The sequence below is a fragment of the Thermobia domestica genome, chromosome 8 (genome assembly GCF_964235325.1).
Source record: "Thermobia domestica chromosome 8, izTheDome1.hap1.1, whole genome shotgun sequence".
NCBI classification, from domain to species: domain Eukaryota; kingdom Metazoa; phylum Arthropoda; class Insecta; order Zygentoma; family Lepismatidae; genus Thermobia; species Thermobia domestica.
In genome coordinates this window covers 27,059,859-27,204,037 of record NC_137461.1, presented here as the reverse complement: position 1 = coordinate 27,204,037, position 144,179 = coordinate 27,059,859, and the positions used below count along the sequence as shown (strand labels likewise).

At 36.0% G+C, this 144,179-nt stretch overlaps 1 protein-coding gene across 1 annotated transcript; it reads right to left on the bottom strand.

The window, feature by feature from the left end:
* Window positions 1-31,458: 31,458 nt before the first annotated feature.
* LOC145691598 (uncharacterized) lies at window positions 31,459-123,387 on the bottom strand. The gene is made up of 7 exons (XM_081767001.1): window positions 123,162-123,387; window positions 117,341-117,368; window positions 113,019-113,044; window positions 105,025-105,189; window positions 70,169-70,321; window positions 35,517-35,674; window positions 31,459-31,747 (listed from the first exon to the last, which is right to left on the bottom strand). Exons 1-6 carry the CDS (start codon window positions 123,213-123,215, stop codon window positions 35,552-35,554), a joined length of 549 nt encoding a protein of 182 aa, XP_081623127.1. The 5' UTR covers window positions 123,216-123,387; the 3' UTR covers window positions 31,459-31,747; window positions 35,517-35,551.
* Between the last annotated feature and the right edge of the window lie 20,792 nt (window positions 123,388-144,179).

The window sequence follows — 144,179 nt, the reverse complement described above, 5'->3', positions numbered from 1 at the left end:
GACGAACCTTTGCTTCAGATCCAAGCGCTCTGTTACTAAACTTCCTCTCAATATTGATAGATCCTTATGATATACAGTGGGATATCGAAACTCGATGCTGAAGGAAATAGATAAAAATTAGAATTATCGAACTTTTCGAGTAATCACTGCTCGTTATCAAAGTGACCAGGGCCAAGCCGTTGAAAATCAGCGCCCAGGGCGAGAGTATACGACGGCGCCCCATACATATCTTTTTCGTTTTTTCTCCCAAATTTTTCGCCCCCTTACTTCGGCGCCCGGGGCCGTCGCCCCCCCCCCCGACACGGCGCTGAAAGTGACCATAACAAAAATTGGAGACACTGAGATTCCGTGTTCCTCATGAACAGTGATTATATAATCTCTGTAACTCGAAGTTTTATTCATTAAACTTGTATGTCAAAGTTGTGGAAATTTCTTAAATTAAATAATATATCAAGTAAAAATAAAATATTACACATGAGTAAAACATAATGACAGTCCACATTAGAAACAATGACAATTACGCAAAAGCATAGTGCTATAATTTCGAATTATTGAAGTCTCATCAAGAGAAATTCGACTTACAAAGGTAAACTTCGACTCGTAGAAGGTCGCAGATACGGAATTTGCAGTTATCGAGGTTCTTAAATATGATTATGAAACCTTTAAAAATTCAACTTATCGAGATTGTAAGTTTTAAACAGTCAACTTACAGAGGTTATTTTTAACACTGAGTGTTATGGAAAGTTCAAGTGGAAGTGAAACATTCGAGTTATCGAGGTCCAACTGTTTAATTTACGAATATCATAGTTAATAACGTAGCTAAGACGTAAGTTTTAAGCAAGGTTGAAGTGAGAACTTGCTTTGCATCTTGCAAAATTTATTTGAATAAGCACAGTGACGTTCCGTTCAAAAAAATCTGGCCATGTACTTTACTTTGAAAGATCGTAATCTTGCAACAAAATGTAAACCCGATTGGCCAAGGAAAATTCACAGTTTACAAGGAGTGATCAAAAAGTAAAGTTACAAAGCTTGTAGGGAAAAGCGTATATATACGTATATTATTTCACACCACCAATACTGCCAACAGATACTATATACATTAGATTATTTTTCGATATAGTCTCCATATATTTCGAGGTACTTGTCTTTTCGTGGAATGAGTTTGAAGATTCTTTCCTGTTAAAAATATTGTCCTTGTGTAGACACCATCGGACACAAACTTTCCGGTACTACAGAATATCGTACACAATGTGACGAACGCTTCGAAACGACGTTCTCAATTCATCCATCAGATGCTGTAACGTGTTCCTCCTGTTGTGGATCCTCCTCCACGCGAGCTGTGTTCAAATCTGTTGATGCAGTACTGGGTCGGCCACTGTGCTCCTCGTCGGTGACCGTTTTCTCTACCAGCCACAAACTCTCGACACCATTCTGCGACATGCTGAAGAGGCATTACAGTCTTTCCGTAAACCTCTACCACCTGTCGGTGAATTTCAGCGGCAGTTACATGTTTTGCCTCCAGAAATCGAATAACTGAATGGACTTCTCCGCGAGACCAATTTTCCAAACGAGTCGTCATTTGTGTTTGCCTACAACTAGCGCCGTTGGTGGTGGATAACTGAAACACTACACAGTTGCCAACTCCATCTATTAAAATTACTGAACACTCCTCATTCCTGTATAACACATGAAACTTCAACAATATCTGCCTTGTAACCTTAGTTTCCGATCCGCCCTCGTAGTTCTAGTTGTGAATAAAAGTACAAGGCTTTTCAAAGAGAAGCTAGTGACCAGTTATTATTTTTTTTTTTTTACAAGACTGTGCATATACAATATTACATTTTAGGTTTACAGAAGTGGCCATTGTTTCTTTCATCTTCCTGGCTACGGCACTATCCGTATCAGCTTACGACCTCTTTAGTTTATAATGACACAGTTTTTTAATAGATCCATTCAGAGAAAAACATTTTTACAATTTTCAATTATTTCTTTTCTTTCGAAAACTTAGGAAATTACTGTACTTTAGTGCAAAAAGCAACAGCGTTTTAATCTTTATGTTTATCCTTGTAAAGAAAGAAAGAAACAAAGATTTCGTAATAATTTATTTCATCAACAAAATGGTAGAAAAGACAGACGTAAACATGTTTTGGTACTGTACGTGCGTGCATCTTGTGAACTTAATTTCAGCTGACACAATCAGGAAATACCGTTCAAATCTGTATTGTTTTGTCACTTACAACTAGTAAAAAAAAAAAAAAAAAAAAAAAGTAATTTAATAGTTGCAAATTACAAAACATTACAGATTTTTTTCCCCCTACGTATGCACTTCCAATGAATGTGAATAAAAACTTCTTCTTCTTTTCTTTTTTTCTTTTCTTTCCTTTTTTCTTTTTTGTAATCTTCGCAATAGTTAGATGTGACTCTCTTATCACAAGGTACAAACATCCTATTAAACTGCTTTTGATAATTACCTCAAATGACATTCATAAAATTCAAGGTTACTCACCTGTGGCAATTGTTTCAGGTGCAGAAAATTACTTCTCAACCCAAACGTTAATAATTTTCTCCTTTAATTTTCACCAATTAACTCGAAGTTCTAGTAAAATATATATGGGTTGCAGCTCCTGTCTGTAAGTTCAGTACTCTCATAGTGATTGTCTCATTACCATTACTAAGTGCAAAGGATGAAGACGATAGTAGTTTTTGTAGTTTGGTTCCTTATTTCCGGTAAAAGAGAAAAGTTATTCGTTAATAGGTTTATAGTTAGAACAGTGGTGGATCTAGAAGGTAAAACTGGGGGCAACTAGACCCCAGACTAGGATCTAGAAGGTAAAACCTGGGAGCAGCTAGACCCCAGACTAGGATCTAGAAGGTAGAAACTGGGGCCAGCTAGACCCCAGACTATGATCTAGAAGGTAGAAACTTTGAGCAGCTAGACCCCAGACTAGGATCTAGAAGATAGAAACTGGGGCCAGCTAGACCCCAGACTATGATCTAGAAGGTAAAACTGAGGGCAGCCAGTCCCCAGACTATGATAGATAGATCATGAGTTTCCTATAAATTTTCAAAAATGTATAAATAATAGCTTCAATTATTTTTGCTGCTCAAAAAACTGGGAGGCCTAATCTCCCCAGCCCCCTGACTATATCCGCCACTGATCTAGAATAAGCTATAACATGTATATCATATAAAAATTGAGCATCTTTTGATACTTTGTATTAGGTGTTGAAATTTCAGTTCTATCTGTAAAATAAGGGCCGTGGTGGCTCAGTGGTAGAGTTCTCAACTCTGGTGCATGGGGTCCTTGCTTGGATCCAAGCTCGCGCCAAGTGAGCTTTGTGGTGGACAAACACCGTGTGTGTGGGTTTTCTCGGTTTTTCCCGTTTCCTCCCACTTTCTTTATTTCACCGTTTCATTCATTTATCATCATCACCGTCTCCCTTAGCCTAGTCGGCATAATCGTGGGACGTAAATCTTAAAAAAAATTCATTTCTACCTGTAAAATAACTAGTGTGTGGTCATTCAATATGTGTTATTCTAGTTTCGATTCCCAGTGGTAGAGTTTTCAATGCATTGTAGTCGTTCGGATTTTTCCTTAAACTGTAAGCTCACATTACCTACGTGCTGAAGAATTACGATAAATGATTCAGATAGGAATGAACACGAGACGAGTCGAGACAGGATTTTCCTACCAAATTCGAATCGAGACACGGCTCTTCCAATAGAGAAATATACATTTTTCGAGTCGAGACATCACTTTTACAGCACATTTTCGAGACGAAACAGCCACAAATATTGTCTCGTGTAGGGATGCGCACGAGACGAGTCGAGACAGAATTTTCCTGAGAAAATTCGAGTCGAGACACAGCTCTTCCAATAGAAAAATATACACTTTACGAGTCGAGACAGCACTTTCACAGCATATTTTCGAGACGAGACAGCCTCAAAACTTGTCTCGTGCGCATCTCTAGTCTCGGGGGCGCGTTCCTAGATTTAGGAATTATATATCTGTGCTTTCGGTATCTATGGCCATGTTAGCCCGTCATGTATGAGAAATGAAATCCCTTGGCGATCACACTATCCGAGGAATGAAGAGACCTGGGAATGTTATATGTTAGGTACCATCCCGATATTTGCCTGGTACGAATGAGGAAAACAAGGATACCTGGTGTGAAAAAGCTTTTACACTTTTCGATTGAATGTCCCTACTACTAATCGAACCCGGGACCACTCGCACCAAAGATAAGAGCGTTAGCAACTACACTACGAGGGATCACAAGAGAGACGACAAATCTCTTGAAACGAATCAAAGCTAGGCGTAGCATATCTAAGTTAGATTTGAATCTAGGCTCCAAAGAAAACAATTTTTAGCTGTTTTTTTAAACTCACTTTATTTGTTTAACAGACTTTCAAATGTATAAAACAACAATAATGGAAAAGCGAGTGCAAAGAAGTACATACATGTATATTTAAAGGTTCTATCACGGTATATGGGAAGTGGAACTAATAGAAAATCATGGAAGAAGCTTCTCAAGATATCCGGGATACAAACCAAGGATATTCTGCTTAAGAAGCAACAACTAGAACCACTACTAACCTACGCTATTCTTATCAAATGCGGAAATATATTATTTTCAAGTATCGAGAATTGATTTAGCTAAATCTTTCAACCATAAATATTTCAACCATACAACGGATTTTGGGTTGAAGTAAACTTAAAGAACAGAATAATATTTATATTTGTTTTAGTTAATTTTAGGTTAGAGCTCTAGTCGTTTAAAAAGGGATACGGACAAAATTTCGCGGCCGAAACATCGCCGCCCAAAACCTCGCGTGGCCAAAACCTCGCCGCCCAAAACCTCGCAGAACAAAATCTCGCCGGGCCAAAACCTCGCGTTGCGAAAAGCTTGCCGCCCAAAATCACGCCGGGCCAAAACCTCGCTGCGAATGAAACTTTTCTTTAAAATTTACCTAATGCGTTTCTTAATATGCAATTCCACATTACAAATAATAATAATAATAATAATAATAATAATAATAATAATAATAATAATAATAATAATAATAATAATAATAATAATAATAATAATAATAATAAAGAAGAAGAAGAAGAAGATACAAAACATCGTGTGCGTGGGTTTTCTCGGGTTATTCCCGTTTCCTCCCACTTTCTTTATTCGATCATTTCCTTCATCCTGGTCATCTACGTCTCCTTTAACATACAGGACATAATCAAGGGACGTCGTAAAAACTCATATATTATTTCATACTTTCATAAATATTATTAGATTTTTGTTGAAATTTTAAATTTTTGGATGCTCCAAAGTTCACGAAACTAACCCCGTTAGTTGTCATTGCTTTCCTTATGCAGACTTTCTTTCCCTATAACCAGTTTAAAAACATCCTGCCGCCCTACCTTCACATTGTAATCCTCTAATACACAAAAAGAATTTTCATATGGTATCACGGGACTTGGTCAAATACCCCTGGTACTTCTTCTGAAACAGCGTCTTTTATACCGTCATCCTTATCATCTGTTGGAACATTTACATTTTGGTCAGGCGAGATTTTGGGTATGGCGATATTTTGGGGCGCGAGGTTTTGGAAGACGAGGTTTTGGCCGCGCGAGATTTTGGCCCGCGAGGTTTTGGGCGGCGAGGTTTTGGACCCGCGAGATTTTAGCCCGTGACGTTTTGGGCGGCGAGGTTGTGGCCAGGCGGGGTTTTAGCCAGGCGAGATTTTGTCCCGCGAGGTTTTGGCCAGGCGAGGTTTCGGCCCGGCGAGATTTTGGGCCGCGAGGTTTTGGTCCGCGAGGTTTTGTACCCAAACCGTTTAAAAACGCAGTGGGTGAATATTTTAGAGCAAAATTGTATTCGTGCTTCCTGCCCCTCGTTAAGTTATGGGTCGTGCAACTTAAAACTTTGGAATATCGAGATTTTTGAACTATTAGTGGAAATGAAATGAAACTCTCACCCAAAAGGAAGACATTAGGTCTGTGTATATATAGCCTATATTTTTCGTAGTTTTTGGATGCATACAAAGCCGATTTTTTTTCTTTTACAAAACGTCAAATATCACGAATGGGAGTCCTCTGTATTATTGTTTATGAATAACTGGGATTTTAAAAAGTTACCATTTTCACACACACACACACGCACACACACACACACACACACACACACACACATATATATATATATATATATATATATATATATATATATATATATATATATATATATATAGTCCCAGGAGGAAGGGACAATATTTTGGGAAATGGTAGTACTCGTATGAGCTATTCTAAACAAAATACTTTCATATGACCATAGGTCCTAATCTCAACGGTCTGAGAGCTACAGATTGTGAACAATTTTTGACTTCGTTGCCTATTGCTCACCCTGTAACTATTTTACAGAGGTAAGACATAGCGGTTTTGAAAGGTGATGGAATGACCTTTCGAACGGTATGCGTCATATTGCAGTGTTGTCTTTGGAAGGTAAGCTATTGAGGAAAATTTGAGAAAGTTAAGGTTATTTATAGAAATTGGATGGCAACTCTGATTCCTAATATTCCTCAATAACTTCTCTTCCAAAGACACCAATGCAACATATTACATATGGCTGGGAAGGTCATTCCATTACCTTTCAAATTCGCTATGTATACCCTCTATAGAATAACTACAGGGTGAGCAATATGCAATATAATGTAAAAAATGGTTCACAACCTGTAGCTCTCAAACCGTTGAGATTAGGACCTGTTTTCATATTTGTTTTTGTTTACATTTTTGTTTACAATCACCCATACTACCATTTCCCAAAATATTGCTCCTTTCTCCTGAGACACCATATATATATATATATATATATATATATATATATATATATATTGGAGTTTATGAGAACGAATGTCGAACCCCTCCACAAAGGTTGATATCAATTTGTTCAGAAGAGAATTTAAATATTGCACAATGTTTTGTACAATCCCCAAAAAATTAACAAGAAAAGAGTCAAATGAATACGAAACACCTAGAACAAGCCTACAAAGACTGAAGAAAACGTTGAAATTAACATCATATAAACAATCTTACTCGAAGGTCTGTACGAATATGATTATGAAATATGATTTTTCTTCTATGTTAAAAATACAATTTTGACAATTGAGTTATATTTCACCATGTATTGTGTTCAAATAAAGAATTTAACTTCAAATAAAGAAACCAATAAAATTAATTTTTGCATATAATATACATTTCCTTTCCTTTTCAGATGCTCTTAATATTAAAGATGAACGATCTCTTAAGGTAAGTAAATGAATCTGTTTATAAGTATCTTAGATTTACTATTAATTTTCTTCCTGGATAAGTCACAACAATAATGCTTTCATGAAATATGTATGTGATATTAAGAATAAAACTTTCAAGCTAAAACATGTCTCTGTAAGATGTTTCTAAACTTCCAAATTATGCTATAAAAAGCAGTGGTACCAATATATGGGAGAGGTCCATTTCATGAGATTTTTTTTGACATTAATTTTCGAAAAGGGAACTTTCATTTTAATTGGTAACAGACGCGATGGAACTTTTTCACATATATTAAATCCACGGCAATATTTTTTAGAGGCGAAAAATAAATACTGTATAACAAGTCATTAATAAGTGTGAAAATAGTGTTGTTAAATTTTACACCAGTTTTTTTTCTTCTTTTAATCAGGAAAGTTTATGCTACTGAGGAGGTGATTTATAGTGTGTCTGATATTCAAAAAAACAACTTGGGAAATTGTACTCTGGTATTTAAAGAAAGATGACAATAATATCTAACGGTACACCATCAACTTCCAAAACGGTCCATACAAAATGTTTGAAGAACGCAGGTAGTTTCATTAGGATCAGTACGAGGTGATCCGTATACAGCGTGATGAAGAAAATTGCATTTCTGACAACAAAAATATATATATTTTTCGAAACAACAGGAAATACTGAATAGTTTCATGTTCATATTTTTTTGCTATTATTATTATCATGTTGTAATTAGTCGTGTGAAATTCAAAAGCAACATGGACTTTCTGACTCTCGAGATGGGATTTTATAACTTTCCAGGTTAGTATCACTGTCCATAAGTGTAGGAAATCTCGTAGAAAGGCTACTTCCATTCCCCGTTTGTCTATCTGTTGGCAAGAAATGTATCATAACAAAAACGGTGAGACATAGCGAAAAACGGTTTGTTGGTGTAGATTAGAGTTTCAGGAATAGATTACACCTACATCCTTGTTTCTCTATTCGAACTAAAACTGATAATTCTAACATTTCCAGTTTCAATGTTCATTGCCATTGAGCAAAACCAATGCAAAATAGTGAAACACAGTTTGTTGGTATAAATTCAATGACTCACAACAATAGACTCCACCCAGTACTATTTCATTTTCCGGAAACACTATACTTTCCAGAAGCTCAGGATTTTGGAACTGGAAATTAAAAGAAGCCATAGCACTCTCCGTAATTAAGCATCCAATGAAAGTTGCCAATAAAGTTTTCTTTTGTGTCGAAGTCATGGACTGCAATGGTGTCTCTTCTCTTTATCACTTCTACTTGCAACTTAAACTCCAAGAGACACTTAGATAATATAAAAATAAAAATATGTTCGCTAATCGTCTAGGTAATTAACGAAATATGAATCTCCTAAACTTAGTACCCAAGGTTCAGGGAAATTTATATAATTAAGACTTTTTTAATTAGACTAAACTTTTATTCAGAAAAAGAATCTCTAAGTGAATCAAAGTTCCTTAAAAAAATGAATGGATTTTTTAAAATCATTCGATTAATTGTGAAATTAGGTTCACCTCTTTAGCACCAGAGGTCAGCACCCACGTAAGTCCTTAATTTTCTGATTGCTTCAGTTCAGAAGCTTTCCTTAAAAGAAGGAACTAAAATTTCTGTAAAAAAGAGGTTTTGAACACGCGTCTTCGTACAAGCCATCACAAATCTCAAAATCTCTAAAGACAGGCCCAACATTCTGAGAACTGTCTGTCCTAGACAAAATCCCTAATTTAGGTTTTGCCCTCTACTGGACAAATCTCCAGGAAAGCATTAAATCAGGTTCAGGGGAATAGGAATATTTCCTTCACTCAGGAATATAGCACCTTCGTTCAAAGGCTCGGTAAAAGGAATATTCTCAAAACTCACAGCCTGTCATCCTCCTTCCTGAGGAGTCAGCTACCCAGTTAGTCAGACACAACTGAAAATAATATATATAAGAATTTCGGATCCGGGGATCGAACTCTTAGCGTTAGTGCTACAAACCCAGGAACATACAATCAGAATTTAACTATTCCGATATGTATTCCTCTAATTCAAATCTAAAGTCTTTGGGTCCTATTCCACAGCCATTACTACAGGCTGTTTCTCCATCGCCTCCTGACCCAAAAAAAAAAAAAAAAAAAAAAAAGCGAGAAATCGAGACAAAAGAAGCGCTCTTGCTTCTTCTAGCCACCCCACAGAAATCACATTAGATTTCTGGATGCTTGGAAGAATCTGCCCCTTGCGACTTACCTTCTTTTTATATAATCTTGCATCCTCCACTACAAAACAGCGGAAAAAATTTTCCTTTCTGCCCGCCAGTGTTTCTAACTAAGCTAGCTACAGCCCAAATATAAAACTTTTGACTAATTGGAATTATTTTTTTTCTAACGCTACAAAGATAAATATCTGATTAATGCATATATATACATTTACATACAACAACATACAAAAATGAACAAACAAGAAATATATATATATATATATATATATATATATATATATATATATATATAGTACAACCCCTCAAATCCGAACCCCGGAAATCCGAAAACCCAGCAAATCCGAACACGTTCTCAGGAGAAAAAAAATAACTACAGATGGAAAATTAAAAAAAAAATAGATTTAATCACACAAATTTGGTTTATTAAAGGTTTTAACATTTTTAAATTTAATGCTTATTCAAAATCATTATCTAATTATATTCTTACAAGAAGACAGTTATAGATATGCGACAATCATTTTGGACATGAGTGTACACCCGCCAGTCAAGGTCACTGCCCTTTCGACCACTGGGCCACCCTGTCTAACCTCAGTCGTTGTTTTACCGCCAATTCAGTTTCTACGTAATATTATTTCCCGGGTAATCCGAACCCCCCGAAATCCGAACAGGCTTTAGCCCCAATTAGTTCGGAATTGAGGGGTTGTACTATATATATATATTAAAATAGTGAAATTATTAATTTACCAGCGCTGGTACTAACTACTAATTATATAACTATTAAATAGCATCATAGAAGTAATATGAAATGAAATTAATTTAACCTATATTGTATGTAAATATGTACAAAAAGAAAAAAAAATAGTAATTAACATGAAAGCGGTTATTGCAGGACACACATGCAAACTTTGTCTGTTGTTTTATTCATGTACACTGTGTACATTACCATTTTTGTTCTATAGTGATAAATATTCAAAACTCAAAATGGTTAATATGAACCACTTCCGGATTCAATAGAGTTAAGGGATGAGATCAAATTATATTAAACTGCATCTCGACATCTTTTGCCGTTTTTGCTCTATAAAAATCGGTATTGAAATCGGCAATAGTAGTAAATTGCAACCACTTCCGGACTTTGTGAAGTGTTGTGAATTGTGGGGTTATGTTCTCTTGAGACACTGAATTGATTGAAGAAAATTACCTGCCGCTATCTGTTACAATTTTTGTTCTATGGCGATAAACGTTGAAACCGAAAATGACTAATTTGAACCAGTTCTGGTGTGAATACAGAGCTAACAAAGGAGATGGAACTTGTCCTTGAGATGCAGAATCGATTGCAGAAAACAGCATTTTGATTTCTATTACCACTACGAAAATACTCTCCACTCAGCAGCAGTTGTTCTTTAAGAAAAAAAATGTTCCGGGGGGGGGGCTCACTTAGTTTTTCGGGGGGCATTGCTGGTACTATTCTATTTATTTTTATATTATAAACGTATTATTTTGGTCTCCTCCGGCTAGAGCGCTCGCTTTTGCTCGCGTGGTCGCAGTTTCCAATCCTACCGGGAGCCCACGGCCTCAGATTCAAGACCCGAATAGTTATTTTCCTATTTTTCGCACGTGGGACGATGTCCCGGCAGTAGTGGGACATGTTGACATTAGCTACATGTTGATATTAACACACACATTGGCCACATTTCAATATCGATCATGCGATCCCACTAGTGACATTCATTTAGTTTACCCAATTTCTTACTGAGTCCATTGCACAATTTCAACTTGGCCTCAATTGTTGCATCCTTATTGGTATACAACCGTGCACGTCATATTGCATCGGTTTGAAGGAATATTATTGGTGAATTGCCAATATCTTTCATGTTCTTGACTCTAATCCTTACATTTCCTACGCTTTGAACTCACGTTTACTGAGTATGAGAGGATTTCTGGGCATTTTTCGTTAAGTGTTTCAACACATGTGAATCACCCTGCTTCATCTGTTATGTTCTACCGACACTCCAGATGTCTTTCTAGAACATTTGAGTACAAATTCCCTACAATTAATACTCAGAACGTCACTGTTGGCCAGCATCCGTACCTGGCGATTATGCAACCACATACAACGGACATAAAGGTGTCCGCCATTTTGTATTTGTTCCAGATATCGACTTAAGACAAACGAATTATTGATACCTGGTAGAAAGCCTATCAAGACCAAGATTCATTTGGCAGATTATCCGGGACTCCCTACGTTCCTTTGGGGAGTCCAAACACCGTGTGCGTGGGTTTTCTCGGGGTTCTCCCGTTTCTTCCCACTTTCTTCATTCCACCATTTCATTCATTACTCATCATCACCGTCCCCTTTAGCCTAACCGGCATAACCGTGGGACGTAAAACTCAAAGATTTCATTTTAGTTTTTTTTTGGGGGGGGGGAATCCCTTGCGCGTGCACGGTAGGATTGTGAAACATGCAAAATTCAATAGAGCAGGTATGACTTCTTGAATGAATTTTTTACCCGCCCTCTTTATGTTGGACAGTTTCCGAACTATTGGCGTCCGAAAGTCATTTTCCCACGCTTTCGGCACCTTGTACATCTGAAACTATGTCCGATAGCAGAAGGTTGAAGGTTGAAGGTTGACAGTATATATTTTACATGTAGGCGTCTATTAGTTTAAACAAGTACTGACCAAAGCACTATATTCATTCAGGTCAGTGTGTGTGTGTGTGTGCTTTATTAATACCTGAAGGTATTCTTGTTTGTTTGTTTGTTTGTTTGTTCACTTAATAAATTATTATCAATCGTAATCCTAGAGTATTTCCTTTAAAGGTGAGGGGTTATGAAGTAAATCCGAACTCTGCGTTAGCAATTCCTTTCTACATAAACAGAATGCGACGAGATACAGGAGATAAGGAAGGCGAAAATGAAGAAAGCTCCACGGAAAAGAAGAAAGACGATAATAAGGACAAAAAAGAAGAGAGTAACAATAAAGGTAAGTGTTGTATAAGTCGCTACAAACTAATTACTTCGATTGAAACCAACAATGTAATGTCAATAGGATGTAGTGTAAAGTTCTTTTTTTCTTCTTTCTTTATCTTTTGTAGCACTATAGGCTGATGTACTTGTTTAGATTTCGGATGACGTCACGCTGGCATCCGTAGCCAATATTTAGTATGACGTCATGTATGAAGTAGCATCAATTTCTGAATAAGTTTGGGGGATCTCCCATTCAGGTATGTGTTTCGTTACCATGTATCGTTTACGAGAAATCGATAAGAATTTTAACAGAACTAGCGAATCCAAGCAAACTTGATGGGTCCTTCGTCTCCCCAGGACCAGTACTCGTCATTTATGTAGATTAATATATATATTGCTTACTACATTTAAGAAAAATCCAGGGCTGCCAACTTTTCAAGCTGGCTCATCCGTATATTCACAGCTTGGGTACTCCAAATTCAATTTCGTTAACTTAGAACGTTATTTCAGTCAATAACATCCATTTATGTTTTTTTTTTTTTTAATCTACACTGAGAAAAAAATCGTATGTAGCGTCTGTAAAAGCGTATGTTACATTTCTAAAACCTGTAGTTTTTGGACTTAACGTACAACAAACGTATAACTGAAAACGCATGTTTTATAATATTTTTTATATAAGTGTTCCATCTATACATACTTTCCGTATGAAACAATGTAGGCGGACAGGATCTCACATACAAATGGACGTATATAATATATGGCTGACGAAGGTAACATGCATATATGTATAAGGAGGACTGTTAGAAATCAGACATCCTGCAACTGCATGATGTAACATCTAAGGACAATGCGTATGTAGCATACGGATAAGGTATGCTCCGTACTGATTTCTGTAGTAAGCAAGATGATTCCGTATATTTGTACTGTACAATATACCGCTGTTCGAAGAACGGATTTTTCTCAGTGTTTAGTAATATTTGTTAGAGACACAAACTAAGGTTGATTTGAAACTGTAATTAACATTTATTTCTGAACAGACTTAAACATATATTTGTTTTCATTATTAGCACTTTTCAATACAGCAGATTTATTTTATTTATTTATTTATTTATTTATTTATTTATTTTTTTACATAAAAGTAAAATTCTTTGCAGCTCATGAGCTCATGTGAAAGTCAATTTTTACCATTAATTCAGATTTCAGTAAATTTTCAGACATACAGTTTCTGAACTAGACACCGGAAAACCAAATTGCTGTTTACATGGGGGCTAGACAATTACTATTGGAATTATACAATGTTACCACTCTGTTTGTATCTTATTTTCTGATTCTGATTACAGTAGAGTAGGCAAATAAGACTGTTTTTTATTTCATTTATTTATTTTGCTAAATGATAACTAGGGCAATCAACTTAATGCTTTATATATATACATGTATATTATGCTTTATTTTTCCTTACATTATGCTTTATTATGCTTTTCCTTAATTATGCCTTAATATGCTGTCCCTTGATTTATGCTTCATTTTTTACCAATTTCTATTACATGTTTGTTATATTTTACTCGTTTTTATTACATAAGCATCAAAAATATATATGAAACTATTAATTTTTCCCTCTAAAAATTACATCAGTACAACATACTTCAGAAGAATTCAACCAGCTGCAACAAATTCTGTGACCATATTCTTGGTGATCTCTTGATGGATGCCCATACGTTGCAACACTTGAGGAAGAGTGGTGGCCAAACTATTGCCGCTGGTTCCTGCTTCACCCTCATTTTGTGCGGTTTTTCCTAAGCGGTGATTCGATGAAGAAGCATAGCTACATAGTAGATTTGTTGTCATATTTAATGAATTCAGAACAAAGAGTTACAAAATAGGTGACAGCTTCCTACTTCGAAATGGCCAGTTAGGAATTCTCTTACTCTCTGAGATGCATATACTTTTGATTTTGGAATCTTGGAATAAGCACAACCAGTCTAGCCCTTCCTTTATCATAATGCGAGAAAAAAAATTCTGAGCGGAAGGTGCGAGAAAGGAGGAATTCGAACTTCCTATTGTTACGCGTAAAGGGAATTGGCAGTTGATTTCCAATGTTTGCGGCATTGATAACAGCCTTTGTTGTTTATCTTTTTCTTTGGCACAAAATATATTAACATATTTTTCTTTGTTGTATACATGCACAGGGTTCTGGAATAAAAGGCATTAAGCATTATGCTTAATTTCTATAAATTATGCTTTATTATGCTTATAAAATTAGCAAATTTTGATATGTAAATTGGTCAAAATAACAGATATAGTACCAGCCATAGGTAGAAAATTACATTATGCTTTTACTGCTCTATATGCTTTATGATTGCCCTAATGACAACAATAATGATCAAATCGTTGATTTTAACCAATAAAAGAAAACCAATGTCAAAATTATCAGTTCACCCGTACATTTTGCATAGCAACCCAGTGTTGCCACACTTGGTACAATTGTACCAAATTCAGCCCTTTTTGTCATTCATCGGCCCGTTGGTACCACGCTGGCATTTTCAGCCCGTTTTGTCAAAAAAGTTGGTACAATTCTACCGAATTCAGCACCATTTAACAAATACTTGTCACATTTTCAAAAGTGTCAGTATTATGTGTAGTGCATGTGTGCTGCACTAGTTAGAAATAATACCATTGTCACTTAAAATTATTAATGTGTTGTGACGTCTTTCAGGAAAGGTTGTAGGACCCTGGACCGATTTCACATTTTTTTACAAATGTTAGTTTTCTCCTTACAATCTATTATCCTCCTTCGTTCGTGGAATAAGCAAGAATAAGGTACAATAATTTATATTTTAATATTTTATTATAACAAACTGTTTACCACGGACTCGGATGAATGATTTGTTCCTCGTTTTATACATCTTTTTCATATATGGCCATAATAAAGTTTTGGTTTATTGGTCACTTTGATATAGAGGCGTGTTTGGATTCCTTATAATACATACCGAGGATGATAACTGTTTTCCCTTTTAATTTGCGGCCACTTTATACTTTCTACATGTGAGAAAAGTTTCATCTGCTACCACGGATGTTCGGGGTCTTCCTATTTGGATGCTATTAAAAAGTAATTTTTAAAAAGAGCACTTTCTTGATTTGGACTCTTGGAAGAGGGGAATCTTCTAGAACTTTACCTCTTTTAGTTTCGTGTTATAGAGTCATGTATTACCCTGGTATAAAATAAAATAAAATAAAATTCAGCCCTTTTTGCTTCAATTTGGTACTATTTTTCAGCCCACTCCAGAGTTAGGACTGTAGCAACCCATACACCCGTATCTGAGTCGTTAAATTCGTTAAATACGAGTGAAACCCGTACAGTTGGCAGCCCTGGAAAAATCCGTAGTCCGGATAGCCGCATTTTGTACAAATATACGGTTTCCATAAGTTTACTACGGAAATCGATACGAAGCATATGCTATCCATACGATACATATGTACAGCCTTTATCCCGCTTAGATGTAACACCATGTAGTTGCAGGATGTCTGACATGTAACAGTCTTCCGTGTATTACACACATATATGTATGTTATATATATCAGTTATATGTTATATCGAATCGTTATATCGATAGTACAAATGTCATATGTCCAGTTGTCTAAATTTTTCAGGGGACTGTTTCGAAGTTTTAAAATATTGGCAGAAATCAGGATCGTGACTGAAATAGTAGAACATTGCGGATTAAGTTAAACATCCTATTGGGTTTTTGAGGCATACTAGCACATCAAGCTATTACAGCAGGTACCAAACTATCGAAATAGCTGACAAAGTCAATATTTAAAAAAGAAATGAACATATATGGCGTTTGTGCTCTCAAGATTAGATATATGTTCATCTGATGTGAGCTTCTGATCGCCTCTAGGCAAATTAGCGTTGGAGACGGAAAAAATATTAGAAAGCAAATTTTCATTTTAACACATTCATGGACTTCCCTGTTACTTCACAGAAAAATCACAAAAAAATCCCCCCAGGGTAACCGACTGAGATGACGTAATCAATATTGCAGCCATGCAGCTACGACTACTTATGATTATACGGAAATATCTCGTCACAGACCTTAGATACAAACTTTGTTCTGGTGCCAAATTAAATATAAAGCATTATATAAGTGATTTCAGGTATCGTTCTTACGAGCTGTCGCCATTTTTAAATATGGCGGTTATTATCTTAAAAATTAATTTTCTCCGTTTCATTTTATTTGATTTAAAGTAGATTACTATGAAACTATTAGATACACGAAAAAACACCTCCAACTAAACGTTATAGAATGGAGTCTCACCATTCTAAAGATACCAATATTATTTCTGTATCTTAACAATTGAGCAAATTGCTCCATTTTCTATGGCGCAAGGTGTTGAATTTTTAGCACTTAGATTACGCTAAACATTTGAAAATATTTTTACAATTAAAGGCGGGAAAATGTTTGGAAAACAAACTTTTAACACATTTTTTAAATCGCTGAGACTTCTGAGAGAATCGTCAAAAATAGCACATGAGCAACCACCTGAAATGAGATCATGAATATGGCGGCCATGCGAATATATTCATTTATTTTTATACAAAATATCACATAACAGAATTGAGATATGAACGTCGTTCTGGTGCCAAGTTAAATGTACATGATTCAAATAATTTCACTTAATATCGTTCTTATGTGTAACCGCCATTTTAAAATATGGCAGTTATTATCTTAAAAATTAATTTACTCCATTTCATTTTATTTGTTTCAAATCAGATTATGAAAATACCAGAGTCATACATACGAAATAGTTTTAGAATTTTAAAGTAACATTGATATCGCTAATTTACTTGACCTTTTTAATGGAAAAAAGTCTGCATTTTACATTATGGTATTATCAAACAAATTTATTACTTAAAATAGTAAATATTAAACATTCTTCTGTTATAAAATAACTCATATTTAAAATTTTGTTTAACAACATAACACATATATTTAATCAAAATTTAGAAACCATTTACTGCATTACAAATTACATAACCTAGCTTTCTCTAATTGCCTTTTAACTATTTCATACATTAATATTTCTAAATCGTTTAGAAGATGGTTTTTAAGTGTCTTCAAGATCTTTACAAATATAATCGTCATCTTCTTATGAATTTAATACTAGTTTGTTTGTGCATGATTCTCCCGCACATTCTGCACACATGGATGTGCAATGGAGTCCTCCTTTTGGGCACTTACAATTTCTAGAACATCTGGATCGAGTGGTCTACTATATCCACATTTACGTGCACGCGTGGAGGGCGAGCCCGCGGCGGTTCGGTCTATTTGATGGACAGGCTCCGCCAAACAAGGCATCCTGCCCGAAGTTCCTCGTTCTGGCTCTTAGTTCATGTGCACGTAGTGCACTGTCAAGTTCTGTTCCCCGAGCCTGACATCTTGGTGTGTAATTTCTATTCTCTAAGGGAGTGGGATACGCCCACTATGCGACAAAAGTTCTGCCTACCAGTTACCTACTGGTAAAAGGGAAATGCTAGCGAGCCAGTCCTTCCATGATCTGCAGGCATGGTACCCGTGCTTTACAGAGCAAGCTTATCTTCTTCAAATGCTCACCGTTACCCAGATTCCTGGGATTGGCCATGAGCTACCGTATCCCATGGTATGACCAGAGCCCGGCAGAGTCCAACCGAATCCGGGAGCCCCAGGCAATGCCTGAGGGGGCTTGTTCATTTCCGGCCCTGCCTACCTCTAACATGCAACTGGCAACCTCCTCTTGTAGAGGTACCACGCACACGTCGAGATATTCCCATATCTCATCCCAGATCCAATGGTACGTGTTAAGTCACCATTTGAGTTTGGTGTCAGCCCATATCCTACAGAGTTTCTTCACTTTTACTGGAATCAGCAACCGTTATCCAGATATCTGGAATAGGCACTTTTCCCCAGTTGCCGTTCAGTCCCCCTGCAGGCAGGCAGGAGGTACACTGTACATTACTAGAGCCAATGACTAATGTAGATCGTCTGTTCAACACAGACATTGTCGTTTGGAAGCCGTGTCTCCCCTGGAAGGCTTGCCCAAGCAATACGGGGCTACCTACCTTTTACATATTTAGGTACCCCATACACGTCGCAGAAAAATACCTTCTGAACTCAATGATACGTGTAGGCCACCATTGGGAGGGACCATCACACCCTCCCTTGGTAGAGTTGTTCAAGCAATACGGAACTTCATCTAATTACAGTAGAGCTACACCGTACATTACCAGACCCAATGGCTGATATAAACTGTCTACCTTTAAAGACAATGGCCATTTGAGAGCGGCAGCTCTCCTAGTAGGGTCGTAGACCCTGCACCCTGTAAGGTCAACAAAACCTGGGACGAATAGTGTCACTTCCTCAGCGCCCCTAAGATACGGCTGTGCGTTAGGATACTAGGTATCCCATCCCGGACCCCCAGAGCACGTACGAAACGCTCTTTGAAGGCAGTATCAACATCATCCTCACGGTAGAGCATTGAAGCCGTCCCCCTGGGCATAGCAACTACTCACTCTTTCATACGTGCTGGAGTATCACGTAGCCTTATCTCATGGACAAAGGGCACGGCATAATTGACCATTTCGAAGGACAGCCGAAACCACATCTCCGCCGTTAGTGGCAGCAGCAGAAGCTGCCTAGCTCACTGAGAACGTGATGAGGTTACAAATAATCTCCCGGATCCAATGGCACGAGTTAGTCGACCATTTCTGAGGATACACAAAGCCTCACCTCCGCCGGTAGGTTATTGACGAGCTTGTTGGAACAGTCTATGAGGAAGAGCTGTTCGGAGTGCTGGATAGTCGAGGTAGTTACTTGATTCTAAGCACCACTCAAACCTATCTCCTCATCTAAGCATCCATCCCGCCACAAGGCATGCGGTAACAGGTGTGTAATGAGGGGTTCTCCTCCCTTTCTCAGCACGGGTTGGGACCGGTCACGGCGGGGTTTAGACGGTGCGTGTACAAAGTGAACCGACAACAATGGATTGAATATTTCTGTAAACATTTGTGAATTTACAGTCATATTTATTTACTCATCGACTTAAAATATCTCTAGAGCACACTCAACCCCATTATAATATAAAAATGCCTGTTTAAATTTACATAAAGATTTTTATCGCCATCACTTGGCCGCCATATTGATGATGTCATGTTATGCCTCTGCCCATTTCTATTTTTGGCAAGTTTTTATGGAGTTACAGACGCACGAAAGAATTATTGAAATGCAAATTAGCTTTCCAAAAGTTTTTCGTCTTTAAAAGTATTTGCATATGTTTAGCGTCTAAGTGCTAAAGATAATACCAGGCATATTTAAAAATGGTGGTAACACATAAAAACGAAATCATTTGACTTATGTACTGAAATCATTTGAATTATGTACCTTTAACTTGGCACCAGAACGATGTTCGCATCTTAGTTCTGTAATATTTCGTATAAGCATAAGTGAATGTATTATATGGCCGCCATATTGATGACGTCATTTCACGTGATTGCTCATGTGCTATTTTTTACAATTCTCTCAGGAGTCTCAGTGGTTTAAAAATGTGTTATAAGTTTGTCTTCCAAACGTTTTTCCGCCCTTAATTATAAAACTGTTCTCACATGTTCAGCGTAATCTATTATTATTATTAAGTATTCTGCCTTTCGGGAGGTCCTGGGACTAATGAGGATTTTTTTTTTCAATTTTAGATTTAGGCCTGGAAATGTTTCTTCCACTTTTGTCGATCTTCAGCTTTCTCTTGTAACTCCCAATATTTTCTCCTATCTTTCAAATTATCGATCAGCTGTGCTCTTCCTCTTCCTATTCCTCTTTTCCTTTCCATTTTTCCTTCTATGGTGGTATGGAGAAGACAATTTCCTAGCAAGATGTGTCCAATCCAATTGGCATTTCTACGAAGGATGGTGGCTAGAATGTCCTCTTCTCTCCTATTCGTTCTAAAACATCTTCGTTTGTTGCTCTCCCTATCCATTTTATCTTCTCCATCTTCCTCCAACACCACATTTCGAAGCTCTCTAAATATTTCTTCTCTAACTTCCGTAATGTCCAAGTTTCTTAACCATACAGTCCAATGTTCCATATATAGCACTTGACCAACTTCGTCTTATGTCCAATATTGGGCCTGCTAGTTAAGAGTGATCTTTTCTTGTTGAATGCTCTTTAGCTATGGCAATTCTTGACCTGATCTCTTTATGCAGTAAGTGTCTCTCGTCAAAATACTTCCCAGATACTTGAAATTATCGACCTCTTCAAGTTCTCTTTGTTCTACTCTGATTCGTAAGGACGTATTTCCATGGGACATTCTCATGACTTACGACTTTTCGATGTTCATTTTCATTCCATACAGTTTTCCAGTGTCAACTATTTTGTCAATCGTCTCCTGTCGTCCTATAACAGTATCATCTGCATACCTGATCTTGTAAATGATCTGCCCTCCAATCTTGAAACCTCCAATTCCCATTAATGCCTCCTTCATTAAACATTCACTGTAAATGTTGAATAATTGGGACGACAAACTACATCCTTGTCTGACTCCTCTTCCAATCTCCACACTATTCGTTTCTCCTTCATTCAAGAGCAACTTCACTCGTTGTTCTATGTACAGGTTTTGAATGAGTCATCGAGCTCTCCAGTTGACTCCGATTTCTTTAAGTATTTTCAGTCCAATTGACTCGGTCGAAAGCTTTTCGCCAGTCGATGAAGAACAAACGCAACTCTTCCTTTACATCAAGAATTCTTTTTGATATAATTCTCATAAATCCAATAGCATCTCTGGTGCCTTTTCCTTTCTGAAATCCAAATTGATCGTCTTCTAACCTCTCATCTATCTTACTTTCCAACCGCCTGTTCAGTATGCGTGCAATGATCTTTCCAGTGTGGGAAATCAGGCTAATGGTTCTGTGATAGCTGCACTTCGTTGCTTGCTTTTCTTGGGCAATTCAATCATTGTAACATCAAGAAAATCCTTTGGCCATTCTCCACTCCGGTAGATCTTGTTAATAAGTGAAGTAAGTACTTTCATTGCGTTGTCTTGAGCAAATCTACTGGTATGTTGTCGTCTCCAGTGGTCTTTCTCCTTCGCATGTCTTTGATTGCTTGTACTACTTCACTTTTCAATATACTGGGTCCTTGTCGGTCGGTCTCCACCTATGTTAGCTGCCGCCAAAGACGTTTCCCGCTTTCTCCCGCGAGGAGGTGTAGGTTGGAATTTTCCCTTCGTTTAGAATGAGACCCGAAGGCTTTTCTCAAACCTGCTGAAAATTCAACACCTTGCACTACAGAAAATGGAGCAGTTCGCTTAATTGTTAACATACAGAAATAATATTGGTATCTGTAGAAAGGTGAGACTCCAATCTATAACGTTTAGTTGGAGGTGTTGTTTCGTGTATCTGATAGTTCCATAGTAATCTACTTTAAAACAAATAAAATGAAACGGAGAAAATTAATTTTAAAGATAATAACCGCCATATTTAAAAATGACGGCAGCATGTAAGAACGATATTAGCTGAAATCACTTATACAATGCTTTATCTTTAATTTGGCATCAGAACAAAGTTTGTATCTCAGTTCTGTGATGAGATATTACCGTATAAGCATAAGTAGTTGTAGTTGCGTGGCCATATTGATGACGTCATTTCAGCCGGTTGCCCACGTGGGATTTTTTGGGATTTTTCTGTGGAGTATCAGGGGAGTCTATAGAATGTGTTAAAATGAAAATTTGTTTTCTAATATTTTTTCCGTTTCGAGCCATTTTTGGCTTAATTTTCCTATGCTATATATAGAAATACATTTATTTGCTTCATACGGAAAGTACATATACAGGGTGTTAATGAACTATACTGACAGACTGTAAGAGCTGATTCCTCACATCAAAATAACGTAAAAGTTCATTTAGACATATGGCGAAAAGTGCATAGTTTCAGAGCTAGGGCTGTCCAAAATCGCGAAAAAGCCAAATTTCAACAGGTCCTATTTCGAATTCCAGAAACTGTGGATGGTGATCCTCATCTGCGTAAAGGAAGCCACCATACACAATCCAAAAGTGCATATTTCGTTAATTTTCAGTACTTGTACAGGACATTCCCTACAAGGTGTAATTCTCACATATGCTCTCAATAGAGTTTTCAGATTTACCCTGATTTCAAGAAGGCTCCAAAGTAGGCAGGAGGTAAGCCTTGACAACAATGAACATCCAGTGCTTCTGACGAAAGTCGGAAGTGTTAGGAACGGGTAGCTTCATGTTTTTTTGTGTTCGGAATAACGTGTGATGCGATGTATTTCGGCAGGGTACATTTCACGTTTTCTTCACTTATAAGCGTGAAACAAACATTGCAGCATGTGTTCTCCCGAGTGCGAGAGACGATCCCATGCTGCTGACGATCCGACACTTCCGACATAGCGCCAAAGGATCCCATGTTTACTGCTATCAAAGCTTATCATTTGCCTACTTTGGACCAATCATACAGTCAGAGCATATCTCAAAATTCGGTTCATGGTATGTCTAGGAATTTGACCCTGTATGGAATACTCTGCACACACATTGAACATTAATGAAATATGTAGTTTTGGATTGCGTATGCATGACTTTCTTTATGCTGATAAGGACCACCATCCACAGTTTCTCGAATTCGAAATAGGACCTCTTGAAATTTGGTTTTTTCGCGATTTTGGACAGCCCTCTCTGAAACTATGCACTTTTCGCCATAGGACCATATGAACATTTTATCTTATTTTGATGTAAAAAATCATCTCTTAAAGTTTGTTTATCGGTATAGTTCATTAACATCCTGTATATGGAACGCATACGGAAAGTATTATATATATACAGTTTTCAGTTATACATTTTTTGTAGGATGTTACCTATACTCTAAGTTAAGTTCAAGACTACGATATTTACGCATGTAACCTACGTTTTTACATACGCTACATATTTTTTTTATGTGTGTATGATACGTATGACGCGTTCCGAAATTTCAAGTTTTCTGACTTCTCCTCTGCAAGAGCTATTTGCAGAGTCATCAATTTTGCTTCTTGTAGGTATCAATGGCGTAGCCGAGGGCGACTCCAAGCGGGAATGTTGGGTGGAGTCCCACAAACATAAGTTAATATCGTAGATCTACTGTTCTTAAACACAATTATTTTCGAAAAATTACTTTATTTTTGTCCTGAGTGCCATGAATCTTAGTTTAATTAAGCCTGTTCTACTCGTACATGTCTCGGTAAATGGTGAATGGTATGAATTATGTAGTTCCTCATTACTAAGTTCCAGTCATTCTCCATTCCCGTTCCTCTTGGGTCCGAATACTTTCCTTAGGAATTTTATCTCTCATACTTTCAGTCTGCATTCTTTCCCTAGAGTAAGCGACCATGTTTTGGAACCATAGAGCACGATAGGCATGATTATTGTTTTATATACGCGTATCTTAAATTTCAAATTATTCGATATAATTCACGAAGACAAAAGATCTTGAACTGATTGATAACACGAATTCTTTGCTTTCAGTGTGCACATTTGAATTATTTCTTATATATGGTTTTGGTCTGTTAATGTTCACACTAGATATTTGATTACTAATAAAACTCCAACTGACCAATCTTAAAATATATATACTGCTTTGCTTTGGTCAGTTGGAGTTTTATTAGTAGGGGAAGGCGTTGTACCTGTGAGCACTTTTAGAGTCTTCGAAATTTTGGCTCTAATATTCAGCACTTTTTCCCCAATTTTTGTCGTACATTTGAAGTGTCATCTCTTTGCTATCAGATAGGATGATTTTTAAACATGTTACATAATTACAATAGCTTTTATAAGATAAAATAAGAACAAATCCGTTTTGTTCACAGGTACATTATGGTTGTGTACCTTTGAACAGACCCTCTTGTACCTTTGAACAGTGATAATTACAATGTTTCTGCGGCAATAATATAAAAAGAAACCACAAATATTAACAGTTATAAATTGCAATAAAAGGTTTAGCTATAAAAATCTCCCCAGAATTAAAATTTTATCAATTAAATTAAAAATTGAAGAGAAGTTCTAACAAAAACTTATGAACAACAAAGTTAAGCATATACAACTCTTAACATTATGTTATATAATAAGCGAATATATAGAAACTACTTAAAATTGTAATTAATAACTTTATATCCTAACCTAACCTATATAAAATATATCAATTGTTTTAACTACTGTAGCTTTAAACAGTATTATTTATCGTTCAAAGGTACACGATGCATTAATGTTCATAGGTACAGTGGGGGACACTTTTAAATGGTACACCTTAGCCGTAAATCTCCATATGGCTGTACCATTTAGAAGTGTCCCCCGCTGTACAAGAGGGTCACCATTATGAAAAAAGGTTCTCCACTAGCTTAAATATTGAACAGAAGTTAAAACTAAAAATATTACAGTATTCACCAATGATTCTACCCCAAGTTTGGACAAATAAATATCAAGAGTTGCGAAAACCGAAGAGCACAAAACTCAAAAGGTAACTATAAAAAATCTTCGTTTTGGGGGTGAAAAAATTAAAAGGAACATTACTCGAGGCAACACTCAGTAAACAACAACCAAACGCGTTTGTAGTGCTTTTTTTCATTTAATCTTTCAAATGAATTTTAATCACTGCACCTAGATAGCTCTGGATTCGAGAAAAGCACAGGTGTTCAAAGGTACATTGTTTCAAAGGTACAACGCCTTCCCCTACTGCTTTGGTCAGTTGGAGTTTTATTACTAACCTTTAATTTTCCAACGTTACAATGAATAGATATTTGAAAGTATCCACTTCGTTGAAAATTATTATATTTGATATTTTAATGTATCCATAATTTGCAGTATTACGATCTCGGCGAACTTCCATGTATTTAATTTTCTCTGTGTTTATTTCCAAACTCATCTAATTGCAGGATTTTAATAGAACTTCTTCATTTCATTCTATTGTTCTCATGTAACGTGGGTTCCTGATATCACGACATGGCACGTTCTCAGGATGCCGATAGAGAAGAAGGTCTCTAGATATAGACGTTATCAGCAACTAGATAAAAATTGTTTGACTAATTTGGACGAAAAAAAGAAATCAAATTAAAACTTCAGAAAGATACAGGATCTCTGAATTATTCAATTCCTCGTAACGAAAGGTTTTAGTGTACAGGAACGAATTATTGTTGGAAGGAATATGAGTTTAGAAAGCAATAATTATTAGAAATCATTTAACTTAACAGAACGAAAGAATTATATCCGGTTGTTCGGAATAGATTGAAAAACTTGACTTTGAAAACAGGTTATGCTGCCAATCACTACCGAAAATATCGCTTATTACAAGTACAATGTAGTTTTGTTGTTATATAGTTTCCTATTTAGTAATGATTTAACATTTATTTTTGTAATAATTATTTTATCTTTTAAACCCACAGGTGGAGACAAAGAAGATTCTAAAGAAACGAATCAACCATTTAATATTCCTTCTTGGCCGACTTTTATTCCCAGCTGGCTTCAAAATTTCTACAAACTGCAGTAATACAAAAAAACATGTATTTCTAATTTCAGTCGACTATACTGCAACCTGGTATAATGTACATACAAGTATCATTTATGAAGGAAACTAACAGCAAATAGATAAATAAATAAATAAATAAACTATCAAAATGGAAGCAGAATCTATATCAGTGCTGTAACCAGCAATTTGTTCTAGGGTAGACATGGCTTTCTCAAGGTGACCGGGGCTTTTTACATGCTGAAAACAAGTTTAGTAACCTTTCACAGGCGTATCCAACTAGAGAGACCAGGCCTCCATTTGCTACACTCCTGATATATATCACAGCATTGCCTACCTAATATCAGGGGTGCCCACAAGGGGGGGCTATGACGCAGACTGCGTCATTGAAATATTTGGGGGGGGGGTAAAATCTATATAAATATGTTTGATGAGGGGGGTAAAATTAATCGAAAAGAAGATTTTTTTTCATGGAAGAACACCTACGGATAGACAAGACAATTGGGGGGGGTGCGTCATAGACATAAGGGGGGGTGGGCATCACTGCTAATATAATTCAATTTTGTTTTTACTTTATATCCTACACACAAATTTACTTATTATTTAAATATCTGCTACTCAAACATAATATTAATTTTGATAGAAGATATAATTTTTTTGAATTCTCAATCGTATAACAAAATTGTCAGTACCGGTATTTCATATGAATGAGATACGAAAGACGAACATGTTTTATAATTCCCTTAAAATTTTCAATTTTTTAAACTTTTCCAGCTAGTACTTAGCAACACTGAATCCGAAGTACGAAAAAAAGAAAAGTTATACTAATGCGCTATTGTATACCTAGGTAGCATGTTAAATTTTTGCTGAAGGTTTCGTGACGGACGGACCCCAACTATAACCAGGATATTTTTGTTTTGTTCTGTTCGAGTGTTGTAGGATGTTCCTTGCACTGCATCGGTTTTTGTGAATACAAATCGCTGTAAATATACTTCAAATATCTGCAGTTCAAACTATTAATTCGTGCTCGAATGCAGAATGGACCACAGTAAGGCTTAGCACTATGAAAGTTAATGACTCCGTGCAAGAAACTCTACATTAACGATACATTGATTTCAATTTTCGTTATCTGGTACCGGTAACAGATACGTAACGTCACACAAGATGGCGATCTCATACAGTGTATTTACATTGTGAAACAGCATATGTAAACTAAGTCACTTGCAACTTGCAACCGTGAAGATTTCTTCTTTTAGCTGCACAATGTTGCCCTCCAAACAAAATTCTTTGTCCTTTTCCTCGACCCCCTGCGAGAAGTTAAAATTCTGGTCTCTCGTCATTGCTTTCTCCTCAACACGCATAAATACACCCTCCCCCACAGAAAAAGGCTTCCAATCCAGTTTACACTAAAATATAAATAGTTTGGTTTTGGTGTGGTATCGAAATATTTTATATATCATTCTACTTTTTCCCCTACAATTTGCATTAAAATGTACGATGTCACATTATTACACGCACACACATAGAGACACACCTATACACACACATGCAGTATATATATATATATATATATATATATATATATATATATATATATATATATATATATATATATATATATATATATATCAAGGCGTCCACGGACAACAGAGCACTATTGTACAAATCAAAATGAAGAGAAAAATATATATATTTCTATACCTTTCGGGTCCTTTTCTGGAGACTCGAAGTATACTATTAGTCCAGTCAATAAAGGCAAAAAATAGGCTTTTGTCGCGACTAATTAGAAACAAGCTAAAACTTTGACAGTTATTACAATATCATAAGGGGGGTATTCCTCAAAAAGTCCCCTACTCTCCCCCTCTTGCTTTCCACCCCACGTCCCTAAACAAGTAAATTTGCACACCTACTTTGAAATGTCAATAACTCGATTACGCCAGCTCGTATCAATATGATTTTGTGAAGTTAGCTTCCTCATATTACGTTCTTCAAATTGTGTCCTTATGTGTTTTTAGCTAAAGTAAGTACGTATATATGGCGCTATTGAAATAAATTGCTGAAAAAGTAGATTTTTCAATATAATGTTCAACATTTTTGTTATTACTAAAAACCTGATAACTAAAGCAACCCACATTATACTTTATTTTTGTGTAATTATGTTTTATTTTTTCCAATTTATGCTTTATTGTTAATTTTAGTCATTGCTTTATATTAATCTTGTATAATGTAAAATATTTACTCTACATTAAATATTCTAAATATCTTGATCTATTTATTAATATTTTATGCAACCAGTGTCTTTTATATTTAATGAAATTTCTACTTAATGCATTGTAAAGAGATTGCTTTACTCGAGTAAATTTTTGTTTCATTTGTGTGAGCCTTAGAGGTGCATATATATAGAAAGGGAAAGTAAAAGATACCACAAAAAATACAGAAAGTGCTCAAGTTCAAGAGGTACACATAACAATATAGTGTAGAGTTCTTGTGTACTATTCATTGTTGGCGGAAAGTTCTCTTCATTTGCTTCTTTTTCTCCACATCAAAGGATTACACCAAAAAAGTTTATAGAAATAAAAATTAGCTTTTCATTGTTGCATTGTTATGTTCTCAATGATTTTGCTTTGTAAATATTGTTTTTTTTTTTTTTTAAATATTAACATAGTATGTTAAACTTGCAGTTATACAGAATTTTCCAAGAATTGTGCTATATATTTTAAATTATGCCTTATTTTCTTAGATTATGCTTTATTATGCTTTTAAAATTAGTTTCTTCTGGACCCTTAAAAAAACACAACTATTTTCAAGGTACCAACCATATATCTAAATTGCTATTATGCTTTTTATGCTTTTGGGTTGCACTACTGATAATACTACAACAAACTTTTTCAAATACAACTTTTAGCTTGCTTTTTTAGCTTTAAAATGATATACGTATTAATAGATTTATAGGAATGGGAATGATTTAGGTACGGGAAAGTAATCCTGCCGGGCCGGCTAGGCGCATGCTGTGCCCCATTTTTGACACTGTGTACCTTCATACGTCAGTTTCAGTGAGAGATTTATGAAGTTTGTATGTTCTAAGTGCTTTTGTGCAGTGGAAGTGAGAAGTACTTAATGAGTATCTAGTAGGTTGTTTTATTTTTCTGTAAGGTTTTTGGTTTATAACTTGAAATGTACGGTTTATAATTCAAAATGTGAAAATTTTGATTCTCCATAGCGGCGGAAGGAGTTTTCGGAGGGTGTACCATTATATAGCATTTTTTCTTTATTTTGACCTGTAGAGTAGCGCTTTGTTACCTTTGAGCGCCATTTTTATGTATACACCTACCTTTGAATCTCACTGAACCCATTTAATTAGCTACTACTCTCATGTGTATCGTTAGAAATGATAGAGTTAAATTCACTGCATTATATCAATAAACTATCTTAATGGCCATTTCGTTTATTCATGAATTTATTGTATTATATATTTTTATATTTGTCTCTGTTCATTACCTTACATCTGTTGTTATGCAATATATATCTAATAGTTTGTATAAAATACATAATAAATTTATTTCAGAATAGATTAAATGCTTTTTATGTCACTGAAATATACTTGATTAGTATACTCACCCGTTTAAAAACTTAAATGTTCAATTACGTTTCGTCATAAGGCGACTCAATTCCGGCAACGATGCATCGAATCTCCCCCTTCATCTGAGGGTTTGTGTTCATTTGTTGGCTGAGTTACGAGATGTCACTAAACGCTAGTGTTACCAATGAGACGAGAAATAAGATTTTATTGTCTCGTCTCTCGTAAATTTTGATGAACCTTCGTCCCGTCTCGATTCTCAAAAATTTTTGTAGTTCTCTCTTGATTCTCTAAAAGCTATTCCCGTTTCGCCTCATAAATTTATGCAAAGAAAAAAATGCCCTGTTTGTTTCTTTGGCGTCTCTGAGACCAGCCGCCATTAATTTTTAATGGATGCCAAAATACCTTGGTGTTTCTAGGCTTAATTTCACTTAGAAGTTATTAGAATCTTCCTACTTATCTCGTCTCGAATTTGAGAATGTGCGTTTCGTCTCGCTCTCAAGATTAGAATCCACACGAGATGAAACAATTCTAGTCTCGTAGGAGACACTACCAAACGCTAAGCAAAATACTTAAAGGTAAAATGTGCCTGTAATATGGGACAAGAGAACATCGCTCACACTGCGGAGAACATTCGGAAAAGAGACTGAAATTATTTTTACCCCCTCGGAAAAATTAGCTCTCTATATGTGTTGATTTACCTCAATACATTTTAAGGATATAGCCTGTGCAAATAAGTTATATATATGTGTTAGAAGATGGTTTGGTAATTCGGACAACATTATGTTATTTTATGGATATATAAAGGGCCCGATGGTAGAACTTTCTTTGTCTTTCTGCAATGAGCTTTTGTAAGTCAAAAATTTTCTGCAGGAATTCGAAAATTTAAAAAATCAAGATCATGTTTTTATTACATCATTACACGAAGCATGGTCCACAGTTTTCTGCGGTATCACTACAGTTTTCAGCGGTTCGAGTTACAACCTGTGAAGGTCCTTTTTTTTTAGAGTGTTGCAAAAAGAAACAGATTTAAAATATTTATGATATGATATAGCGTATTTTGTAATGAGAACAGCTTTAAGGAATTTTCTTAGTTTATATATATATATATATATATATATATATATATATATATATATATATATATATATATCCTGATGGGAGTCCATTTAGGATAATGTATGTAAGCTGGTCTGTTGTTCCAATATCATCACATAAGTTCATTCGTTGCTACTGGCCTTTTTTCCATCACATTAGTAACCCACTGAATCCCAGCTTTCACATATGGTCTCAGACAACGTAATACTCAAACAAACTATCATTAGCTCTACTGCAACAGAGTATTTGTCTCGGAAATCTGTTACTACAACTTTAGCAGGCATGTTTTTATACTTTTCTGTTGGCTATTTTTTTCCGCTATGGCAATTTTTCTGCACAGGTGTGGCAAATTTTCTGCGATTACATCGCAGATCGCTGCATCTTCTGCTATGGGGATACAGGGATACATCAAATTAGATAATACGTATGTACGTGTGTATTAGTTGCTGTAATTCTGACATGGTAACTGATATTTGGAAATATGGAAGCAATTCACAATGAATGTATATGGAACTAAATATATGATTATGTTTGGCTTTATACAATTTGATTAGGCCTAAGAGTAAAGGTACTTACTCATATGAATGCGGAGTTACTCAGTTATGAATATAAGTTAAGAATATTTTGATGGCACAGATTTAGATTACATATACCATAGTCACTCAATTCTATTATAATAATTCTAAAAGAAATTAAACTATTATTTTTTTTTTACAAGAAACATATAAGAAAAGTATAAGAAAAAGAAAATAATTAAATAAATAAAGTATTAGATAATTTTAGCAAAACAAAATTTATTACGTCTTGTACATTTTTAAAGTAAATAAAAAATTAGTTTTGAAAAATATTACAAAACATTACATTTTAGTTATTACAGAACTTAAAATGTACATTAATTCAAAATGTGTTCTACAATATATAATATCTTCCCACTATGAACACATGTAAAATTCCACTAAAGAAACTTTTGTACTATTCAAAAACAAACGCTTACACCATTCGATATATTAGAACTAAAATCTCTTCCGTATCAGATTCAAAATCAAGCCATCCATATGAGGTAGCTACCCTGAAAAAACAGAACAAATTTAAAATTGTGACATTTAGCAGTAGAGTTTGTGAAGCGTTCAGCTTATAAATACATTGGCCTATCACTGAATTAGGCATAGCTACCTAGTACCATGGCATCTCCCCCTGTGTCCTTCAAAACTGCAGCGAAAAAGTGAAGTAATAACTCCACAGCTTCTGACCGTGTTGTCTGAAAGTATTGCAAGCCATGCGCCCTACACAGCGGCCTACAGGTGACCAATGTTCACTGGTGGGGACTGTCTGCTCCGTACAGTTCTTTCCATTATATCCCATAAATGTTCCACTGGACTTAAATCTGTACTGTAGGCAAAAGACTCAATTGACTGGAGGTCGGTAGAATGTTCCTCGAACCACTCAAGTATGCCTAAACTCGTGGGCTGAACAAAATGCCCGTCCAATTGGCATGAACAGGTTTACATGATTCCCCAGGATGTTCTCCTATACTTCGGCATCTAGAATTCCTGTTTCATGAGTAATGGTCCCAATGAAATCCCCCCTGACGATAGTAAACCTCCCATGACCTTGGACTGTACCACCTGACATGTGCAATCCATGACTTGGTGTTTTGTCATCAGATTCGGACTCTCTCATCGGTGCGATGCAACCGGAAGTTAGACTTATCGCTCCAGGCTACACGTTTCCACTGTTGCATGGATCAATATCTATGTCTTCGAGCCCATACAAGGTGCTCAGCCCGATGGCGGCCTGTGAGCAGAAGTATTCAGGTTCGTCTGCGGCTCCTGAAGCCAAGGCGATGCAGGAAGCTTTGAACTGTCCATACACTAACACTTCGTACGGCTGTGATTTGCGACAGGGTCTGGTCTCTGTTGGTTCTTGTGAAACAGGACAGCCAGTGTAGTCCAAGTTCATTGACGGCGCACTGATCTTTGTACTGTGACCAGTTCCCAGATGTCTTCCCTGCTCTTGCATAATCTCGACACAGTTTTGTAATTGTGGTACGCAAGAACTCCGGTTGATTCTCAATCTATGAAATGGAGTGCCCCGTTCGTCGAGCACCAAAAATCTATCCTCGGTCGGATAGTGTAAGTCCCATGCTTTTCCCATTCCGCTTGTCACGACTACTGTGCTTTGCAGCCACAGGTAATATCTATTGATATCTCTAATGCGAGCACTAGAGACAAAGTATATGTGAATGTAACAGTACGAAAAGTTCAAACAGTCAAGTATGTCTAATTCGGTGGTACGTTAGGGTGTATGCATCTATGTGCAGAGTAGCTACACAAGACAAATTATCAAAAACTAGTCTTAGTACAGAAAACTAGATCTTGCGCACGCCGTCTGGTCCTACTAACAATCAACTCAATACCTGTTCTGTTCGTCATCTCCGCAACTTCTCAAATAAGGTATGGTATGGAGTTCCATGATGACAAATGACGACGCTATCTTTAGTTTTTTGGGCCAAGTGACAGGCAGAGAAATTTTGTTCGGAGAGCAGCTACTTTTTTTAAACAATGTTTTTGTATCATAATACTTGGGCTACAGCAATATGTATCTGGAGCAGGATGTAGGGGGAGCACAAGCCCTATTACCTCACGTGTAGCGTCGTTGCTGATCATGATCCAGCGAAAGTGAGACGCCACAAAATTCAACGACTCTTTGACAGTGAAGTATGGAGTTCTACTTGAATAAATGTTGGGAAATGTTGTATATTGACACAAACGTAGTTCCTGGGTTACAAGTAGTGGAGAAAATCTGATGAAGAAAGCCAATGCGTCCTCTCCAAGGGAAGAGACATAGATAAAATGTCATATACCACTATATTCACGAATCAATTCGAGGCACATTTGTAACCTCTATTTCTTATCTTTTCTTTAAGTTAGTAAAATAAAAATTCAACATAGTAAAATAAATTCCATGTTAAATGACTCAGTAACAATTTCTAACTTTAATATTAGAACTTGATAGAATTGATGGAGCTCCAGCAAACTGCATACTTTGGCACTGTCTGGCTGACTGACTGATTCAACCTTCAAAACCTTCACAACGTTCTGTTTATGTGCTCTACAATTACAGAGAAAAATTGAAATTTGGCATAAATTAAGGAAAAATCTATATTTAAACAATGAAGCATTTTCCCTTCCATCGGAAAAATACAGAAGTTGGTCGTTATCATTAACATAAATAAAATGAAATGACATTTCATGTCTGATGTCCCACGGTTACATCCTTCATAATGAAGGAAAGGATGATTTTGGAAGTGAGGTGAATGATTATGAAAGAATTGGTGGAATGAAAATTTGGGAGTAAACTGGAGAACCTCGAGGAAACACACTTACAAGATTTTTGTACACCATGAACCCACATTGCATGGAATGAGACCAGTGTTTTTGCTTCTATATATATTGTGCCAACTATCGTAAAAGCCTGATGAGACGACACTGTATTGAATTTAGTTTAAACACTTAAGTTGGAAATTTTAACTGCACTTGGTGTAATTTCAGTTAAGTTTTTCTCCCTTTCTTTCTGTCTTTCTCTTGTCTGAATAAACCGGTTGATAAACAAAAAATTGATAATATTTTTCAGACTTATGTTTTAGGTAGAATTTATTTTATTTAACTTCACAGATTAAACAGCGTTTTAACATGAACAGATAACATCAAGGCTGTGTTCAGATACTTTACGCCCCTGGGCTCAAGAAAATTTTGAGACCCCTATTTGTTCGTATTAGGTATATGCTTAAACAATGCGACCGCGACTGCTTACATTAAGCCAAAACCAACGGGACGGCGAGTATAGAACCTATTACAATTACCAGGTACAAGTATCAATATGAAAAATACCTCAAGTTCTTTTTTCACTTATACAGGGTGTTTCAAAACAAAACCGACAACGTTTGGGAGGTGATTTCTGACACCAAAATAAGACGAAAAGTATAGACCAACCTGGGTGCACAAATGCTTCCTTTCGGAGTTATAGGCTGCCGAAAACATGAAAAAATGAACTTTTAAAGGTCCATAGCTTTAAAACTATGGGACCTACCGTAGTCGGGTCAAGACTTTACTTGGGAACTAATAAGTGTTCTATCCAAAAATACATGTTTCAGAATCCTAACGTACTCACGCAACAATTTTTGTACAGACAGTTTGGTTACGGGCATATAATCTGGAGTACTCACTAACTACCCTATAAAATAATTCCGGAAGTGCTGCAGGATTGTGATGTATTTTTGGATAGAGCATATATTAGTTCCTTAGTAAAGTCTTGACCCGACTACGGTAGGCCCTATAGTTTTGGAGCTATGGGCCTTTAAAGTTAATTTTTATTCACGTTTTTGGCAGCCTGTAACTCCGAAAGGAAGCATTTGTGCACCCAAGTTGGTCTATACTTTTTGTCTTATCTTGGTATCAGGAATCACCTCCCAAACGTTATCGGTGTTGTCTTGAAACACCCTGTATATACTCATCCCAGGTAAGTAAATAGAAACAAATGAAAAAAAGAAAGAAAAATGGAGGCCTTGAAAGTAAAACGTAGACAGGTTTACTAGCATTCAGAAGATATTGTATACAATGCACTGAGCAAAGTGAGTCGGTAGGTCAAAGTAGGTCACTTCCTGTTGACCCACAACCCACTGACCCACCCAAATCATAGCCCACTTGACAAACAAACCACTGACCCACTCCAACTCTGTCTTTGCGCTATTTGCTCACATTTAACGTGAAATTAATCATTTATTTAGTTGTTCCATTAAAAGAGAATAAAGAATAATCAATTTAATAACTTTTACTTACTACTATATATACATGCACATATCTTGCATGTATATTCATCGACCAAACCCTATTCCAGTTTGTTTCTGAATCTCCATGGCTGGCTTCATCACTTGCTTTTTTATAGTATCCAATGGCTCTTCTTTCTGTTGTTTCTGGGATTGACTTCCACTTCGTCTCTGAAAAACAAATATTACTTGCATTGCTTAAATTTAATTTGACTAGTATTCCCAAGATGAAAATAAACCATGGTTGTTTTATCAAATAACATTAATAATAATAATAATAATTATAATAATAATAATAATAATAATAATAATAATAATCAACATCATCATCATCATCATCATCATCTGAGGAGTGATTAGAAGGTAAAGTTACAATGATCTGCAGTGAAACGTATATATATATATATATATATATATATATATATATATATATATATATATATATATATATATATATATATTACTTCATACAACTAATACAGCCAACAGATAGTAAATACAGCAGTTGGGTTATTTTTCAACATGATCCCCATATCGATTGAAACACTTGTCGTATCGTGGGATGAGTTTGAAGATTTGAAGATTCCCTTCTGTTAAAAATCCTGACCTTGCGTCTTCAGCCACGTTGTCACGAAGTGTTTCATCGAAGCTTGGAGCGAGGTCCGGACTCTAGGGAGGCTCCTCCACGCGAGCTGTGTACAAATCTGTTAATGTTTGCTGGGTTGGCTACTGTGCTCCTCGTCGGTACATAATTTTAAGTTTATAGTATGATATTTTATAATGAACGACGAAAAATATCTGCAAACGTTCATTTTTCTTTTGAGAAGTTATATTTTGTAAAATTCCGTATTCTGCCAACCTAAGGTTCACGGAAAACATTAAAAAAATAATAAAAGAAAAAAAGAAATGAAGCTTGTATACCCAACAATTTCGGAAATTTGATGACTGCGAAAAAGATTACTAGTCCTCTTTCAACTTATAGGTGTAACATTTAGTAAACTCGGTCTTATCCTTAGGGGTGCGGTGGCTCAGTGGTAGTAGACCGTTCACCTACGTGCTTGGGGTCCCTGGTTCGATCCCAGCTCGCGCCGTGTGGACTTCGTGGTGGAGAAACACCGTGCTCGTGGGTTTTCTCGGGGTTCCCCCGTTTCCTCCCACTTTCTTCATTCCACCACTTCATTCATTTCTCATCATCACCGTCTTCTTTAGCCTAACCGGTATACGCGTGGTAAAACTCAAAGATTTCATTTCATTTTTCGGCCTTATCCTTAGTCTAGAATACTTATACAAAAATTTCAGGTTCCTAGCTAACAATCTCAGATATTTGGTAAATATTGAGAAAATATTCGCTGCTTCCTTTTAACCTGACAGATAGTGTTTCCTAAGATTAACCTAGGTTTTAATAAGAATGTTTGCACATAATTTGAGTTTCTATAGCCAACTGTTTCTATAGCACATTTTCCGGGAAAGTGTTACAGTTCGAAAATTTCTTCCTATTCTCAGACTAGGGTTCATAAAGAAAATTTATACTTAAGCTTTTGTTTCTAGGTGTATCAGTTTCAGAGAACTGGTGAACAGAGTAAACAGTTTTAAGTAAACATTTTGTCCCTTAAGAATCGAAACTCGTGATACCCCATCTTATTGATAGCCTCACGTTAATGGAGAATATGCTATTTTTTAAAATAAAAGTTAAACATCCTTTACTCCATTGTTTCGGAAATTTAGTGATTAGTGAAGCAGTGATTATATACAGCAAGAGAAAGGAAAATTTAGAAGGAAATTGGTGAGGGTCTATCTGTTAGTCATTGACCCGGTCAATATTGCTGAGCTCTAGATCTGAACCCAAATACGAAGCGCAAATGCTAAGCGCCCACCTACTCTCACTTGTTTTACCAATTGTTCATACGAAAACATTACTGCGGCATCCTGGGATTAGATTAATAAGTTGCGATTGCTAAAACATACTTTGAAATATTTTTCCATTGCAAGGACGAAACAAAAAACTCTAATCATTGGTGTAATGCGCCGTTTCCCAAACTTTTTCAACTTGCAGCACACTACAGGTGTAACTTGAATTCTCGCGGCACACTCATATATGATATTATTATTATTATTTGCAAATATAAAATACAATGGTATTTTTTTCTGTGATTACTGATCTTCTCACAGAGATGAAAACTTGATCACTGGTTTTCCCCTATGCTAATTCATTATGCTTATTTTTTATTCTAATTTTAAAATTGAAAACAATTGCAATGAAATATAGGACTCAGATTGTTAAAAACACGCTTTCTTTTTCGAAAACTGTATTCAATCTTTGACTAAGAACGAAGATCACTAAATAATGAACGAACAAACAAATGTCTTGTACTTTTAACTTCACTGTTTTAACCAAAACCGGTGCATATTATTGCAACCACACAGCTTGCGATGCGTCGGTCAAAACACAGCTGTTGAACAAAGTGTTGTTCTGTCATTCACGTGCGAATGAGTGTTCTACGAACGTTCACTTGACGCGTACCGTACATGTGCTTCCATTTCTCGGTGTTAGTATGACTCTCAATTGAAACGTAACATAGCAGCTAACCGTGGAAATGTGTACGAGCCGAAATACTGTCTACTACACAGTAGACCTAATAGATGTAAAAATAATATATTACAATTTCACTAACTTTTTCCATGGTGGAAATTCATAGTAATGTGAAATACAAAAATACATTTTTCCCTATGTCTTGCAATTTGGTTGCTATAGAATTAATAATTTTGTTTCGATTTCCTCGCGGCACACCGGTTGGGAGACGCTGGTGTAATGCGTCGCACATATGCAAGAAGTCATTCTGCACTAACATACTATTAAAGCGAGGGACACATTCGATGGCGTGTGGGCTAGGCAAATGAAACGAAGACTATGCAGTAAAGTTCCGTGTGGTAGTAAAGGGACGTGATTAAGCAAACACATCAAGCGTAAGTAGATGAGCGGGCAATAGACTATATACATACTCATCTAATTCTCTGTTTTAACAAGGTAAACAAAGACATGGCAACACCGCAGGACTTTCATTTGTTAACAGAGCTTAAAAGAAATTTCAAGCGCAATCTTTGAAAGGCATAAACGCTGTCCTTTAGCATAATTTTACACGAATATGAGAAAATAGCATGTAGACCATTATAGTACTTTACCTACATGTTTAATTGTAATATCATTATGAAATTGTAATTATGTTAAACGAGATGAAAGGTTTCCTCATTTTGTTGAATCGAATCAGTAATAAATATATTAAAACTGAAATTGGAACATCTCCTTATGCTTGAAGTACGAGCAGTATTAATCTGTGAAAACCTAAACGAATAGATCTTAATACAGCTCTGTCTTTCGTCCTTTGGTAACTGAGATTCCATAAACTGAGTTCCTTCGTGGTAAGCGGTTCCTTGCGCGCCTTTGGCGTGGGAGATCCGGGTTCGATTCACGGCTGGTGTTCATGTGGTTGAGATTTCACTTTAATCAGTAGGTCCGCGTCTTATGTAGCCTTGCTGCTACACGGGACGTTAAACTCAATATCAACTCATATTCCGTAAACTATTAAGTTGTCCTTTTGCTGAAATTCAGCCATCATTGATTTTATGCCATAAACTACTAAGTTGTCCTTCTGCTGAAAAATCAATAGTTGATTTTAACAGAAGTTTTATTATTAGTAGACACTGCATTAGTAATACCGTGTCATCATTTAGTTTATAATGGATGAAATTAATATTGAACAGCTTTGATCCATGTAGGATGTTTTACTAAACAAAAGTTAGTTTTTTTTTGTCCAGATTTTTAGTAAGTCCAAACATTAAATTTCATGACTCATAATTCAGAAACCAAATATCTGAAGTCTTCCAGAGGAATATATGTCACATGGACACTTATCATTTCAAGCCGTACCTGTATGTCATATTTGGTGAAGATAGGGTAAGTTCATGTAAGAACATTATAAAAAATATACGAAAATATTTGGCTACCTAAGCACTATTAAAATATATATATATATATATATATATATATATATATATATATATATATATATATATATTTTTTTAAAAAAAGTAACAATTTATGAACGTGCAGCTGAAATCTAGGGTAGGTTACTATTTAAGACGAACATTCGAACAAAATTTCAGTTCTTTTCGTCGAAAAATTTCATAGACTTGCTGAAAGGCGAGAAAATGTTCAAGCCTTGTAAATTATTCATTGTAGCTTTGGACAATTCAAGATTACTAATAAAACTCCAAATGACCAAAGCAGTATATATATTTTAAGATTATATATTTGTGTTACAGCTTCGGCTATGTAACATAGCCTTCCTCAGACACATTATGAAAGAAATATCCAATTTTGACACCTTATATGCAATCTCAATGGAAGACACGCCCACTTTCTCAACGCACATCTGTCACGAAACTTTTAATTAGATGTTTGTCACTTATACTTTCTATTCGCTATGCCCATCTCCTGTTTTCCACAGTATACCTGCTCCAACAGCTCGTGTTGATCCCTTTAATTCTTTCTTTCTATTTTGTCTATCATCTTTTCCCATAATTCAAGTATTACAAATCCACTGGAATCCAATTTGGTCTAGTGTACTTGTAATACATGAATTATGGGAAATTATGATAGACAAAATAGAAAGAAAGAATTAAAAGGATCAACACAAGCTATTAGAAAAAAAATAGAAAAGGTGTACAATGGAGAACAGCAGAAGGACAATAGTGAATAGCAGGGACGTAGCTAAGGGGGGCCCGGGGAGGCATGGGCCTCCCCAAATCTTGGCTTGCCCCCCCAAATATTTATTTAAAATTATATGTTACAGATTGTTTTTATCCGACAATAAATGAAAAAAATTATCCATAGTAAACTGAAATTATTCATATTTCTAAGATTTTTTTAAAAAAATCCATTTATTGGTATTTCTTAAACATAAAAAGTGAACGGTAATAACTTTTACACCGTCACCTTCGTTAACATTGCGAGGTTCTTCCAGCCCTTAGAGTGTTTCCAGCGTTATAGTCGCCTTGAAGTACTAAGGCTAAAAAGCTATACGAATGCATTTTGTATAACCGACTAAGAAAAAAAATGAAAAGTTGATTCTACTCAAAGGCTAGGAGAATACTTCTCCCACATTGCTGGGTTTCGCAACATAGTATCTTATAGTATCTTTTGTTTTACGAGAAGGTATTGACTGTAGATTGATTCTGGCGCTGGCAACTGTGGGTGAGCGGGAAAGAGTCTATTTTCTTACTGAACGTGGAATCCGCACTATTAAGTTTGCTATACATGTGTTCTTGAAATTAAGTTAAATATGGAGAGATTTATAAAATCAGGATATTTTATTTCACACGAAAAAAGTGATAAGCAATTGGTGTGTATCTTCAGTGAAACTGATAAGGTGCGTGTTGCTGCTTAGGAAAATATTCATTCGGACAGTATTGATAAGAAGTTGCTAGCATCTCACAGCAAAACATTCATGTGAATGACTCCTTTCAGAGGTCCAAAGAAACTGGAAATGTCCTGAATCTGCAAAACCACACATCTAGAGAAGAAAAACTATCAGTCGAGAGCGCTTAAAGCGTATAGTGGTGATTGTGATCCATTTGGGTCGATAGGGATTGGCTTTCCGAGGCAACGATGAAGATGACAGCAGTTTAAATAAAGGGAATTTCTTGCAAACATTTGAGTTATTACGATGTTTGGATTCTTGTTTGAAGAATTATACAGCGCCACGGAATATCAATTATTTATCCCGAGAAATTCAAAATGAAGTTATCTTGTGCTGCGGTGAGGAAATCATCAATGTCATTGTAAGTGCCACTAGAAAATTCAGCGTTATGGCTATGAAACGCGAGATATTAATGTTTCTGAACAACTTAGTGTTTATGTGAGATAGTGAAAAATTCTAAACCGGTAGAGCATTTTTTGAAATTTGTCAAACTTCGTGAGGTAAATGCTGAATACTTATCGAAAACAATTATCGAAATTTTGGCTTCTGTACCGGTAGGTGTTAATAAGGACTCAAAATGCATTGGGCAAGCTTATGATGGGGCGAGCGTTATGAGAGGCAACATAGGTGGTGTGCAAAAGTAATTTCGAAAGTCTCATCCCCTCGCACTGCATATCCATTGCAATGCACATCAGTTAAATTTATTGTAGAAGTGTGTTCGTTCGAACAAGTAAATACATTTTTTGATTTATTGCAGACTTTGCATAATTATTTCTACGTCGTAAAAGCTCATAGACGAAAGAGCAGGCTCAGATAGCGTTAGGTTGGGAGCAGTTCAGTATATCTGATCTTTTAGACATTCGTTGCGCTTCACATGTTCATTCATTGAATGCTATAAAAAGAATGATGGAGCTATAATCTTTGCATTAGAGGGAAAGGATGCTAAGAAGACTACTGAAGCTGAGGGTATTGCGAACAAACTGAAATCATTTGCAACTGTTTCATGCTTGATTGTTTTTAGTAAGATTTTGGGAATTACTAGTGGCCTGTATAATTTTCTACAAGGAGAAGATATACCCTAGCAAACGCCCAGCTACTTATTTGCTCGGTTGTTAAAGCCATAAAAGAACTTACAAGTAAACCTTACGTTTGGGTGAATCGAGTTGCTGACTGAGACACATATGAGAAAGTAGTACTAAATGTGGTCAGTATTTCAGTGAAGTTGTAGGTGCGAAGCTCCAGGGGTTTAGGAGATACAGCTACCAGAACATCACATGGAAGTACAGAATAGTCTTCATACAGTTGGAGGTAAAAGCTCTGTAAGACCTCTTGTAACGACAAAAGGTGAATAACAAATATATGGGTACATATTAGGACTAGGGGGAAGTCATATAGTAAGGGTATACCTGACGGCGGCCATCTTGAAATCCGCCATTTTGAATTAAGGTTAAGTTTTTAAAATAGGAATAGGGTCATGGGATACATGATTTAAGGCGCAAATTTAATCAGAAGAACAATGGTGACGTCAATTTTGATTTACACGCTATTGGTAAAAAGTTACAGGGAAATTAAATATTGTTGCAGCATATGTATTAGTCCTTTACTCCACCTTGTAAATTTTGTGTTAATGATAATAATTAAATAAAAAGCAGGTGGATAAATATTAGGTCTATGGTAAGAGCTGCTTTGATGGCGGCCATGTTCAAATCCGCCATTTTGAATCAGACAAAAGTTTTAAACAAAACGCATAACATTGACACCTTATTAATAGCAAATTTTACCATAAATCCAACGGTATAACCATTTTTGCTTTATCATTAACCAGCATTTGTTATCACATAAACAAGTTGCTAATTTAAGGAAAAACGACCAAAGTGGAATTGAGTCATAATTGAATTTGGGTCTTTCTTCCAGAAAAGTACTCAATTAGTACAATGAATATGTAGTTCAGAAAAGAGTGCATGACTTGCACAAATGCTCTGCTTACAGTGAGCACACATGACAAAAGCAATCGAGTTACACTTGACACATTTGTCGTTAAGAATTCCGTCAAAACAGTAGTCGTAAGGAGTGATCCATTTAATTTTGTGCTGGTTAATGATAAAGCAAAAATGGTTATATCGATGGAGTTATGGTAAAATTTGCTATTAATAAGATGTCACTGTTAAGCGTTTTGTTTAAAACTTTTGTCTGATTCAAAATGGCGGATTTGAACATGGCCGCCAACAAGGCAACTCTTGTCATAGACCAAATATTTATCCACCTGCTTTTTATTTAATTATTATCATTAACACAAAATTTACAAGGTGGGGTAAAGGACTAATACATACGCTGCAACAATATTTAATTTCCCTGTAATTCTTTACCAATTGCGCGTAAATCAAAATCAACATCACCATTGTTCTTCTGATTAAATTTGCACCTTAAATCATGTATCCCATGACCCTATTCCTATTTTAAAAACTTAACCTTAATTCAAAATGGCGGGTTTCAAGATGGCCGCCGTCAGGTATAACCTTACTATATGACTTTCCCCTAGTCCTAATATGTACCCATATATTTGTTATTCACCTTTTGTCGTTACAAGAGGTCTTACAGAGCTTTTACCTCCAACTGTATGAAGACTATTCTGTACTTCCATGTGATGTTCTGGTAGCTGTATCTCCTAAACCCCTAGAGCTTCGCACCTACAACTTCATTGAAATACTGACCACATTTAGTACTACTTTTTCATATGTGTCTCAGTCAGCAACTCGATTCACCCAAACGTAAGATTTACTTGTTAGAACATTCATTGCGTCTCTACACTGAGGCATAGGAGTTTGTCAAACAAAATGGCGTAGAATGTTTTAATCAACCAAAAAGCAGAGAAAAGAGAGATAATAGTAGTATAAAAGATTTTTTGGTTTCGGGTAGTATTCCGAATAAAAGAACACAAGATTATACTGAAGCGAATTTTCGTACAGAACTCCTACAGTATATCCAGTGGTTGACAACATTGCGAACGAGTTTGACAGACGATTCTGTAAGGAAAATATATCTGTAATTCGTGGCATTCAAGTGTGTCATCCTAAATCAAAACTGTTCTTGATGAAGGAGGCAACGGAAGAGTCTGCTACGCAATTCGAAATAGATTTTCCTGAACATGAATTCATAGTTATAAAAAAATATGTAGAATCTCTTATGAAGGAGAAAGAAATTACAAATATCTCGGACCTGCATGCTGCTCTGCCCAAGCCAATTTTCCTCCAACTACGAATTTGGTGGAAATAGTCTTGACGCTACCTGTGTCATCAGCTTCTTGTGAGTGTTCTTTGAGCGTGCATAAAAGGTTCAAATCATATCTTAGTTGTAAGTCTGGTTAGGATAGAACATCAGCGTTAGCCGCACTTAAAATAGAACAAGAGATAGCCTCTAAGCATGAAGAAGATACAATTATTGATATATTCGCAAAGTCGTTGCATAAGCGTCACAGTTTGTGTTTAGCAAGTAATTTGTAAATACAATGTGGCAAAACGTTGTCAGATGATGCAAGAACAGCATTAAAGAAAATAGTGTTGTAATATTAGACCAATATTTTACCAATTATTATTTTATTATATATGTACTTCGTTGATTAGATTTTTTTTTATGTTCACGGAAGTTCAAATAATTGTAGGCCTCTTGGATTGATTTATGTTTGAGACGCACGAAAGATGTTAATGATTTTGTAAACAATAAAATGTACTACGGTACACTGTAAACAATTACGGTAACACTTATTGACCGATTACCATCAATTCTGGCTGCCAACGGAGTAAACTAAAATTTACGGTATTAGTATTAAAGTTATGGTAATAGGGCATACATACGACCTTTCTGTGGCCTATAACCATAAATTTTACAGTAATACTGTAAATTTTAGGGTAATCGGTTGGCAGCCAGAATTGTCGGTAATCGGTCAGTAAATGTGACCGTAATTGTTTACAGTATAATATATAAAGGAAGTCAGGATCTTTGAAAAGTAATACTAAAATATATGTCTCCATAGCTTGTGTGTTCAGTTTAGGTAGCCTCATAGAACTGGTCGCATTTTTTGTGTAGTGAACGTCTGTTACTATATTATTTCTAACTATTTTCTCAAGCTACAAAGTATATAAAGGTACAAGGGAAAAAGGTATGTATAAATGTATCAAAAAGTATTTGTATGAAGTATTGCGTTTTATAATGTCCTTGCATAATGTAGCGTGCAAATTTCCGACCCCAATTTTTGCAACGCTCCACTAATAAATTCTTGCATAATTACCACTGCTGAAACAAGTTGTATGCATATATTTTTATTCTTGTAAAAATTCTTAAAACAAGGAAAGACTAAAACAGCTTATGGAGCTAAGCTGTCCCAGTCAATCTTTATTTTCTGTTAGTTTCTTTTTTTTTTTTTTTTGTCTGTGTCTGACTCCACATCCCTTCTGCAAATAAACACTCTCCGTAACCTTTGCCCGGAGATACCAAAACGAATATGAGTTCTCTTCCTCAGAGACAGTTCAAAAAACCCAAGTAAATTTATTAAAGTGTATTAAGAACAGAGTAGATAGCAGCGTTCTACGCTTAATGAGTATTCCTGCCTTACAGTTTACAAAGGTTAACTTCATATCATTGTTATATTTTCTAACGTTGACATTAACTGTGAATGTCCAAAAAATCTACCATACAAGCAATGTAATAAATTCCATTACTGTCTATGTTTTCCAAATTCTTAGCCATTTAAATTGTCATAGTGAGAAAGTTACTACTTCCAGCGTACACCTGCAAGTTTGATCTTTTAAACTTTTAGAATGTTATCTAAACTATTAATGTGTCTGCAAACTTATAGGAAATTGTAACTGTCATTGTAAATTCCAGTTTTGTATTACCAGCTGCGCTGTTGTAAGCATGGGTTCACTAGGGTTCACTAGTTCATAACCTTTAGAGTCATCAGCGTATTATAATAACTTTAATATTATGTCAAAAGAAAGTCTTTGGTTACGCCCTTGTACCACCTCTACGCAAACGCAAAAACCTAAATTCGTTTGCTAGATAATACAAAGCCAATCAAAAAACATACGATCTCCGCCTACAGACCCCTCTATTTTCACCCGTCACTATCCTGTGCCGTGTGAAAGAGATAACGCTTAAACAAAACGGGTTTACTTCCCTCTCCAATGGTCAATTGTCAATTATTAGACAATCGTTCGTCAATTATTCGGAAGGCCGGGATATGCCTTCTAATCGTCAAAAAAAAAGTTCTCCCCCAGGGAGCAGACACCCGTCTGTTACCCTTTGGGTTATTCTCTATTTAGCGCCTTGGACGTTAGCAACGAATACTTGTGCTCTCTGATCTCCAAGCGCTAGGACGAAAACTGTAAGAGTCTTATCAACCGTACTTCGACCGGGAGACTAAACTCTTACTTCGCATCGAGACCGCACTTGAACTTGCCTTCTTCGATGTCTCGTGCATCTTCTATCTTTAAAGTTCTTTTCGTCCTGTATAGTCGCCGTACCGACTAATTACACCCTAAACGTCGGGATTTACATCCTAGTGGTGACTGTGTTGAGATACCATCTTTTTCAACTAAAAAAACAACTGAGTGTGTGTGTTACTCTTTCTCCGCATAACAGTGTTCAGTTACTTCACCGAAACTTTCACTCCACGTTCTGTGTGCTGTACCTCACTAAGACTGACTCGTGTTAAACTTCTTTAATCATCCATTAACTCATCTGTTTGGAACCAACGGCTTCCTTGATCGTATTACAGTGTCACTAAATTGCCTCTTAGTTCAATTACGATCCCATGCCGGAAGCGCTTGTTTTGTACCAAATTAAAAAACTAAAACAAGTCATGAATAAATCTTCTCTCAATTAAAACTTTGTTTCACGTCATTCCAACACTACTAACCCTCAACCAAATCTCGCCAGTTTCTTTCTCTCTTTTGGTTTATCTCTAATCCAAATTGGAAGCCTCCATCGGCGCAAAAACATTGCTGTCTAGTGGATGACCAGACTCCCGGTGAGACGTCTTCATTCAAAGCCCGTTCTAACCTGGACCTAACTCTTCCCTTCGTCACACACCACAACTTTTAACATCTATCCAGAAAAGACCAGCGTGTGCAATGTCAAAATACCAAAACAACATCTAACCCAATACAAAGCCTTGAAGATCTCTGATCATACGCCCACTTGGGAATTTCGTCTCTCTCTCGCTCCACTTCGTGTTTCAGCCGCTCGAGACACAAGTGCGTAAGTTATTGTTTTAGTGTGATCTTTTAGTGTTGTTCAATCCTGCTACCAGGTGTGTGTATGAAACGGCTGCAGGGGCGTCGACACAACCCAAAGAAACTTCGTCATCTGGTTCTTTAAGCAACTTGTGGTAAAACATAGTTACTCAGGTGGGTTGTCATTTAAGTAATTACCTTCTAAATTATTATCACTCGCATTCGTATAACATCTCAAGTCTTAACTGTAAAGGGGATCACCTCCCAAGTAATGCCAAAATTATAATGTAACCTTATTTTATTTTTGCTACCGTATTTCATGTTAACGGTTCTGAAAGCTCTCCTTTTCTAGTTATTAAAATTGTTTAATCTCTTAAAATATTAAGTATCTCGTTGAATCCGAGCGATATCATTGTGATCTTTTATTATAAATTACCTAGTAAAACTTGACTGGCCGAGAGCAGTGGTATTACAACTGCCGACGCCCTTAATTTAACTAACTAAATTTTAAACACAATTAACTTTTTAATTTACTATTATATTAATCGCTCTTAACTTGCATACCAACGACGCTCGTCTTTTGTACCTCTAACCGCCTCTTATTCTAATTGTATTGTCAGGACTTCAACTCCGTCCCTGATGAGTGTTAGTTTTGAGATAGCCCTACATTGTAAATAACTTTTGCACCTCTTATAATTTAGATTTACTGTCACCTCAATCAATTTATAACAGCTGTTCTTTATTCGGAGCCTTACAGCTCGTGGATGTTGTTGGACTAAGTTAAGTCCTTGTATAAACAATCTTTTTCAAGACTATTCGTTAGTGCCCATCCGGACTAAGTTAAATCCTTATATAAACAGTCTTTTTCAAGACTAATTGCTGTGTTTTTTTACTTTGTTGCTTAATGTGCAACCCCGCAACATCATTCGGTGGTACTATTAAAATTACCACCTAGTTAGGTGACTGATCGGTGACAAACCATCTCTCTTTAATAGCTGCATTATTCAGTATCAGCGTAAACACAAAACATAAATAAGGTGCTAGTTAGTGGATAACAACCTTCCCACTAATCATTTGTGGGCTCGTAGTGTAACACGACCCTAACCAAACAACCAATGGTGAACAGCGGTTGCGTACCACCTATTAACAAGTGGTGACCTTTACCTGGCGGTACTTCTATTCTTTTGTTATTAGCTATCCTCCTTTTGGCAAATTAACGCCCTGTTGGTATGCCCTTCAAACAGTTAAACATTCTCAGTCATAAATAATTAAATTCTGATATACGGTGAGCTTGATCTATTCCTGTAACTAGGGAGTGTAACAAACTATTCCGTATCTTTGAATGCCAGTGATAAAAGCAGTGTATTATTCTCTCATAAAAACAAACTTCCTACAAGTCGAACACGAAGGGCTTGTTCCCCGAAGCCTCTCCTTCGTGCCGCGACGCGACAAGTGGTGGCAGCGGTGGGATACAACCCCACCCGGGAAGTGTTGACAAGCGGTAGTATTCTTACCCTACCTTGCACTTCCACCTAATAGTAAATTTGGTTATTGTGATTTGTATATGACCTCTGTCATGAAATTCGATATCTTTTGTATAAAGAGTAATGTTTTAACTCTTTAAAACCTTTTCTACCTCTTATTTAAACCAGAAAAATACTGTAATTACTTATATAATTTATTGCATTGTGTTAATGAATTTTTGTAATAATTTTGTGTTATAAATCTTATCAGTTGATTTAAGTTAAATTGAGGTTACAGGGTATAACAAAGTAAATTCATTCAAGTGTGTTTTTGGAATAGTTGGCACACTAAATTCAAGAGGTCTCTTTCGTCTTTTAAGTATTACAAGTAGTAGTGAAAAAAGAAAAGACGGTTAATTCTATTATTTAACTTTTAAAGCTAAAGCGAAATAACTGTTCATTTTTTAAAAAGGGATTTAATTATCAGTTCATTTAGTAATTTATATTCGTAATCTTTGTAACAACACCACTCTCAAAAATCTTGTTCGTTCTTTTTCTTCTCCTCTGCGTTACATTTGTGCTGTCTTTACAAACGTATTTGCACTCGAAAACGAGGCGCAAGAACCTTCACAGCTGGATACCAATATTTCAAAAACGTATCCGTGAGTTTCCAATCTTCGTTGGATAGGAAACCTCCCTCCCTTGTTTTCTTTTTCTTTCACCAAAAGGTCGTAAAAAAAGCAAAAGAAGAAAGTCAAAAATAGGCGGAACGAAAACTTTCATTTTTCCTTCCGTAAATCTGTTAACCAGCAATCTGTTTTTCTACTCCAGCTTGACGCTTCTTCTGTCTCAGCTCTTAATAATTAATATAAAGGAGTATAGTATAACCGTAGTTGTAAAAAGTTATTTAAATTTATTCTCAGGCGTGAGGATCCTTAAGCTCTATTCATTCAAGCAAGTTGTTGTTATTTATTTATGTTAAATTAAAAAAAGTAGTGGTCCATTAAAAATTTCAATTGTTTATAGGGAACCACAATCATCTAATTGGTATTAGAAATCTAATTGAAACGTAATTCAAGAGACCAACTCGCTAAAATGTTAGGACACCACTCGTTGCACTATCCCATTTACAAAAAAAAAAAAAAAAAAAAATTCTTGTACAAGATGAAAAGTTTAATTATTTAATAGCAAAACCAGCAGTTTTGCCCCAATTCCAGTTGTACAATCCAACTTATAGCCCTTTAAATCAAAAGAAAATCGTTCAAGAATTACGAGGCTTACGATTCAGAAAAAACTATAAGTTGCATTTTCGAACTAGCCTAAATCAAAGTTCCAAGATTATATTTAACGGTATAAAAACCATGTCGTTACATCATTTGTCTAACTTAATTGAGTATCACCAGGAGTTACGCGCTTCTGTTCTCTTTGCGTTCCCCAATCAAAGTCCTAGAGTTCAAATTGTGGCATTGTTGTCGCTCGTGAACCAAAATCTAGTTACTAAACATCTTGAAACAACTCTGACAAACTTGCGTTTGGTAAAATGCATAAAAACGAATAACCCCTTACAATCCTTGAAAGTGTATAATGATTTAGCGTTCTTGGTCACTTCCAGTAGTAAATGTAAACTTAATCTAGCGGCAAACATCAAACTTTTTCGTGAAAACGTATCACTTTATAAATATTATTAAGCTAATTTCCGATATTCTGGATATATAAAAATAACTGTTGATATATTAAGTAATCAAACAAAATTGACACTTGTTTTAATAAATGTTTTCTTATTGCAATGGCTATACATTTAAAGTAAATTTAAAAGGCTGTTAGTTGTAATTAATCATTCAAACTAAGTCGAACGTAAAAAAAATATACTATCAGTTTAAATATAAAACCTCAGTTTCACTCTGGTGCCGCCGTTTCTTCCAAAAATCTCGCTAATTTTGTATATTTGTTTTTTGGGTTGAGTAGCACTCCCCTCTCGCTAAACGGAAAATTAATTATGTTCGGTATGTCACATACATATCCTTATTGTATGCCCAGTTGCTATAGACGGTTCCCGTAAACTGTCCACGTAAATAGCAAAACAAGTAGCTAATTGGTATTCCAATTACGCGAAATGCTGCCTAAGCACGCAATGTACAGCTGCTGTATCCCCCGGATACACCGCACCTACTACGCATGTCTTAGGTTCAGCCTATTAGTGTCTGTAAAGAGGTCCTCAAAAGTGTACTGACCTCGGGCGCAAACCCTTTGCAGCCCCATTGTCTTCCCTCAGAAGACCAAAATGTATTAGGAAAGCGCATAAAGGCTTGAAAAAGGAGGCTCAGTGTCTTGGCTTCTTGCCTAAAATGAATAATAAATAGTTTAATGTGGTAATATGCGAGTAAGCAACCCCCTTTCCATCGGTTTGCTATGCTAATTATTAATTTCTTTATGGTAAAGTTATTCGAGCTACCAACAGCTCTCAGGTCACCTAAAAGCAAAAAAGTAATTTAAGCAAATTTAAGCCAATTTAATGTGTCACCTCTACTCTTATCGATCGTACCAGGCGCACCCGTAAGTAATTATGTCATCACCCTTCATAACAAGGTTGTCCGCATCTAATATTTCAGTAAAAATTAGTCGATGGTTAAATCAAATCAATCCTAAGTATTTAAGTGTTTTATTAAAAACTATGCCATTGTCGTCTTATCAGTGTTTAAAAGCATAACGCCAAAAAAAATTTGTTAGTAAATTTCTATTAGTAATGTCCAAAGTAACCAGTCATCCTGTCTTATTGTAAAAAAGCCGCCACTAAAAACAAAAATTTAGCTATAAACTTGTCTCACTCGTGTTCTTAAATTATCGTGAAGTTTGGTAAATAAAAGTAATTTAATTTAAGCAAGCAATAACTTAAGGGTTCTCAAGCATACGCCATGAGAAAGTAAAGGTAATTTAATCCTAAGTATTAAATGTAGTATAAGGTTCAATAATATGTAGATATTGCAGTCTACTTGTTTATTCTAAGTATCCTACTGATACCCCAAAAGATGTATAATTTATATTTACATAAGTTTTTTAAATTGTTGCTAAACAATTAAGCAAAAATATTAATCTCAATAATTATAATAAATTCAACAAAAAACCTACACATCACTTCTTTCTAGCTCGATACACATCTTTACTCTAGGTATTGAAAATATAAATTGCATGTAAAAGTAAATCGACCATTCAAATAGTTAATGGTAACATGCACAAGCGTATTCAGTTTGTTATGTATCAGTCTCAGTTGATAAGTATGTTATTAATTAATCTCTTATAATGTGTAGATGATTCAAATGTAATTGTAATTATGTTAAATTTAAAAGGGTATCTATATCTTTAAACTAGTTTGAGTATCGTAAACATTTTAAAATTTTAAAGTATCTAAAAGAAAATTTTAGTTGATAAAAAATAGTAAAATTAAATATTTCCAAAAAGGATAAATATAATTCAAAACTCTGCAAATTGTATTGCATAATCAACGCACTTAAGCTGTTTTAAGCAAAGCGAATATAGTTTCATGCCTTAACAACATTTAAGAATTCCCTAAATTAGTTAATTAAAAATTTAATAGCGAGGCTCACATGATAATGTTTCAAGTTTAATCAGGTACTTGATATTTAAATATGCGTAAATCAATAGTTCGCTATCCTACTATAATTTAATATTAACATGTGTTTAACTTAAAAGTTCTTAACATAACTTTTAATTTATAAATTATCTGCTTTAAACTTAAACGTAGCTCATAAAATTTCATCTAATAGCTACATCTATAAATCAAATGGATCCACTCACAAAACCCATCCGCTCACAAAATCTCTGTTTCGTTAAAAGGCAGTGCGTTTCGCTGCCGTATCAACTAGCAATAGTAAAATAAAAAAACTTCTTCCATATGTTCACTATTACACTTCTAAAACCTCCAGGTTACCAGTGTATATATATCTATATATGTATCCACATCCATGCCTAATTTGTCCCCTCTAACTGGTAAACTCACCCCTACCAACCGAACCAATCAAATTACAGCCAACGCCAAACCAAATGGTTCACAGGGCAAACGCAACTTCTTCTTTTTCTTTTAAAGAACACTATGTAAAAAAAATAAATGGATAAAAACAAAAAATCTTCCTTCTTTCTACGTAAAAATAAGTCAAGTTCAAGTTCAACTTTTATCTTTTAATAGTTTATTTTGGTCCTAAAGGTCAAATGTTTACTTCACTTCCTTAATTCTTTCGGCAGTTAAATCCGTATTTAATAAATCACTTCTCTTTTGTTGTCTATACTCTAGCAAGCATAATTATTTCTTTATACTATTTATTAAATTATGAGCTCTAATATAATTAGTTTATGGTTAAACAACATCTATTGATTGTCATAACTCGGGTAATTAAAAAAAATTGTCTAATAGCCCATATAAATTCTACAGGTAAATACATAAAAATCTGTATAAAACTTCAAAGGTTTAATGTTCTTGTTGCGTAAACTTAGGTATAATCTTATTAGTCAATACTTATACCATAAGGCTCATTAATACTATTATTATGCTGTAATGTGTAATACCTTAGTATATACTATTAGTGTCATTTTTATTACCTATGTGTATAATATTTTAACACATAAGGTTATAATATGTTTTAAGGAATTTTGTTAATATTAGTAAATATTATAACTCGTACTTGTCAGTGTTGCAACCTACTAAATTCCAAATAAGTGTTGCCAACCCTTGAAAAATTTGTTCAAAAAATGTTGCCAACTTCTAAAAAAACTTTTGAGTTTCACACTAAGTAAAAAAAATGTTTAGATTCGTCGGTGCAAACTAAATTTTTTCCCCTAAGGGCCGTCGAACTGTAGCGTGCAAATTTCCGACCCCAATTTTTGCAACGCTCCATTAATAAATTCTTGCATAATTACCACTGCTGAAACAAGTTGTATGCATATATTTTTATTCTTGTAAAAATTCTTAAAACAAGGAAAGACTAAAACAGCTTATGGAGCTAAGCTGTCCCAGTCAATCTTTATTTTTTTGTTAGTTTCTTTTTTTTGTCTGTGTCTGACTCCACATCCCTTCTGCAAATAAACACTCTCCGTAACCTTTGCCCGGAGATACCAAAACGAATATGAGTTCTCTTCCCCAAAGACAGTTCAAAAAACCCAAGTAAATTTATTAAAGTGTATTAAGAACAGAGTAAATAACAGCGTTCTACGCTTAATGAGTATTCCTGCCTTACAGTTTACAAAGGTTAACTTCATATCATTGTTATATTTTCTAACGTTGACATTAACTGTAAATGTCCAAAAAACCTACCATACAAGCAATGTAATAAATTCCATTACTGTCTATGTTTTCCAAATTCTTAGCCATTTAAATTGTCATAGTGAGAAAGTTACTACTTCCAGCGTACACCTGCAAGTTTGATCTTTTAAACTTTTAGAATGTTATCTAAACTATTAATGTGTCTGCAAACTTATAGGAAATTGTAACTGTCATTGTAAATTCCAGTTTTGTATTACCAGCTGCGCTGTTGTAAGCATGGGTTCACTAGGGTTCACTAGTTCATAACCTTTAGAGTCATCAGCGTATTATAATAACTTTAATATTATGTCAAAAGAAAGTCTTTGGTTACGCCCTTGTACCACCTCTACGCAAACGCAAAAACCTAAATTCGTTTGCTAGATAATACAAAGCCAATCAAAAAACAAACGATCTCCGCCTACAAACCCCTCTATTTTCACCCGTCACTATCCTGTGCCGTGTGAAAGAAATAACTCTTAAACAAAACGGGTTTACTTCCCTCTTCAATGGTCAATTGTCAATTATTAGGCAATCGTTCGTCAATTATTCAAAAGGCCAAAATATACCTTCTAATCGTCAAAAAAAAAAGTTCTCCCCCAGGGAGCAGACCCCGTCTGCTACCCTTTGGGTTATTCTCTATTTAGCACCTTTGACGTTAGCAACGAATACTTGTGCTCTCTGATCTCCAAGCGCTAGGACGAAAACTGTAAGAGTCTTATCAACCATACTTCGTCCGGGAGACTAAACTCTTACTTCGCATCGAGACCGCACTTGAACTTGCCTTCTTCGATGTCTCGTGCATCTTCTATCTTTGAAGTTCTTTTCGTCCTGTATAGTCGCCGTACCGACTAATTACACCCTAAACGTCGGGATTTACATCCTAGTGGTGACTGTGTTGAGATACCATCTTTCTCAACTAAAAAAAAACAACTAAGTGTGTGTGTTACTCTTTCTCCGCATAACAGTGTTCAGTTACTTCACCGAAACTTTCACTCCACGTTCTATATGCTGTACCTCACTAAAACTAACTCGTGTTAAACTTCTTTAATCATCCATTAACTCATCTGTTTAAAACCAACGGCTTCCTTGATCGTATTACAGTGTCACTAAATTGCCTCTTAGTTCAATTACGATCCCATGCCGGAAGCGCTTGTTTTATACCAAATTAAAAAACTAAAACAAGTCATAAATAAACCTTCTCTCAATTAAAACTTTGTTTCACGTCATTCCAACACTACTAACCCTCAACCAAATCTCGCCAATTTCTTTCTCTCTTTTGGTTTATCTCTAATCCAAATTAAAAGCCTCCATCGGCGCAAAAACATTGCTGTCTAATAAATAACCAGACTCCCGGTGAGACGTCTTCATTCAAAGCCCGTTCTAACCTGGACCTAACTCTTCCCTTCGTCACACACCACAACTTTTAACATCTATCCAAAAAAAAAAAAAAACCAGCGTGTGCAATATCAAAATACCAAAACAACATCTAACCCAATACAAAGCCTTGAAGATCTCTGTTCATACGCCCACTTGGGAATTTCGTCTCTCTCTCGCTCCACTTCGTGTTTCAGCCGCTCGAGACACAAGTGCGTAAGTTATTGTTTTAGTGTAATCTATTAGTGTTGTTCAATCCTGCTACCAGGTGTGTGTATAAAACAACTGCAGTGGCGTCAACACAACCCAAAAAAACTCCGTCATCTGGTTCTTTAAGTAACTTGTGGTAAAACATAGTTACTCAGGTGGGTTGTCATTTAAGTAATTACCTTCTAAATTATTATCACTCGCATTCGTATAACATCTCAAGTCTTAACTGTAAAGGGGATCACCTCCCAAGTAATGCCAAAATTATAATGTAACCTTGTTTTATTTTTGCTAACGTATTTCATGTTAACGGTTCTAAAAGCTCTCCTTTTCTAGTTATTAAAATTATTTAATCTCTTAAAATATTAAGTATCTCGTTAAATCCAAGCGATATCATTGTAATCTTTTATTATAAATTACCTAGTAAAACTTAACTGGCCAAAAGCAGTGGTATTACAAATGCCGACGCCCTTAATTTAACTAACTAAATTTTGAACACAATTAACTTTTTAATTTACTATTATATTAATCGCTCTTAACTTGCATACCAACGACGCTCGTCTTTTGTACCTCTAACCGCCTCTTATTCTAATTGTATTGTCAGGACTTCAACTCCGTCCCTGACGAGTGTTAGTTTTGAGATAGCCCTACATTGTAAATAACTTTTGCACCTCTTATAATTTAAATTTACTGTCACCTCAATCAATTTATAACAGCTGTTCTTTATTCGGAGCCTTACAGCTCGTGGATGTTGTTAAACTAAGTTAAGTCCTTGTATAAACAGTCTTTTTCAAGACTATTCGTTAGTGTCCATCCGGACTAAGTTAAATCCTTATATAAACAGTCTTTTTCAAGACTAATTGCTGTGTTTTTTACTTTGTTGCTTAATGTGCAACCCCGCTACATCATTCGGTGGTACTATTAAAATTACCACCTAGTTAGGTGACTGATCGGTGACAAACCATCTCTCTTTAATAGCTGCATTATTCAGTATCAGCGTAAACACAAAACATAAATAAGGTAATAAATAACAACCTTCCCACTATTCATTTGTGGGATCGTAGTATAACACGACCCTAACCAAACAACCAATGGTAAACAGCGGTTGCGTACCACCTATTAACAAGTGGTAACCTTTACCTGGCGGTACTTCTATTCTTTTGTTATTAGCTATCCTCCTTTTGGCAAATTAACGCCCTGTTGGTATGCCCTTCAAACAGTTAAACATTCTCAATCATAAATAATGAAATTCTAATATACGGTAAGCTTAATCTATTCTTATAACTTAAAAGTATAACAAACTATTCCATATCTTTAAATGCCAATAATAAAAGCAGTGTATTATTCTCTCATAAAAACAAACTTCCTACCAGTCGAACACGAAGGCCTTGTTCCCCAAAGCCTCTCCTTCGTGCCGCGACGCAACAATAAGTAAACATTATTAATACATAATTTTTAAATTATTGTTTCATTATCGAATTTCGCAAGAGAGGGCATACACATTTCTAACACCCGAAAGAGTAGTTAAAGTTTAATTTAGGACAATCTATTGGTGAGGTTTCCAAACGATATTTTCCGCGAATTATCCTGAGTTCACTACAGTATTATTCCATTTGTAAATATGCCCCCCCCAAACTCAGAACTCTGGCTACGTCCCTGGTGAATAGAAAGTGTAAGTGACAAACACCTAATTAAAAGTTTCATAACAGGTGCGCAAAAAGAGAAAGTGATTTCATCTAATTAAAAATTTACTTTTTAGAGCCAATTAAAAGTTTACGTTTTGTAAAGTGAAAGTAGGCGTGTCTTGCATTCAGATTGTATATAAGCTGTCAAAATTGGATATTTCTCTCATACAGTGATGCCAATTGAAGGGAAATTTCCCTTGGCGCAGGGAAATTTGAACCTCTCTTCAATCATTTACAGATTGAATGTATTTACGTATCTGAGTAACCTCATTAAAATTCAGTATAAATTCAACATCCTATTTGTTGCAAATATAATCCGTTGCACATTTTTCACATAAATTCTCACAAGTTATCTTGCTTTGCATTCGTTAATATTTATCAACATTACACATCGATCAACATATTCAGTTAAATTCAAAACATTACAACAATGCTTATTTAAAATCTTTTATCAAAATTAATCTTCCCACTCTTGAATTAAATGCAATGCAATAAGATGAAATATTTCTGAATTAAATTATCATTCCAACTATTATAACGGTTTGATTTGGATTCGTGCTCGGGACGTATTGTGTTGGTACGTTTGCAGTTTAGTCCGTAGCTCTGGCTTACGTTTCTTGCAACTGTTAAAACGACCTGAAGTGTTATATCACCAACATACCATACTATTAAGTGGTAACAGAATGGAATACGATAGTCGTTCGCGTGAATCTGCAGGAACTCCAGTGAAAAAACGGGCAAAAAGAAATGAACTCCCCGGGGAGGAGAAAGTTCTTCGTAAGCAGTTTTAAAAAATTTAGACCTGAATGGATGCAAGACCCGCAATTTCAAAATTGGCTGCAGCCAGTGAGGGATTGTGAGTTTACAATTTTCTGGTGACTGTGCGCACAGAATTATAAATTCTTAAAAATTCCACATCTCTAAACATTGATTTAGTTTGTATTGTGCTTATGAATATTCCTCGTGTACAGCCAAAGACAGTAGCAGCTAGAGTTTTCTTTGTAACTGTTCGTATTCGTTTCAGTAAATATGGGAGTGCTGTTCTTACAAAGTACATACCAAATATATTACACTGTAAAAAATCATTGTGTTATTTCAACGACATGCCTATGTGGTAACACGATTGTGTTAAAATATAACACAAACAAGTGGTCAGAACAACTCACTCTCCATTTAGAGTTGTGTGCCAAATGCCGGTAGTTGAAATGACACACAGCCTGTGTGTTAAATTAACACAAGTGTAGAATCTTCGGTGTGGTTTTCTGCGTGATTGCCAAATATGTTTGACATCTAATTATAAAGGCTTATGAATTGAAGTTACAGACAAACACAGTAGAAAGAAATACTTAAACAAATCCAGGTATATGCAAAATTTCAAAATACAAACCACGCGATATGTTTTCAATTGTTTTACATAATGTTTCTGAAAAAACCCTAACAGCACAAGATGTGCTAGGCATGTGCCATTTAGGTGTTCTGAATTCATCTCCTACATTTGATGCATTTATTGTTTCTTTTTCTAAGCGATTGTGTACTAGAAGCAACAAACGCATCAACTTTATTAGATGGCAACTGGCTCCGATCATTTGAAAGTGAATATGGAAGAACTATAAAATAAAGTAAATAGACAGTCGTCATTTTGTTATAAAATTAGGTCTACATAGTGAGCAGATTTTCTTATCCCGAGCGGTTATCGTCGAATATAGACGGTTTAAAGGAGCACTCTGATTAGCCAAATTCAAAAGACCTCAACAATTTATACCTCTACAAGCGACGTTTTCTTCATCGCCTTCGTGGCCAAGTCTGAAAAGCACGCGGCTAGTAATTGAAAGGTTGGTGATTCGTGCTCCCCGCCACTGGGGTTCATTTTTTACTTGTTTAAAGTGTTTTTTTTAGACTCAGCATAATGTAAATACATTACGCGTATAGACGATTTAACATATTTTGGGGAGTAATTTTGTGGTTCATTAACGCTTACGGCACGGCTCAACACCGGTTGTGTGTTAAAGACTCCTCCTGTGTTAAACGCCAATACCGCGGGGTGTGTTGAACTAACACTGTATAGTGTCAGCCACGCTGGAACCACTGCCCTGTGTTAAAATTGAGTTGAATTAACACAACCATTTTTTACTGTGTACTTAATATTTTCTTTGTACCTTAGGTTACATTAATATTAAAATCTATCATGATATCTAGGATAAAAATTAAATTTGCATAATATTTATTTTATATTTTTTATGATTTATTTAGGTTGTCCGTCCTGAACGAGGTATTTATAGGGTTTTTCCTCAGTCACACCAGGCAAATGCAGAGATTGCACCTTTAGCATAGGTCCTAACTACACCTTTCCATATCTTTTCCCCTCTTCTATCGCGACGCCTTAGATACCAAAACAACAAATCAAGTTCAGATTCTGCGTAAGTTCAAAGGAAGGCTGTCAGGTATCTGCTTGTATGTGGTTATAAGATTGGGTTGAGGGGGTGGAAGCGAAATCGATTAAAAATAAGTTTACTAAATACAGTACTTGAACGGTTTGAATGAAGGGAAATTTTGTCCGGAAAAGGGAAATTCTGAAGCTTATGAAGGGAAAACGGCTCTGAAGGAATTGGCATCACTGTGTGTCTGAGGAAGGCTATATTACATAGCCGAACCTGTAACACAGATATATAATCTTAAAACATATATATATATATATATATATATATATATATATATATAGATATAGATATATATATATATATGCTGCTTTGGTCAGTTGGAGTTTTATTAGCAATGTTCAAGCCCTTTGATTAGCCTTTTAGGAATCGAATTTTACCAAACACTGTCTTATCCACTGCTTGGATTTCAGGAGGAACATAAGTATAAAATTTCAAATTCCTAGAAAAAGGGATTTTGAAGATTTGGTGAACAACGAGAAAAGATTTAACAAGCAATTCTTCTAGCCATCTTCGGAATTTTAAGTGTTCACAAAGCATTGTCTTATATACAGTCCTGGATTCAGGTATATACATTTATACGAAATTTTAAGATTCCAGAGCCAACAGTTTCAAAGATCCGATAATATGTGATTCAGTAGATTTATTTTTTTATTCATTTCTAAAAAAAGTACTTCTTTTCACTAAAATTTAACTTAGAAATTATAGTTAATAAAACTACACCAATATTACCCATAAAATATGTGTTTCATTGCCTCAACCTGTTAGTACAATTTTAACATTGATACTATGAAGGTCATTGTTAATAATAGAAACTGTTTATTAGTTAGAGAACCGTTATAGAATGAATAAACATTGATCCGCATGCTCATGCAAAAGATTCATCCCTCAGTTAATGTTTTCATCCTGAAAAAATAAATAAATAAACAAATTTTAGATTCCAGAAATATTGATTTTTGTTTAACGACTCTCTTGTTAGATATTTATTTGATTACTAATTTTCTGAATATCAGTTAGTTGGTTAATTAGAGAAGCCGCGGTGGCTCAGTGGTCGAGCTTTCACCTCTGGTGGTTGGGGTTCCAGGTTCAATCCCAACCCCCGCCAAGTGAACTTTGTGGTGGACAAACAACGTGTGCATGGGGTTCTCCCGTTTCCTTCCACTTTCTTTATTCCGCCATTTCATTCATTACTCATCATCACCGTCTCCTTTTGCCTAACTGACATAACCGTCGGACGAAAAAATCAAAGATTTCATTTCATTTCATTTCATTGGTTAATTAGAATCTTAGCGTCTCTTTTCAACGCCGAGAAACGGAAACTACTGGTCAAAATGAGATTGAGATATCTACTCCAGAGATGCAAGTTCGTAACCATTGTTACAAAAGCCATAAACGTTAGTGACTCGGCAATAAGAAGTACTAAACTAAACTAATTCATGCATTAATAAATCCAAGCATTAACGAGTATCAAATTTAAAATGTCCATGAAATAAGATAAGCATATTATAAGATATTATCTACTATAAATGTAACTATATTTGTGACTGAATAACTCTAGAACCACCAGACATATGTAGATCAAATTTTCAATATATATGAGGTTTGGGCGTGGAATGGTTTTTATCATTTCTCTTTGATGGTGCAACTTAGGTAAGAGAGACAGGGGATATATATATATATATATATATATATATATATATATATATATATATATATATATATATATATATATATATATATATATAAATGATCGAATATGACCGATATTAGTGTCGAATCCATAGTTTTCGGGGTCGCTGAGATGAACAGTGACACTTCTGATGCCGTTTAAATCCAAATTCAGCTCCGGAACTTGGGAGAGGTGGGAGATATATAAAAGTGCTTGAAAATGACCAATATTAGTACCAAATCCATAGTTTTCGGAGTCGCTGAGACGAACAGTGACATTTCCGATGTCGTTTAAATCCAAATCCAGCCCCGGAACTTGGGAGAGGTGGGTGATGTATAAAAATGCTCGAAAATGGCCGGTATTAGTACCAAATCCATAGTTTTTGGAGTCGCTGAGACATACAGTGACATTTCCGATGCCGTTTAAATCCAAATTCGGCCCCGGAACTTGGGAGAGGTGGGGGATATATAAAAATGCTCGAAAATGACCAATATTAGTACTGAATCCATAGTTTTCGTGGTCGCTGAGATGAACAGTGACTCTTCCGATGCCTTTTAAATCCAAATTCAGCTCCAGAACTTTGGAGAGGTGGGAAGTCATTGGCAGCTACTATTGGTGCAAGGTTTGCTACTACGCTGATAGATGCATTGAATGTTGAAAGCATTCCAATTTACTCCTGAGAAGATTTAGCCACCGTTCTAGCATAGATTAAGTAAAATATACCTTGGAATACCTATATCTGGAACCAAGTGCGAGAAATAAGTAAATCAAACGAGATGTTGGAGATAATTTCTGGGAACCAATCCAGCTGATCTGCCATCACGAAGATGTTTACTCAAACAACTGGTTGTATGAAGATGATGGAGGGTCCAGCATGGCTGGGATAACCAAAAGAAGAGTGCACGGAACAAAAGTACATTTACAAGACTGAGTTCATCGCTGACGAAAGAAAAGCAACTATTGTATCAACAAGAAGACAGTGACAGGATTCTCTTCATTTATCAAAATAAGAACGGATAATTCGTATGAATGGTTGGGTTCAGAGATTCAACTTCAATTGTCGTAATCCAGAGGAGAAAAGAAGAGGAGAATTACCAATAGAATACGTGATGGCTGTTGACAAGACAATCAAACAAATTGTTCAAAGAGAATCGTTTGAAGGGAAAGAAAACTAAAGATTAAAATCAATGTGTCCATTTGAAAACAAAGACCAGATTATCAGTCTGAATACGAAGTTGGTGGAACTTTCGTACTAGAATGTATTCCGATATCTTGCTGTATTACCCAATGAGCATCCAGTACTTGAAACGTTGATCCATGATAAACACGCAGTGGCCTGTCATGTTGGGGCACAGGGTTTTGCTGAGACTTGGAGAGAACAATTTTGGATCTTGAAAACAAACCATTTGATCTATAGTGAAAATGTATGTCGTTTTCCTAAGATACGATGTCAAAAAGGTGAAGACTTTTAGTGGGGCCTTGCCAGAAGATATAGTTCGTGACTGCAGCTTTTGAAGTCACAGTATTTGTTATGACAGGTCCAGTAATACTATAAGATGGACAGAAAACTTAGATTTGTATATAAATACACAGTGTACAGATTAGTACATGTAGAATTGGTACTTCGATTATAAACGGTAATTTCCTCGAGACTCCTTGAGGGTTCGTGTCCTCCAATTCTTTAGTAATTTACAGCGATAATGGTACTAATTTTTGTTAGTACAGAGAGTTTATTGGGTATACTCAAGTGGAAGAAAATAATAGCATTTACCACAATTAGGTGCATCACATGGAAATTTATTCCACTCACGTCTACTTGGTGAGGCGGCTGCTGGGGGCATTTAATTAGATTGATGAAACTGGTAAAAAGGCTGCTTGGGAAAACTTCCCTGATCAAGAAAAAATTCTCAATAACCTTAAGCCCGATTGTGGAGCAATCATGAATATCCGTTCGTTGACCAAGTAAGTTTCAGAAGAGAGTTCAGTTTTTGTGCCGGTAAACCCTTTAATGTTCCTATAAAGGAATAGTGAAGTCGTTTTTCTGATATAAACGTCATAAAATCAAGAGGTCTGCAACGAAGATTCAAATATATTTAGAACGTACGGAAAAACTTGCGCAATAGGTTTCGAAAAGGATATTAACAATAATTGCTGCAGCATTAGAAATCGAAAGGAAGTTGTAGGAACATCAAAATAGGAGAGGTTGTGTTAGTGAGAAATGTTAAATCGAAGCAGTTAAAATGGTCTTTAGCGCGTGTTGTGGAACTTATACCCAATCGAGTTGGTGAAGTTAGTAAAATTAAAGGCAGTATCCGATATAATGAGGAGACCACTTCAAGCTATCTTCCCCTTGGAGAACAAGTCAGAAGAGGTGCTGAACTATATATCTAAAGAACAGCTTATGGCGCATAAACAGTGGTGAAACCGACGAACCAGATTGTGAAAAGGACTTTAAGGCTGTTAGTACTAGAATTGGTAGAACTGGAAAATCTCCCGAAAGGTTATATCTTTTTACTAATTGTAATCCTTTGAGGTTCATGGAGTCATTAGTCTTCTCTAGTACTCAGGGTGTGAGGATGTTGGAAACCGGTATATGGGAACATTGTACGGGGTTTGTTGTGTTATTACACGAAAGAGAAGAAAAATATTGCTCTCTGGTAGTGTTGTGCCTGCTTGTATGTGATTTTATAGTGTATTATGTTAGCTGTGAATTGCTGTAATAAACAGACATTCTTCCCTTAATAATAATTATTTGGTTATTCATTAGCACCTGACTTTCTTGTCAATCATTCAATTTTAATCAAAGATATAATACACAGAATGTGCTACGTAGAATAGAACAAAGCAAGCGTACAAAAAATAAAACAAGAACGAAAAGAAAGCAATTCAATACATGAGGCTAGAGTCAGTCGTCGGTTGCCATTTTGTCGCACTCTTCGAATTGAAGACTAGAATAACACAGACGTACTTCTATCGATATTCTTCGAGAAAATTCGACCGCCAAGGCTATACGACTAACAGCCAATCATATTCAGATAAAGTCTAGATGTACTGGCATTATGGACGAGGACTAGTTCGCGGAGTAATACTCCCGGAAATAGGAACTAAATACAGGATTCTGATTGGTTGGTGTTTAGTTCTTGCCCTGTAGCATACATATAGCAAAAATCAAACGCTTGCTACTATCGGTCCTCGTGGCACTGAGGATACTGAGCGTGGTCAAATTAAATATCTACGTATGTATACACCCATGTATATACAGCTATATTTACAAACTAATGAATGTTGTAGTTCCCAATGCTAGGCGTATAGGTATACTAAATATCAACGCTTTTACAAGTTCTATAAGAAAACGAGCATTGACAGATTTTATTAAAATCCACGATTTCGATATTCTGAATTTACAGGAAGTGGAGTGTTCGGTATTCGATTTTTTTACAAAATTACAATGAATATTTGAATATCGGCTTAGATGGGAGAGGTACTGATTTGTAATAAAAAGGAAATATCGATAGAGCACATGCATCGAATTATTTCAGGGAGAGATATAAGTGTGGTGTGTGATACTGTTTATTAACGTATATAGTCCTTCTTGAACGACGAAAAGGATTGAACGTGAAATCTTTTTTAATGAAGACCTTGTACCCATAATACCATCAACAACGCCCAATATTGTGTTATGTGGCGATTTTAACAGTCTTGAGACAAGAAGATACAACAGGACAATTTAATAAATGTTATGCATTGGACAATATAGTGCGACAACTAAAGCTACAAGATGTTCGGATTAATCAATATACATATACTGAATATACGTACATAACTTCAACAGTTAATTCACGGCTCGGCAGAATATCTCTCCCAAAAATGTTACATAGTGCATGCTCGATTTCAATTGTCCCGACCTCCTTTTCTGATCATGCTGCGGTATACCTAATATTAAAATTTCAATTTATTACACGTAGGACATATGGACCTCTTATTGGAAAATGAATGATCGCCTTTTGTTTTCCGACTATACAAAGCTGCTATTTAATAACAAATGGAAGTATTGGTGTAGACAACAAAAATATTTTCGTACATTAAACGCTTGGTGAATGCAGTATACAAAAGAAAAAACTAGGAAGTTTTTTCAATGGATGAGTCCAGAAAGACAACGGAACAGTAGTAATAAATTATAATTTTTATATAGTGTATTAAATGATTTGTGGAAAGGTAGTGCGACTCCACAGAACTATTGGCGTGTCAAAGAAATAAAAGCAAAAATTCTCATAAAACCAAGGCAATACCTCGATAGCTATCAACATACTATACAAACTGCAGATTTATTCACGAATGAACATAGCATGACATTCTATCATGTAGTTTGAAAACTCAAACAGAAAAACAATAATTTTATACACGATATAACCACAGTTGATGGGAGAAAAATAACAGCGTTCTCAGAGCTTATGACTCAATTTCAGGAATACTATACAGACCTTTTCACAGCGAACAAGGTGAAAGATGATGAATGGCCTTTCTTTTTTGATAACTTAAAAGGATCATTGTCAGGTGTTGATAATAACAGATTAATTTCCCCAATTTCAAAATAAGAATAATTCACTGAAATTAATTCTACAAGTAAGCATACCAGTCCTGGTAAAGACGGTATTATTTACCTGTTTTACGAAAAATATTGGGATATCGTTGGAGACGTCTTCACAAAAACTTAATGAAATATTCGAACACGGAAATGTGTTACAAAATGACGGGCTAATCATTATGATTCCCAAAAAGGAAACTTCTGGGAAAATTCAAAATTTTAGACTTATTATGCTTTTAAACACGGATATCAAGATAATCACTAAAGTTTATAAACAGCGCATCAGCCTCTTTGTTGAAAAAATACTAGGTGACAATCGAACAGCCTTCTCTAGAGAAAAGAATATTTATGCACCAAGTACTATCCGTGACATTATTGCATATTTTCGTTTTCGGAAAGTGCCAGCATGTTTAATCTCTATAGATTTTCAAAATGCTTTTGACCTATTGGAACAATTATTTGTATGCCATTTTAGCTGCTTATAACATTGCACCACGTTTCATTAAAACATTCAAGATCTATATAGAAACACTACTTCACAGTTAGAAATTAATGGACACTTAAGCACACCAATTAAAATTCAGAGGAATAAGTCATGGTTGTCCCTTATCTATGCTACTTTTTAGACTAGCAATAGAACCGTTATTACGAACGTTAATTTGCTATAAGGAAGCCAATCTTCATGATTTCCGCACTATAACGGTGGTAGCTTTGCATATGATGTCACGGTAACATGTACTAATAATGAACAAATGATACAAGTACAACATACTTTAACAAGATATTGTTCTGCAAGTGGCGCTAAAATAATTTTTAACAAAAGTAAGTGCATGATGTTTAATAATTGGTCATGCAGCGCTATGGCACGAAATCTTGTGCAGTATAATTCGGAACAAAAACTGAAAATTCTAGGAATTACATTTACATTGTGGAATTCTAGGAAAATTCTAGAAATTACATTGTGGAGAATCCGATCAAGAGAATGCCATTTGGACTCCAATTGTGAATTCAGTTCGACATGATAGTGCAATAGTTAGGTATTGAAATTTAAATATTTTACAACGTATTTGGTACGTGAACACGTACGTCTGTTCAAAGCTATGGTATGCTGCACAAAGAAATCAAATTCCAGAAACATATGTTAAGAAACTACAATCAGTGATTGGATGGTTTATTTGGATAGGATACTATTTTAGAATCGCGTAATTTCACAGATTGAGCAACGCAGAAACACCAAGTTCATGTGCAAATTGAAGAAAATCTTCTTCAAAGACTTTGTTAACATTTAAAATGCTTTAACAACAGCAGATATTTGCTCTTCCCAATTGCAAAAATGGGTCTCAAAGATACCCGTTTTGCCACCCTAGGACAGATCAAAACACAAGAGACGACTGAACTTCGGGATATACCAGAAAAGGACTTTCGTCAATGTTTCCAGCTATCGCAGAAGCGGGGGAGCAAGAGTGTGTGAATCCGACGTTGCTTACTTTGAAGGCGATCAAGTAAATGTCTACTTATATTATGGTAATAATGAGGTACACTCATGTCCAAAAATATTGTCGCATGTCTATAAATATGTTGTTGAAGGAATATAATTTGATAATGAATTCCCCAGGTATTTCTTATAATGTTAGTATGTGTATAATCGACAAAGACATGGATGTGGAAAATTTCATGTCAAAAAAACAGTAAATAAGAACAATAAAACGAAAATAAAACTTTCTTGTCCATTTTGCAACATTTTGTTTCACTCATTGTAATTTCCGTATTTATAACTCTTTTCCTATGAAATTTACCACAAATATACATTTCCCCGATTATACACAGAGTATCAGTATTAAAAGTACACTACAAAATTATCAAATTATATTCTTACAAGGAGACAGTTATTGATATGCATACAACAAAATCCCGGAAACGTTTTGGCTGTCCCTCATATGATACTAAAGCTTCCGTTATGTGTATGAGGATTCTTGTATAACACTGCCCAACAAATAAAAACTTTTTTTTATACCTCCGCGGTCAAAATAGGTAATTCTTAAGCAAACGGTCGCGCTGATTTCGAAAATCAGCATAAAAATGCCCTGCCACGTCAGGTTCAAAAGATATGATCAGATTTAGTATTCGGATTATAGACAGTACAACCACGATTATCCGACATAATTTTCGGGATATTTCTAAGCTTTTATTCAACCAATTTACAGCAAATTTGAAAGGTATGCTTCTAAGGATATCTAGTTATATTCCCCAAAATTTGAAACAGATCGATTGAATAGGGGCTGAGAAATAGTTTGGAAACTGTGTCGGATAATCGATGTCTTACAGTATTATACGTATATTAAAACGCTTCGATACAGATTGTTACATGGTCATAATTATAAGGTTATAACATACTTATAAAATCGTGCAACTCTCTTTTTAAATGAGTTTACTGAATCATTCGTAACAATGGCGTAGAGAAAAATTGAAAAACTTTGGGGTTCACGGAGGTAAGATATTTTAAAATAGCCTTGGAAATATCTATTCAAACTTTTGATCATGATTTCATTATTAAGTCTCCCCCTTTGTCAGGCTATATATACACCATTGATACCTTATATTGTAACGAGATATGTCTCTTACCTTCCTTACAAAAGCTTGCGTTTGTGCTGCGTCTCATAATCCTGTTTACTCTCGCGCATAAGGAACCAACAATAGTCTCCCATCATTGCAGGATCCTTACGATCTTGGTATCTCTTCTCCATCACGGAAATGTCTTCGTGAAACCTACCTCCTTGTTTGTCACTAACATTTCCTAGATTGGTAAGGGAAAAGTCTAGATGTGAATGAAGGAAGTGAATTTTCTAGGACATACTGCAATCCATGTTTTTGTAGCATTCTAAAAAATTTCTGACCAATATTTCGTAATTTTCTTCTTTTCTGTTTTCAAGAAGCCCATGTACGAAGCTTTTAAAGGACTCCCAAGCTGCTAACTCAGCTTCTTGTAGAAGCTTTTCAAACGTTTCGTTCAAAATGACTTTTCTAATTTGGAACCCAATAAAAATCCTTTCCTTCAATTTAGTGTACATGATCTCAGGAAACATATTTTCCAGGTACATAAAACCGTCTCCATCATTGTTCAGTTCCTTCACAAAGTTCTTCATCAACCCAAGTTTTAGATGCAAGAGTGGAAGAAGAATTTTATGAAGAGGAACCATACACTAGTGAAGAAGGCATGTCGACAACTCTGAATTCTAACACCTCACACAGAGATTTTTTTGTAAGGTAAGCTAAGCGGGATGGGGCGATGCTGCATAGGTTTTCTCACTTTGAATCATCGATGGGCTATAGAAACGAAGAAACATAATGGCATGCGGCGTGAGTGACCGAATAAATGAAATATTTATAACCTAAACAGCTTACAATTAGTGTTGGTAATTAGGGATTTTGTCGCTAAATCTAGCAATTTGATAACGTACTTTAGAGACGATATTTGTTTCGTTTACCATTGTTAAACTAGGGATTTAGGGACTTTTAAAATATACAGTGAATAAACTAGCATTATTCCCATTACAATTAAGGTTTCCAGCGACTTTCCGCAGTATGTTCAATGATATTATTGTTAACGTTGTTGGCAACACTGCTTATAGTTGTTATGTACTTGAAAAAATAGATAAGAGGACTTTGTGAGAGGCACAATGTTCTTATGGCAAAGTGTTTTAAACTTCCACACTTCGATTATTGACGGTTAACTGGGTTTACTTTACGTTCCTCAATTTAATAAACTACATGTATGAGCGAATCTCGGAACTGTGACGTAATGTGCAAAAGTTGTTATAATTTTCGTTTTCTGCGCAGGAAAATCATTCAGAATCACCTATTATTTTCCCGGAGGTAAAAATCATGTTGGCCAGTGTAATTATCAAGTATATACAACGTTATTACCCTCACCGCTGGAACTAGTTCGCTTGCTCTTGTTGTGCTGGGTCTTGCATTCGATTCTCTGTGGTAAAGCATTGATGTTAGATTGCAATACGATGATCAGTATTCCATTTTAAGTTATAGGTTTCCATCTCATATAGAACTTGTGTTGAAAACCAACGCTAAACTTCAACAACCAACAGCAACTACGTTCTCCTGCGTCGAGAACCTTTTTGTACTCTTGTTCCATAATTTCAAATTTTGTCTGTACTTTCGTTTCTCCTTTGTTTGAGAGACCAGAGCGCGTATGACTGTTAAGTATTACGTACTTTGTTTGTGTCCCTGCGTCGTCTTCCTCCACCTCCTGCATTCCCCATTTGCTTCTGAGCTTCCTGTCCCCATTTATTGGGATCTTGACCGCCATCAAAACCATCCTTCATTTTCATTGCTTCTTTTTCAAAATCTGGTTGCTGACGTTTCACCTAGATCAACGAAGTATCATTAGTATTGCAATACCACACAGATAACCAGATCAGAAGGTAAAATTGAGTTAGATTTTCCGCAAATAAAATATCTTTTAAAGAAATATTAAAAAATTCTAATATAAAGGCATATTATACTCTGCGTCACCCGAACTGGCGTATGACCTCAGCCAATAAGCTCACAGTGTGCTGTTACCAAACCTTCAATGACGAACCTGATCATTCATGATTGTCCTCAAATACTAACAAAATCAATTATGAATGATTAGATTCCTCCCTAAAGGTTTAGTAACAGCCTCTACGAACTTATTGGCTTATGCCATACTCCAATTCGGGTGACGCGGAGTTCAGTATTTCATTTACGTATTTGTATGGACAAGGGTAAAAAAGAATTCTAAATATGAAATTGGAATTAAACATTATCACACTGAGAAAAATCCATTATCCGGACAGCGGTATATTGTACAAATACAAGGATTCGTTATGTTTACTAAGGAAATCTGTACGGAGCGTACTTTATCCATATACTACATAGGTACTGCCTTTTACCCGCTTAGATATTACATCATGTCGCTGCAGGATGTCTGACATCTAACAATCTTCCGTATTTTACATACGTATACGTATGTTAAATACTTCAGCTATATGTTAAATACGTCCATCTGTGTGTGAGATCCAGGCCGCCTATAGACACCTCTTTCTTTCGCCATGGCTGACGTCATTGAACTACCGTCTTTTGCTTGCGAAACGAGGTTGTTTACAAACGGAAAAGAAGAGAGGAAGGAAACAGATGCTTGGGTAAGTACACTAGTTACCTATTACTTTAGTTAAATATTCCATTAATTATATATTCTTTTAGTGTAACTTGCTTTAATATAGTACTAAGTAAGTAATGTAGTTTATGAATACAATTCTTACTATTGTAAAACTCGTTAATGATTGACGACAATGGAATGGGTGAATCTGAATTTTGAGAAATCTTTGAATATTAATGTTTTGAAACATTTTACATTTCAAGGTAGCAAAATGAATGTTATGTGTTTATTCATTCCGTTTTATATGTGACGATTTATTACTTGGAGCAGTTTTACTACAGGGCTGCTTAACATAATTGCTAATAAACCGTTTTCAGCGCGAAAATTCCCTTGTGTAGTGAAGATTTAGATTTCTGGGCTTTCGGCATCAATGGCCTTGTTAGCCCGTCGCATATGAGGGATGACTTCCCTCGGTGATCACACTATCCGGGGAAAGGAAGGGAAGAATGGATTGGGGAAAAATGGGGCCGCGGTGGCTCAGTAGTAGAGCGTTCACCTCTGGTGCTTGGGGTCCCGGGTTCGATCCCAGCTCCCGTCAAGTGAACTTTGTGGTGGACAAACACCGTGTGCGTGGGTTTTCTCGGGGTTCTCCCGTTTCCTCTCACTTTCTTCATTCCACCATTTCATACATTACTCATCATCACCGTCTCCTTTAGCCTAACCGGCATAACCGTGGGACGTAAAACTCAAAGATTTCATTTTCATTTTTGGATTTGGGAAGGAAGAAAACGGCCTGGGACCTATATGTTAGGTACCACTCCGGCATTTGCCTGCTGTGAATGAGGAAAAGCCAAGGAAACCTCATTCAGGATGGCTGGACTTAAAATCTTTTGATACTTTTTCGACCGAGTTCCCCCACCGGGATCGAACCCGGGACCGTTCGCACCGAAGGCGAGAGCGTTAGCGAATACGCTACGCGGGGCCACTAGTGTAGTTTAGAAAACTCATTTTTACTAGGATATTTGCAAGATTTTTTTTTTCTTTTAGTTTAACGCCCCATGATTGTACATCAATGTAAGAGAGAAGGTGACGATGAGATACATGATAATGGTGGAATCAAGAAAATGTAAGGAAACTGGAAAGTCTTAAGAATAACCACAACTACAGTGTTCACCAAAAGCCTATTTGTCGGGAGCAGGAATCGAACCAGGGACCTACCGCGTCAGAGGTAAGCGCTCTCAGAGCTTTCTTTTGTTTAAAGAACTTGTTTACAATGAAATATATATATATATATATATATATATATATATATATATATATATATATATATATATATATATAACGAAGATATTGACATATTTTACAGCCTCACTGAAATTTAAAAAAAAAAGTAGTCAGGGAGAGCTTACTTGTCAGGTTTTTATTTTTTAATTTAATTTATTTTTATTTATTTATTTTTGCTTTGTTATGTTCCCTAGTTAATTAATGTTTGGGTTACTGAAAATTAAAACCTTTTTAGTATTATTGTTATGTCATCACTTTGGAACCAAAACGTTAGATTTTTTTCTTGTGTTTTCATATAGGAAGTTGGTGAGTTTGTGCCTTAGCACTGGTTTGGTTTCTAGAACGTAATTGAAGGTCATGTTGAGTTGAGTCTTGGTGGGTTTGAGTTCGTGAAGTGTCAGGCACTGCTTGTGCCCCTGTCTTCTGTTTGTGATGTTTCCTGGCTTTGGGCTGTGACGTATTTATGTTGAGGAGTACCAACGCAGGCCGCGTGATATACAGGTAGCTACAACACAGCTTCAACAGTTAACGAGTGCCAGGTCTTTGAATTTCAGCTTTCGTTACGGCGTGACTAATGCAGTATAGTGCTAGATTGAAATTCTATGGGTGGTAAAAACGGTATGGTAAGAAATACAACGTAATTGTTATTAGTTTAATTAGTGTTTTTTCATAGTATTGTTTCACTATTTCTAGAAGGAATTAAGTATTAACGAAGTAATGAATAAGCAAAAGCACACATTGATTGACGTTTACTATTTCTCATACTCCATTGAGAATGTTTTGATCCTCAGTTGCGCAAACACCCAGTGTGCGTTTATTTTCTTTCTTTTTTGGGGGGTTTACACTGCCTCACAGATGAGCTCCCTCGTGGCTAAGTGGTTAATGAACACGCCTTTGGCGTGGGACACCCGGGTTCGATTCCCGGCCGGGGGCCGCGGTGGCTCAGTGGTAGAGCGTTCACCTCTGGTGCTTGGGGTCCCGGATTCGATCCTAGCCCCGCCAAGTGAACCTTGTGGTGGACAAACACCGTGTGCGTGGGTTTTCTCGGGGTTCTCCCATTTCCTCCCACTTACTTCATTCCACCATTTAATTCATTGCTCATCATCAGCGTCTCCCTTAGCCTAACCGGCATAACTGTGGGACGTAAAACTCAAAGGTTTCATTTCATTTTTTCTTAATCTCTTGCACCGACCGACCGATCTCGATCAAATTTCCAACGTAGATACGGTTCTGGCCTGGGAGTGTTTTTAGCTATTTACTTTGACAGAACTTAGGGGAGGGGGAGGAGGGGGACAGAAAAAATAAATGACTTAATTTACTTTGAAGTGTAAAAGTGCGAGCGTTTTCTTCTCTCTCTCTCTCTCTCTCTCTCTCTCTCTGTCTCTCTCTCTCTCTCTTCACTCCTCCAGTCTCCTCTCACTTTTAGGGCCGCGGTGGCTCAGTGGTAGAGCGTTCACCTCTGGTGCTTGGGGTCACGGATTCGATCCTAGCCCCGCCAAGTGAACCTTGTGGTGGACAAACACCGTGTGCGTGGGTTTTCTCGGGGTTCTCCCATTTCCTCCCACTTACTTCATTCCACCATTTCATTCATTTCTCATAATCACCGTCTCCTTTAGCCTAACCGGCATAACCGTGGGACGTAAAACTCAAAGATTTCATTTCATTTTTTCCTCTCACTTTGATTTCATGATTTCGCACTCTGATGAAAAGTATTAAATACCGCCAGGAAAAGTACTAATATATAACCTCTCTTTTAGGCGCCCCTCCAACCACGCGCCCGGGACACGTGCTTTGCTTGCTCGCCCATAGCTGCGGCTCTGTGAGCTACATAAGTAACATACAATGCTTACGTAATACTTTGGGTCATAAGTACTATTAAGAAAGGAAGAATTGCATTTTTTTAACTTTGGGAAAGGAGCTACTATGGGATTAAAGATAAGGTAGGAAAGGCAACACATTCCAGTCTATGCTTTCACCCAGCAGACATATTGTTTGGAACCAAAAAAAATGTGACTTTTGGAATCTTGTACTTAGGTTCACAGCGGAAGCGACGAAATAACTTGAATCATCCATTGTAGCTCTCCCCGCAACCAGTTTCTAAAATGTTGGCAATAAGTTTGCGAAACGAGAGGTGACGACTCCAATTTTGGGTGAAAAGTCGCTATAAGAAATAATCGAGAAATTCATTGTCTATAAGCATTGTAAAAGTTGTAGATGTAAACTAAACAATATGTTCTACTCACTGGCGCAAATCCCGGGGGGGGGATGACGGATACATGTCCCCTCCAATCTTGGAACTGAGGGGGACTTATCCCAAATAATCCGATTTGAAATGTGTTTTTTGGGAGAAATTTGCTGATTTTTGTCCGATTGCTACAAAGGAACGTGAGATGTCCCCCAGAATAAGCCTCAAATCTGCAGCCTCCTAACGCTAAAGACAACTCTGATCCTCCACAACATTGTTTTTCAACTTCATAAGTATTTTGGACATCGCCAAAAAAAGTATGGTAACGGTCTTACCCCCCCCTCCCCCCCAATGTTGAAGACAGATTTGCGCCGCTGGTTCTATTCACATCTTTGTAAACAGGGCGCAACCAATCCTTTAATTCAGGGATCATTTCAGGTTGTTTCGGGTACTTTTGTTCATGTTGTGGTCAAAATAGTTCCGAAATAATTAACACTACAGTACTTACGTTAAGCAATTTTTTGTAAAAGAAAAAGTGCAGAATAATTAAAAGACCCCAGAGGACAAATATAACAAACACCTTCTTCGCCTTTTTTCACGCATCTATAGCTAATCTTGTTGCTATCGGTAATGATGTATTACGTGTGTCTCTCAACGGAAACTCTGCGAACTAAAGGACATCAAGTTTGTAGTTATTCTTCGTTAGAGGGCAAGGGTAACATAACAATGCAGGATTGTGGAGTAGTGAGTACGCTGTATTTCCAAACTCTTCATCACTTGCGCTGATTAAAACAAACAAACAGAAAAAAAGAACGTAAAAACTGTTTTGAACTAATAATGCTTCTCTACAGATGAACATTTTGTTTGCAGCAAAAAGTCGCTAAATGTGTAAGTAGGTAAATCGTTATTTAAAAATCACCCAAAAAAGTCTCCAATCGGAATTTTTTTTGTCGTTATCGTAGGGCGACCATACGTCCCGTTTTGACCGGGACAGTCCCGTTTTAGGGGCGTGTCGCGGCCGTCCCGTCAGTAGATGGAAAAAAGTAGTATTCGTCCCGTTTTATGTAAATGAAAGAAGTAAATAACAAACCCAGTACCTTTACTCCTTTTAAAAGTATTAATAATAACAAAGCGGCAAAAATTGAACTGAAAATCCCTATATTAAACATACTCTATAGTTCGCAGTACTGCTCGAAAGGCAGCAGAGGTTTTAGCAGTTGGTTGTGTGTTAAACAAACTTCAACGTGTCTTTCCTTTTTCATAAGCACCCGCTCTGTAACGAAGAGAGAGAGGGGGAACTCTGATATCAAGGCACTGATAAGAACAAAGGTAGATCTAAAAGTCTAGTGTTGCAAGAACCTGTCCCGTTTTTAACTGAAAATTTTATGGTCACCCTGCGCTATCGTTGAGGTCGAATTCCCCTTATTTAGCGACTTTACCCAAAATTGGCAACATTGACCCCCACCGAACAACACCCCGTCATCTTGAGCCTAGCCAGCATAATAGTGGGACGTAAAACTTAAAGATTTCATTTCGAACAACACTCCCAGAAACCTACTGTTATACTATTCTCAAACCACCCTTTCGTACAGTTCTCCCTATTCGAAAAAAAAATTGTAAATAGCAGTGTTCATACATAAATATGGAACTCAATTTCCCTGAATTTTGCTGGTTTTCCAGGTATTAATTTTGCAATTTCCAGGTCTAGTGGAAGAAACTAATAGTACGAGAACACATAAATTTTAAGAATACTATATTTATATATTTGAGAATGGCCACCCTTCTCCCCAATGAACGATTGCAATTAAATATTGAGTCACAAGAAAATAAATAATTAAAATAAATAAAATTTAAGTTGAAAAATATTAAGTTGAGAAGCCTACTAAGGGAATTATATAATACTTTTGTTCCATACTTGAATACATTCAAAATATACAAAAAAATATTGGCTTGGGGAAGAAAAAAGGGCCCGCGAGATTTTAACTGATTCTTGTAGTACTCGACGACAGAAATAGATTACTGAAAGAATTTTCAAAATCGGCACAGGCAAACATGAAGAAAATCGCATTTTCAGGTACCGGTTCAAAATGAGAAGAAAAAAGGACCGCGAGATTTTAACTGATTCTTGTAGTAATCGACGAGAGAAATCGATTAGTGAAGGAATGTTCAAAATCGGCGCAGGCAAGCATGAAAAAAAAATCCCACTTTCATGTACCGGTTCAAAATGGGGAAGAAAAAAGGGCCCGCGAGATTTTAACTGATTCTTGTAGTACTCGACGACAGAAATAGATTACTGAAAGAATTTTCAAAATCGGCACAGGCAAACATGAAGAAAATCGCATTTTCAGGTACCGGTTCAAAATGAGAAGAAAAAAGGACCGCGAGATTTTAACTGATTCTTGTAGTACTCGACGAGAGAAATCGATTAGTGAAGGAATGTTCAAAATCGGCGCAGGCAAGCATGAAAAAAAATCCCACTTTCATGTACCGGTTCAAAATGGGGAAGAAAAAAGGGCCCGCGAGATTTTAACTGATTCTTGTAGTACTCGACGACAGAAATAGATTACTGAAAGAATTTTCAAAATCGGCACAGGCAAACATGAAGAAAATCGCATTTTCAGGTACCGGTTCAAAATGGGAAGAAAAAAGGGCCCGCGAGATTTTAACTGATTCTTGTAGTACTCGTCGAGAGAAATCGACTAGTGAAGGAATTTTCAAAATCGGCGCAGGCAAGCATGAAGAAAATTGCATTTTCATGTACCGGTTCAAAATGGGAAGAAAAAAGGACCGCGAGATTTTAACTGATTCTTGTAGTACTCGACGAGAGAAATCGATTAGTGAAGGAATGTTCAAAATCGGCGCAGGCAAGCATGAAGAAAATCGCATTTTCATGTACCGGTTCAAAATGCACTGAGAAAAAAAATTGTAGGTGGCATACTTAAAAAGATAGGTTACATGCGTAATTCCTGTAGTTTTTGGACTTAACGTACACCAGACGTATAACTGAAAACGCATGTTTTATAATACTTTCTGTATAAGTGTTCCATCTATACGTACTTTCTGTATGAAACAATGTAGGCGGTCAGGATCTCACATACAAATGGACGTATATAGCATATAGCTGACGAAGGTAACATAAGTATATACATGTGATATACGGAAAACTGTCAGATGTCATACATCCTGCAACGGCATGATGTAACATCAAACGGCAGTGCCTATGTATCATACGGATAACGTATGCTCCGTATTGATTTCTATAGTAAGCAAGAGGATACCGTATATTTGTACAATATACCGCTGTCCGGAGAACGGATTTTTCTCAGTGTGGGGAAGAAAAAAGGGCCCGCGAGAATTTAACTGATTCTTGTAGTACTCGAAGACAGAAATAGATTACTGAAAGAATTTTCAAAATCGGCACAGGCAAACATGAAGAAAATCGCATTTTCAGGTACCGGTTCAAAATGAGAAGAAAAAAGGACTGCGAGATTTTAACTGATTCTTGTAGTACTCGACGAGAGAAATCGATTAGTGAAGGAATGTTCAAAATCGGCGCAGGCAAGCATGAAAAAAAAATCCCACTTTCATGTACCGGTTCAAAATGGGGAAGAAAAAAGGGCCCGCGAGATTTTAACTGATTCTTGTAGTACTCGACGACAGAAATAGATTACTGAAAGAATTTTCAAAATCGGCACAGGCAAACATGAAGAAAATCGCATTTTCAGGTATCGGTTCAAAATGGGAAGAAAAAAGGGCCCGCGAGATTTTAACTGATTCTTGTAGTACTCGTCGAGAGAAATCGACTAGTGAAGGAATTTTCAAAATCGGCGCAGGCAAGCATGAAGAAAATTGCATTTTCATGTACCGGTTCAAAATGGGAAGAAAAAAGGACCGCGAGATTTTAACTGATTCTTGTAGTACTCAAAGACAGAAATAGATTACTGAAAGAATTTTCAAAATCGGCACAGGCAAACATGAAGAAAATCGCATTTTCAGGTACCGGTTCAAAATGGGAAGAAAAAAGGACCGCGAGATTTTAACTGATTCTTGTAGTACTCGTCGAGAGAAATCGACTAGTGAAGGAATTTTCAAAATCGGCGCAGGCAAGCATGAAAAAAAAATCGCACTTTCATGTACCGGTTCAAAATGGGGAAGAATAAAGGGCCCGCGAGATTTTAACTGGTTCTTGTAGTACTCAACGGGAGAAATCGATTAGTGAAGGAATTTTCAAAATCGGCGCAGGCAAACATGGAGTAAATGGCATTTTCATGTACCGGTTCAAAATGGGGAAGGAACAAGGTCCCGCGAGTTTGAACCGCTACGATGTATGTTCACGAATGTGCCCGTCTTCTCAAATTTAGTTAATTACTGTGACACTGAAACATGTGACACAGAGTCACATTGTGGATGACTCTGCAATCGGCAACCACTGCACATATACTCCTCCCGCCCCACAGTTTGATTATTTCGATCCATTCCTCACGTGCTAACGGCATGGTTCAACATCTGCAAGAAAGAGGTAAATGTAACGTTCAATTGGCAATAGCTTTTCACCAAATTAAGCTGCATGAAATCTGATTGCATATTTGACATACTGAGAAAATTCTAGCCCGTGGCCATATGTATCACATATCCCACCAGTTCATAAAAATTTTGAACACAAAATTACGGTCGTCCGTGTGACGTACTCCCAAAAGGCCTAATGTGTATCACCCACCTCACATTCAATGAAACCACATCCGTGTAGAATTAAGAAAGGAACCTCTTATGATGTATACAGGATGTCTCAAACGTTCCCTGACATAGGGTAACTCGGTTATTATCAGAGTTACGACAAAATGTAAGAGGAAAAACATCTCGAAATATGACGTTTTCAATCTAAAGTGAACACTTTTTTAAAAAATCGGACAAGATGAATGTGCTGTATACTCTTTATGCACCCAATTTTAAATGAAAATGCAACGTTGTCATTTACCTGGACCCACGACATAAGTGAATGAAGTTACTGTTTGAAACGGGGGCTGGCCATCGACATGTTAGCGTAAAAGACAGTAACTTCACTCACTTCTGTTGTGGGTCCAGGTAAATGGCAACGTTGCATTTTCATTTCACATTGGGCGCATAGAGAGTGTACAGCGCAAACGGGTCATCCGATTTTAAAAATTCCTTCACTTTAGATTGAAAACATCATAATTGGATATGCTTTTCCCTCCTACATTCTGTTGTACCTCTGATAATAACAGAGTTACCCTATGTCAGGGGACTTTTGAGACACCCTGTATACCTTATTTAATGTATGTTTGATGTCACTATAACTGTAGTATAATTTAGTTTGTTTAAATTTACAATTTAATACAAGTAGATTCGGATTTACATGCGTAGGATTTTGTATGCATCTAACTAATGAATTCTTTTATTTTTATGCTTAACTTAGTGACTTGGCTTTGGACTGCAACTGATTATTGTAACCCATTATTGCTTGAGAAGAAACAAGATATCCGAATCTTCATTTGGAGAAATCAAAGGTCTATTGGAAAGCTGGGGATTACAATCATTAATTTCTACATTTCAAGGTGCGTAGTAAATTATATATTGTGTTTATTGTTAAATTACTATTATTGGGTTTAGAATCAATGAAGCACTTCATGATATTTTATGGCGATCAAGATGGGTGCCGGATAGATAAGTATTTGAGCGTCAGGCTCTTATTTCTTTTCAATTTAATATTTAATCAATGATTATTTTTCTCCCTCATTATTCCACCAAATCGTATTCCAAGATCATATATCCATTTTTGTTCGATATATCCATATTTTTGATCTCTTTCATATTTCTATATTTTCGATTTTTGATATTGTTTATATTTCGATATTGCTGTATTTTTCGATATTTCGAACAAGTTTCGATAGTTTGTCGACATCGATTATCTATATCTAAATTCGGATATCCCAAAGCCCTATCGAGCACCCTCCGAAATGAAGTTTTTGGCTATGGACCTGATTAGGGATGCGCACGAGACAAGACGAGACAATTTTTGTTACGAAATTCGAGACAAGATAGAGCTTTTCCAATAGAAACGGATCCAGTTTTCGAGACGAGACAACTTTCGCGGCACCTTTTCGAGAGGAGACAACCTCAAATCTTTTCTCTTGCGCATCCCTAGACTTGATCATGAGTTATCAAAAAAAAAAAAAAAAAAAAAAAATGTTAATGAGAAATAACATGTAAATACAATATAGGTAGCTAAAACATTTTTGTTTTCATTCTTCAGTAATGCATTGTTATTAATCTCAGGGGGGGCGGTGGCTCAGTGGTAGAGCGTTCACCTCCGGTGCTTGGGGTCCCTGGTTCGATCCCAACTCGCGCCGTGTGGACTTTGTGGTGGACAAACACCTTGCTCGTGGGTTTTCTCGGGGTTCTCCCGTTTCCTCCCACTTTGTTCATTCCACCATTTCACTCATTTCTCATTATCACCGTCTCCTTATCCTAACCGGCATAACCGTGGGACGTTAAACTTAAAGATTTCATTTTTTATTAATCTCAGCATTTTATAGTGTATTCTTAAGCTTAAGGTGATGTATAATTAAATTTTGAATTCAGTTAACTTATTTTGTTTCTCAGATTGTTTTTAAAATGTATGTACAATTGTTTATGTTCATTCTCGAGAGTTTAAAGTGACGTATAGTTATTAAACATAGTATTTAATATTGTACTCTTAACGTGGAAGTGATATACAGTTAACTTTTGTATTCAGTTAACATTTTTCTTTCTGAAATTGCTTTAAAAAGTATGTAAAAACGTTTTTATTTTCTTTCTTGAGTGCTAAAAGTGATGCAAAGTTATTAAGCTTACTACTTTATATTGTATTCTCAACCCTAAACTGATACACAGTGCGTTTTTGAATAAATTGTCAAGTTATTTGAGTGATGAACACTGGTAGAAAATCCTGACTACTACTGGAACATTTTGATTTTAAGGTGACGACTACTGGTGCAAGGATTTTAAAATATTGTTTTTCCTTCAAGGGCTACTCCTTTTTGAATTCTGACTACATGGTCACTATAGGAAGGATCAGTGAGTCTTTCCAACTATGGTACAGCTCCGACAGATTCACGATGCTCAGAGAAGAGACAAAATAGTATGTTTTCAAACTTAAAGTGAGAACCACTGGCGTTTTTACCTTGCTATGCAAAAGTAAGTGAGTACTCCAATGGGGTTCCAATGCGGTACCTAATTTCTGCATTTTAGATATATGGAAATACATGTCTCTAAAATGTAAAGAACTGATTTTTTAGGGGGGGGGAATAAACTATAGGTATGTGGGGCTTGCATACTTGACGCTACAATTCGGAAATTGAATTAAAATATGACTAACGGCTATCAAGATGTTGTCAAATAAAGGGAGGACCAACACAGTTAAGGGGTTTTCGTGTTAGATGCTAAAATTTCCGAAATCGGTCATGGAAAGTTAATAAACACCAGTAGCAATTTCATCTTAAAGTAATTAGATATCTTCATGGGGTGTTAGAACATCATGGAGTCTACCAAAATTAAATTTTAAAAGCTTTTGAAAATATAATCTGACATTTGTAAACAGTATTTGAAATATGTATTTACCCAAAACTTCCAGCTAGTACATCTAACATCTGGAGAAACACTGTGAAATAAAAGCTTGAAATTTCGGAAACAATTATTGGTCGCAACAAAATTAAATAAGATGGTACTTCTATGGGTTAAATCAGTACCTCAGTACAATTTCGATCGAAAGATTAGTTCAGTCCTAGGTTTTCTTCAGGCAATTCCAAGGGTTCATCGAGCTGTGCAAAAGAATGAAAATTCGCTGTCAATATCTAAGATAGTAAATAAGATATAAGGAATTATATATTTTATGACGTGAAAATAGAGATCTTTATGGATTTGTACTTTTGGGTCTTTCCTATAAGAAAAAAATTCAGAAAACTACTGTATATACCTTAATAGACAATTCAGTGGGCGGGGACACAGTAGCTTAGTGGTAGGGTATTTAACTAATCTTTTTTTTTTTTTTTTTTTTTGCAGAAACTATTGGAGTATTCACTTAACCCATAGAAATACGATCATACTTAACTCCCTATTTAATTTTAAAATTAAATAAAAGGAAATATTTCAGTGTAGCGACCCACGATTATGCATTTTAGTATCAGGGAGATTATGATTAAAGCAAGTGAATGTTGTTGACAGAATTGATGGAATGCAAAGGTGGGAGGAGAGTACCCCGAGAAAACCCACGAATACGATGTCCACTACAAACTGACTTGGCCGTGGATCGAACCAAGAACCCAATACACCAGAGGTAAGCACTCTACCACTAAGCCACCGTGCTCCCGCCCATTTAATTTTCTATTAAGGTATATACGGTTGTTTTCTGAAATTTCTTCTTCTTACAGCAAATACTCAAAAGTACAAATCCATGTGGGTCTCTATTTTTACGACGTCATAAAATACATAATTCCTTATATCTCGCTTGCTATATTAGATATTGACAAAAAATGTTCACTTTATTTCAGAGCCCGATGAACGCTTGGAATTGTCCAAAGAAAATTTAGAGCTGAATTAATCTTTCGATCGAAATTGTACTGACGAGTCTGAGGTTCTCACTTAACCCATATAAGTACCATCTTATTTAACTTTTGTTAGGATCAATAATTGTTTTCTGAAATTTCAAGATCTAATACGCTTTTATTGTATGGTGTCTCTCTAGCTGCTAGATGTACTAGCTGGAACTTTTAGGTAAATACATATTTCTAATACTCTTTACAAATGTCAAAATATATTTTACAAAACTTTTAAAATTTAATCTTGGTAGACCCCATGATGTTCTTAAACTCCATGGAAATACCTAATTATTTTAAGATGAAATTGCTACTGATGCTTATTAACTTTACATGACCGGTTTCGGAAATTTTACCACCTAACACGAAAACCCCATAACTATATGGATCCTCCCTTTATTTGACAATATCTTGATAGTCATATTTTAATTAATTTTCTAAATTGTACTGTCTAATATGCAAGCTCCACGTACCTATGGTGTCGCTTTTTATTTCACCATATTTCGGTAACTGTTAGGCGTACCGACTTGCGGTTTCGGTAAACACACACCTCTAACGTTCTTTAAAACGTTATTAAGACATATTTTAGAATATTTAGAAATGAGAGTTCTGGGAATATCATGGTACCCGAAAACCCCCATCAGGGCGTGTGTGTAGTGTATTTAATTGAAACTACTTTTGAGGTTGTTGTAAGCCCTCGTAATTACGTTTCCGAAACTGCACCATCTAGTACGCAAACTCCACAGTTCTGTAGTGTCGCTCTTTATTTTCCCATATCTCGATATCCATAAGGCTTACCGAGTTGAGGTTTTCGGTAAACAGATGTCAGTTCCTTACATTTTAGAGACATATATTTTCATATATCTAAAAAATACAGACATTAGGTACCCCATGGTAGCCCGAACACCATTGAGGTACCCACTTACTTTTGAATGGTAATACATTTTGAGTTGTTGTTCAGCATCAATAAACACTTCATAGTTTTTCTACGTGCAACCCAAAAGTCCATACCTGACCGAACAGATTTTGTCCATTTAATCTAAAAAATGTTAAGATACTTTGTATTGTTAAGTACAACCAAATTAAGCACACTGAATATAACATTTTAAATATTTTCTGATTTTTGTTGCAGGTATTTCGTGCATCAAACCAGGATTCTGCTTGAAAGACAGTCAAAAGAAGCAGTGTAGGTTGTGGCTAAAAGTACGCCCTTTCTGAAGACAGACTCAGTTGTACTTACATTATTTTGTACGAATATATAACCCTAATAAAGATACTGTACTACAAATTATTTCTTTCTTCCATAAATTATAATAAAATATTATCTCTGTTTAAAGAAAATGATTGTTAATGTTAAGTCATTTTAATTCTTTTTCTCTGTAATAAGAACATTATCCCTAGCAATATTTTTTATCTTTGTGCTATTGCGATTGGATGAAGTAAAATTCTATACGAAGCACTATTATTTCAGACATGCATTAATAACTAATGTATTGTTCTGTATGTAAGACAATGTGTATACTGAACATGTCTAGCGAAGGTGTTGTTTTAATACAGAATCTATAACTCAGCTTTTCAGTAGTCAACTTTATTGGGAATCCGAAGAACGAAGTTTAAAAAAAAAAAAAATGTTGGACTTACCAGCGTGTGTGTGTTCGAATTCTGGACTAATCCAAATTATCCAGAGAAATCATTATATATTTCTTTGTTGCTATTTCAGATGTATCCTTTATCCAAGTCGTATGAAACGGAGACTTCATACATCGCTATACTTTGTATGAACTATGTTCCGTATTTACTTAATCACTTTGTAACTTTCTCTAGTGTTGACAAGGCCGCAGGTGTCAATCGAATAGTTTAGTGTTTCACTCATGTCACCTTGTGACTAAGGTACGTCCTGTCGGTATATATATGGTACTGGGTTCAATTAGCGATAAAATACATTTTTAGCGTTAAACAAATGCAAAAATCTACACGAAATGAGATACCGTGATCTCTGACTTACGGATAACACCAAGCAACTAATGGTACTGAGTGTGATTGAGTTTACTAATTACTATTTGGCTAAAATCAGTGTTCCTTTATCTATAGTTCTTTTCGTGCTTTGAATTGCAAAGTTTGAAATAACCGTTTTAAATTATTGTGTATATATATCTTCCGAGTAATTCTGAGAATCATTGCTCTTTCTTTAAGCAATGTATGAGACTGTTAAATTGCTCTTTCCTTAAAATGTTGCACTAAGAAGGATGCATCCAGGAAAGTCCAAATTTGCAGAATGTCTATAGCAGGGAAGAATAAATATGTTTAGTCGATGGCTGCACAACGCCTCCGCTGTCACCACGTTGTCACACAGCGAATACAGCAAACGTTTAAGAGTATTCTGCACTTACTATTAGGTATCGGCCTGGGAACTTTGGCGCATCTACCCAGTCTCCTTCTTGGTGTTTCATTTTTAATGGCGAGTACTGAGTAGGAATAATATTGTAAGCGAATGCGTTTCCGGCTGACACCACACTTTTAATTATTGCGACATTTAAAAAAAAAATACCTGTTAATTAAAATGTACAGAGAAGTTATTTCTGGAAAATTCTATTCAGGCCTCTTGTGGTAACAACTGCACTTTAGTAGAAGATACTATTAAGGAAAAGAATGAGGTAAAATAATCTTTATATCGTACAAGCAATGGATGATAACAGCTTAATAAATGATTGTACGTAAATCTTGTTTGAGTTTGAATATAGGATTGTATAAGGCTGTGCATTTTGCATTATTATTGAGGTGCTGCAACTAACTAACTGCAAACCATATGATAAATTCTTACAGTAATATATCACATATTGATTTACTCTGTATGGAAACGAAAATAGTTTAATATATGGTTAACCTCCTTTGTGCCAGGGGCGGATCCAGAGGGGGGCGATCGGGGCGATCGCCCCCCCCCACAAGAGGAAACTTTCTTATTTTATATATAAATAAACCCATCCATAACAAGTTTGGAGCTCTTAAAAGTAGCAGTATTACCGCCGACCGCCCCCCCCCAGAAGTCCGTCCTGGATCCGCCCCTGCTTTGTGCCCATAATTTTAAAATTGACGCTTGTGTCACTTTTCAACACTTGACTTTGCAGTAGCTTTCCAACGAATTAGCAGGAAGCCCAAACTTATAGGACACCCTGCAGGTAAATACATTTCTTTGGACAGTTTCACTGCTCTAAACTAAGATTTGAAAAGTGTAGTATTGTTAATTTTATTAATATTGGCACAAAGGAGATCAACCATATTTTAAGCTATTTTTGTTTTCATACAGAGTAAAACAATATTTGACAACATTACAGTAAGAATGTATCATGCACTTTGCAGTATGTTGCAGCACTTTAATAATGGTGCACTATATTACGTACACTCTAGATCCTGCATATGTCCGATCCATACATTACAAGAAGGCAATACGTATTCGATACAGGTAAAATCTGTATATTTCATATGGACAACCTATTAGCTATATACATCCAATCTATACATTACATATGGCCAACCTGTACGCGACATACGTATAATCTATATGCTGCATGCAGACAGTCTGTAAGCTACATATATGCACTCTGTATGGTGCATACGGATATTCTGTATGCTGTATCTGGACAAGCTGTGTGCGACATAAGGAAAATCTGTATAATACATACGTACAATACGTATACTGTATCTAGTCGTACGTATGGGGCACAAGTACAATATAGATGCTGTCTCGGGGTTGAACGCAAGAAACATACGTACAGAACGTATATTGCATACTTCTTGAAATCATGCTCCGTCCTGATAGTCAGTGTATGTCGTCATTATTAACCCACATGCTACATACGACCCTGACGTCACAAAGCTAGATATTACCTCCGTATATACTTGTTACTGCAGATAACGTCACACGAATGACGTCATTGCACTTGTGCAGACAGTACGTATAATACATACTTTTTCAGCTATACGTTTGCTGCAGGATGTTATATACGGTTGTACGTTAAGTCCAGAAACTACAGGAATTACGAATGTAACCTACGTTTTTAAGTATGCCACCTACATTTTTTTTTCTCAGTGCATAATTCGTAGATGTTCTATATATAAGAGTCGGCCAAGAGGTATCGCAAAATATACTGTTCTTTAGTAATGATAAGCACTATAGGAATTACATTTTATAGGTAGAAGCATTTGTACTTTGGTCCTTTTGAAGGGACACGGTGGTTCAGTGGAAGAGCCCTCCTCTCTGGTTCGAGACGTCTCTAGTTCCATCTCAATACAAGTGAGCGGCGTTCTCCCGGTTCCTACCACATTCTCATTCCACCAATTAATTCATAATTCGAAATTATTGACTCTTTCCCATATTTTAGCTCAAAGGACATGATTGTGAAAAGTAAAAGTAGAAATTTCATTTCATTGATCCTTTGGAAATTTCATTCAATATGTGATCCATTTGCTTCACTGCACTACAGACATTTTCTTTTCCATGACACAGATGCACATTCATAAATCTTGGTCATTACGCTCATTTTTCGTACGCACACTGAACTAGTTCGCCATTTTTAAATTGTTTCCCACGCAGATGAGCCTTCAGTTCTTGAAACACATAGAAACCTGATGGCGTTAGGTTTGGACTCTATGAATGTTATGCCATCGCTTTCCATCCTAGTTTGCGAAACATTATCACATACGTTGTATGTGACCTACATAATCTCCTTTGTTGGGATTCGTGGAACCCAGCGATTACAAATTTGTATGTTTCAACCCTTGAATTAGCGTTACAACAGATGATTTTGCTATAACCATACGTTCCATGACTTTTCTCGTAGTAATGAAACTGTCTTTTTTGTGAATTCTTCAAATGACTCATTCATTTTCATTGGTTCTGACTGTTGAACATCCACCTGATCGTAGCTAGTCCACCTGACGCTGCAACAATCACTCCCAAACCTCTGAAAGCCATCGACAATTATTACTTCAATTCATTGTATTGTTCCTATAGAACAACTGCTTAGTGTGGATCGATGTTGCTCAGTTCCCTCCGGATTTTTACAGAAATTCGATGACTGCACGTTCGTGTGGCAGCGTATCACGTTGATCATTCATGATAACTGCTTACTGTGAATCAATGTTGGTGAGTTATCTGCGAATTTTTACAGAAATTCGATGACTGCACGATAATGCAATAGCGCCTTACGTTGATCAACGGTAGTGACTTGCCTGTAACAGCATGAAATATATATTAGGTAGAGGTTGGATGGTAAAGGACCAATGCTGCTATCAAAAACAAAATGTATTCTTATAGCGCTTATCATTACCAAGCTATAGTGGATTGTACGTTACTTTTTAATAGACCCTAGTTTATATGGGAAAGCTGCTCAGTTAAGACCACTTCTACATATATTTCGTACACAGCAGAAATGAAACATTAAAGCGAGAACAAAATGGTTGAAATAATAAATCCAACAAATTAGCATTTATAATACATATTTATATTACTCAAAATCTCATGCAGTAACTTTATATTACAGAAAAAATAAAACTAATGTCGTCGATTCATTTAAGGAAACCAATTTTGTAAATTGGAACAGTTTCAAAATCAAATGAATATATTCTATTTGGAACTTAATATTCCTAACAAAAATTTAGTAATGGAAACTTTCATTCCGTTTAGTAATGAGAGCAAACACAAATGTTGCGGAGTGAACAGATCTTACATATAATGAGTAATTGAAAGAAAAAAATAAAACTATGATTCTTAATATACAATTGAAATCCATCTTTTCTAAAAAAAATCTTAGGCTCCTAGGTTATTGATGTGTGTGGTGTGGTGGGCAAATAAAAACATGATTTTAATATTATCAGTTCGTATTATCCTCAAGATGTTAGTCCACCCCCTGTCTTTCTAATGTCGTAATTCCATTTCTATTTTTACTTTTTCGGATAAACGGCACCTGAACGGGACGTCTTATTATCTCCATGATCTTAAAATACACTCAATAATTAGTCAAGTTTCTAGCTCAGCAAGCCACTATCGCACTTTAGATCTCTCAACAACTGGCGTTTCATGGTTGAATGAACTCTCAATTTTTCCTAAAATCAGCATTGCAGCCTTCTGTCTTAAGATAAAAATTTTTAAATCTAAATTTTTAACAGAGTAAGGCGATATTACTAATAAGTTTAATTTCGAGAGTACACAAAGTAATACGAAGTATAAAGCACATAATCTATAAACAGGATTCAATTATATTAAACTATGATTAAAGAATATAAGATGCGTTACGGATAAAAGCAAACTCGCCGACGAGCCTTTTTCATTATTATTATTATTATTATTATTATTATTATTATTATTATTATTATTATTATTATTATTACTAACTTACTAGTAATGGCAGGAGACAAGATTTGAAACTTAAGTCTTTTATAAGCTTCCGAAGTAGTAGTTAATTCTTGAGAGTGGCATCTTTCTGGACTATCTTCGCAAACGTGAATCAGTTTTATCAAAAACAGCTCAGGTGATTCTGCTTATATTTCATAAATAAATATTTAAATTCAATAACCCAAGAATAATGTGTAAAACAAATTCTTATATAAAAATTATGCAGGAAAGGTAGTTTCCTCTCGGGAATAAGTTTTTCTTTTTTTAATTTTTTTTCTCTAATACGACATGCGATTTTATTGATAATTTCTTCAACTTGCAGAAATAGCTGTGTTGTTTGGGGTTGCAATACATCAAGTTTACGTGAGGTAAAAGGAGTAAATTCTACCCCATGTTCCACGTTTGAACATTCTCATATAAAATAGTTTTCCAGTGAAACCCAGTGAATAAATTATTCGATTTTATTAAATCATGTGTACATTTATCTTCTTTATCACATTCGAACAATCTTCATTTGTTGCAAATGAAAGTAGTAAGGTAAACAGGAGCAAATACCCAAGACTTTGCGATTTCCATATTTTAAATAATATGATAAGAAAATAATGTTCTGTGAAGACGTTCGCCAAAATTACTAGAGTTTGACGTAATAAAGCGTATGGTTTGTTTCCGGCTTAACAAACATCCCAATGCATGTAGTTAAAATAGAACAAGGTCCCTTTATTTTCCGAATATTCGGAAAGTTTTTACGCGATAACTTTCGTAAAACGTTTTCGCTTCTGAACAATATGGTGTATATATGTTTCTTGCAATTTACATTAGTGAAGAATGGGTATTAATTTGCAGAAATCATGGGTAGGTTATCCAGCTGGCACTTGAAATACTTCAATGGTAACTTTCGTAAAAAAAAAAAAATAATAATAATAATAATAATAATAATAATAAAAAATAAATAAATAAATAAAAAATCATGCAATATGTGCATTGTAGTAGTGTATTATTTCTGGCCACAATTTCCTTGAGTTTAAAATCAAGCAAGAATGAAGAAGTTATTCTTTTGAACATGATTTTAAAATAAATTTCGTGATGATAAATTATATTTAAAAAAAAGTCAAAACATAGGAATCACAAAGAAGAATACTGCACGTAATCAAAATTATATTCGATATCACGCCACTGAGGGGGGGAGGGCGATCGAGCCGGGTGAGGCCCCTCGCTACGCCACTGCCTCAAAACATAATCATGGGATATTAGACTAAAAAGTGGCAGTGTCAGAAGAAAATCGGCGATGCTTATTACAGTAGAGTCCCGATTATCCCAGCTAATGTGGACCGGATCTAACTCGGATAAGCAAAACTTCGGTTAACACGGATGTATTCATAAAAATTGTACATTGATATTGTTTATTGATTATTTCTCTTTATTATTACTGTATTTATTAGTTATATTGCACATGCAGTACAGTACCTACAAACGTGCATAAGAAATTAGCTATTTTCTCCAGTCGCCAACGGTCGCTTTACCAATCACATGCTACCTTTCTGATATCCGATCCTTTAATATCTGTAAGCTTATCTTCTAATGATAAAACAGCACGTTTTCTTTTTCCAACCATGCTTACAAACAGTCAAGTGAACTAGGAAAAACACCCACCGCCGCTCATACTGCTCTGTTATTAGACAAAATAGCCTACGTCTTTTGTGATTTCCGCGCAAAAACCGATACTCAAGACGCGCAACAATTAAAGCTCGCTGGCCTAAATGTGGCAACGTTGGGAGGGGTCATTATCTTTACGCTAGCTTCATTTTCGCTTAATTGTTGAAATAAAAGTCTGCAGACTACTTATTGTTGAAACCAGACTAGTTTTTAAAAGATATTTTTCTTGTTTAGATTAAGCTTGGATAACACGAAAATTCGATTAAGCGAAACTGGGATAATCCGGACTGTACTCTATTATTATTATTATTATTATTATTATTATTATTATTATTATTATTATTATTATTAGTAGTAGTAGTAGTAGTAGTAGTAGTAGTAGTAGTAGTAGTATTAATAGTATGAATTATACTTCCTACTGTTTGCTAGATTAATATTCGTGTGTAATTTAGCATTTTAAAGCAGTCCTTTTTTTGAGGGGGGATTTCCACGTGTTGGGGTAAATGTGTTAGCACACTCTAGGCAAAATTCTGCTGGTTAAAATGTACACAAAAATTTCTGATATGCGATATTGATATTTATAAAATATCACCAAAAATTATTGGTTGTCCCCTAGTAGGTCCTATTAAAGTAGGCTACAACCTCGAGGCGCAATGTCGACTTTCCTTCACACTTTATCCAGGCTTAGGACTGGTAGTGTAATGGTAGTGTATAAATTCTTAACTTTACATTGGCGTGCTTAAATGTAAAAAAATGCAGTGTAAATATATTGTCATCATTAATTTCATTAAATAAATAGCAAGTGCAGGGATAATATACTCCCTTTGTCAGTTATTAGTTTCGTTTAAACAAAGACTAAACGTACACAAAGTATTTCAATTTTCATGTGAGGTGTACTTTTACTGCATATAAAATTAACCCACAGCTCCCGAAAAATCAGCAAACAGTCCTTCATTTGCAGGTAAACTTGTTTCGTCATATATACTCCGCTAGGTAAGTTTCCAGTCTCGAAACACTCATTCTTTCCACTCGCTCTCTACTGTCGTGCTTCACTTTAGCCCAGAAACTCTCTATATTTTGTGTATGAATTTGGTTGTTTTATGGATTCACGAAATTTATACTATGGTTAATTAGCCTATGTCATGAGTATAGCCTAGGTTTCTTAAATTACTGTAACCACGCCAAAAATCGGTTATAATGGTGGATCCTTGCTCGACGTTATTTAGAGTAACATTTTCTAGTGATCCAGCATCTCTTCTCTCTACTAACTACATGAAAGTCCGTCGTGCCTTCTTGTCGATTCCACCAACAACCCAACGAGTGTGCATTAAACGTCCGCTATTATATTTCTTTTTACAAAAGGCACTTTCGTTTCATGCTAATGGTAATGTTTCTTTTACGGAGATGGATTCATAGTCGTTGCAATGTGATGTGCATGGGCACACCCTAATAAAATACTGTAGTTTCTTTCCTCCTCTTCATTTGCCATACATTTTAAAATTATAACTGTGATTTCTTAAAGTAACATTTTATGTTTTCTAAATCCACTTAAAGCTAGATCAAATGAGCACGTAAGTACGTTATAGGGTCTAGTGAGATGGAGGGTTCCTTAATTACCTTTGTGCATACCCATATGAAAAATTCTGGCTACGCCTATGGATGGAAAGCACTTCAGCTGGTCCGTGTCTAGCGCGCGCCCATTAGGTGGACGAGGCCCCGGGTTGGATTCCCGATAGGAGATTTCTGAACGATAGTGGTTCGGATTCCACGTTAAACTGTAGGTCCAAGTCTCATATAGCCTCGCTGCTAAAAAAAAGAAAAAAAAGAAGGTTTGAAAAGTTTAAACTCAAGGAAATTGTGGCATATTTGAGGCATCAAAAATAATATACTGTACTACAATGCAAATATTGACCAGATTTTTTTTTTATTTTTTTATTTTTTTATTTATTTATTTTTTTTTTACGAAAGTTACCATTGAAGAGAGTTTCAAGTGCCAGCTGGATAACCAACCCATGAGCAAATTAATACCCATTCTTCACTAATGTAAATTGCAAGATATATATATATATATATATATATATATATATATATATATATATATATATATATATATATACTATATTGTTCAAAAGCGAATACTTTTTACGAAAGTTATGGCGTAAATAACTTTCAGAATATTGGGAGAATAAAGGGGACTTATTCCATTTTAACTGCATGTATTGGGATGTTTGCTAAGCCCTAAACAATTTATACGTTTTATTATGTCAAAATCTAGCAATTTTGGCGAACGTCTTTACAGAAAACTATTTTCTTATTATATTATTTAAAATATGGATATCGCAAAGTCTTGGGTATTTGCTCTCGTTTGCCCTACTACTTTTAATTGCAACAAATGAGGATTGTTCGAATCCGATAAAGAAGATAAATGTACAAATGTTTTAATAAAAGCGAATAATTTATTCACTGGGTTTCACTGGAAAATTATTTTGTATGAGAATGTTCAAACGTGGAACATGGGGTAGAATTTACTCTTTTTACCTCAAGTAAACTTGATGTATTGCAAGCCCAAACAACATAGCTATTTCTGCAAGTTGAAGAAAGTATCAATAAAACCGCATGTCGTATTAGAGAAAATTTAAGAAAAAAAGAAAAACTCATTCCCAATAGGAAACTACCTTTCCTGCATATTTTTTTATATAAGTATTTTTTTAGGGTCTAGGTCAAAACCCCCACAGCCAAAACCCCCACACTCAAGAAATGTTAAAACACCCACACAAACGGTCATAACCCCCACACAAATGGACAAATCTCCCAAAACGCACGAACGGTCAAAACCCCCACAGCCAAAACCCCCACACTCAAGAAGTGTCAAAACGCCCACACGATCGGTCATAGCCCCCACACAAATGGACGAAACCCCCACAAAATCGGACAAATTCCCCACACTCTGAAATGATCGTCATTCCACGTCTTTGTTGTGGCTCTTTATGACGCCCAAGAAGAATAGTTGCAACATCAGTTTAATTGGAATAAAAAATGTTATTAAAAAGTACAAGGGCAATACATGCAACCAGGATCATTTCAGAGTGTGGGAGATTTGTCCGATTGTGTGGGGGTTTTGTCCATTTGTGTGGCAGTTGTTACTATTTCTGCATGTGGGAGTTTTGTCCATTTGTGTGGGGGTTTCGTCCGTTTATGTGGGGATTGTGACCGTTGCTATGTGTGGCTGTTTTGTCCATTTGTGTGGGCGTTATGACCGTTGGAGGTTATGACCGACTACCAGTGTGGGGGTTTTGGCTGTGGGGGTTATGACCGTTCGTGTATTTGGGAGATTTGTCCATTTGTGTGGGGGTTATGACCGTTTGTGTGGGCGTTTTGACATTTCTTGAGTGTGGGGGTTTTGGCTGTGGGGATTTTGACCGGTTCCATTTTTTTACACATTATTCTTGGGTTGTTGGATTTGAATATTTATTTATGAAATATAAGCAGAATCACCTGAGTCGTTTTGCATGATATCCTGTTCAACTTTTTACTAATCAGATTAGGAATCATGTCGCAGCCTAGATAGAACATTTCAGGGGACCTATATCTTTCTTATAGGTCGAAGTTTGCGCATGACTGCCATAAGTGATGACACTATTATATCTGACCCACAATATCATCTGTCATTTACTAAGTATAACTTGACCCACAATATCATCTGTTATTTACTATGTATAACTTTGCTGCTGTCAATTTCGATCTGGCTCAACCCACTTGTTTACTCTTGCTGCCGTGAAAGCGCGTAGAATTAATGCTAGGTTGCAATTTCAAATGCGTACTTGAACTTCTCCAATCAGTTAGTGTGGTTATTTGGCGTGATATGGCAACAGTGGAATGCTTTGAAGAACATGAAGGCATCAGCAGCCAATGGCAAGCGGATTCTCTTCTCCTGTCTTCTACTATAGATGATAGTGCTACCTGATTGAAAGACGGTTCATACATCGACACAACTATAACTACAACGTGATTCACATGCACTACAGCGCCTTTCATGTTGATCAGGTGTCCTTCCAGGTATAATGCATCTGGTGTAAGTGAGCGAAAGCTACGTATATCCTTAGTCGAAATCGTTAAGTTGATGTCCATTTGTGATGTTATGCAATCACGCACAACAGGCATAAAATATTACACATTTAGGGCCTTATGCAGAGTCGTTTTGACGTCTGATTAAAGCCATACTACGAGTTTGACTAACGGATGGTTATAAAAATTGTATTCAGAGTCTCTGATTAGGACGTCGTATTTGACGAAGTTAATCACATGTGACTAATTAATGTAGAGCAGAGGCTAATCTTTTACCCACGGTTTAGTGTGCGACACAACATTTTGGATTTCGTAATTCATCTATTTTCATGTTTAAAGACTACGCATGCGCTCATCTACTTTTCCGTAGTTGCCATATTTATTTTTTCACCAATGCATTGGGGTTGTGCAAGTTAATCATACCCAAATCATCATTTTAGTTGTACTTAAAGTAGACTCTGAACTTAAAGTAGTGCACCTTCCTTAGTAAAGATCTAGTATGCCATTAACTAGTCCGAGAAAAACCCACGATTAACTCATTCTCTCTGAATACCGCCCTTAGATTCTAGTTACAACATCGGCTTCCCGCCAATTCATTCAGTGTTCAGTGATGTTACCTGTTAGGCTTCTTTTTTGCATATTTTAAACATACTTTTACGTTCAAGTACGTTTGCGAATCACTTGCGAACCTATTATACATTGCTGATTTTTTTAAAACAACGAAGGTGTGCGACTTCCTGTATGAAGTTCAGGACCGCTAGCTCGAAATAACTCGTGTTGAAATGTATTTTCCTATGGGTTTGACCAGCTCTAGTTCTGAAACCATGGGCCTTTTTTCACGGGTTCATATAGGTTTTAGTTTCTTATCTTGATGTGAGAAATCACTGCTTACAGTCAGTTGGTGTGTTTCATGAAGTCCCTATGTATACAGGACGCGCCATTTATCTTAAAAACATCTTTGCAAATTACAGGAATGCTGAAATTTGTATCCTGCAAATATCGAGAGAATGGCTTTGTTTGATATACTTTGTAATAATACCGGATTAACAGTACTGACAACCTAATCGGCTTTTGCCAAACGCACAATTACGTAGATGGTTTTCAAAGACGCCATAATGCCGTTTACAGCAACTTTATATCTACCTTGGTATAGTCGGTAAGACTGCTTAGAGTTATGTGATTGAGTGTACTTATTGTAATTATACTACCAGAGACTGTTGATGTGACTTATAAAGGGTATCCAATAACAAACGCAATTTTTGAAATACCCGCCACTTTTGTTGTAGCAAGTTGGCAGCACTGAACCTTATGTGATTTTCATCTCTTGTCTTTGTGCTTAGTAGACACGGTATAGTGTTACTTTCAGAAAAAATGTTGCGAGGTCACACTTAGTATTCGAAGGGGCACATATTATTTGCACACTCTACTATACTACTTGTTATTGTATCATAGAAGTATTATTTTAGCCTCCTACAGGAAAACACTCTCAGAGCTTGTGGGACAGTGTCCCCAAAAAATATGTCTGGAAGAAAGACTGGCCACGGAGCGCCGAATAGTGCATCATTGCCAGCTGTTTTCTGTAAGGGTAAGAATGGAGCGCTTCACGGGGAAGCAGGGTGTTGTCATACTTCGTTCCATTCCTACCCATGCAGAAAACAGATCCCCATAAACATTCCGATAGCGGGCCGCCGTAGGCCCATCGACGTGCGAAAGGCGGGACACTGGCGGACGCCGCCGCCGGGCCACCTGCTCGATTACAATAATTATGCCTTCGTCCCGCCCGCGAGGTATCCGCCAAAATCCCGCTGCTCCCCCCGCCTTTAGCCGATACCCAGCCGCTGAAATCCACCACGTATTTCCCCATGTGCAAGACGTAATCGGATCTACCGTATGTCACGTATGGTGAGGATCGATCAGTTTGTCTAATTATATAGCAAAACAAATATACAAAAATATTTCGCGATTTAAACACTATTAAAATATTAAAAAAAATAACTATTTATAAACACTAAACTGAAATCTAGTGCAGCCTAGTATTTAAGACAATCAATTCGTCGGAAAATTTCATAGATCTGCTGAAAGACGGGAAAATGTTTAATCCCCATGATTACCGTCCTAGGGATCGAATTTTGCCGAACGATGTCTTATCAAGTACATAGACTTCAAGAGGAACATATATATCAAATTTCAAGTTCCTAGACCCAGCAGGTTTGGAGATTTAGTAACAACGAAGAAAGATTAAAAAAAAATAATTCTACCTATCTTCAGGGACTTTATTCAGAAAACCTCGTCTTATTTACAGTACTGGTTTGAAGCACATTTATACAAAATTTCAAGTTTCCGGTGCTAACGGTTTCAAAGATCCAATGCTATAAGGTTTTGTAAATTTAAATTTTTATTCATTTCTAAAAGATAACTTCATATCACTAAAATTATAGTCAATTTTATAAATTAACTATAATTTGAAATTATTTAATTTCTAATTATAGTTAGAAATTATAGTTAATAAAACTACACCAACCATTAAATATTTGCTTTATTTCTCCAGCTGATAGTACAATTTTAAGATTGATGCTACCAACTTCATGGTTAGTAATAGAGAGACTGTTAGTAAGTTAGAAGATCATTAGATTCATGCAAAAGGTTCATTCCTTAGTTAGAGAGTTCCTCCTGAAAAAATAAATAAATTTTAGGTTCCACAAATATTGTTCTATGTTTAACAACTATCTTGTTAGATATTTATTTGATTGCTAATTTTCTAAATATCTGTTAGTTGGTTGATTAGAATGTTTATTTAATTAGAAGCTTTGGCTGGTTGGTTATCTATTCAATGTCGAGAAGCGGAAACTACTGGTCAAAGTGTGATTCCAATCCTTACTCGAGTTTTTATCCAAGACAAGCAACCCCACTAGAGATCCGAGATACAAAAGCCACAAACGATAGTGAGTTGGCCATAAGAACTGCTAAATTAAACTAGTTCATGCGTTAGTAAGCCTAAGCATTAACGAGTATTACATTTAAAATGTCCAGAGAAGTAAGATAATGTTAAACTTATAATTTCACAGCTTACTTAGTCCAAGCACCTCAATAATGTTAGATTTACAAAGTTAAAACCATTGTCCAAAGTATAAGAAAGTCTATATCTAGAATATCACTGCAATCTATTACAATCAATAAGGTGGTGATTAATTTATGATAGCATGATCTATTCGATCATGATTTAGAATAAAATATGTAGTAACTAATTAGTTTCTAACAGAGAATAATTCTGGTTCTTTTCTCCCCGTGTAACAATTTTCTAATCAGTAAAAATTTGTGCACAAATTAAACATAAGTTTCTTACAAGGCTGTTTATATTCTTTATTATAAATTAACGAGAAAAAATGGTTCTTGATTGGTAGAGAAAACAAATTATTTTACGTTATCTATGATTTCAGTTGGAGTAGCAGTCTGAAGAAGGAAGTGATATACTTCCGAAACTGTAACAATTCTCGTTAATTTATAATAAAGAATATAAACAGCCTTGTAAGAAACTTATGTTTAATTTGTGTTTAAGATGGACACAAGGCCTTTTTATAAAAGTATCTAAAAATTTGTGATAGTTAAGAGGTGAGTTAGCAGCAACGAAAAAAGAATATTTCATGTAATGAATATATCAAGACATTCAGAGCATAAACACAACAGCAAATTCACTTGCTGTGTCATGAGCACAAACAATTCAATCACAATTAAAATCGTAACAAAAATTTAGTTTACGTGAAGTTTACAAGAGTTTGATATGATTAATTGGAATTTTTATTGATTTAAAATGTTAAAGTAAATAAATAAACAAATAATGACAAATTACGGTTGCTACTTTATTCATGTGCATTGTTTTTTTTTTTTTCAAATTCAGATCATGCTTACAAGAAATATGGTAACCAAAAGTAGGCTGGGACAAAGGAGTATCAAAGGGGATTGAAAAGAAGTTCTTATAATAGACCGAATAATTGCATCATTTGAGAAGACTTGACTTTCGAGATGTGTTGCAGAAGATTATGAAGACTGGAGACTACTTGTAATCTGCGACGCTACCGATAAATTGTATACCACAATATGATCTTTATCAGAATTGCGGGAAAAGAAGAAAAGTCACAACTAATACAGTCCTCCAATGAAAAAGTTAACTATTCCTCGTCTGGAGTTATTGAAAGCTACTATTGGCCCAAGGTTTGCTACTACGGCGAGGGAAGCATTGGATGTTAAGAGCATACCAATTTACTCTTGTACAGATTTTCCAACCCTTCTAGCATAGATTAAGTAAAATATACCTTGGAATACCTATGTCTTGAACCAAGTGCGAGAAATAAGTAAATGAAGCGAGGTGTTGGAGATCTGTGAACCATGAATCCAGCTGATCTAACATCACGAGGATGTTTACTCGAACAACTGATTGTATGATGATGATGGAGGGTCCAGCATAGCTGAGATAACTAAAAGTAGAGTGCACGGAACGAAAGTACATTTACAAGAACGAGTTCATCGCTGAGGAAAGAAAAGCAACTATTGTATCAACAATGACCAATGTCAAGAAAGAAGACAATGACTGGATTAACATCATTTATCGAGATAAGAACGGATAATTCGTATGATAGATTGGGTTCAAAGATTCAACTTCAATTGTCGTAATCCAAAGGAGAAAAGATGAGGAGAAATACTAATAGCATAAGTAGTGGCTGTTGGCAAGACAATCGAACAAATTGTTCAAAGAGAATCGTTTCAAGGGGAAGAAAACTAACAATTAAAGTCAGTGTGTCCATTTGAAAACAAAGACCAGATTATCAGGCTAAATACGAAGACAGTGAAGCTTTCGTACTCAGAAGTATTCCGTTATCCTGCTGCATTACCCAATGCGCATTCATTACTTGGAACTTTGATTCATGATAAACACGCGGTGGCCTGTCACGTTGGAGTACAGGATCTGCTGAGACTTGTTAGAGAACAATTTTGGATCTTGAAAACAAACCATTCGATTTATAGTGAAAATATGTGCCGTTTTCCTAAGAAACGGTGTCAAAAAGGTGAAGACCTTTCCTGGAATCTTTCCAGAAGAAATATTTTGAGACTGCAGCTTTTGGAAGTCACAGGATTGGTTATGACGGATCCAGTAATACTATGAGATGGATTGAAACGACGGATTTGTATATCCATGCGCAGTGTATAGACCAGTACATGTAGAACTGGTACTTGGATTATCAACTGGTGATTTTGTAGGGACTCTTCTACGGTTCGTTGCGTGAAGAGGACATTTTTCAGTAATTTACAGCAATAATATTACCAATTTTGTTGGTAAAGATTGCTTATTGGACAAACTAAAGATGTAGAAAATAATGGCATTTACTCATAGTCAGGATCATCACATGGAAATTTATTCGACCCACATCAACTTAGTGGAAGTATTTAATTAGACTGATGAGACACCTGCTAAGAAGATTGCTTGAGAAAGTTTCCCTGCCCTGGGAAGAATTCTCCACAATCTTACGCGATAGTAAAGCAGTCATGAATACCGTCTGTTGACCTACGTTTTAGAAGAGAGTTCAGATTTTGTGCCGCTAAGTCCTTTAATGTTCCTTTAAGAGAATGATGAAGTCGGTGTTTTCGATATGAAAGTTATAGAATCAAAGAGTCTGTGACGAAGATTCAAATACTTTCCGAACGTACGGGGAAACTTACCAACGGTTTCCGAAAGGAATATCTGTGAGAATTCCTTCAGGATTGCTTTAGATTGCTCAATCCTACAACCAACCAAGGTATTGACCTTTTTAGGTTTTCAAGTAGATTTTGTCCGTAAATCAGTTGACCATCGATGATCGATACTTGAAAATTATCTCTACATGCTCATGGTCTCTCCTTTTAAAATTAAAAAGAACTAGGCAAATCCTAGCTGGTTATATTGTCTGGGGTTCACCAGTCACATCTTTTTCATATCCTATTGCTTATGCAGTGTTAAATTGTAAATTGTTCATGTATTTGTTCGCTGTATGTCATAATGTTCAATCTTAACTAGCGCCAATCTGGCACCAAAACCATTCATTTGTAAAATGTTACTCCGACGCCACACCCAATTTCATTGCTGTAGTGGATGAGCGGGGAAACAATTTTTTAATGCACATGATTGCGCTCCTTGCCCATTTTTGTTACAGAATTTTTGGCCGCTGCTTTTGCCATTTTGTATTTTTTTTATCCTAACCCTGTTGATGTTCACGTTGACAACATGGCAGTTTGGTACTGCTTTAAAAAGAAAACTTGTAGAGTACCTTTTCTTATACCCACAGCTCATGTAGCCTATAATTTGCAGTCATATTGTATCACTTTTGTAAATTCAGAAAACAATAAAGCGAATGAAGCCTCACGAGGCGATGCACTCGATCCTCCGACTGGCATCGACCAAGCAAGAGCCTCCACCTGGTGACCAGGGGTATAAAACCTGGAAATCAGGTGAGGAGAGCTCAGTTCACGTTGAGAAAGGGTAGTCGGCGGAGCCTGGGCAGCGTGCATGGGGATCTCGATCTCGGATGGTGTTTAGTACGTTGTGGAACTAGCACCAAGTTGAGATGATAAAATTTGTCTAGTCAAACTGAAGGCAGTCTTCGATATAATTTTGAGACCACTTCAGGGCATCTTCCCTTTGGAGATCAAGTCAGAAGAACTACTGAATTATCAGTACCTAAAGAACGGTTTATGGCGCATTGTGATGAAACCGATGAACCTGAATGTAAAAAGGACCTTAAGGCTGTTAGTAGTAGAACTGATAGAACGGTAAAACATCCTGAAAGATTGTCTCTTTTACGGATTGTAAAGTAACACTATCAATTCTTTGAGGTTGGTGGAGTCATTAGTTTCCTCTAGTACTAAGGTGTGAGGATATTGGAAACCGCTATATGGCAACACTGTACGCAGTTTGTTGTTCAGTTATTACACGAAACAGAAGAAGAAAGTTATTTTTCTATGGTAGTGTAATGTCTCTATGTGATTTTATAGTGTATCGTGTAGTGTATGTGTATTTTATAGTGTTTTATAGTATATTAGCTGTGAGTTGCTGTAATAAACAAACATTCACCTCTTAATAATAATTATTTGGTTATTTATTAACACCCGACTTTCTTGTCAATCATTCAATTTTAATAAATGATAAAACACAGAAAGTGCTACTTAGAATAGAACAAAGCAAGTATACAAAAAAGAAGACAAGAAAGTAAAGAAAACAATGCAATATGTGAGGCTAAATTCAGTCGTCGGTTGTTATTGTGTCGCACTCTTCGAATTAGGGACAAGAATAACACAGACGTGCTTCTCATTACGCTCTCCGAGAAAATTCTACTGCCAAGGCTATACGAGTAACATTCAAACAGATTCAGGTAAAGCTGAGGCATAGCGGCACTACTGCCGATGTTTCGTTTGACGTCGTAAGCAGAGGAGAGAATAATACCAGTTACTTATCGGGGTTAGTAGCTCTAGAGGGAGAAAGTAACGGAGTTGAGTTGATTTTGAGTTTAACGTCCCGTTCAGCAACGAGGCTATTTGAAATGTGGATGTACTGATTAACGTGGAATCCGAACCACATGAACTCCTTCCGGGAATCGAACCCGGATCTCCCAGGCCAGAGGCGCATACGCTAGCCGCTTATCCAAGAAGGAGCTCAAAAAAAGTAACAGAGAAACACGAAGACTATAGGAAGTTTTGCAGAAGAGCAAAGTGACAGAAAGACACGGAAAATGTAACGCGTGAAGTATATTGAGTTAAGGTCTCTAGAAGAAAAAGTAAAGGGAAAACTAGTGGAATATTAAAAGCATATTGAGTTAAGTTCTTCAGAGGTAGAAAAAGCAAAGGAAAATTTAAAATAATGTAATAGATATATTGAATTAATAAATGTACAATTGTTCATAAAAAAAAAACTCGTTGAGTTGATTTTGAGTTTAATGTCCCTTTCATCAGCAAGACTAGATGAGGCGAGACCTACTAATTAACGTGAAATCCAAAACACGAGCTCCTGCTGGGAACCGAATCGGGGTCTTTCCGCCAAGGACGCTTACGCTAACCGCCTAATTATGTCCTTACGGTGCCTAATTATGAATTTGACAAGTGTGAACGGGTTATAACAAACAGTTTACGAGTAGTAACTGAACTAAGGATTTTGTGGTTATCAGTTGGTGTAATTTCACAGATTGAGCAACGTGCAAACGTCAAGTTCGTGTGCAAATTGAAGAAAATCTTCTTCAAAGACTTTGATAACATTTAAAACGCTTTAACACCATCAGATGTTATACTCTTCCCAAAGCTAAAAATGGGTTTCAAAGATACCTGTTTGGCCACCGTAGGAGAGATCAAAACCAACGAGACGACTAAACTTTGGGATACACCAGAAAATGACTTTCATCATATGTTTCCAGCAATCGCAAAAGCGGTGGAGTAAATGTGTCGGTGGTACTTTGAAGGCGAAAAAAGTAAATGTGTTTTTATATTATGGTAATAAAGAGATACAACGAAATTCCGGAAAATTTTTGACTGCACCTCGCATGTTACTAAAGCTTCCGTTATGTGTATGACGATTCTTGTATAGGTATGAAGTATACACAATGTTATCATCCTTACCACTGGAGCTAGTAGTTAGCCCGTTTGTCCTTGTTGCGCAGGGCTCCGAATTCGATTCTCGGTGGTAAAGCATTGATGTTAGATTGCATTACTATGATTAGGATTCCATCTCATATAGCCCTTGTATTGGAAAGGAACGCTGAAGAGGCCTCATCCCGCCGAAATTAAAATACCGCTAATTTTACAGTAATTATGTGATATCTTCAAATAGATAAAAGATAATTGAAATATGGAACAAGAGCGCCCTAGACAATATTATTTTACGTCAGGTACCGTTATCACAAGTTACCTAGTGGCTTACAGTTTTGAACCGTTTAGAAACTCGAAAATAAATGCCAATTTTCAAAATGGCTCGAAATCGAAAGCAGATAAGTGAATCGTGACAAAACGCTATCTCATGTATAATTATATTGTCTAGGGCCTCTTGTTCCACATTTCGATTATCTTTTATCTATTTGAAGATATCACATAATTACTGTAAAATTAGCGGTATTTTAATTTCGCCGTGATGAGGCCTCTTAACTTCAATAACCAATAGTAACTACGTTCTCCTGCGTCAAGAACCTTTCACTACTCTTGCCCCATAATTTCAATCTCTGTACTTTCCTTTGTCCGTGCTTTGAGAGACCAGAGCGGGTATGAGTGCTAATGATAGAACGTACAAGCCTTTGTCCTGCCGGAAGGCTCTTTCAGAAGGACTTCTGCACACGAGCCGCCGTCCTGCAGGCAGGATGCACCTCCTCAATGGAAAGAATGTGAGTTTATTCTTCCGGAAGGACGGAAACCTTCCAGCAGTACGCATTTTAAAATATACAGTAAACAATATAAGAGTTGGTGTAGTGTTTTCCAGTTATCAGCGACATTCACTCTACTCTGCACAGGATTGGTGTTTGGTAGATCAAAAAAGGAGCATAAACGTACACACGATTACCTTTAGAAAACAATTCGCCATTATTGAACTAACACTCTTACCATCATGATTCTCTTTTGCGCTAAGACTAGGTTTCATGCTCTTACCACCAGGAGAGCTTTCTGTCCTGCTGGATGTACACAAAATACTATAATTTATAGATAAACATGGTAGGACTTTTAAGACGTTACGTTCTGCCGAAAAAGCGTTGTACGTTCTAAGGTTAAGAATTACGTACTTTGTTTGTGTCCCTGCGTCGTCTTCCTCCTCCTCCTGCCTTCTCCATTTCCTTCTGAGCTTGGTCTCCCCATTTGCTGGGATCTTGATCACCACCACCACCACCTTCGCTCATTTTCTTTGCTTCTCCCTCAAAATCTGGTTGCCCCTGCCCCTGACGTTTTACCTAAATCAACGAAGCTTCATTAGTACTACAAAACCACACAGACAACCAAAGCAGAAAATAAAATTAAGTTAGATTTTCCACAAATAAAATATCCTTTAAATAAATATTTTTTTAAAAAAAGTTAAACTAATATACAGGGTGTTTTAAAACATCACCGACAACGTTTGGGAGGTGATTCCTGACACCAAGATAAGACAAAAAGTATATGCCAAACTGTGTGCACAAATACTTCCCTTCGGAGTTATGGGCTGCCGAAAACATGAACAAATGAACTTTAAAGGTCCATAGCTCCACAACTATGGGACCTACCATAGTCAGGTCAAGACTTTACTTAGGACCTAATATGTACACTATCCAAAATTATATGTTTCAGAATCCTGAGGTACTCACGCAACATTTTTTTATAGAGGGAGTTTGGTTGCGGGCATATAATTTGAAATATTCACCAACTATTACCTGTATAAAATTGCTGCATGAGTACCTTCGGATTCTGAAACATGTATTTTTAGATAGCAGACATATTAGTTCCTAAGTGAAGTCTTGACCCAACTACGGTAGATCCCATAGTATTGGACATCTGGACCTTTAAATTTCACTTTTTCATGTTTTCAGCAGCCTATAACTCTGAAAGCAAGCATTTGTGCACTCAGGTTGGTCTATAGTTTTTGTCCTATCTTGGTGTCAGGAATCACCTCCCAAACGTTGTCGGTGTTGTTTTGAAACCCCCTGTACAGGCACGCTAGTATTTCGTGTACGCATTGGTATGGACAAGGTGAAAAGGACAAGTGAAAAAAATCAAAATATGAAATTATAATAAAACATAAACATAATTCGTGGGTGAATTAATATAATTTGTTATATATATAAAGGTCGGCCAAAAAGGACCGCACAATAAACTGTCGCTCACACCAGTAATGATAAGCACTAGAGGAATGCAATTTTATAGGTAGAAGGATTCACACATTGGTCCTATCGAGAGGACATGGTAGTTCAGTGGAAGAACCCTTATCTCTGGTACAAGGCGTCCCTGTTCTATCTCAATCCAAGTGAATTTGTAGTGGGTGGACAACATCGTGTCCTTGGATTTTCTCGGCGTTTTTCCGACTCCTGCCACATTCTCATTCCACCAGTTATTTCATAATTAAAATTTATTGATTCATTTACCTCTTTTAGCTCAAAGGATATGACTGTGGAACGTGAAACTAGAAATTTCATTCCATTTAATTGGTCCTTTGGAAAATTCGCTCAATATGTGATCTATTTGCTTCACTGACTATACGGGCATGTTAATTTTCCATGACACAGATACACAGTTGGTAATTACATCACTTTTTCATACATACACTGAACTCGTTGTCATTTTTAAAATGTTTCCCACACAAATGAGATTTCAGTTGTTGGAACAAATAGAAATCCGGCGGCACTACGTTGGAGTCTATGGGTGTTATGGTATCACTTTCCATCTTAGTTTACGAAACATCATCACACACGTTCTTCCTGATTTACATAATCTCCCATCGAACCCAGCCGGTGGATTAGCGTTAAAATAGATGATTTTGCCATGCCTGTATGTTCCATGATCTGTCTTTTTGGATGTGTTCTTCAAATGACTGATGCATTTCCATGGGTTGTCACTGTTGACAGTCGATATGACTAGTTCTGGATGCTGCTATCAACACTCCGAAACCTCTGAAGTCATCGACAATCATTACTTCAATTCATTGTGTTGTCCCTATAGAATTGCAACAGCTTACTATGGATTCGACGTTGCTGAATCATCTCGGATTTTTATACAGAAATTCTACTACTGCGTATTACAGTAGTACGTATAACGTTGATCATCTATGGTAACAACTTAAAGTGAATCGATGTTGCAGAGTCATCTCCGGGTTTTTACAGAAATTCGATGACTACATGTTGGTGTAGTAGCTTGTCACGTTGATCATCCATGGTGACTTGCGTGCAACAGAGGAAATAAATATAAGGTATAGGTTAAGTGGTACAGGACCAGTGTTCCTACCTTTAAAAATGGCATTCCTTTAGCACTTATCATTAGCGAGCTACAGCGTATTGTGCATTAATAAACCCGCGTGTATAGGGGAGAGCCGCCTAGTTTGGACCACATCCACATATTTTTCGTACACACAAGAAATGAAACATTGGAGCATACGAGCATACGGAGAAAATAATAATTGAAATAAGCAGCCCAACGCATTAACATTTATGACACTTATTTATCTTACTCTATATCTCATGTTCTTATTTTATATTAGAGAAAAACACATCTAATCTAATTGGTTCATTTAAGAAAATTATTTTCATAAGTTGCAAAATTTCAAAATTAAATGTATATAAACTATTTGGACTTAATATTCTTAAAAATATTTAGTAAGGAAAAATTCTATTCCGTTTAGAAATGAGAACAAAAATAAATGTTGCGAAACAAACAGATCTCACAATGAGAAATTGAAACGAAAAAATAAAACTATAGTCCTTAATACACAATTGAACTTTGTCTTTCGTTTTTTTTTAAAATCTTAGGCTCCTAGATTTTTGATATATGTGTGTATTCTAGTCCTGTTGAAATCGGTTTTTGAAATTTTGAATTTTTTTTTTGAGTTTTACGTCCCACGGTTATGCCGGTGAGGCTAAAGGAGACGGTGATTATGAGAAATGAATGAAATGGTGGAATGAAGAAAGTGGGAGGAAACGGGAGAACCCCGAGAAAACCCACGCACACGGTGTTTGTCCACCACAAAGCTCACTTGGCGGGAGCAGGGCTTGAACCCCGGATCCCATGCACCAGAGGTGAACGCTCTACCACTGAGCCACCGCGGCCCCCAAATCGGTTTTTGAGAAAAGTGAAATTTCATAAAACCGAAATGTCTGTTTTGAAAACTGCATTTGCGGTTTCGGTTTTGAAAACTGTATTTGCGGTTTCGGTTTTAAAAACAGCTTTTGCGGTTTCGGTTTTGAGAACCACATTTGCGGTTTTCGGTTTTCAGAAAACCGGTTTACTCAAAAACCGAAAACCGCAAATGTCACAAAAATTTGACAGCACTAGTGTATTCGTCAAATAAAAGCACAAATTTTATTACTATTGCTGGAGTTTCTATTATCCTTAAATGCTGGAGTTTCTATTATCCTTAAACATGTTAAGACACATTTTATCTTGCTAACGTTCTAATTCCATTTATATTTCTATTTTTTCCTCAAAAGCATGCTACCTGATGTTGCTTAAAGAACCCGATACACAATACAACTTTCATTCAGACAATAATATCAGTTTTGGTAAGCTAAAATGGTCATTTGGAATTAATCTTCAGTCCATTTTGCATTCGGTTCTTTTTGATTCATCATGGGGCTGAAAATAATAGCAAGATATCTCTTCAGTATTTTTCGTAGCAAGATACTATGGCTTATATCATGATATCCATACTTTAGTTATCTTTCATGATGTTTATGAAGCTGCTACCTAGAATGGACCGGTGCAACTCAAGAAACGTACAAAGGCCAAACCTCGGAAACTAGTAGGTTGAGACTGAAAGATATGTTTCTAACTTAACTTTAAACTGCAAACTTGAAATACGTACGTATTACATTGTAGCTAAAACAATACATTTGACGTTAATATTGCAATATTCTGTAGGTAGAATCAAAATAATGTATTCGGGAATTTAACCCTTCGCCTTTTTATTATAAAAAATGTCTTACATAAACTATTATACAAGTTTTTAAGTTTTCTCTAAGTCTTTGATCACTCTAAATTCTCTCAGTGAAGGTTAGTAATATTATATATACTTAGGCATAAAATGTTGCCTTCGGGTACAAAGGTTGTTTGTCTTTGCCCATAGTGGCCTCAGTTGGCATAGGTTATGCTCCGTACTCATAGCAACCCTGGAAATAACTATTAAAGGAAATCTCCGTACTCCGTGGCGGCCTCGGAAGAAGGGTTTTGTAAGTGAATGATCAGCACTGGCACTGACAACTTAGTCCCGTCGCTCGCTTATATAGCCATCCGTTCGGCCCGTGGAGGAGTTGTCGGATTTATTCGTAACTTTCCGAGTCCTCTTCGTTTCTTCCTGTCGTCTTCCACTGTTTGTTTATAATCATAAAAACACTGTTTATGGTGAAAACATATGGCTTATAATATGTGACGGGATATGGATCCTTGCAATATAAATTTAAAAGTTTGTAGTTGCCTGTAAATGATACAAATATAGCTTGCAATAGTACAACAAAAGATATCACCAGCCTCCACATTCGCTGCCGGACGAGAGGCTGTTCTCAAAGCAGCCAATGTGTCCAACTCTTACACTTAAAATAAATCCATTTTTCAAATTATTAACTGGTTCAACTACAGCAACCCTCCTATATTTTTCTTTCGTACGATGCGTACATTAACAGGGGGAAATTGTCTGACACACACATTTTTTTTTTTTAACGTTCGACCCTAGGCAACTGTTTTAATTTGGTCACAAGGAAGCAGGTTAGTTAGATTTACATCGAAGTTACACCACCAGAGTGCGATAATGTCATGCACCACCGAAGTTGCGTGCGATAATGTCACCTGGTAACGACCCGCTCGGGAGAGTAATACTCCCGGAAGTACGTTTTTCCGCGCGCTACTCTAGAGAGCTGTTTTACGCGCTATCCTAGCCAGTTGTTTTAAGTTGGTCACAAAATTTATATCATGAAGTACAAGGGGAAAAAACGAACCTATATCATTGAGTACAAGGGCATAAGTACTACAACTACTTATCTGCATAAAAATAAATCAATCACTTTTTAAAGTATTATTTTCATATTATTTTAATTTAATAAGTGTTCTAAAAATGTAAAAAAAAATTAAAAAATCTTTCCTCGGGCGGGGTTTGAACTCGCGAAAAGAGGATTTTATTACTAGCATATAGCGCTAGCCCACTCGGCCACTGAGGCCGACAACAGAAAGCGTTTGTTGTCTGCTATTTAAATGCAACGTGGCAAGAAGTGGATAACGCCAACCAATCAGAACTGTGTTTCTCGTTTCTACTTCCGGGAGCATTACTCTCCCGAGCTAGTCCTACCTGGTATTATCATGGGGGTCAAGGTGGAACAAAACGAGCCCTGAGGGGCTTCTAACCCTCTTCGCTCGCTGACACTCGCTCAGCTATGTCTCGTAACGTAAGTAAATCAGTTTTCGTGCATTATATATTAGGCACAAGGATAAATGAGTATTATTTTTTAATATTATTTTAATGATAAAAGTGTTATGAAAATTTTTAGAAATAAAAAGCTTTTGTTGGGCCGGGTTTGAACCCACGCCAGAAGCAGTTTTCATTACTAGCTCTGCTCTAACATGCTCAGCCACGAGGACCGACAACAGCGGGCGTTTGATTTGTTATATATGTATGCTACGTGGCGAGAAACGAATAACTCCAACCAATCAGAACCGTGTATTTAGCTCCTATGGCTAGGGTCGAGGATGATTAAAGTATATGCGTTTGGCACATTCTGAAATGTTGCCCCAATATCAACTTGACGTTACCAACTTAACATAAAGTTATATTGTTTTCAATCAATTGTACCAGTTGAAAGAATATTTTCAATATCACATTAATTATTAATGTCACAAACGAAGATACAGTAACACAAACGTCAAAACTATGAAAGCATCTACGAAAGTAATAACGCAAATAAGAGGGACGGTGCAACGCATGTGCAAAGTACTTTGTGTTGAATATTATAGTCATCATATGACATATCTGCAATCAATAGGTACCAAGTTACAAAGAGTTGATTTTTTTTTACAAATACTTTACTTCGAAGACCTCTTGGATAAGTATCAAATCCTATCACATAAAGGATTTTCGCTGGACCTGATAATCATAATGTCATTTACAACTATCTGATATCTTAAACCATTCCGGAGAAATGGAAAACATGGTTAGAGTTAACCATACTATTTTAAAATGGCATACTTCCGGGAATTGTCATTGATTACTTTTGCTTCCATAACATGACATCAATAATTTTTGGTAGTTGTAACTATAACAAGTTCCCACATTTACATAATATTAAGCAGAGTTGAAACGATTTGAAATATCAAATTGCTGTAAACAGGATTATGATCTTCACGTTTATTGAACATTACCAGCGAGAATAAACATTATACTTGTCCAAGTAGGTTTCCGAAATAAAAGACTTCTTAATAATGTCAAATTCTCAATCATTTGTAACTTGGTTTCTATTTATCCGAAATACACCATATACACCATCATAGACTATCTATAGACTATCTTTTAGACACTAAGACATCTCCCATGTAGGTATATATGAACCGAAATAAAATTATTTACTCTTTAATAGGCCTGATTATGGTTTTCTCTTGACAGTATGGAATGACAAAGATCGAGAAAGTGGCGAAAGGTAGAGAAAGGGAGAGAAATTCCAGCAAACAGCATGCTATGAAGAAGAGGAAAGGTTCTGGTTTAGAATGCAAAACATACAGAAGTGTAAAACTGTGGTATAAAAAGCAGTAGTCCCATATTGTCAGGTCCGTTAAATTGTTTTTAAAAGTCTATCTGGAGAAGAGAGACTAAACACTTTCTTCCGATTTTGGAACCTTGGTTTTTATGATCAGCAGAATATGTATTGGCAAGGACACATCAAATCTCTAGAAACTGGAAGAAAAGGTGACGAAGGAACCAAAAGTGACATCTGCAAAGAATGTAATGCAGCAAATATTACGCAAGCGTTGAAGAGACTGAAGTAACTCGTCTTAAGAATCATTGGAGCTTCATCAGCAGGTCACGAAGCAACCGAAACCAGAGGCAGGTCAAGAAGCAACCGAAACCAGCACAAACATCAGTCGGCAAGATCCTAGTAATGCTGTTGTTGTAACATTTGATCTACATTTGGCATTTTCCACACCGAAACTTTCTGTGGGTCCTGTATTTTACACGAAACACTTTTTACCTAAAACATCCATGTCTGCATAAAAAACAACAGAACATGTTTCATTTCGAATGAGACTACTGCGGATCGGAGAATGGATAAGTTTCTAGCTGTCTGTTCAAATATTTCAATAGTGTCAACAAAATTGGATTTAAAAAATCATTCACATCAGTGATAACTGCAGCAGGCAAAATAAGTCTTTGCTTTTTGCACATACCCGATTGAAAGTGGTAGGTTCCGCAAGTTGGATACACCATGTTATCATCGAACAGGAATTTTGACCAGAAGGAGAATGATGTACACAAAACATTTGTAGTTCTGATCACTGGGCAGAGATTGTTGGGAAATAGTTCGAAACGAGGAAGACTGCAAGTAGTGAAAATGCAGCTTGAAGATTTCCTAGTGTTGTCTGCCCTGTACAATACTGTGAACTAGCAGAAAACATACGAAGATAGTTCAGCTTTCAAACTACAAGAATGCTGCAGCTTTCCTTTCAGTAAAGAGGAACCATGTATAATGAGAAGAAGCAAGTGTTACAGTTGAGACAACTTCGCTTCCCTGAATATACAGAAACGTGGAAGATATCAGCAGTCATTAGTCATCAGATGGCTCTATGAGTGGATAGCACCAGTTTACATGGACTTTTATAATAGCCTAGAAGGTGAAGATAATGTGATTGAAGACACAACCTTTCTCCAAGTGTCGTAGAAGATTATCGGTGGACCTCTTCCAATGATCGATATTGGGGGGGTGGAATATCTTACGTAAGCATCTTTTTTATTATTGGAAATGAATTAATCTTTGTGTATATACTTTCCTCACGTTGGTAATATATATTATAAATAATAATAAAAAGTTCATATTTTAATATATTAATTTGTACTTTTTCTTACCCTATCAACTGCTGCAGACGCATCATCTGAAAAGAAGCAGAAATATAATCTAGTTAAATTTTAAATTTTAAGAATAAAGTTTTTATAATTGAAAACATTTTATTAATTTACTAAATAGAAAATTCATGATTTGTCAGGAACATTATCTTTCATTTGATGCTCTAGTTCATTGTCTGGTATTATTTTGAAAGAAGCTTTGGTTTCCATGATATAACTATTTGTATAGAACATTTTTCATCTAAATACCACACATTCTAGCTTTGGAACTTCTTGTATACAATAAAAGACACATTCTGACCAAAGCATATACTATCTAGTAGCGTTACAGTTTCGACAAAGTATCTTTGCCTTCATCAGACACATTATAAAATTCAATTTCTAATACTACAGCTTAAATACCATAAAATGAGAGGAGGTCACATCTATGAACCAATCAGATTTGTCCTTCAGATGTGCCAATTATAAGCTTAGCTCTCAAGTGAAAGTTGGATCATTAAATGCTGCACATGTTATTGATTAAAACTTGTTAAATATGAATGAAAGAATCTGATTGGTTCACAGATATGACTTCCTTTTAATTTAAGAAGTATATAATCTGTAGCCTCAGAAATTGTATTTCATAATGTTTCTGATGAAGGCAAAGTTAATTTGCCGAAACTGTAACGCTATTATGTATTAGTTAATAAATGCATTGGTCAGAATGAGTCTTTTATTGTAAACATTTTTCAACAAGCTGTTTCCTAACATACACCAGTTGTGTAATAATACACAAGGCCTAATAACATTTTCTCAAAAGCGTATCAATATTTCTTAAAGGAAGACATGTTCAAGTATTTTTGCGCCTGAAAGCACTTTCTTTTTCTGAGTTTGGTCACGAGTTTGATTGTGCTGGGGGCCAATTGCGTCGGATATAAATCCGAGAAGCGATTTGAATCTCACTTTCGACAGTAGTACCCTTTCGAATAGTAACGGTGCTACAAGTATACGTTAAACTCTACCAAAGGACCAAACTCTATGTTAGGGACTTTTGAGACACCGTATATATATATATATATATATATATATATATATATATATATATATATATATATATAGATAGATAGATAGATAGATAGATAGATAGATAGATATATATAGATAGATAGATAGATAGATAGATAGATATAGAGGGTGTCCCAAAAGTCCCTGACATAGGTTAACTCTAATTATCAGAATTACAACAAAATGTAAGAGGCAAAACCATCTACAAATATGATGTTTTCAGTCTAAAGTGAAGGATTTTTTTTTTATTCGGAAATGCCCTTTCGGCTGTACACTTTTAATGAGCCCAATATTAAATGAAAACACAACTTTGCCATTTACCTGGACCCACATCTTATGAAAGAAGTTACTGTTTGAAATGGGAGCTGGTCATCAACGCAAAAGACAGTAACTTCATTCGCTTATGTTGTGGGTCCAGGTAAATGACAACATTGCATTTTCATTTAACATTGGGCACAAAGAGCGTACAGCTCAAACCTCTCGTCCGATTTAAAAAATAAAAAATCCTTCACTTTAGGTTGAAAACATCATATTTGGAGACGGTTTTCCCTCTTACATTTTGTTCTAAATCTGATAATAACAGAGTTACCCTATGTCAGTGGTCTTTTGAGACACCCTGCATATACATTATATATAAATATGAGAACGTTTGTCAAATTTCAAGTCAGTGAAAATGAATTTTTTTTCGGTTTTATATCCATGCTTATGTATTTAGGTTACAGGACAAAATCTTGCATCGTTTCGCCTAATCCTTTTCTTTTGATCAATATCTAATGCAGTTATGACATAAAAAATGTCTAGGATTTCTATCAATCATCTTAGGCGAAATAAATATCCTACTTTTTCCCTAATCCTCGTTTTCTCTAAAATTGACTATAACTAAAACATCCTGCAAATTGAGGGAAATTACAAGTTTTGGAAGTGGAATTGTCGCTTGGTAGCTGTGGGCCATATTCATCTAAAATAGCTGTGCAAAACATGGGTACCGTTAGGTGAAAAAGGAAACGCTCGTTGTTGGAAAAGTTTTGAAACAGTTGTAATACAGTCATTTTCTCTTTCTATTTGGAGTATGTTATCATTAGAGTACATTATCATTAAAGGTACTTTCCATTTAAAATTAACGATGCTACTCACAGAAAACTTTCAATTTTATTAAAAACATGCTATAAAAATAAATATACATTTTGATATTTATTAATGATAATGGCAGTGGCGGTTCTAGAAGGTCAAACGTGGGAGCTTCAAAAATATATAAATATTTTTTTTTGTCACTCAAAATTAGGGGGCCCTAGGCCTCTTGGCTCCAGGCTAGAACTGTCACTGGGTAATTGTAGAATGATAATAGAAATAATACGTATATTTTAGTACTAGCTTTATCTTAATAGTGGCGTGATCATCGTACAGTGTCAATTTTAAGGATCACAAAAAAATCCGATTTTCTTGTAAACTATACATGAAACTTAATAGTGTCATATCATATTTTCATCTCAATGATATCTTACTTTTGAAATATACCTCATTTATGGACGCTTTTTTGTTATATTAATAATATTGTATATACAAACTATCTATTAAAATGCTACAATAGCAACACAAGCGCCTGAGCTTCAAGCTATAACTTTGGATTTTAAACTCTGATTTACGGTTATTTGTGATTTCACGCTTAACAAAGACAAATATTTTAAAGTATGTGTACTTTAAATAAATTATTTTAAATATACCTTTTTTTAAGTTTATTTTTTAAATTATCGTTCAAATCCTTTGTATTTTAAAAAGCCTTTTCCAAAATCAGTGCAAATGAACTGTGCTGCCATCTTTGAAGTTCTTTTAAACTATATGTTTGTGGACGTTTATATGTTTGTGGCCAATCCTTTCGACAATGAGATCTCGGAATCTACAGGCTCTAGAAAGATGACGTTTTCACTGATCGATTGCAAATTTTATGTAGATTGTCCAGTTTTAATTGAGTATTAAAAAAACATGGCCATTATTTCTTTATTATATTTTTACAGGTATAGTGTAAGTGTTAAGATTAGAAAAAAAAATTAAAACATCATATTCTACGCATTATAGATTCCAATACTACATAATTGTATACTGGGCTTGCATGTCTCTCAGGCGTTTGTTTCATTGCCAAATGATACTGAAAAGCGAAGGATAACCAATTCTTCACTCTAAGTTGAATCTTTATTGTTTGGAGTGTTTTGCCCAATGAAGACCATCTATCACTGACATTATAATTAATTGTGTGTGTAATGTATTTATTACATAATGTGTTTATTACATACTGCATGCACATCAATTTAAAACTCCAACCGGAAGTAGGCTCAAATCTTGGAAATGGTAAGAGATATTGAAAAAGTAATCGAAAAAATCTCCCCTTTGTGGTATCTCTTGCCAATTTTCATCAAGACGTCTTTCACTTGTGTCTGCAAAGGGACATGTACAGATGTGAGGAATAACAAGGAGATTCATGCTCATATGTGAACGACGCGCTGTATAGAGAGCGCAGGTTCAAGTAGTCAATATATTAAAATACTAAGTTTATACCGTTTGTTTGTCTCCAAAGAAAAGTTTATATGTTTGTCTCCAATCCTTTCCACAATGAGATCTCGTAAACCACAAGTGCTAGAAACATGCCGTTTTCGCGGTTCGATTCCAAATTTTGTGTAAATTGTGCAGTTCTAATTGTATATTAAAAAACGTGGCCGTTATTTCTTTATTACATTTTTTTAGGGGTATACTGGGTGTTGAAATTTTTTAAAAAAGTAAAGCTTCATATCCTATGAGCTATACATTCCAACACAACATAATGTATACAGGGGTTGTATATCTGCCAGGCGTTTGTTTCATGGCCAAATGATAATGAAAACGAAAGGTAACTAATTCTCCTGGCTAAGATAAATCTTTATTGTTTGAAGTGTTTTGCCCAATCAACACCATATATCACTGGCATTATAATTAATTGTGTATGTACAGTAACATATTTTCTTGTTACATACTGCAGCCAAGAAGAAAGGAAACACTGATCATACATGAATTAGAAACTCCATGTAGGCTCGATCTCAGTTTGCTCAAACTTACAAACGGTGTCAGATATTGAAAAAAAATAATCCAAAAAATATCCTCTTTGTAGTACAGATGTTATGAGGAATGACAAGGAGATTCATGCTCATATGTAAATGATGGACTGTGTAGAGAGCACAGGTTCAACTACTTAGTATCAATCATGCTGAAAGCTCTAATAATCTAACTCTAACTAATAACATAATTGTTATTACCTTCAAGCGGAACTGGGTTTGCGTGAACCTGAAACAATAAATAAACCATATTATTATTTTATATTCCACATATTTTTCACAAAGATATATATAATTAGATAAACTCATGCTCTGGTATTCGAGATTTCAATGGATTTATACATTTCATGGCTTACACATACCATAAAAGTAATTTTTCAACATCTGTTCAAACGCTCTTGCCGATGTACACTCATGTCCAAAATGATTGTCGCATATCTATTATGTCTTTATGTAAGAAAATAATTTTATAATGATTTTACAGGGTACTTTTAATGCTGATACTATGTGTGTAATCGCGAAATGTATATTTGTGCTAAATTTCATAGGAAAAGAATTATAAATACGAAAATTAGAATGAGTAAAACAAAATGTTGCTAAATGGGCAAGAAAGTTTTATTTTCGTTTTATTATTCTTATTTACTGCTCTTTTGATATGAAATTTGATACATACATGTCTTTGAAGATTATACACTTACTAACATTATAACAAATACCGGACAACAATATCAACTTACTAACATTATCAAATTATATTCCTACAAGAACATATTTATAGGCATGCGACAATAATTTTGGACATGAGTGTAGATTCGCTTAGGGGCCACAACGTTCAAGGCATCTCAACCAAATTTCAAACTTAAAGTTTTTATGTGATCCTTCAAAGAAGTTTGTATTTCCTTAAATTAAGAGTATTTCACTGAGTAGTTCACTTAGGAGCCACAACATTCAAGGCATCTCAACCAAATTTCAAACTTAAATCTTTTATGTGATCCTCCAAAGAAGTTCGTATTTCCTTAAATTAAGAGTAGTTCACACTGAAGGCTGTAAAAGCAAAATTTGCAATTTTCTCAAAAACGGCTCGAATAATTTTGTTCACATTTCATAAATCTAGCTTTCAACTACAACTCTATACAGTAGTATAAGCAAAGTTTCTGGAAAACAATCGAGAAAGGGTAGTTTACTCTTCCAGACGAGTTTCTTTTTGGACGATTTTCTGAAAATTGACTCACGTAATTTTGTATATATTTCATAAATAACTTCTGAATATTAACTAAGTCATTAGCCTTCAGAAAATGTACAAGGAGTATTTATTCTTGGTGTTGAGCTTTCTTTCGGACGATTTTCTAAAAAAAAAAAACGACTCAGATAATTTTGTTTATATTTCATAAATAACTTGACAATATATTATAACTCATTTGTGCTGAAAAATGTACGAAGGGTTGTTTATTTTTGGGATGAGATTTTTCGGACGATTTTCTTAGTATTGAGTCATGGCATTTTGTTTGTATTTCATGAATACATATTTCATTAGTAACTCTATAATATCGTGTATATTATTCCTTATCAGAAAAATCACAAGGGATAGTTTACTCTTGGGAATAAGTTTCTTTTCTAAGGATGCACGCGAGACGAGACGATATGAGAAATGGAAAAGTCTCGTCTCGTCTCGCAGCCTCAAATGTTGGTCTTGTCTCGCGTCTCGTCTCGTCTCGCAAATGTGAAGTCTCGTCTCGCGTCTCGCATAAAACTTTGAGTCTCATCTCGCGTCTCGCCCGAAACTTTCTCGCATGGTCTCGCAGTCTCGCGTATATTCTGGATCAAAATTTTGCAATGTGTTATTCTATGGCTGTTAATGAATGGTGATGTGATATTCTGTCCGAAGTCAGGTATTTGACCTAAAAGTCTCTTGGCAAGGTGAATCCATGGTTGTTTGCCATTGCTTTCCATGGGATGAATGTTCATAACATCCTAAGGGGACGGAACCTAGAGTTCAACATGGTATCCAAACTTGTGTCACCTCCGCTCCAAATTAAAAGAAAAGTTGTGCTGGAATTTGATTGCTGGACCATTAATTTTCGTCAAATTAATAGCATAATTTACAGCAAAACCAGCATAAATTGTTGCTGGATCCAACAATGTTTTCCAGCTTAGAGGTGTCCAGCAATATTTGGCTCTTATAAAATATCGTTGCCACTATCAACATTTACACGTTTTGGTCGTTTCCTTGAAGGGTGATTTTCCATTATAAAGATGTTTTATACCGCCAAAAGCGCTTGTAGACAACAAAAGAACTCCCCACAACACGACACGACCCTATTCTTTCGGTTCGTTCGCGCTTGTAGCAATGTTGCATTATCGCATTTTATCAACTTTCGCCTTCAACTTTTATAGTGTTGCCAGATCTAGAAAATAAAATTACTGACAGATATAGAACCATTCCTACCATCTCTCATGAAACCTATAGGGCCATCCTACGAAACCAGTGTTTGAATTAAACTTCCATACTAGAAGGGGATGTTTTTGATAAATATATAGAAAGAAAATACTTATTCCATGTAAAAATATGTTATTTCTGCGACCCGGGCCGGGGATAAACTTTGACGAGAGGGGATTTCCCCGCCATTCCCCAACATTAATCGCTAGTAGTAATGTGAAAAAGACAGAAACAACAGAAATATCACATTTCGCAGCAATAGGGAGTCTTATTCGCTTTTCAGACCAAAAACAGAAGTTCATGTATTCGTGCGCGCCCGCGTGTATGTGTTTGTGTCGCAAAATAAAGTCCTAAATCGATGCTGTAATAAATTTCCAATTTACAAAGATTTTCTTTTTTAGAAACTAAAGAAGGCTTTAATTCTGAAAATTAACCTTGATTAATAATAAATCTCATAAAATGTCTATTGCTCCAATCACTTTTTTGTTCCTGAAGGCATTAACGCTCAACTTAGAAAACTCAATAAATTTAAAATCACTAAATATACAATTAAATGTTGCGAGACTGCGAGAATTCTCGCGAGACTTCTCGTGTGAGACTTAACCGAGTCTCGTCTCGCGTCTCGTCTCGCGTCTCACTTTCGTCTCATGTGCATCCCTATTCTTTTCCCTTCTTAAGGATAATACAAGCATTTCTAGTCATATTTCATAAGTAAATATTACGTTATTATTCTCATAACATTACATAAATCCCTTCCATGAGAATATTAACAAGGGTTAGTTTACTCTTGGAATTTTTTTTGTCACTTTTGTAAAATACCTCATATGTATTTTTTTAATTTTATAAAAAAAACTAGCCTTTGGCTCCGCCTGTTTGCTCGGCGTACGGCCTCGCATTTCTTATCTATCGCCCTTTGCATCAACAGTGAATGTCATGAACTTGCTTTTCATATTTCCTGAACCTGCCCATCCGGGGGCTTGGCCCCCACACACTGTCTTTGCTCGGCCTAGGGCTCGTACCTCTTGAACCCACAATTCTATCGTTTCTTTTCCTATTTCAACTATCTAAAAGATAAGACTTTCTATCCCAAGTATATGCACTTTTGGCAATTTTCCTGTAGGTTAGTCCTGGAAGACTACAATCATGCCAAATTTCATCATTCTAATCCTGCCGGAAGTGCCTAAAAATTTTGGGGTATAGATGACGTCCCATATAAATAACATGGGAAAGATTATTTTAGTTCCCCATAAAACCACTTAAAGCTCGAAATTTGTATTTTTACTAATTTATTTAGAACTTAGGTAACGGTAATAAAAACGTACAGGCACAACTAATTTCACGTTTGTATTTCAATTCCAAGTACATACATATGAGATTATAGGTCCAAAGAAAGGCCCATTTAAATAAAATGGGGATTTTTTCATTTCCCCTAAAACCCCATAAAAATTTAAAATATTTATTTTTGGCAATTTTCCTATCAGTTAATTCCGGAAAGCTACAATCATGCCAAATTTCAAGTTTCCACGCCAACTGGAAGTACCTTTATAATTTATGTCAGTTCATGTAGCTTTATATACTATATATATAAGTTATTTCAAATGGAAAAATCTAGAAGGGGTAGTTTACTTTTAGGGATGAATTTTCTTTCCGTGAACTTTTCTGAAAACGCCCTAGAATGTAGTTCATATTTCACAACAAAATGCTTCATTAGTAACTGCTGCACAATATTAGTTTAAGAAATGGCAGTGAGAATGGCAGTTGAGAAATGGAAGATCATTTAAAAGCAAAAGCTACGAACCACTGCACTAAAGTTTCTCGCTCTAATTTCTTAAAAGAAATCACGTTATTTTGAAATTATTACTGAAACATTTATTCATGAAGTACAAAATTAGCTTTTGGGAAATCTTCGTTTGAAGAAAACTCAGCCCCAAAAGTCAACTACCGTTTGTTGAATTTTTTGTGATAAATCACTATCATATATTATTTAGTAGGCTATGTATGAAACATTTGCTTACGAAATAGCAACAAAATCACATGAGTCGTACTTGCCGAAATAGCAAAGAAAAAGTTATTAATGAAAAATAAACAAAATCCCTTGAGTCGTTTTTGACTAAATCATCAGAATTCACCTCCAACAGTAAACTATCCTTTGTGGATATATTCATGAGAAATGATGTAACCAGTATTCTAGGGCTATTAATTAAACATATATGAACAAAATCTTCTGAGTCACTTTTTTTTTTTTTTGGACAAATCATTGGTGAATAGAATAAACTACCCTTTGTGGATATTTTCAGGACAAATGAGTTATGCTATTTTCTTAGGATATTAATAAAAACCTACAGTATAGTATTTATGAAATATGATCAAAATCGTCTAAATAGTTTTTGGGAAAATCGTCCGGGAAAAGCTGACCCCTAACACTAAACTTCCAGCTTTTAAATTTTTCCTAGGAAAATGATTTGTGTCATATTATTAGTAGACATTGACTTATGATATACTAGCGTTAATTATCCGCTTTGCTAGGTTAATAAAATCTTCAAATGCACAACTCCTTTATACAACTTGAGAGGCTAAATTTGCCCAGTTGAGAGGCTAAATTTGCATTTAAACTCGATGGGAAGTGTCACTGTTCATCTCAGCAACCCCGAAAGCTACGGATTCTACACTATATTGATCATTTTTAAATATCTTCCCTCCCCCCCTAAATTGCATCGCCAAAGTGAAATGATAATAACTATCCCAGGCTGAAATCTCATCTATGAAACCCGGAGGATCAATGCCGCATTCACAAAAACTCTCCACCGACTTCAATCCTTAGCCAACTGGACCCAATTTCTACTTTGTATTCCGTATTCCTATTTCTGCGAGATCCATCTTAATATTGTCCTCCCATTTGCCCCTGGGTCTTTCTAATGGTCGCTTTCCGATAGGTCTTTCAGTTAACACTTTGAAAGCGTTCTACCTTCTTTCAACCTCGCTACATGACCTGACCACCTGAGAATCCTAGATTTGATGACCTTATCCATGATGGGTAAACCGTATAAATTTTCTAGTTCCTCGTTATGAAGTTTCCGCCATTCCCGTTCCCCTTATGGGTTCAAATATTCGTCTCAGGATCTTGTTCTCAAAATATTTCTAGTCTACTTTCTTCCCTCAGAGTAAGCGACCATGTTTCACAATCATACAGAACAACAGGCATGATTATCATTTTTATATATTTTAAGCTTTAAATTCCTCGATAGAATTCGCGACGACAAAATATTTTGAACTGAATAATAACACGAATTCCCTGCTTTTAATCGATGTTTAATTTCCTCATGAAAATCGTCATGGTCTGTTAATATTGATCCTAGATATTTGAAAGTATCCACTTGATCAAATCCATAATTTACCATATTACGATCCCGACGAATTTCCGTGTATTTAGTTTCCTCTGCATTTACTTCTAATACGTTATCTTGCACTATGTCTTATAGCAGTTATCAATTTTAATTGGCAAAACGGAACTTGTTACTCTCTTTACTTAAGAGTTACGTAATCAAACTATAGATAATAATACAGTAATTAAGGAAAGGTACTTACAATTGCTAAGGCGACAAGCACAACGGCGAAAGTTAAAACGCACAATCTGTTCATATTGTACTTCAGTTATAAGTTGCTTTCAAACAGATTTAAAAAGCGAGTGGCAAATCACGCTCCTTGTCTTATATACCCAAATTACGCCGTCCGGTGACTGGTTTAACTGCATTATCTCGCTTTGACCTCACATAGTATATATAAAAAAAACCGGTGAAGTAACGTTAACACGCAAACCTGGAGGATGTACAAAATAATAGGTACAATGAGAAAACATATACGTATACTTATTGTTGGTACTTGCTAAAATACATTTATATCTATATATTATATCAGTTATACCCTTGACAATTTAACGAAAATTGCGTGTAAAATCTGAAAGACCTTCGCTAAAAAAAATATGATGAAATTCTGGAGGATGAAGAATTAAAAAAATAAATAAATAAATAATCTACGCACAAACGCAAATAAAAATTTCACATCAGAAAATTTCTAAACTTATCAACACATTAAGATCAAAAGCTATCGTCCAAGTCTATCAATCATACTTAGGCAGAAATAATGAAGGGGAATATTTTTCATATATATTGTCAGTACAACAAGTATATCATTATTTGTCTGATTAATGACATAAATTTGAAAGCAAGTCCATATTCTTAATGACTTTATAATTTTTCAACTGTCGCTATTTATCACGTGCACTTTACAAGGAATGAATGCATTCTACAATAACATACAATCCCATTGAGTAACAGTTAGATAACTGGTAGCCGAAAAAAAAATAAAATGAAGTTTCGTTTCTGAAATCTGGATCTTAAAATATACCTCTGCTTCTGCTATGATGTTCAGAACCATCTGGGATGAGTTGTAAGATAATATATGGCATTTTAGATATATATTTTTAAAGGTTTGGGTACAAAACCTTGCGGCCAGAACCTCGCGGCGACAACCTCGCGGACCAAAACCTCGCCTGGCCAAAACCTCGCCTCCCAAAACCTCGCGGCCCAAAATCTCGCCAGGCCGAAACCTCGCCTGGCCAAAACCTCGCCGCCCAAAACCTCGCGGGACAAAATCTCGCCGGGCCAAAACCCCGCCTGGCCAAAACATCGCCGCCCAAAACGTCGCGGGCCAAAATCTCGCGGGGCCAAAACCTCGCCACCCAAAACCTCGCGAGCCAAAATCTCGCCGGGCCAAAACCTCGCGCCCAAAATATCGCCATACCCAAAATCTCGCCTGACCAAAATGTAAATGTTCCAACAGATGATAAGGATGACGGTAAAAAAGACGCTGTTTCAGAAGAAGTATCATGGGTATTTTACCAAGTCCCGCGATCCATATGAAAATTCTATTTCTGTATTAGAGGATTTCAATGTGAAGGTAGGGCGACAGGATGTTTTTAAACTTGTTATAGGGAAAGAAAGTCTGCATAAGGAAAGTAATGACAACTAACGAGGTTAGTTTCGTGAACTTTGGAACATCCAAAAACTTAAAATTTTAACAAAAATCGAATAATATTTATGAAAATATGAAACAATATATGAGTTTTTACGACGTCCCCTGATTATGTCCTATAGGTTAAAGAAGACGTAGATGACCAGGATGAAGGAAATGATCGAATAAAGAAAGTGGGAGGAAACGGGAATAACCCGAGAAGGCCCACGCACACGATGTTTTGTATATTATTATTATTATTATTATTATTATTATTATTATTATTATTATTATTATTATTATTATTATTATTATTATTATTATTATTATTATTATTATTATTTGTAATGTGGAATTGCATATTAGGAAACACATTGGGTAAATTATAAAGAAAAGTTTCATTTGCGGCGAGGTTTTGGCACGGCGAGATTTTGGGCGGCGAGGTTTTGGCCCGGCGAGATTTTGTCCCGCGAGGTTTTGGGCGGCGAGGTTTTGGCCACGCGAGGTTTTGGCCACGCGAGGTTTTGGCCCGGCGAGATTTTGTCCCGCGAAGTTTTGGGCGGCGAGGTTTTGGCCACGCGAGGTTTTGGCCCGGCGAGATTTTGTCCCGCGAGGTTTTGGGCTGCGAGGTTTTGGCCCGGCGAGATTTTGTCCCGCGAGGTTTTGGGCTGCGAGGTTTTGGCCCGGCGAGATTTTGTGCCGCGAGGTTTTGGCCGGCGAGATTTTGGGCGGCGATGTTTCGGCCGCGAGATTTTGTCCGTATACCATTTTTAAATTTGTCTTGTATCATAAGGACCATTAAACACTAGACACGACCATTGATATGAAGATAGGAAATGAAGGCACTTCCAAATCATTCTTAACCCACCATTTTTCTTTTCAAAATCATTCACTTGGCTTAAAGATTTCATTTCCTTTGTTTTTCGAAAGTATTTATAACTAACTAATTCTATGGTTTATGGAACACGGAGGATCAATGCCACGTTCACAAAAGCTCTCCATTGACTTTTGTCCGTAGCCAAATGGATCCAGTTTCTACTTTATATTCCTATTTCTATGGGATCCATCGTAATATTGTCCTCTCATCTGCGCCTTGGTCTTCCTAATAGTTGTTTTTGCAATGGTCTTCGAGTTAAGATTTTGAAAGTGTTCCTACTTTCTTTCATCCTGGATACATGACCTGCCCACCTGAGCCTCCTAGATTTGATGACCCTAACAATGTTTGGTAAACTGTATAAATTATGTATTTTCCTCGTTATGAAGTTTCCACCATTCCCGTTCCTCTTGGGTCCAAATATTCGTCTCAGGATCTTGTTCTCGAATGCTTTCAGTCTATGTTCTTCCCTCAGAGGAGGCGACCATGTTTCGCAATTATATGGAACAACAAGGATGATTATCGCTTTATATAAATACATTTTAAGCTTCAAATTCCTCGACAGAATTCGCGACAACAAAAGATTTTGAACTGAATAATAACACGAATTCCCTGCTCTTGGTTGACATTGAATTTCTTTGTGAACATGGTTTCAGTCTGTTAATATTGATCCTAGATATTTGAAAGTATCCACTTTATCAAAAGTATTATTTGATATTTTAACGCTTTCACAATTTGCTGACAATCCCAAAGGTATGTATAACGAGATCATAAAATTCAGACTACTGTCATATATCTAGAGTACATTTCCAACATAACCCAAAAACTGTTTCTGTCTCTGAAAGGCAATATTTGAGGGTAACACGTCTCGAAGATTGTTATGAAAGTGATATCTCGTCTTGTAAATATATCTTTTTCCCTTGAAAAGTTCCATCCCCTCGCGCAAAATCCTGTCTCGTCTAGTGTGCAATCATTGTAAAGTTTCCAAGGAAGCGTAGTGAATGTTTTATGCAATTACAAGGAACTAATTGAAGAACTGTGAAAATAAGACTCGACTGCGCAATCTAGGTGTTAAAGAACAAAACAAAGTAACTAAAGATCACAAAACGATATTTGACATCAAGGAATGACTTTAAAATTACTCTTCAGAAGAGATGGCCCCAACCGGATGGAGAGGCAATGGATATCAATGGATATCAAGCTAATTTACTTGGGAGAATAGAACAGAAAGGAAAATAAAACCAGTTGAGAATGCCCCAAGAGCATTGCCAAAACAAACTTAAAATGGAATGGAGAGATGGAGCGGGAAGGATAACTGTGATTGTTCTTACATGTAAAAGTAAGTGTTTTTATCCGCACCTTCTTCTGTTTCTCGCAAAATATCATCTCTCTATGACTTACGTTTCCCGAGATATGACTCCTTAAGTCTCCCAAAATTCGAACTTTTTAAACCAATATCTGGGAAACAGTGGCCAGTTAGTACTATTTATTATATCATACCAAAATGTTCACAATTCTCTTAGGTATTGATCAACACCAATATAATCTCTCTATGACTTACGGTTCCCGAGATATGGGTCCTTAAATCTCTCGAAATCGCTATTTTTTGGCCAATATCTCGCGAACGGGAAAAGTGACGCTAAAAATTCCATCACTTTCTCTGATAGTTTCTGATGCTCTATTGAAAAAAATCACAAATAATAGACAGACGGACAAACTGACACGTAGACATAGAGAATTCAGTAACGATCTTTTTTTAATCTTTTTTTTTTTTTTAAAGTTCGTTGAATATTCCGAATTAGTAATAAACATATTCTACGTAAATATCAAAGAGACTCCGAGCAACAGATTTACTGCCCAGTGGTTCAAAAGAAATATGTGATAATATGAAAATTTATCATCACTTTCTTGATTGAAATTTCAAAGTTTGGTTATGAAAAGCATCTGCTGCAGATGTATACTTTGTAATCCAGGTTGAGTTAGTGTTACCCACCAGATGATAGTTGAGAAGTATCTCTTTAAATTTGAGACGAGATAAGAAACAATCAATTCTCGACTCAGTTTCGAGATGAGAAAGGGGATGTTCCAAAAATGCCCAATTTTCCCGTTTGCGTTGCACGCATACATTTTGGTGTGAGAAAAGGTCGTGGCCTAAGACCTTCACATATAAATGATGTTGGTCATAGCTCAGTGGTCAAAATTGGATCAACATTACAATGGAAATGTCCATAAGGCGCGCATGTTTTTGCCATATTTTTTGTTTATCGCCCAAAAGAGGGGCGCGCTCCTTTGAGGTTTCATGGAAGTGAGACTAGATACACATTGAACTTCACAAGCACTGTGAACTCGAGCCTGCGGAACATGGAAAAAAAATCGGGTCAAAGTCAGAGGACGTACCATTTCTGATGCTCAGACTGGCTTGATATGAGGTAAACACCTTACCTTGTTTGTGCACATATCCACTCAAGGTACAGTAATCGGTAAATACTGCACTTTCGTTTTATACGATCTTGCTCGGATAGGGTACGACTGCACTATATGATAGTTTTGTCAATGTGCAAGTGGAGCACGGACAGTTAGATGTTGTGGTCACGTCATGCTCATTATTTGGCACTTAGGAATGGACAAAGCAACTGCACCACACCCAAACACACCTGCATTCTTGGATGATTTATTTTATTCAGAAGAAAACAAATCTAGGTTCTTGGGCGATAATGATAAACCATTCCTGTCAGGGGATGAGGAAATCGACAATTGAACTTTTTTTTTTTTTGCATACTTATGTATAACACATTCGTACATAATAACCACCCCAACTGCCTGAGCGGTACTGGGAGTAAGAGAAGCCTTGTAGTTCTGCTCAGATAACACATCAATTATTTTGTACCTTTCAATACCACGTGTTACGCTAGTGCAATGATCTATTTTTTTCTCGAACATCCCTAATTTTTTGATATGGTGCACAATGTGCGAAATCCTAACTACCATTCAATTCTACTTATTTCATCTATAACAATACCACTCAGCAGAAATACGACACACGGTTACAGCATTCTCTTCCGAGAAGTTTGCCACATATGAAGTCAGTCTGAGCATCAGAGATTGGACGTCCCCTGACTTTGACCCGATTTATTTCCCTGTTCCGCAGGCTCGAGTGCGATGAAATTCACAGTGCTTATAGAGTTCAATACGTAGCATCACTTCTATGAAACCTCAAAGGAGCGTGCCCCCTCTTTTGAGCGATATACAAAAAATATGTCAAATACGTGCGAGCCTTATGGGTATTTCCATTGTATTATTTACCCATTTTTGGCCATGTTCCCGGTGAGCTATGGTCACCATTATTTATATGTGAAGGTCTTAGACCACGACCTCTTCCCACACCAAATTGTATACGCACGACGCAAACGGGAAAATTCTGCACTTTTGGAACAGCTCCTTTCACATAAACAAAACGTAAGTTCACCAAAAGTCAGAATTCAAGCATGGTTTTAGTGTTACACTATTCATATTATTATTATTATTATTATTATTATTATTATTATTATTATTATTATTATTATTATTATTATTATTATTATTATTATTATTATTATTATTATTGATTTGAGTTAATTTTGAGTTTTAACGTCCTGTTCAGCAGCGAGGCTATTTGAGACTTAGACCTACTGATTAACGTGGACTCCGAACCACTTGAGCTTCCGCCGGAAATCGAACCCGGGTCTCCCGCGCCAAAGGCGCGTACGATAACCCCTTAGCCAAGAAGGAACGCTATTATTATTATTATTATTATTATTATTATTATTATTATTATTATTATTATTATTTCTTTCTTGATAAGTTCTTGAAGATCATATTGTAAAAAGAAATAATATTTTGTACTCATTTTTGATAATTATGTAATAACAATAATAATTTGGAAAATTATTTCATTGAATTTTTAATAACATTGAAATTTTAAATAATAAATGAAGTGAAATGAAATAGGATCTTACAGTTTAACGTCGGACGATTATGCCCGTTAGGCTAAGGGAGACGGATGATTAAGGCAAGTGAATGATAATGGAAGAATTGGTGGAATGAGGATGTAGGAGGGAACAGGGATATCGCGAGAAAACCCAGGGACAAAATCTTGTCCACCAGAAACTTACTAGGCCGGGGATCAAACAACGGACCCCATGCACCAGAGGTAAACGCCCTACCAGTGAGTCAAGGTGCTCCCCTAATATCCTAGATAGGAATAAAAGGGGGCACGGAATAAGCCTGAAATATATTTTATGTCTTTGTATAATTTATAGTCTGTGTTTGTGTGCATAGCTCTTCTTTCTCCACTTTCAGATAGCTATCCGAGTGGATTATATATGTAAGACTGCATTATTTTACGATCCTGAAATATGATGTTTTTAAATGTATTAATAAGATTGTGTTTTTAAATAATTGATATATTTCAAGTGAATTCTAGTCAGACATCTTGTTTGGATTCTTCACTTGATAACATCGCTTACTTATTGAAACGAATAGGGGGCTATTGTTTTTTTTTTTTAACCATACAAGCGGAAAACAAATGACTGTTTAATTGGCAACGCGCTAGTAGCTGGAATCATAAAGATAGTCCGCCTTATGCATAGTCATTTTGACTTATGATTAGCGTCATACTAAAGATTTGACTACTGCAGGAAATATATATTAGTCGAGCTCTTTAGTATTGCACTAATTACTTGTCAGAACGACTCTGCATAAGGCCCAGTGCTGCTAATTGTACCTTTACTTTATAATTCCATGGTTTGAACCGATTTCAAGTCCACCCGGTACATTATGTAGCAAAGTCTTAAGCAAAACATATGCAACCGCCTTATGCAGAGTCGTTTTGACGTATGATTAGCGTCATACTAAAGGAATGACTCCAGAAGGAATCATATGTTAGTCGAACTTTTTAGTATGACACTAATCACACGTAAGAACGATTCTGCATAACGCCCACAGTATATAATGTGTAAGGAAAATGCCGTAATTCAACTTAAGTTAACCTATTTATTTCTCAGATGTCTTACGTTCGCCTCCAAATTGCCTGTTAGCAATCTTGGTTTTGTAATAAGACTTTATCTCCTAAAAGTTTAAAAGAATTCATCCATCACTGCACAAATCATCCATAAATTCAGCCACAACAAATGGGATGAGAATAAATAATTGGACCGCTTATACGACAAGTGGTGTCACTCCAAAATAGTAGGAAAAAAAATCAGGAGAGAACTTTGAATTTCAATATTTCATGAAAACTTCAGACTTCTTTTATGGTTGCAACCAGGATATGGTGACCAGATTCTGACAAGCGAAAAGTAGGACAAAAGAATTGCATCGGCAATACACATGTCCTTATTTCATTTTGCGTTAACCTTAAGTTAATCATTTTTTTTTTTTTTTAATACTGAACAAAAGTATTGAAACAATTCAACAAACTCCAAATGCTTAGATGAATAACAAAATGGTTTATTTTTGTGAACGTACAGTGGAACTTTGTAGGGATAAAGACTTTTTTTTAAATCGATTTTCGGAGCGTAGGATTATTTTAAGGAATGAAGGGAAATTTAGACGGACATGATGGAACTCCTACTTAACTGGGCTAGCATATTATCATAAGCTGAAAAAGAAACCTTCCCTATCTTACCGATAACTCAACAAGGCCTTCCTTTTCATTGTCAGTAAAAACAAAGGTTTGTTAATTGTTCTATATCCCTAATCTTTTGAGGAGTGTTAAAAAAAACACACACACACAGCGGATCATCATTCAGTAAAAGAGTGCCTGTGATTCAAAATGTGAATAAAGAATGAAACATTAAAATATTGGAAATAAGTTAACTCAGGATATGTCGCAGGACATTTTTAAAAAAGAAGGACATTTATCAATTTTCTAGGCATCTTCGAAACACGCAGGACAGCTGTTTGAAAAACAGTACTGTACTCCGAAAATCACCCTAAACTAGGGGTAAAAGTGTATCTGAAAAGGTAACGGGGCGCATAACGTCACATCCTCCCCCGTGCTTATCTTTGGCCATTGTAATTTTTTAGGAAGTGGACGGACGGCATAGATATTTTCTTGAATTTGGATAACGGCATCCCGCGCGTTCCCCCCTCACTTTTATCCCTGGTTCCAACCTAAACATACTGTTGGTTCGAAGTTTATGTTCTAATACAGATGCTGAATAATGTTCTCTTGATGCAATTTACATGAGATGTTGAAGTTCAAAATTATCTCTGGAAAATTTCAGTTTTGGAATTACACCACTTTGGCATCCAAGCGGTCCAATTAAATCTCTAACAAAACACACACACACACAAAAAAAAAAAAAAAATGGTGAATTTTCATGTCATTTATCGTGAAGAATATCCCTTTACGATATAGTCTGTCTTTACCCTTTAAATCTTGGCGATTTCAACCGCAAAGATTGAAGATAAATGACAAAATTCTCACAGGAAATGTACGTAGACACGTTTTTTACGATAGTTATCATGCATAGGACAGACAGACAGGTCAATAGGTACCAATGCATATCCTTTCTAAAATAAATGGTGAAATCTCGCCTACGCTTGCTTCAATAATGTAGAAATATATTGTAAACCTCGATTTCAGGGGAAGATCGCTTCCGCAATATGCATTCAAACGAATGCTTACGCCATTTTACTTCCATACTAGGCATGCAACTTTACATCACGTAACAATATGTAGGATACACGTGTAGAGTAGTGACTTATCGGCTGTTAATATTTCATAATGAGAAGTCACAGAGTCAGTAAAACTGGTAACCTTCAACATTTTGTCCTTTTATTGCATAAATTTCATTCGACTCATATAATCCTAGAAAATAGATGAATCAAATAGAATGGGTGGAAACATAATGAGTAAAAAAAAATGAGATGAAAAGATTTGAACGTCAATGCAACGGAAACGGATAACAGAGCTTGATTTAAATGGAATTTTATTATTACTTGTAGTGTAGCCATTAAAATAGTATTATCATCGTACGGATTTTTAGACTGCGAAACTATACTTCACCTCAATGTAGTAAGAATTGAAGAAGAATTCTGTTCATCCATCTGCCTAGCGTCCTTTTTCATTATGGAAGTTACATGGACTTACAGAATGTACGCGCCTTTAGCGTGGGAAACGAGGGTTCGATTCCCGGCAGGAGCTCATGTGGTTCGGATTCCGCGTTAAATCAGTAGGTCTCGTCTCATACAGCCTCGCTGCTGAAAGGGGCGTTGAACTCAAAATCAACTCAACTCAACATGGAGCTGGAGTTCTAAGGCGGAATTCTAACCATCGTAACAACTTCAATATTTTTTGAAAAGAGAATTGAACCCGAGACTATGTTCAGCTTTAGCCACTAAATCAGCGGAAAGGATTTCTTATTCTCGTCTCGCAGTACAGGAGTATAAAGGTAGAAACGGGATTATGATTAGGAATTAGATTTCTGGGCTTTCGGCAACTATGGCCATGTTAACCCGTCATGTATGAGGGATGACGTCAATCCTCGAACTCACTCTCCGGGGAGAGGAAAGGAAGAAAGGATTAGGATTAGGAATTAGATATCTGAACTTTCGACATCTATGGCCATGTTAACCCGTCATGTATGAGGGATGACGTCTCTCGGCGAACACACTATCCGGGGACAAGGACGGAAGAAATGATTAGGATTAGGAATTAGATTTCTGGGCTTGTGGCATCTATGGCCATGTTAGTCCATCATGTATGAGGGATGACGTCAATCGGCAATCACACTATCCGGGGACAGGGAAGGAAGAAAGGATTGGGATTAGGAATTGGATTTCTGGGCTTTCGGCAACTATGACCATATTAGCCCGTCACATATGAGAGATGACGTCCCTCGGTGATTACACTATCCGGGGAAAGGGAAGGAAGGAAGCTGTCTGGGAATATTAAATTAGGTGCCATCCCAGCATTTGCCTGTGTGAATGAGGAAATCCGAGGAAAAACCTTATTCAGAGTGGCTGGCCCGGAAAAGCTGATACACCTTTTTGACTAAGTGTCCCCACCGGGAATAGAACCCGAGACCGCTCTCGTCACAGGCTGGACCAAGGTAAAAATGGTAACAGGTAAGAAGAAATGAATTTTTAATAAATTCAGGGTCCCAAGAGTAGGTTTCAACTTTAATATCTCTGCATTGCATTCTCTGATGGTCTAACGCGGGTTTTTTCAACCTGGAGCACGGGCCCCTAAGGGAGTTACGAATTGAGATGGGAAATATAAATGTAATTAGAAAAGAGTAGCTCAAAAATATTTTTATATGCTTTTTTGAATTTTCTAATTTTTGATAGACTTTTATTTTCATACCTAGTGTCAAATACAACAAAGAATATTAAACATTTTTTCTAAAAAAAAAAAAAAAGGAATCGTTTTTATTGTAATAAAAGAATTAAATCAGAGATACAAATAAGCAACAAAATTTTACTCGCCCCAGAAAAAAGCTACAAGCCCACATCTCACAATATAAATTATTTACTTACTTTCGGTATGATATTAAATAATCGCCCGCACTGATGAACCACTCGCCCCGGGCGAGTGGTTATTTGCATCCCTGAATTAAAGTGTTGAAAAATTACACACTAAAATTAAAATGCAAGTACAACTTAATACAAATACACATAAAATTCAAAATAAAAACAGCCTAATGTAAAAGATGAAGCAGGAGTGATTCATAACTAATAAACAATAAAAATCAGAACACTAATTACAAACGGAAAATTAGTTACATGTTATGCTGGCAACAGGATGTGATCAACGGGGGGGAAGGGGTCATGATGCTAAATAGGTTGACAAATCCTAGTCTAATGGATAGTGTACGTCTTTGGTACAGAAGATTCTAGATTCGATTCCCGGTGGAAGAGCGTTGAAAAAAAATTGAAAGCATTAGTGGTTCGGATATCATCTTGATCTCTAGGTTCACATCTCTTATAGTCGCAGTGCTAAAGGGAACACGAAACGCTAATCCCATCAATCAACTTCTATTACAACTGAAGATTGTAGATTTAGGCACTTTCGATTATAGCGTTAAGCCTATTGACTGACGCACATGCCCTTGTGCACACGAAGTCACTGGTAGGGCAGTGGGATATCTGGGTTTGGATATCGAAAATAGACTAGTGGTGGGCAGAAAAACCGGTTTTTCGGTTTTCGGTTTTTAGAAAAAGCGAAAATGTGTTCTGAAATTTGTCAAAAAAACGTTTTTTGTCCGAAAGCAGTTCTGTTTTCCACCGAAACCAGTTATCGGTTTTCCTCAAAACTGGTTTCGGTTTTTTTTTTCCGAAATTGGTTCTATTTCTGACCAGAATAGTATTTCGTTGTTCTTCGGAAACTGACTCCGTTTCCATAGAAATAATTTTGTGTGTTTTCCAAAAGCTTTCACCGTAACCAGTTTCGGTGAAAAACCGAACCTGTTTTTGTAGAAAACAGAAATCGGTTTTGGAGGAAACCGAAATGTCGGTTTTCGGATTTCTAGAAACCGGTTTCCAGTTTTTTATAATTAAAAAAACGATTTTACCCTCCCTAAAATAGACATGGACAAAATATTGAAACTTGATCGATAATATATCAAAGCATCGGAATAACGAAAAGATCGATATATTAAGATATCGATCAGAAATGTTTCCGATATCGATATTTCGATTTTGAAGATATCCATCGATTGATATATTGAAGTATTCCGTAGCTCTGGTCACGGCTGGAAAAAGCATCGAACCCAAATAAGGAAAATTATTGAAATATCGATCAGAATTTTTTCGATGTTTTGAAGATATCGATCGATTAATATATGGAAATGAGTGTCGAATAAATGAAAGTGGTTCAGATCCCATCTTAAACTTTAAACCTCGTCTTTTATAACTTCATTGACAAAGGACATAAATATACGACGCACAGTCAAAGAGTTCCCGGAATGATTTAGTTTCTGCGTTTGTGATACAATCACGGTGAATTTTGTACAGTACACTCCTTAGGTTGCCTAATTATGAATTTGACAAGTATGAACCGGACATAACAAGTTATTACAGGCAGCGTACTAGTAGTATAAATGGACGGATAGGTGCTGACTGCCACAGCCAATTATTGGTGCTGATTGCCACGATTGTCACTGATTGCAAATATGAAGGTGCTGACTGCCACGAGCCTGGGAGAAACTGTATTTGGAAAGAGGGGAATTTATCCGTCATACTAAATTTATGATTATTAATTAATTTAGTAGGGATTAGTGATGGGTATATTCCCGGGAAGATATTTTTCGGGAATATTCCCGGGAAGATTCCCAAAATGGGAATTTATCCGGGAATTTATGTTCAATCAGAAAGAAAATTGCATTCTATTACTATATTATGATTTCAAAGTTGAATTAATTTTTATATCACAGCATATTATTACTTTTGTCCACAGAGGATTCTTTAAAATCTATATATTCTGAACGATACTATGTTACTTTATTAACACTTTATTATATTTAGAGAGTACGCATAAATGTATATTTATTTACAATGTGTTCTATGAATTAAATATGTGTGAAAAAATTATATAGTAAATTACATAGTAACAGTTTAAATTTATATGTAAGTGGATTTGCTCAACTTGACTCTATTACTGATATTATAAACACATTAAATTTATAAATGTTATAAACCAATTAGATTGGGTAAATGCTACAAGATACATGTCTCACCAATTTATCAACATTTGCGCATACATATTTATATTCACAAAATTTGCAAGATACTTACTTGTCTTTATATTTTAGCACGTAACATTGCCATACACGACCTTTCATTCTACCTATTTCTCGAAATTCCATATGTTAATTCACATGTAAATGAAGTTCGAGTACCTCTTCAGAAATTCGAGTCAGAGAGAGGAGACAGATCGACGTCTATTACTAATGGTGGTTCAGGGCTTATTAATAGTACTTAATCTCTATTTCTACATAATTCGAAATTACTTTACAAAATTGTTCCTTTTCATCATTTGTAAATTAGTACTTTGCTAATTTTGGATGTTCTTTAGCATTGGGGGCAAGCTTTTGCACCTACTTTTTTGCGATATTATATTCCGATGCGGTTGTTTTATGGTTTCACACGTTAAATTACGTTACCAACATTAAATTTAGACAGCATTGCAGAGCGAGCGTTAGCGAATGAAGGAGGGTTAGAGCCCCGTACGACACGTTGTTTTCTATCTTCGTTACTAACAATTCACTTTCTTTTCTCACATAAATCACTTCCACTTACCTTTCCGTTCTTTATAAATCCCCGAATGCCTTAAAAAATGTGTTCGATACTTTCTTGACTACTTGAACATCACTATCAACGCATTTCTCCCGTAAATCATCCTACTTTTTGCTAGTTTTGGCCTCCAATACTAAACAATTACCCTACATTTTAGTGCAAATGGAAATGAAACTTAAAAAATCACATTCTTAGTTATATATATACCGTCAAATAATTTTAAATTTTTTAACCTCCAAATTCTTTAAAATCTAGAAGTAAATCATAATATATTAAAATAAAGTAATTAGTCATATGGTTCTTATAATTTGGAAGATAAAGTAATGAAATGGAAATAAATTCCTTCCCGGGAATTTATAGGTCAGGGAGAAAACCTGGGAATATTCCCATTTTTAAATTCCTTCTCACCGGAAATATTCCCACTGCCCATCACTAGTAGGGATTAATTTAGTAATCATCACAGCAAATCTATGTGGTATCCTACAAGTTACAAAGTTGCTCACTAAGTGGAACGACATACACTGGATGTTTATAAAGGGATTGTCTTTTCTGTTATATGTACAATTTGCACATTTCTTGTTTATATTAATTGTTTTATTGTATTATTTAATGGATATGATAGTCTGAAGCCAGCTGACAAGGGAACTTCGGGAGAAGCACTCGCCTGCAGAGAAATAAGCATGTCATTTGAAGGACCAATTCATGCTGATTACAACAGGCAATAAAACTCCTGTACGTTGAGAACTGTTCGAGATATTCAGCTTGGAAATTTATATGAGAAAATGTGTGGATGCACGTTTCAATGCGTTAAGTATTCTCACCCATGGCGAAGCCTGATGGTTTGAACTTGCTATTGCTTGATCACTAGGGTCCATTCACAGACAAATTGTCCATTACAAGTTGAATGACGGATGGCAAAGACCTAATGGTTGAGAAGATACTAAAGAATTGCACACGATTTGTGCAACCATTTGATGTGTTTTGATTCCGATCAATCAAAGATTATGGCAGGAGATTTGTACATAGTATGAATCTTCTTCATATGGACGTTATAATATACCACGAAACAATCAAATAAAGTTCTTGTCCATACGAATCACTTCCGATCACCGCGATACATTGGATTGTTTCAGTTTGCGTTCTGCAAGGCAGGTTACGCAGGGGTGCCTACAAAGGGAGGCTATGACCCAAACTGCGTCATTGAAATATTTGGGGGGGGGGGTTAAAATCTATATAAATATGTTTGAGAGGGTGTAAAATTAATCGAAAAGATTTTTTTTTTCATGGAAGCACACCTACGGATAGACAATTGGGGGGATGCGTCATGGACATAAGGAGGGGTGGGCACCAGTGTATTCGAACAAATTATAGGCTTATAACTTTTGAATCACTTGTCGAATTTGATTTTTGCTTTGGTTCTGCGAACTGTTCTCTTGACGGATGCAACATAATTGTACATATAAAATGTTCATGATGCAAGGGAGTCTTTTGCCTGTGTCATTTATTCATAAAACAGAAGAACAACAGTGATCAATTTTCATCTCTAACCTATGATTATTGTAAACAATAATGACTAATTGTATCTAACAAACCCGTTAGTTATTGCGAAACACTTTTTTTCTGTTACTTCCGATAGCTTTCAATTCGTATGTCAATATTCGTTACTAATTATGTTGTACTTAACGCGTATATCCTCATGTTGTATAAATGCGTATATGCTCATATTCTCATATAAACTTCCAAGTTGAATATCTCGAACCGTTCTTAACCGTACAGGAATTTTATTAGCTTGTTATAATCAGCATGAATTGGGACTTCAAATGGCATGCTTAGTTTCCCTGCAGACGAGTGCTTTCTCCTGAATTTCCCTTGTGAGGGACAGCCAGCAGTGCTTTTTTGATGGAACTTTCAAGAGCTGCTCGAAACAATTTGCGCAGCTGTACACAGTTCATGCTGACATAACACACATAAATCGTACCAATTTTGTACGCACCGCTCCCTGACAAAACTGAAAGTACACTCACGTCCAAAATTATTGTCGCACATCTATAACTGTATTCTTGTAAGAATATAATTTGATAATTTTGCAGAGTACTTTTAATACTTACATTATGTGTATAGTCAGGAAATGTATATTTGTGGTAAATTTCATAGGAAAAGAATTATAAATACGAAAATGATAATGAGTAAAATAAAATGTAACTAAATGGACAAGAACATTTTATTTTCGTTTTATTGTTCTTATTTACTGCTCTTTTGACATGAAATTTACCACATACTTGTCTTTGTCGATTATACACATACTAACATTATAAGAAATACCGGGCGAATTCGTTATCAAATTATATTACTAGAACAACATATTTATAATCATGTGACAATAGTTTTGGACATGAGTGTACATACAGAGACCTGTTTACCTTTGTTAGGTGTTGGTCTGAACAACACGATCCTAAGGTTCATCTAGTTTCTTTCATGCTTCTTGGCGTCCGGTAATGTTACGTCTAGCAACTTTCTCTCAGGCTCGTGGCAGTCAGCACGCCATCGTGGCAGTCAGCACCTTGATATTGGCAATCAGCGCCAGTCGTGGCAATCAGCACCAATAATTGGCTGTGGCAGTGAGCACCCGTGGCAGTCAGCACCCCATCTAAATGGACAGTGGACTGTTCGGCGATCAATTGGTACAAACAATATCACAATTCGAGCTACGCGCAAACATCAAGTTCATGTGCAAATTGGAGAAATCTATTTTAGAGATTTTGATAACCTTAAAAAACAGTTTACAGCAACAATGCTTTAAGGAAAAATGGTCCTTAATGGTACCCGTTTCACCACTGTAGAAGAGATCAAAACCAACATGACGGCTGAATTTCGGAAGATATCAAAAAAGCTATTCTTCAGAGTTTCCAGCAATAACAGGAGCGGGGAAGGAAGTGTGTTCTGAAGGTGCCTGCTTTTTGAAGGGCATTAAGTTAATTTGTAATTATGTTGTGGTAATAAAGAGCAGAATAAAATTCCAGGAACCTTTTGACTGTTCCTTGCATATCACTAAACAAACAGTTTGAATATTCAATTCACAGAGAAAAGATGGAATGTAATTCAGAATTTTAAGAATAAGTTTTATTTCCGGCTTTGTCCTTGTATTAAAAAAAAAAAAAAAAAAAAAAACGAATTGATAGATTTAGCCACATTCCAAGCTCGCACATCAGGGGGGCAAGGTGGGGCGCTCGCCCCCTAGAGGAAATCGTATTTCGGAATATCGAAAACCCAATAGAATTTTTACATTAGTTACAGCAAAATTTGAACCTAGATTTGAAATGTCGCGTATACTTGCCCCCTCTTGGAAACCACAATATGGGCGCCCTTGCCACATTCTATTTTAATATTGATACAGCGTTTCTTAACCGCTATGTCGCGACGCATTGGTGTGTCGCGAGATTCTTAATGTGTTCTAAAATCTTCCACAACGAAATTAACTTTAAAAGAAAATTAAAAAAAAAAAAAAATATCACCAATTGAGTTGATTTCACACTTGCCTTCCAAGTTTAAAGCTCGAATGTTTGCTTTTAACGTTGTTCATTTTTCTTTGAGAAGAAACATTGGACACAGAAAAGTAATTTCAATAACGCGACTCTTGGAGCTCTCTTCCCGATTAAAGTCGTCTCACTAGTTTTAAGTTTGATGTCTTCTTATATTTCTGATGCTAATATTTCTTTCTCATGTCCCTACTTAAGAGTCATGAGTATTTTTTTAATGTTATATTTTTCTATTCAAGAGTCTTACGTAATTTGCTTGTGAGATTTGTATTTCATAGTCATTAAATAGTAATAGAAAAAAAATATATTGTATGTATTTTTATGTATTTGCTATTTTGTTTCTAGCGGGGAGGAAATCACATGCAAGGATGTCGTGAAAGTTTGAAACGTACTTTGGTGTGTCCCAAAGGAAGAAAAAAAAAAAAAAGTTGAGAAACGCTGGTTTAGAAGCTTACCGTAGTTGCACGAAAGCCACTTATTCATATTTAGGAATAAGTGAGTTTGCTTAAACATGTATTTCGGTATAACATAAAAAGTTTTACCGTGCTTATTACACGACAAAAAAAAAAAAAAAAAAAAAAAAATCTCGCAGTAGTTCTGTAATTATTAGCCAAGAAACGCAATGAAAGGAGGAGGACTTATTTACTGTTTTTTTTAATGCTACCGTTACGTTTTTCTTAATTTACAACGGTGCAAGAGACTAGAGCCATGGAAGAACGAGTCTTCATCCTTACCAGAGTTGCCAGCCTCAGAGATGAAATTATAGATTTTCGTCTTCAAAATTATCGTATGTTATATATATATATATATTAGGGATGGCCAAAATTTTCCGGAATCCGGATTCCGGAAATTTTGTTTTCCGGAATCGGAAAATTTACTTTCCGGAATTCGGAAAAATTCCGGATTTCTGAAAAATTCCGGAATTCGGAAAAATTCCGGAATTCAGAAAAATTCCGGATTTCGGAAAAATTCCGGAATTCGGAAAAATTCCGGAATTCAGAAAAATTCCGGATTTCGGAAAAATTGCGGAATTCAGAAAAATTCCGGATTTCGGAAAAAATCCGGAATTCAGAAAAATTCCGGAATTCGAAAAATTCCGGATTTCGGAAAAATTCCGACATTCGGAAAAAATCCGGAATTTAGAAAAAATCGGAATTTTTCCGAGATCCGGAATTTTTCCGATTATATTTTCCGGATTCCGGAAAGTAAAAATTCTGGAATTGGCCATCCTTAGCTAGTAGCTGTTAAAAGAGAAACACAATAATGAATAGGCTATATGTACTGTATTAATTTCTTGTAGTTGGATATGTCTTTATCATTTACAAAGACAATTGCTACTGCAGTTATTTACTACTTTATGAAATGGTCTTATTTTCACACACAAAAAAAGTCGCCGGTATGTCTCAAACATTATCGCGTTCCCACCTGCAGCTGCTCCACAGCACTGCAAACTACTTTTTAACCAGGCGAAAGGCAGTGAAGGAAAATAAATCACAACAAATATTCTAATAACATTCGCTTATTGTCAACATACTTACAGTGAGAGCAGAAAGTGTTCGTACACCGTGCATACTTTATATTGAAAACAGCTAGCATGAGAACGGGTGGTGGAAAATATATATATAACCAGAATTAAGACTACACATTCATACATTTTATTTCTATATACAAGAGAAAGGCCAAACAAACACAATCACTGTTTTGTTCAGAAGAAAAGAGAGAATTCCTTTTTTGTAAACGCAAAAAGTCACCGTACACTTATGCTTGAATTAATGCTTATAAAGCATATTACGTTATTTAATATTTTGTGGGATTACCCTGTGCGTTAATGATTGTCTGTAGTCTTCGTGGCATTGATTTCACCTGTAGTAGTTCGTAGTTCTGTAGCTTCGGGACTGATTATGTCCCATTCTTCTTGAATAGCTTTTCTTAGTCCTTCTTTAGTAGACAAGCTGTGCCTTCTGATTCTTGTCTCCAGAACAGATCATAGATGTTCTATGGGGTTCATGTCTGGGGATTGGGGAGGTGTGCGAAGCTGTTTCAAGGTATTATAGAGTCAGGGGCGGATCCAGAGGGGGGCGATCGGGGCGATTGCCCCCCCCCACAACAGGAAACTCTTATTTTATATATAAATAAACCCATCCATAACAAGTTTGGAGCTCTTAAAAGTAGCAGTATTACCGCCGACTGCCCCCCCCAGAAGTCCGTCCTGGATCCGCCCCTGGCAAACCTTGCAGACAGGCCTCGTTCAACAGTACAAACAATAATTGCGATGTATAATGTTTCTATCACTGTGCGAAACCATAAAAAAAATAATAATAATAATAAAAAAAGAACTGGAAGACCAAGAGTGTTGAGTGAACAAGTTAAACGTTACATTATTAGGGAAAGAAAAAAGGTTACAAAAAGTAGTGCTGTGCAATTGGCAACGAATCTGGAAACACGCAGTGTTAAAGTATCAGCCAGTACAGTGCGGAATATTTGCAGGGTATCATGGTCGGATAGCCAGGAAAATGTTCTGGGTGAACAAGACAAATCGTATAAGAGACTAAAGTTTGAAAAAGAGTATAAAGATAAGGGATCAGGCTTCTTTCTGGAATAGGGTCATATTTTCGGACGAAAGTAAATTTAATTTTATCGAGTCCAATGGGAGGCGTATGGTATGGCGCAAGGTGAATACAGAGATGAATCCTCAAAATCTCGTCCCTAAAGTAAGACACGGAGGAGGGTCCGTGCTCGTCTGGGGTTGTATGAGTGCCTCAGGAGTTGGTCGTCTCCACCTTATCGATGGAGTGATGATCCACAAAGTGTATATTAACATATTAAAGGAATATCTCCATACTAGTGCGCAGAAGATGGTTCTTGAAAACAATTTATTGTTCAGCAAGACAACGACTCCAAACATACAGCGGAAAATACTCGATTGTGGCTACTCTATACAGGGGCGGATCCAGGACGGACTTCTGGGGAAGGGGCGGTCGGCAGTAATACTGCTACTTTTAAGAGCTCCAAACTTGTTATGGATGGGTTTATTTATATATAAAATAAGAAAGTTTCCTCTTGTGGGGGGGGGGCAATGGCCCCGATCGCCCCCCTCTGGATCTGCCCCTGAGGTTTGCTATCTTTCTCAAAGACTTACCCTTCTTATGCACTTTAATAATTACTTTTCTTGTCTCCTCATTTGTTTCTGTTCGGTTGCTTCCCATTTCGAAAGCCCACCGTGCAGTTTTTTCACTCCTATTCACAACTAAACTCATTCTGTTACTCGTCATGCTATACAGAGGTGTATACTCAGGTGAATACTAGTGAACCCCAGTTGTGGTATCTTTGTTTCGTATTCATACGTCAGGTGTACGATCACTTTTTGCGTCTACTCTATACATTTTCTACGGAATTTATTTACTTTCTGACCATTAAACTTGTCTTTGTGGTTCTTTATTGATATATTCATAAAGCTTAGTTTTCATTATTCATATTGTGTGTGTTATTACACTTCTTAAATTTTCTGTTTCTTTTTCGCAGGCATTCTCGTTTCAATAGCATAGGTGTGCGAACACTTTCTGCGCTCACTGTATGTACAGTAAATACAAATTTATAATTTTTGACTTTACGAAGTATACAATGTAATTGTTCAATAATTAACATAAGCAGGTATTCATTAATTTATATTAATATAATAATTAACAAAACTAATAAACGGGTGATTGATGACTCAGTGGTAGAGTTATCATCTATGGTATTCTAACCCAGGACATGTGGGTTTTCGATGGCTAATTTTGTGTTCGAAAATTTTTCCGGTGGTACTCTTGGTTCCCTTTCTTATATTTGTTCCATCATCACTCATTAACGAATTTAGTTTATCAAAACTCTATAGCCATATATTCATTCTGTCCGTCAGTGAAA

Coding starts and splice junctions, on each gene's coding strand:
- LOC145691598 (XM_081767001.1), bottom strand. CDS start 123,215: ATGAACAGATTGTGCGTTTTAACTTTCGCCGTTGTGCTTGTCGCCTTA. Junction 105,190..113,018: donor CGTCTGCAGCAGTTGATAGG/GTAAGAAAAAGT, acceptor TCGTTGATTTAG/GTAAAACGTCAGGGGCAGGG. Junction 70,322..105,024: donor GACGCAGGGACACAAACAAA/GTACGTAATTCT, acceptor TCGTTGATCTAG/GTGAAACGTCAGCAACCAGA.